At 34.9% G+C, this 113,095-nt stretch overlaps 10 protein-coding genes, 1 long non-coding RNA gene and 1 pseudogene across 15 annotated transcripts; 7 read left to right on the forward strand and 5 right to left on the reverse strand.

The window, feature by feature from the left end:
* Nucleotides 1–2,568: 2,568 nt before the first annotated feature.
* LOC122315617 lies at nt 2,569–13,542 on the forward strand (annotated as a pseudogene).
* Nucleotides 13,543–27,816: 14,274 nt separating this feature from the next.
* Nucleotides 27,817–30,751, forward strand: LOC122315053 (protein STRICTOSIDINE SYNTHASE-LIKE 6-like). Its single transcript, XM_043130750.1, has 4 exons — nt 27,817–28,392; nt 29,275–29,585; nt 29,726–29,858; nt 30,243–30,751. The coding sequence occupies exons 1-4, from the start codon at nt 27,958–27,960 to the stop codon at nt 30,510–30,512; spliced, it is 1,149 nt and encodes a 382-aa protein (XP_042986684.1). The 5' UTR covers nt 27,817–27,957; the 3' UTR covers nt 30,513–30,751.
* Nucleotides 30,752–35,402: 4,651 nt separating this feature from the next.
* On the reverse strand, nt 35,403–38,740 carry LOC122315384 (ATP-dependent DNA helicase PIF1-like). The gene is made up of 3 exons (XM_043131258.1): nt 38,682–38,740; nt 38,005–38,120; nt 35,403–36,403 (listed from the first exon to the last, which is right to left on the reverse strand). The coding sequence occupies exons 1-3, from the start codon at nt 38,738–38,740 to the stop codon at nt 35,403–35,405; spliced, it is 1,176 nt and encodes a 391-aa protein (XP_042987192.1).
* Nucleotides 38,741–53,177: 14,437 nt separating this feature from the next.
* Nucleotides 53,178–56,588, reverse strand: LOC122315714 (isocitrate dehydrogenase [NAD] regulatory subunit 3, mitochondrial). 2 transcript variants are annotated; one of them, XM_043131816.1, is made up of 4 exons: nt 55,876–56,588; nt 55,195–55,422; nt 54,878–54,956; nt 53,178–53,746 (listed from the first exon to the last, which is right to left on the reverse strand). In XM_043131816.1, the coding sequence occupies exons 1-4, from the start codon at nt 56,416–56,418 to the stop codon at nt 53,469–53,471; spliced, it is 1,128 nt and encodes a 375-aa protein (XP_042987750.1). In that variant the 5' UTR covers nt 56,419–56,588; the 3' UTR covers nt 53,178–53,468. The 2 variants fall into 2 exon arrangements, with proteins under 2 accessions (XP_042987750.1, XP_042987749.1); XM_043131815.1 differs by having other exon boundaries at nt 55,195–55,434; nt 55,876–56,585.
* A 479-nt stretch (nt 56,589–57,067) lies between these two features.
* On the forward strand, nt 57,068–61,018 carry LOC122315712 (pentatricopeptide repeat-containing protein At2g17670). Of its 3 annotated transcripts, none has more exons than XM_043131814.1 (2): nt 57,068–58,560; nt 58,975–59,220. In XM_043131814.1, exon 1 carries the CDS (start codon nt 57,157–57,159, stop codon nt 58,555–58,557), a length of 1,401 nt encoding a protein of 466 aa, XP_042987748.1. In that variant the 5' UTR covers nt 57,068–57,156; the 3' UTR covers nt 58,558–58,560; nt 58,975–59,220. The 3 variants fall into 3 exon arrangements, with proteins under 3 accessions (XP_042987748.1, XP_042987747.1, XP_042987746.1); XM_043131813.1 differs by having other exon boundaries at nt 57,069–58,560; nt 58,970–59,220; XM_043131812.1 differs by lacking the exon at nt 58,975–59,220 and adding an exon at nt 60,420–61,018 and having other exon boundaries at nt 57,070–58,560.
* A 1,270-nt stretch (nt 61,019–62,288) lies between these two features.
* LOC122315715 lies at nt 62,289–63,996 on the forward strand. The gene has a single exon (XM_043131817.1). It carries the CDS (start codon nt 62,687–62,689, stop codon nt 63,608–63,610), a length of 924 nt encoding a protein of 307 aa, XP_042987751.1. The 5' UTR covers nt 62,289–62,686; the 3' UTR covers nt 63,611–63,996.
* A 4,505-nt stretch (nt 63,997–68,501) lies between these two features.
* Nucleotides 68,502–69,786, forward strand: LOC122317239. The gene has a single exon (XM_043134214.1). The coding sequence runs from the start codon at nt 68,598–68,600 to the stop codon at nt 69,561–69,563; it is 966 nt and encodes a 321-aa protein (XP_042990148.1). The 5' UTR covers nt 68,502–68,597; the 3' UTR covers nt 69,564–69,786.
* A 1,480-nt stretch (nt 69,787–71,266) lies between these two features.
* Nucleotides 71,267–75,909, forward strand: LOC122314817. Of its 2 annotated transcripts, none has more exons than XM_043130425.1 (7): nt 71,267–71,430; nt 71,672–71,804; nt 74,061–74,164; nt 74,242–74,413; nt 74,570–74,710; nt 74,816–74,904; nt 75,018–75,909. In XM_043130425.1, exons 1-7 carry the CDS (start codon nt 71,339–71,341, stop codon nt 75,634–75,636), a joined length of 1,350 nt encoding a protein of 449 aa, XP_042986359.1. In that variant the 5' UTR covers nt 71,267–71,338; the 3' UTR covers nt 75,637–75,909. The 2 variants fall into 2 exon arrangements, with proteins under 2 accessions (XP_042986359.1, XP_042986360.1); XM_043130426.1 differs by lacking the exon at nt 71,267–71,430 and adding an exon at nt 71,452–71,596.
* Nucleotides 75,910–87,080: 11,171 nt separating this feature from the next.
* LOC122316794 (protein S-acyltransferase 10-like) lies at nt 87,081–93,278 on the reverse strand. The gene is made up of 11 exons (XM_043133583.1): nt 92,955–93,278; nt 92,648–92,762; nt 91,561–91,635; nt 91,365–91,436; nt 91,108–91,245; nt 90,555–90,588; nt 89,763–89,872; nt 88,996–89,082; nt 88,652–88,735; nt 87,729–87,794; nt 87,081–87,494 (listed from the first exon to the last, which is right to left on the reverse strand). The coding sequence occupies exons 1-11, from the start codon at nt 93,043–93,045 to the stop codon at nt 87,320–87,322; spliced, it is 1,047 nt and encodes a 348-aa protein (XP_042989517.1). The 5' UTR covers nt 93,046–93,278; the 3' UTR covers nt 87,081–87,319.
* A 2,390-nt stretch (nt 93,279–95,668) lies between these two features.
* LOC122315388 lies at nt 95,669–99,571 on the reverse strand. The gene is made up of 7 exons (XM_043131264.1): nt 99,512–99,571; nt 99,198–99,262; nt 98,185–99,137; nt 98,030–98,069; nt 97,267–97,325; nt 95,759–95,905; nt 95,669–95,694 (listed from the first exon to the last, which is right to left on the reverse strand). The coding sequence occupies exons 1-7, from the start codon at nt 99,569–99,571 to the stop codon at nt 95,669–95,671; spliced, it is 1,350 nt and encodes a 449-aa protein (XP_042987198.1).
* A 2,095-nt stretch (nt 99,572–101,666) lies between these two features.
* On the forward strand, nt 101,667–105,468 carry LOC122315391. The gene is made up of 4 exons (XM_043131266.1): nt 101,667–101,778; nt 103,020–103,139; nt 103,614–104,779; nt 105,394–105,468. Exons 1-4 carry the CDS (start codon nt 101,667–101,669, stop codon nt 105,466–105,468), a joined length of 1,473 nt encoding a protein of 490 aa, XP_042987200.1.
* Nucleotides 105,469–105,661: 193 nt separating this feature from the next.
* Nucleotides 105,662–107,230, reverse strand: LOC122316836. The gene is made up of 3 exons (XR_006244314.1): nt 107,072–107,230; nt 106,435–106,630; nt 105,662–105,877 (listed from the first exon to the last, which is right to left on the reverse strand). It is a non-coding gene; the product is annotated as an uncharacterized LOC122316836 (long non-coding RNA).
* Nucleotides 107,231–113,095: the final 5,865 nt, after the last annotated feature.

Here is a 113,095-nt window from a genome sequence, read left to right on the forward strand (position 1 = left end):
GTCCTCATGAGCCGCAGCTCTCCGACACCTCCAAAGGCCACAAGTGCTTTATCAACAGTTTCGTTTCACCGAGATCTTCCAAATCTGGACCATCCCATCTCCTTTCTACCAATATGTGGCTGCCTCGTGTCATCACAAGAGCTCGAGAACATAGATGATCATTGCCCACAGATCAGTCTACTCGATGCTGTGCTTTTTATTATATATTATCGTTTTTTCTAACCGATGATCTTGAATAAGGGACTATAGATCTCTCTAAAAATCATTTCAAGACAACAAATAACAATGCACTCGCCACTCTCAGCTCTTTCAGCTGAGGTTCCACCGCTACTAGCGGTAGTTTCCTTGTTTGAAACTTTTTACAAACAGTTTATAACCGTCTTTTAAAATGGCATCCTCTTAGTAGGACATGGATGAAGACTAAGAAATTGATCGTAAAAATATTTTTTTTCCTTTTTATCCACCTCTTTACACTGTTATTCTGGAGTGTTTATTGGAAAACTCCATTCCCTCCTTATGTATTATATATTTTTTTAATAAAATTTACTCGCTTATTTGATAAAAAAAAAAAAGGAACCAAGAGTTTATGGTGATGTTGTACGTATGCAGCGCCGTTGTGCACTAGCTAATTATGGCTTGGCGTTGAAAGATACAGAGCTTATTAATTCTATACAAAAATTCTATGTACAGTCATTTTTGCGGACTCTTTTGTGCACTTCAGTGATATAATTGGTTGTGTATTAAAAAAAAATTAATCCAGCTAAGCATATCAGTGGAGTGCACAGAGAGTACGCAAAAGTGACTGTATGTAGTATTACTCAATTTTATAACTATATATGGTGTCGATACAAGAGACAAGAGCCAAAAATAATTAATTTTGGCTAACTACTTTGAGACCACATGAGGAGCCATATGATGTTCCCGGCCTAGCTACATTCTCCCAAAATCAGTTTAATTAGAACATATATATATATATATATATATAAATATATATTATTCTAGTGTTTGCAGCGTATAAAAATCATTTTTATTTTACTCACTCAGGTTAGATATAGCATAGTACGTAACATCTCACAATTATAATGTTTGCAAATAAAAACTATCATTATTTATAAATAATCGTTAAAACAAAATAGTATATATAAATTAAAATATGTTTATATCAAATAGGAAATATTGTCGTTCGATTTTAAAATAGAACTTACAACCTATTTACAATTTTTAATAAAATAATATATATTTTTTTAAATATTTATACACATCAAATTACTAAAATAAAAGTCCAATTAAAATTTTAAAAAACATATGATTTTAGGCCATACTTCTTGACAAATGGTTAATCTATATATCCTTGTTAAATTTTAAGAATCCAATGACAATTGGCAATGATTTTAGATCCTTGTCCATCATGTCCAGGCTAGGGGTGTCAAATCGTGTTAACGGGTTGTGTTCGTGTCGTGTCAAATCGTGTTAACGGCTCATATAGGTCAATCCTAACCCGACCCGTTAAGCTTATCGTGTCAAAATCTCAAACCTTAACACGACCCATTAACATAACGGGTCGTGTCGTGTCAACCCGTTTTGACTCATTAATAAATATTACGAAATATGTTTTTTTATAAATAAACAAATAAATTAAGAAAATATTACGAAATAGGTTAATACAACACAACACAACTCATTTTAAACTATTTATATAAATGGGTTGAATATGCTTGAAATTAACCTTTTTAACCTGATTAAATTTAGAATAATTTTATATAAATGTTAAAATTACAATATCTATAAAAATTATAAAACTAATTATAAGTCTAAAACTACAATCCAAATAATAAAAATATTGAAATTGAAATTCTAACAATTTTATTTTTAGATATAAGGGTATAATTGTAACTTTAACTTTCTAACGTGTCATAACGGGTCAAAACGGGTTAACCCGTTATCAACCCGTTAAGCAATCGTGTCTTAACGGGTCAACCCGTTTTGACCCGAACCCATTAAGACTAAACCCTAACCCGCTATTATCGTGTCGTGTTCGTGTTGGGTTAACGGGTCGTGTGACATATTGCCACCCCTAGTCCAGGCTGATGCATGCTTCCTTGCTAATTATTTATTGGTAGATAGATATATATATATATATATATAGATATATATATATATAGATATATATATATATATATATATATATATATATATTTGATAAATAATTATTCGTAGATATTTTGTTTTTTGAAGATAGTGTGGATAGGGTTGCAGATAGTCCTCGTAGAGATAAATACATAGGGCTTTGCTAGATACAGTCGGGAAATACAGTCGGCGTGCAGTCGGCTATACGGAATGAATAATAAAAAATTATAAAAAAATTATTTTATATTTAGGGGGACCTACATGAATAAAAAAAAGTTATAAAAATAATTTTTTTTTTCATGTAGGTCCAGTATTAATTCACTTTTTTCTTCACGACTGCACGCCGACTGCATTTCCTAACTGTAAAAAGTATTTCTCAAATACATATCACCTATTATCATATATATATATATATATATATTAATATAATAGCTCAGTAACCAATGCCAAAGTCAAAAACCCTATTTCTCACCTCAAATAGCTCCCTCGAACCGATAATAAGGCGCCATATCTCCTCTCTCTCTCTCTCTCTCTCTCTCTGTAACCGAGTGGCCGAACTCACTTCCCAGTCCCAATCATGGCCGATTCGAAGAACCTCCACTCAGCTTCACGAAACAAGGCTTCTAGCGAAAAACAAAACAGATGGTCTTTCACGGTTTTTATGGCGGTATTGCTTCCCATTTTTGCCGCCATAGTTATGTATCAACTGGACTCGTTCGATCCGGCTCCTCTACCCCCGGACCTGCTGACTCGGTACGTTATTTCCGTGCCGGCAAGTAACAATCGTATGCTCCGAGGATCGGAGCCCTTGGGTGCGGGCCACTTGTTGGGACCGGAAGATGTCGCTTACGATCCCATATCCGGAGTCATTACACGGGCTGTGCAGATGGGTGGATCAGCCGGGTCACGTTGAACGACTCGACTGTGCAGAAATGGATAAACACCGGCGGCAGACCGTTGGGAATCGCTGTTGTACGTGACGACGAAGTCTGGGTTGCTGATCCCGTAAAGGTAATTAAACAACTAAACACTGATCCGTCGTTGACGGTTAGGTACTGCGGATCAGACTTGTCCAGAATTATGGCAGCTCGCCGGTGGACACCTGCAGGTACGTCACTCCAGTCTTTGACTTACAAAATCTACATAGATTCCATGCCTCGAAAAGAAGGAAAATAGGGTCACAACCCTCCTTATAAAAAAAATACATAACATTAATATTATGTATAATACATGTTTAATAATTTTTTAAAAAAATTAATTGACTTATAAAAATATCTAAATCATATCACATCAACACAAACAACGAAAAAATAATAATTAAAACGAAGAGTACTGTTATGAATTGTTTCACTTTATTTTTTATATTAATGAGATCTGGCCATGAATATGTAATTTGCAGGGCCTCCTGAAGGTGAAAGCGGCAGATGGGACAGTGGAGCTGTTGACAGATGAGGCTGAGGGACAAAAATTCGGAACGACAGACGCAGTAGATGTAGCAGATGATGGCATGGTTTATTTTACAGATGCCTCGTATAAATATGGATTGCATGAGTTCATTTGGGATTTTTTGGAGGGTAAGCCCCACGGTAGACTTCTGAGTTATGATCCAGTGACCAAGAGAACAAAGGTGCTGGTTCGCAATCTCTACTATGCTAATGGAGTGGCAGTCTCGCCTGATCAAAATTATGTGATTTTTTGCGAAACCTTAGCGTATGTACTTAATCGCTAATAATTTCCAGTCTTGCATGCAGGCATATATGCTTTAATTTCATGTTAGTATGAACTCCTTAAGTACTTTTTGTTTATAATGATTCCAATTATATTAATGGGTCACTAATGCGCGCAGGAGAAGGTGTAGGAAATATCATATACAAGGCAAGGAAAAAGGAAAAGTCACCGAGTTTATTGATCATCTACCGAAAAACTCTGGATGCAATCGTGTTGAGCAGTCGGCATGCAAACGGCTTCGCTGACGTGGATAAAACGGAAACGCTCCGTTTTGGTTTTTAAAGTCAGAAGCCCCTCGATTCAACTGCCTTCCTTCAAGTCCTTGATGCAATCGTCTTCATTTAATTTTTTGTTTCCCTCTCGTCTTCATTTAATTTCCCTCTCGTCTTCCCCGTGATAACAGCTCATCGTCTTCCCCAAATGCTCGAAACGTCCCTCGATTCCTTTCCCTCCTCAGAAGCCTAGAAGCCTCAACATTCCTTTCCCTCCTCTCTCGTCTTCCCCAAATGAACGAAACGCAGGATTCTGAATAAGTCCCACCCATGCCCAGAAGCCCTCGATTGAAATGCCCTCCTGTCTCGTCTTCCCCAAACTGTCGAAACCCTCGATAAAATTTCAGTCCCTCAGAAGCCCAGAAGCCCTCGAGTCATCTAACTCCTCTCATCGTCTTCCCCAGATTCCAAACCCTAGATTTGTTTCCCTTCACTCATCGTCTTCCCCAAATTCCAAACCTTAGATTTGTTTCCCTCCTCTCATCGTCTTCCCCAAATTCCAAACCCTAGATTTGTTTCCCTCCTCTCATCATCTTCCCCAAATGCGAAACCCTAAATGCCTCTCATCAGATTGACGAAACCCTCGATTGAGTCCCTCTAATCGTCTTCCTTCCATCTCCCCCGATTCAGTCCATCTCAATCGTCTTCCCAAAGCCTTGAGTCAGTCAGTCCCTCTAATCATCTTCCCTCTCCCTCGATTCTGTCCCTCTCATCGTATTTCCCTCTCCGTCTCTCTGTCTCTCTTCTTCTCTCATTCCATTGCTCGAGTACATCATGATCTCATTCCTTTCGTAGTCTCAAAGGTGACCGAACCAAAAAATTTGCAAAACCCTAACCCTAATCAGCCTAGACCTAACCCTAACCATTTTCAAAACCCTAAGTCATCATCCCAAACCGAAACCCTAGCCCTGTTTATACCTAGATATAACCTTAACTTTTCATCCCGAAACTGACAATCAGTCGGCCGTGTCCAGGTTATTTCATATCATATTTTTAAATTACTGTATTTGTATGATTGGATTTCTGTATTTTAGGATATTTTTAGTTTTGTATTTCTGTAGTTTCTGCGAAGCATAATATTCTGTAATGAATATTGGGAGTTGATAAAAGAAATCTGTTATGAAATCTGTTATGAAATCTGTTATGTTTATAAAAGAAATACTTGAATATCCACTGTTTTTAGTATTTGTATGATTGGATTTCTGTATTTTAGGATATTTTTAGTTTTGTATTTCTGTAGTTTCTGCGAAGCATAATATTCTGTAATGAATCCGGGGGATGATAAAAGAAATCTGTTATGTTTATAAAAGAAATACTTGTCAAAAAATATTTTTAAAATAAATATGTTTTTGGTCCGGGTGGTATGTTTTTGTTGATCAGTAATGTAAATGGTGGATGGAGAGGTACACACACACATGCTTATAACCTAGCCACCTAACATTAAATTTATTTGGCTCAGCTTCTTGATTTATGCGTCTGAGTACTGAGAAAAAGCTGGCTGTTGATAGGTTAGCAATAAATATCTGATGGACACAACCTTCTTCCTCATATTTGATTGTATCAGTTGGGATTGGGCACCATATATGGTACCCAAATCCTGTGCCTCATATCCTTGTTTCACTTAACCCATTTATAATTGGGATTGACATACTGCTTTTAATGCCTTGTTTCACCTAACTGTTTGCAATTGGGATTGACTTATATCACTGTTAACCCTGTTTCACTTAACTGTTTTCAATTGTGATTGACATACTGCTTGTGTATTATTCTGTTTCACTTAACTGTTTTGTGTTGGGATTGACTTACATCTGAAATAACCCTGTTTCACTTAACTGTTTTCAACTGTGATTGACATACTGCTTGTGTATTATGCTGTTTCACTTAACTGTTTTCAATTGAGATTGGAAAACTGCTTGTAATGCCCTGTTTCACCTAACTGTTTTCAATTGGGATTGACATGTATCTCCTAGAACCTGTTTCACTTAACTGTTTGTTTTTGTTTCACTTAACTGTTTTCAATTGGGATTGACATATATCAAATTGACATACTGTAGACACTTTACTGTTTTCAATTGGGGATCCGTGCTTGACATACTGCTTATAAGGCCCTGTTTCTCAAAACTGTTTTCAATTGGGATTGACATTATGCCCTTATTATACACGTCTTTTTACTTAACTGTTTTCAATTGGGATTGACATATATCTGTTTTTATACCCATTGTTTTACTTAACTGTTTTCAATTGGGATTGACATATATTCCTGTAACTTGTTTATGAAATGCCATAGCTGCTGTGTATATATCTGAGACCAAATTTATCCCAATACTGCCTTATATACTGATTTGAATGCTCGTTTTACTACAATATCCATGATAGCAAATGAGTTCTGCTTCTCATTCCGGATCAAGTTTTGAGAGACCACTTTGCTATTGTGGCTCCCAAGCGAAGCTACGGATTTCTGGAAAAGCAAACTCTTTTGGTAGAAGATTTTTCAATTGTCCAAACTATAAGATGAAAAAACAATGTGACTTTTTCGAGTGGATTGATATTCAAAGTGAGCAGAACAGTTGCTGTAAGATGACGTTGGAGCTAGCTGAATGGAGGCACGACAGGGTACTTCAATTGCGGCTACGCAGCGAGGAAGCGAAATATGTCGCATTGGAGAAGAAGTACAAGGGAGTCGTCAATTTGCTGGGATTGACATGGTTTTTCATAGTAACTTTTTGTGCTGTACTTTTAGTGTATCCAGTGTCTTGTAACCTATCTCAACCAATGCTACGACTGATGTAGCCCTTTTTTGGCCTGTTTGAATGTGACTGTATCAGTTGGAATGTATTGGTCGACTTGTGTCATATGTAAAACCGAACTGGACTTTTGGGTATGTTTTTGAAAAGGGTACTTCATGAGCCTTTCTCAAGTTGGTCATTTTGGCCTCATTTGTATGACTGTAATGAGGAATTCCTGTATATATGTCGCTCACTGTCTTAGTAATTTGTGATTTGTATTGCAAAGAACAATTTGGAGGAACTTGAAATAAAGAAACTGTTTTTATTTGTATGTTCTAACTTCTGCCCAGCAACTTGTATGAATTAATGCTCTTAATAAACTGTTTCATTATTTCAGTTATAATAGCTTGGTCATTTCCAGATGTTGGTTTTACTTTCAGCTGGTATGCCATTAATCTGGCCAGTGCTGCAATTAGTAGTTAGAACATTGCAGAGACCAAATGACCACACTAGTCTGGCCAATTTAGCCTTTTTGAGCCATACACGCCTGAACTTAAATACACCCTGTTACTGCGTCAAATTCCAGCCCACGTGAACTACCATTACACCATCCCGATTGACACAAATTCCGGTAACCCATACATGACCTGCTTATAATCCGGCCACGTCAAACACAAATAGAATGGTGCATACTTTTCACCATCAACACCTGAATAAACCATGAATACTTTTCAACGTCAACACCTCAATAAAACATAGCTTTCAAACGAATCATGTGTCTAGCCTCATTCATGAGCCACATTGGCAACCATTGCCAAAATTTACAAGAAATGAATTACAACATAAATTTTCAAAATTTACAAAAATACAAAAATATGCCCTGGCCTGTTTTGAATAGCTTTTCCACCAACTTATCCTGTTTTCCACATACATAATTACAGTGCTTTTCTTTACAAAAAAAACTTCCAACAATTTTTAAGGGCTACGCATCAAAGATATCTAATATACCCTTTCTTCTCTCAACCATTAACCGCATTGTCGCTATTCTTGTGACCCATCTCCACCCAATGAGTGCTGATTGTGCGCCATCCAATCATAAAATATCTGATAGCAAAAATGTGAGAAAATATTCAGTCATCTCCAATAAATATTAGAATCTAATATATGCATGTATATTATCTTACACTTTCTGGACTATCAATAAAGGGATGATATTGCTCGGGTCCACTACTGTTAAAAGGTGAGCTGTCTCGAACTCCCTGTTTATTTTCAGACAAATCCTATCAGATTACAAATATTGAAACCCGTATCAAACCATAGCTTTTATAAGAACAATCGGTCTAATAACTGAACTTGGCCAGGATTGACACAAATATCTACTCCCGATGGCCCAAATAAATTCCTGCGTGTGTCCAGTGCTGCAATATCTTCGTCATGAAATAAATTCATACACGTTCCAATGGATGATGTCTCTCTCTCATGTCGCTACCAATTAAGGAAATAAAAAACTGCTCTATTACATTATTTACAAAAATAAGACAACTCTTGCAAAACCCATGAGCGTATAAACTCGAACCTGTTTGCGTTTTCCTTCAACTTGTTGTTTGGCTTGTTTGGCTTGTTTGGCTTTAACCTTCCGCATGTCTATCTCCATCCTAGATGCTCTTCTAAGAGATGGGGGTCTTCCCTTCCCTCTGACAATACGTGGACTTTTCACTTGTTGTGAACTACCAACTGCAGTATCCTGTGTCGTAAATACAGGTTCCGAACCTGTATAGGCCAAAGAACATGTTAGATAGGACATAAATACACAAGCAATAGTTAATGGATTTTATAACTTCCATTATTGTAGTAAATACACAACAAATAGGTTTGTCACTTTTGAACCTGTCTCGGCCATAGCCAAGGGGCGTTGGTATTGACGATATAATCCAGTCATCTCATTTATCCTCTTCTTTGCATCTTCAAATTGCTCATTAGAATCCACAGCATAATCTATCATCTCGTAGCACATATTCAGAAGAATTGTGTGTCTATTACCATTTGGCCTCTGATCCCCTGCATCGTAGCTACTTCGGATTGACGTGTATCTCCTCTTGATGTCCTTCCTCCATCGGTCCAAAATGTACTGGTTTGGCAATGATTTTATACCCATTGTTTTGAATACAGCCAGGATATGTCTACACAGTATCCCCCTCATCTGAAATAACCCACATGAGCACTTTGCATTGCAGTCATCCACATTAAAATCCACTGAATATGTAACCTGTTTTGTGAACTCCTGAATACGAACTTCATCCTCTAATACATAAGCGCTAGTTACGCCATCAGAACTGTGTAGCTTAATTTCCAAATCAAGCATGCCTATGACTTGCTGTTGAACTTCCTTAAATTTAGCATTGGTGTACAAGGATTGAAATTTCTTCTCAATTGGGGATCTAGATACGCAGGGAATGGTGCCGCTAAATGACTGGAATTCCGCTTGATTTTCATTTTCAATTTTCTTCTTCAATGCATTGTCAAACTGGTCGACAAACTCCTTCAAGTTGGTCTTCGCATGGATGTAACCATCAAAAAAAGCATTCATACTCTCGCTTCGCTGTGTTGTACTCATTCCCGCCCAAAAGTGCTCTTTTAGGAAAACCGGTACCCAATGCTCACGCTCATTGTATAAACTTGTCAACCATGCATTCTCATGTAAGTCGTATGTGTTAATAAAACCGGCCCAACAGTTTTCAAACTCCTGAACAGTTTGTGTGTCGTACACACATTTCATCAGCTCGGTTTTCAGCCCACTTCTATAGGTGGCATACGATCCAAGCTTCTCGGGGACTTTCTTAAGTATATGCCAAAGGCAAAATCTATGTCGACTTTCAGGAAAGACAATAGCAATTGCATTTTTCATTGCTCTGTCTTGATCAGTGATAATTGCCTTTGGTGCTATTCCATCCATACACTACAACCATGTTTGGAACAGCCATGTAAATGTCTCCGTGTCCTCATTGGAAATCAATCCAGCTCCTAACAGAATCGACTGCCCGTGATGGTTTACACCGACAAAAGGTGCAAAGGGCATCCCATACCTATTAGTCAGGTATGTGGTGTCGAATGTCACGACATCACCAAAATACTGATAAGCAGCCCGACTTCGTGGATCTGCCCAAAAAACATTTTTTAACCGCCCTTCATCGTCTAAATCCATCAACGCAAAAAAACCGTTATTCTTGTACTGCATTCTCATAAAATAGTCACGAAGTGCTCCAGCACCACCTGCACCAAGTCGCAGATGACGGGCTTTGTCGATGTAATTGCGACAATCTTTTTCCAAAAAAGGGAGGTTCTCAAAGCCACCTGCGCCAACCACAAGAGATCCATAACTCTTGTTCATTCGGATGCCAGCTAAATCATTTGTGTCTAGGACTCTTTTAACAGTTTCACTAACTGCTCTATTGCATCGAAAGAAGCAGGATTTTTGAGGGCTGATTACATGATTATGTGTATTATTCACTGTTGTCAACCGCATCTTCCCCTCAATTCTTAGTGCATTAATCCGGGCCTTACAATCCGTCTTTCCCGTCGGACATGGCATTGCAGGATTAGAACTCTTAATCCGGGCCTTCCCTCCCCGTGCACAACCAAGAGTAACATATCTCACACCGTGATCGTCAGACCTCTCACTCCTTTGTGTCATCACCCCAAACCCACATCTTTTTGGATACTGCTTATAATAGCTCAACAGATCTTCAAACGAATTGAACTCCATCCCTGATTTTGGCTCTTCAAAAATATCATCACCATCTGATGATGTCACTACATGTGGTGTACCAGGGGAAACAGGTTCAGTTACAGTCTCAACTGGTCTATCCAACAGTATTTCTTCATCAACTCTAGCGGCGGAAGTACATGGTGCTTCAGTTTCAAATGTGTCCGGTCTATCCTCTTCAGCAAATCTTGCGCTCGTCGCGGCGCTTGTACTCATAAATGGCCTTGGAGGTCCCATTCCATATTGAAATGCATATCCAACGTTTTGCTTCACAGGAAAGAAATAAAATATAAATAATATAAATTATAAATTCATGCAACTTGTAGGAAAAGCACCACAATGTTGCTTACGTGATAATTGCCATCTACATACGGCATGAAAGGTGGTGACCATGCAGGAACTGGTCCAAAATAACCATGCATGGGCGTTGGAAAGTTTTGTAGACTAGTTTGACTGATACCCTAACATAAAAGAAATAATAATAATTAGGATGCTAAATAATTGAGTTGCATTGCAGTAGGTTTTTAAATTATAAAATAACATACTGTGGTTGGGTGATTTGAGCTAAATGGTGTTAAGGTAGATGCTTGTTCTTCCGCTTTTCCCATGGCCTGTACAAGTTGTTCACTAATATATGATCACATTTCATGAAGCAGTTGTGAACCAAGCATAATAAAACTTTACTGTTTTCATTTAAAAACAAATGACAATTACTAATCAATTATCACATCTTACATTTGGAGTTAAAACCTTCATGTTTCTCAGCCATGATTTTATTTTCTTATTACAAAACTTGTACATCACACCCTCAACATTTTCAATTTAAAGTAGAAAAATATGGCCAATTATAACAATAATAATAAATTCTCAATTATCATGAGTCTTGTAATTTATTTTTCCTTATGTCAAACAAAAATGCCGACAATTTTCACTTCAAACCCAAAAGGAAAAAAAAAAAATTTGAGCCACATTGAAAGGGGACTTGATAATGGCATGTCCATAGCTGCATGGTGATTATACACAATTTGTTTCCAAATGTTTAAGTAGACTTATCACCATCAATTTTAAAATCCTCAACCATTAGCATTATGCAATTAGTTCAATTTATTGGTACAGTTTTAACCAATAAAAAACACTCGAAGGTATTTTTTTAACAACAATTCTACACTTGTATTCAATCTTTTGCACCAGAAAATTATTAAATTTTTCAATCATCTAACTAAACAACAACTGTAAACAACATTTTCTGAAAACATCTTTTTGTTCCTCATATTAATGCTCCAACATCTCACTTTACATTGTTAATGCAAATGCCACGACACAGACCCACATAGCCACATATATATCTACCCCGTCCATGAGTTCTGGACCGAAACTGAGCACGTTTCATGCAATTTATGTACCAGGAAAATCAAACTTTTTTTCAAGCATATGATGTTGGTTTTCCGATCGATGGTGGATAGAGAACCTGGCTGTGGTGGTGCCGACGGCAGCCTTAGATCATGACCCACGAAACGCAGCCCGACCCACGAACTGCCAACCCACGTCGCTGACCCACTGTCGCTGACCCGAGGTGATGGCCCACTGTCGCTGACCCGAGGTGATGGCCCACGGATCTGACCCAAACTCAGCCCACCAAGCTCACCCAAACAAGCCTCAGCCTTGACCCACCCAACGCAACCGGCCTGAACTAAACCCACCCAAGCAAAACAGAGGCCCAACGGTGCTTTCAACCGATCTGCACCCACGACGAACTGAAGAAGCCGGGATTGACAAAATGGGGGAAAGTTTCTCTTCGGTCTCAGTCGCACACCAGAAGCGGGAAAATATTTGCCGAAATGATGAATATCGATCAATTTCTTCCATTTTACTTCGGTCGTTTTTTTTTTTTTTTTTTTTTTTTTTCTCTCTCCGGCTGACGTGGCGTCAAGCCACGTCACCGACTGCATGGCGATTACATCTCCCGACTGAGTGTAGAATTGTTGATCATCTACGAGGCATGCCAGATAATATCCGATATGATGGAGATGGCCACTACTGGATTGCATTGGCAACGGTACTATATATATCGGTTCTAATTAGTTTCCATTTAATAATTAATATCCATGTTTTTTCATGAAGTAGTGTTTGTTTCTTGAGAAACAATATTGATGATCTATATATAGTATCATGTGCATAGAATCCAAAAACTTAGGATCCCTAGCTGCTTAATTTAGATCGAATCTGCATGTGTTAGGATCAGGATCATCATGAAAAACACAGACGAAGTTTTTGTAAATACCATGTACCGGGGTATATATCAATTAATCTTTTGGTTTTATTGTGGTTTTTATCGATAAAATCCTTTTTTTGGATATGTATGATCGATCCTGCATGAATTTTAGAAATCAGGAAGTAAATATTTCTCATCATCATCAGTCTATTTTGGGGTAATGCATGCAGGCACCTACACTTTCATGGCATTTAGCATTCAGATACCCTTTCATCCGGAAGTGTATAGCAATCATGGAGAAGTACATAGGGCGACCAAATATGGAGAAGAATGGAGGGGCTCTTGCCGTTGATTTGGAAGGAAAACCAACTGCTCACTACTATGATCCTGAACTGTCACTTGTTACAAGTGCCATCAAGATCGGACATCATTTGTACTGTGGATCCCTTGTTGCCCCGAACATTATTCGCCTCAATTTGAGACAATATCCCGCCACATAGCTAGCAACATCACCCCCCAGAAGAAGAATTACGTACCGTTGTAATAATTGGTTAGATCATCTATTCTCTTCATAAACAGGATCTCGTTCTAGCTCTAGATCTGTGCTGTGTGTGTACCTGGTGCTCAGGTCGAAGGTTGATATATGTCTAATTTTTTTTTTTGAATTAGATATATGTCTAATTAATTAACGACTCAGTGAAGTTGTGAACCTAATTGATTATGGTATCATATATACACACATGTATAATGAATGAAAAATAACACACTATAAGAAAAAAGAATTTTTGTGACTAATTTATTATAACAAAAAAATTATTCGCAACCAATATAAACGTTTTTTTTGTAGTGACATTAGTTGAAGTTTTTGAATAGTAAATGCAATTATAGATCGATTATTTAAATATTATATATATATATTTTTAGAAAAGAGTAAAATTTATTATTAAAAAATTAATTTTTTTAATATAAATCACGTATTCATTTTTCTTTTTTTGAAAAAAAGTCCGCAACAGTTTGCATATTAGTTGTAAATGTTAATTAATAATTAGACGTGATATCAATGTGACATGATGTTGGCCCATCCGATTCAGATACCATAAATAGCAAGGGGTGAGGGGAGGTGCAAGCATGTGATCTTTGTGTCTGTCTTTAATGGCAAGTTGTAGAGATCCACGTTGCCCACGAGCGATGTCAGGTATCCGAGGCAAAAGTAATCTTTAATTTGCTTCTGAAAACGGTTGAGCCAAAGAACGTGTATATATATATATGTATGTATATCTATATTAGAGGGATGTTACATGTTATCTCACACTATATATTTTATATATTAAAATATTATTTTTTATTTTATTTTATTATTATTAAACTAATTGAATTATTCTATTTATCATCCACACACCACATATTTATTATAAAAAAAAAAAATTAAAATAAATGTGGTGCGTGAAGTGTGAGGATGACAAAAATTTTTTTTCCATATATATATATACACATACTAGTAAGAGCAAATTAACGTCCAACGGACGTTTGCCCAATTGAGGCAAAATATGTATGTTAATTATATATATGTATACATGTGCTATATGTATGCTCAAATGATACACATAAAGAAAACGAAGACGAACTTTATATATAAGTCAGCGTCATATTTAAATTTATAATTACAAAAGTGAGAAGTTTATATGAATTTAAAAGTGAAGAAATAAACACAAAGTTTACATACAAGTAAGCGTCCTAAAATCCTTGCAAATGCTATCTAAAAATGCTGTAATTGATCAATTGCAGCGTTTCTACCCTCCTTGCATGTTCGATGGTATAAACTTTTCATTTTTTATCAATAGCGACACAATTGTAAAAATGTTGCAAATGATATCTTTTGCAGCATTTCTAAACCGCTGCAAATACAAAAATATCACGCTGAAAAAGGCCAGTTCGAGAGCATGTCTTAACGCTGCAAAAGATTAATTGAAGTGAAATTTATCCTTGCTAAATCTTCAAATTTCATTGCAATTGCCTACCAACAAAAGCAGCGCTAAATTTGGTTCGTTGCTTTCGTCATTTTTTGCAACGCTTTAAATCGCTGCAATTGATTTATAAGCACTGCAATTGTAGACATCAAAAGCAACAATCACTTCTTGCATTGCTTTTATCAATTTTTACAGCATCTATTTATCGCTGCAAAAACCCAAAAAACGCTGCAAATGGATTATTCCAAAAGCAACAATTTTCTTTTCGTTGCTTTAGTTTTTTTGCAAAGTCATTAAATCGCTGCAGATACTTGAAAAGCACTACAATTAAGTTGAACCAAACGCAATAACCTTTCTTTCATTGCTTTCAATTGTTATTGCAGCGCGCTATAATCGTTGCTTTAGAGTTTTTTCAAAGTTAAAAAAACGCTGCAAATGATTCATTATAGCAATTTTGAGAATTATTTGCAACGCTTTGGAATGTATTTGATCGCTGGGTATTTACAACGATAAAAAATCGCTAAAAAAAGCTTTTTTTACAAATTTTTTTCCTCCGTTTTGGCTAAAGACGTGGGTATCTGAAAGTTTTATCTTCACACAGTCAACTAAATTATTTAAATTTTCAATTTAGTGACTAACTTAAAATAATAAATTAATATGTCCAAATAATATTATTAAATGTTAGTTATTTATATGTCCAAATAATAAATTAATTTTGTTTTAATACCTTAAACCCAATTTATGAATTTTCAATATTTTTTCACCTACATGAAATGACCACACCTAGCCAAAACCCAATATTAAGTACTTATTAATTAGTAAACATAATAGAAAATCCTGGAACTTCACTTATATGCACTAATAAATATGGTGGATCAAATTAAAAAAGCATCATTTTCTTGTGATATAATACATCAAACACATTCATCCATCTAATCCTTTTTGGGAATTCACATTAATGTAGTTATGGGGTGGACCAAATGGAACCAAGAACCTACAACTTTTATAACTACTAAATATATAGTACAAAATGTCATACTCTTTTATATTTAAAAATGTTATCTAGACCGTGTGCACCTGGGTATTGTAGGCAGGATATAACAACTTCATCTCAACTGCATCATGCAGGGAGAATTCTCTTTTGCATTCTTTATAACGTCTCTCTCTCCAACTCCAACCTGACAATGATAAATAAAATGACTAGTCAGGTGGTTGCAAATACTTATTTATAGCGATTTGTGGTATGCGCAAACACATATTTATCCCGAGGCTCGTTGTAAATAAAATGAAACAAAAAATGTAACTAAAGAAGAGAAGCAAGATACCCAAAAAACCATAAAACACACAATGATGGGCAGATGATGATGCATGAAATTTGATGATCTAGACCCTCATGCATCATGTGATGCAAGCAATGTCGTTGGAAGTTGCTAAGTATTAATACTGTTATGCCCACTTTTCTGAAATTTTGCATTAATGCTATTGTCATTTCTTTTAGGATTATTGACACTGAAGCAGAATATGTTTTCAACTATATGTACACCTAGCCAGTGAGAGAGAACATCATTCTTTATTGCTAACGACTGAAGTTCTAAAACAAAGTGATTCATAAACTTCCATTCAAGTACTTTTTGATTATAAAATCAGTCAAATGAAATAATTGTCTAACTGCACATTCTGCTTTTTTGAAACCATGTTTGATGGGGATAATTAATTTATTTTCCATCTTAGTCGCATGGGCCAACATTGTGCTTGACATCAAAACTAGAAAATTTTAGTTTTGATGTAAGGGATATTCCTAATGATATTACAACTTGGTTCTACTTTTAAGATGTTAAAGAATCCTATTTGGCTTTAGAAGGAAAAACCATCCCTGAACCATAAGAAATGTGGGATATATGCACATTCTCTCAAAACATGTATACATACTACGTAACTCCCGATATTTAAAGCTTTGCCACCTATTTTTATCAGTCATTTAATGCAACAATCTGTAGCTATATGGAATCCTAGTGTCTTCAATGTGTAAAAGCTAGTATGGCAGAATCCAGCATGCTAATAAGACTCCATTAATCTTTAGTTACTTAACATATCTTTCTAAAACAGTGTATCTTCTTTGAAATATCAGGACTGATGTGTACTTGTTGACTGCTCTTTACAATTCCCTCCACAGAATCAACAAGTTTCACTCAGATCATCAGCTAGAGTAATGGCTTCTTGGAACTTCACATTTTTTGACATGTACAAGGAGATGTTAGTGAGATTTAAGTAATATCAGAAAATTATTTAAGCTATAGCTATTATTTTACTGTCTGAAAACAAGCCAGAATCCCACTACAAATGCACTTGCTAAGAATCTTATGGTTCTCGAGTCATGCAATCTCTCATTGGTGGCAAAATGACATACAATCCAAATATTATACCAACTCAACACCCCATCTAGCATGAAAATGATAGGCAGCATTCATGAAGCCTTTATTTTAGTTGTTCTCTGCATCACCTAAAATAGACCATAATGTCTAACTCTTTTTTTCTAAATACCATTTAGTACTTAGAGAGAATTCAGTTATAATGAAACTGAAAGAAGTCCCAAAAATTCACAAAGATAGATACTTCTAAAAATATGAGTAGTAATATGGTAATTTTTATTATCAAGATCTCAACAAATATTTTATATAGCAATTGCTGAAAATCTAGCACGTCCTGAATATGCACTGGAGAAGCATGGTCTCTCTACTTCACTATCCACTATTTCTGCATCTTTAGCATACATCTAGAGCAGGACAATCATCAAACCCAGTGACCAAGATTACAGCAGTCATTGAGATTTCGTGCCCAATACATTCAACAATAGATGTGATCATATTCTAGACCTGAGATCCAAAAAAACATGCATTACAACTTCGCCATCTCCAAATCATTCCATTTAATTAGAATATAGACATATCAAAAGTAGGACTGAACCATGTAAGACCCAGCAGTATACAACATGAGAGTTTATGATGGATAGAAAGCAATTTTTCAGCGTGTAACCAATAACAATTGCTGCTCCTGACATATAAATTTCACAGAAAAATTTGAGGAATACAAACCACTTGATTTGGAGAGAGAGAGAGAGAGAGAGAGAGAGAGAGAGAGAGAGAGAGAGAGTATACAATAGAACCACCCCATAAATAGGCCAAGAGATACACCCATTTGGAAAATCTTGGGAACTTATTTATATTTGCCTTTTTAGCTATATCCAAAACTTTAAAGGAAATGGTGATCAGAATGAGACTAGCTATCTTAAAGTGAAAATAATAATATCTTATCATATATTGCAGTTCGTTAACTTATTTTTTATTTATTTATTTTCTTTTTTATTTTGTATAATATATATACGATAATATACAACTTGGAGTCAGGTTTTATTGACCCTTTCCTTGTAGTCACACAAGTTTTAAGATCAAATAAAGTTTGTAGTATTTATATGTTTAGTGTGTATATATATATATATGTTTTGAAGTAGGCTTTTCTTTCAATTCGGCTAGTATAGTTGCTGAATTACTCACTAATATATCACCAGAAATGAACCTGTGTTGTGATTGCTAGATGGTTGAGATGAAATTCAAAATTTGGAAGATGTTGGTTCTCATGGTTTTGTGGACATCAATACAACAGTGGCAATTTGCTTTGAAATTCCATGCTATCTTGGAAGGTGTTGGTTCTAGTTGTTTGCATGGTCTATACAACAGCAGTAATGGTAAAGGTTGTTCACCTAGAAACAAAAGAAGGCAATATATAGGCAAGTTTAGAAATAGAACTACAATTCATGTACTGGTGAGAGTAAAAATCACTCCAAGAAATTTGTCATGCAAACCTAACCATGTATTTTCATTTCTTTTCACTCTTTGCTTTTATTCCTCACAGTTTTTTTTTGTTTCCCTTTTCTGAATAGATCCCTGCTACATATATCATACTCCATTTCTAATTCATGAAGTGAGCTCCCATGCTTCACCTTAACATTCAAAGCATCACTGTAGCTATCTAACTTAATCCCACTACACCATGAGATCCATGCTACAAATACAATACCCTTCTTCCATACATACACAATTCAACATCACACTTCCTGACATTGGTCAATCTCAACTCAAGTCTCATTCACTTCTTTGCATAGAAACGTATAACACAATTCAAACCAAACATACATGTACAACTAACCAAAAATAGATATGTCTCTACCCATTTATAAGATCAATATACAATCCATCAAAGCAGACGTTTGGTCTTACAAGCTTCATCCACACACAACACATTCAATATATAAAAGTCTATTCAACATAGTAACTCCACATTCTCATGCATTTTCAATCCATAAACCACTTCAAATAAGCATACCTTGACCAATTTTAACATAGAAATTAATACATGCTCATATATTCAATTCATCATCCATTTAAACTCAATATATAATTCATCAAACACTTAATACATAAATCTGTCTATGCCATCAATTTCTTTGAGAATTTAAACTCAATATACACCAAGCTGCCAATTTACATATATAGGCAAGCTCAAACCACAACCACCTCTCTTAGTCTAAGAGAGAGAGACACCGCATCATTCAGCCACAAACATATATTAGCCCATAAAAGAGATATATTATAGGGTAAGGCTATTGTGTTGCCCAGCTTTTATTGCTGGGATCCAATAGAAAACTACCTTTGGTTGCTCTGATAATTCAACAGCGCCTAAAAAGATACCTTAATGTATGATAATGTGTTTTTAATGTAGAAAATTAATGGGTTAGAAGATGATACAAATGACATTATTGGTCATGCCTTGGCTAGCTACTTCTCCACTCAATAATACATGTCTATCACCACAAGCAGATCAATAAAGTTTGGGAAACAACAACAAGACATTTTCTCTAGAAAGCCAACCGAAGCATGTGTGTCACCTATTAGAGAATACTTTCCAGTCTAACAGTGAAGAACAGGTGTACCAAAAAGATACAGACATAACAATTCTTACCTACAAAGGCTAAAATATGCAACCTCAAGTTTGTTTAGATAAAACATCAAGGATTGGATTCACTAAACATAGACTTTGTTTATCATGGGTACAAACTACAGGTGACTAATAGAAGAAGGATATTATTTGATAGATTAATATCTATGGTATGTGCATGATGCTAATGCATGCCTAGATAGAAATAGTGTCCAAGTAAACCATACTTAGTCATGACACCTTAGACATGGAGGAAGGCCAACCTCCATAGGCAATGCATATGAAGAGATGCATGATGTAAACAATGTCTGAAAAGTCTAAGCACTTTTTTGCCCTCTCAATCAGAGAAGTCATATAAGCAGCTCTGCACAAACAAGGTGGAAATAGCAGGTGTCTCCAGCATGAGCACCGAGTGTTTAAAACAGAGTGGGAACAGCAGGACATGAGTGCCAGGTATGACCTAAACCATCCACCTCCACTCTCTAGCATCTCACTCTAGGTAGAAAAAAAGCTAAAGAACACACAGTAAAGTACCTAAAAAGGAGATGATGTAAATTTAAAAATTCTAAATTAAATTGTTTGTATATCTTATTACCACATTGCTTGAAACTTTTTCCTTCTATAAAAATTCGTTACAAAAGAGATGGAGTAAATTTGAAATAACTTAATATGGGCTTGCAGCAAATAACCAACACAGATCTTTACCAAGATATATCTCAACTAGAATATATGCATGACAACAGAGTACTGAAGCTGAAACCAAAACACCCTTTGAAGCACATCCAATAGCATTCAGAAATGAAGGGAAAATGTGTTCTGAATGGGAAGATGTAATATGAGTGCAAGCATAGGAAAATCATAAAGTCCATAAATTATGTAGCTTAACTAATGCATAAATAACACATGAGCCCACATTATCATGTACACAATACAACCTATAGAATATAAAATTCCACTAAAAAAATTTCAAGGACCCATCAAGATGGCCATAAAGGGGAAGGGAAAAATCATCTCAGTCCACGGTTAAGTATTCATAAGCAAGGAGGGAAAAAAAGCCAATGATTAAAAGAATTGGTAATAAATGACAGAAAAAAAATGTATAATAGCCGGAAAAGGTTTTTCAAAAAATAAAAAAAAAAAAGCACAAAAACAGAATCCACAAAAAATATAATACACATCCAAATTATATGTTCTTGCTCAAAAAAGCAATTGCACAATTGGGAAGCATAAAACCAGACTTACAAATGATCTAAAAACCAATAACAAGTGTCACCAAGCATGTTACCTAAGTTGTAAAAAAATGATATGGAAGACACCAAGCCAAATAATAAATAATTCATCAAAGGAAATGTTAACAAGAGTATAAATGATTGTATTAATCAAAGAAGAGTGATGACAGATGGGAATAGTAGAGTCCGACACTAAGCATGCATTTAATAGTCCATGTTTTAGTAAAGAACTGGAAGAAACACTTACCACTTATATATGATGCTAATGGGAAGAAATTTTTCATTAAAATGGATCAATAGATAAGAAACTGAGGTGGGAAGGAAAGAGGAGGTAGAAAATTTCATAATTAATTCCTTATGTGCATTCTAGTTTTATTTATTTATTTTAATGGAAATACTCTTACTCCATTTCATTGAATTAAATAAGAGATACACTGAGGAATTTCCTCCATAGTTGCATTAAAGTCAGCATATATATTAAGAGCATCTTTTGCTAACAAGTGGGTTATGGTGTTACCATTTCTCCTTACATGAGAAACACGCCACATTGCAAAGTTTTGAAACATGTTCTAGTCTCACATATGAACATACACGCCACATTTTCTAGTTAAGTATGCTTCAAAGCAAAAAAACAGAATATACTTTTCAGAATAGCACTAAAATCTTCCATTTAAGAGGACGAAATGGTCAATACCTTAATTAGTCTTGTCTTCTTTCAAGTTCATATTTCACCTTACTTCCCTTTTGTGATCTCAACAACCTGTATCATTCCAATTAGTAATACAACAAAGAGATACATTAGAAAATGTGCCTAAAGAAAACGAGTTTCAATTTAAAAGTTGAAAATTCTTGCTAGATAAGAGAAAGTATTGGAAACATTAGCCTGCACCACTAGTGTTTTACCCACTGGGATAAAAGGGAACGCTCCTGGATTGGGTTGCATGGGAATGACCATAAAGAAGGTGTAACTGATTTGATAATTCTTGTAATACAAGTGATATTTGCATGCTGGGAAAGAGTTAGAGATTCATAAAGAAACAGAAATTAGTGCTAAGATGGTGATCTTAACTACATGATAGAAATCTCACTTAAACATTCTTTTAGCATGTTACCACCCAAAAAATAAAAAAAATAAAGTTAATGTCTTCTTTTAGCATGTTAAAATCTCACTTGAACACTGATCAATACTATTTCCATTGGTGCATTCACTTCATTTTGTAAAGTCAATTAAACAATATGAAATACAATATTAGTAATTATCTTGTAATAAGAATAAAAATGGTGCATGAGGATGGCACCTGGTCATGCTTGAGAAAAAAATAAACTATATATGATGGTGAGTTTAACACTTTAAAAGTCATGAGATCATCATGTGCATGGTTAATTTTAACAAGGTTTCTGCATGTTACCAAAAAAAAAAAAAAAAGCATTTGGCCTAGCTAGGAGAAAGATCATGTTTCTAATACAAGTTACATAATGAAAAGTAATGTTTCCCGTTTTAACAAAATATGACACCTAATTATGAAGCTGAAATGCATGCATGCATTATATGTGTGTTCCTTAAACACTATAGTGCACCTAATTATTAGCTGCTTCAATGTTCATACAGTGAAGTTTTAACACACTTCCATGTTTATTAAACTTCTATCTATCTCTCCTCTTTGAATTTGTTGTAATTTAATAATATAAACTTATACTTGCCAACTAAGTTTTACTTTCCCCTTTACAAGAGTAGTGCATGGTGAAATAAAAGCATCAACAAAAAGCTAAAAGAAAGTAATTAAAGGGATGGAAACAGAAATATGATAATATAGTTATATTCCATAGATATTCTATGCTATATTGTGAGTATTGAATATTGTATTTCCTTTTATTGCATAGGCCTTATTCAAATATTATAATTGCAACATCATATAGAATATATAGATCTGTATTAATTAATTGAGATGCACAAGTACATATCTTGATTCATAAACCACGTATGATGACCACAAGCTATTACTCAAGGACCAGAGAGATTAAGCAAGAAACAGAATATTTGTATAGCACACATAAAAAATGATACTGCTATAGAATAATAGCATCGTATATACAAGGATCTAGGAATGAATGTGTATTTAATCATGTAAACACAGATAATGGACACGATGCATTTACACAACCTACCCAATATACTCAATATCAATTAATATCAAACATAGTCCTATTTACAGTTAGAAATAACAAAGGAGATTTTATAAAATCAAGCACAGTGCTAGTGAAGAGAACTGATTTTGAAGGCATAGTGCACATCCAAATTATAGTGTTCTTATCAATAGATTACATAGAAAATTTCTAAAAAAATGTTCTTCACACACAGGGAAACACCAACAATCAGCACAATTCACCGCTATCTATTCACAATTTTCATACCAATTAATGCCATTAATATTCAGTAAACAAATGGGAAATCGCGAATGTTAGGGTGATAATTACATATATATATATATATATATATATATATATATAAATATTCTAGCAAAACATGAAGAAAAACAGAAGAAAAGAAGAAGCCAAACTCACAAGGGACTGGCAGAGATGTAAACCACGTGGGAGCCGTGGGTTACGAACAGAGCAAGGGAGAGAAGGAGGGCCTCGGGCGGCTGGGCTAGGCACAGAGGAGAAGGGGGCTCCGATAGAGGACTGGCGATGGCATTGACGTGAGTGGTGGCGAAAGGCGTCCCTAGCAACGGCGAGAGAGAGAGAGAGAGAGAGAGAGAGAGAGAGAGAGAGAGAGAGAGAGAGAGAGAGAGAGAGAGAGAGAGAGAGAGAGAGAGAGAGAGAGAGAGAGAGAGAGAGAGAGAGAGAGAGAGAGAGAGAGGTGAGGCAAAATTTGGGGAAAAGGAGATTTTCGGCATGGGGTTTGGGGGAGAAGGAGGGAGCGGACATCGAGGTGAGGTGGCAGTGACGTGGTGGGGTCGCTGGCGACAAGCTGTGTGCGGCGGGTGGCGTGGGTTGAGGGAGAAGATCGATGGGGATTGAGAGGGGGGAGGGGGGGGGGGGGCGAGACCACTGGAGGGAAAAGAAAGAGGAAATCGGGGGGGGGGGGGGGTGTGGAAAAGAAATTTGGCGCCCAGACTCGCAGCTATTAAAATCGCTGCAAATATTAGATTTTTCGATGTAAATATTAAAATCATGAATCGTTTCACTTTTAAAGAAAAAAATGAGCGGCTATTTAAAAAACGCTATAATAGATAACGTTTTGCAATAATTTTTTTTGCAACAACATAAAAATCATTACAATAGGACAGATTTCTTGTAGTGTAAAGATATAATTATAATAGTGAGAAGTTTAACAAAAAGGCATTTAAAGTATTTATGATGCATCCTAATTTATAGATTCGGCAAAAAGTACGTTGAGCTTATTTTAGCGTAATTGTCCATATTCATTCATTTCTGCATGTAAGTGTATAATCTATTCTTTTTCTAAAATTGCACTTGCAATGTTTGATAAATATGATACTTGCTCTTCCAACTTTAGGAGCTACTTTGGACCAAAACGATAAATAACCAGCATATATGTTTTAAGAAAAATATAAAAAAAATATACAATAAAAATATCTACTATATATATAAATGCAAATATTAGAGGAAGTAGTAAATTCAAAATTTTTTATAAACATTATTATTAAATTTGCAATAATTATTAATGTATAAATTAAAACAAATAATTTTTTTTATATATTTTAAATTCTTGATACAATTTTATGTAGAATTCATATACTAAGTGAAAAAAATTTAAATGAACTATGTGCTATCAGCTAGGTAAACAAACATATAACAATGTGTGTTTTTCTCATTAGAAACCATAAAAAATAAAATAAATAAAAAAAAGAAAAAAAAGGACCCAATTCATCTAGGCCTGCAATCAACCATTAAGCCCAATAACCCAATAACTAAAACGCCACCGTTTTAGGTACAGACAGGCCCAACCCACCTCATCCCAATTTATTACTATCATGTATTATAATTATTCTTTAAAATTTCATTGAAACATTAATTACAATTAAATTGCATATACGTGAATATATAATAACATTTATATTACCATGAAAAGAATTTTTTTATGAGAACATCATGAAGAATTTAAATAGACGAGAAGGAATTATGTAAGTATTGCTATTTTCTTCAAACAAGAGAATATTGTAGCGATAAAATGATGACAATAAAAACATATAATAACATTATTAACAAACAAAATAAATAAATAGTTTTAACATGAGAATGAATAAAACATACAATTAGAAAGTAGAGGCCAGACAAATAAAAAAAATGGTGGAAGTGAAAGAATCTAACATCAAGCTCAATAAGAAAGTGAATCACCAATAAAGATTTTATAAGTGATCATTTACATTAAAAGAAGGCCACATAAGATTAATATATGTGTATATATATATATAGTTCAGGAAATTAAAACTTAAATATTGTCATCATAGATCAATTGAGATAAAATACAAAGATGTAACCAAGCTTTTGGTTACACAAAATTAGTTTACACAAAACTGGTTTACATACGAACTAAGATGAGATGAAAACATTTCATCCCGGTAACTAAACCATGTTAAACTTTTTTCATATTATTAACTTTAGGAAAACACTACCATCACAGAGAATACTTACCGAAATTTTCTACCGATTTTTTTTTTTATCTTTTTTTAATTTTTGTTTTTACTTAGTGAATTTTTGAGAGACTTTTTTAAAACTTTAATTAAAAAAAATGAGCATTTTTTAATTCTAAATTTGTAACTAATCACATGTAAATTAAAATAGTAAGAAGTAAAAGTAATATAATGTCCAATAATAAAAAGTAACAAAATAAATTCATTAATCACATAATATAAAACTACCGCCCAAGATTAATGTTTATTATTTTAAGAGTTCAGTATTTTTCATAAAAATTTTAAGAGTCTGTATTTTTTATAATATATTTTTTACGTGGGCTAATTTTTAGAGTGATATTTTTTTCACATGAAAAGCCCAAAAATTAATATCAAAGCCTAACCAGCCCCAAGTTTCGCATAAGTCCAACCCCCAATTCCATGCGATGTCGTTTATAGACAAATCCCTATATATATATATATATATATATATATTTCTTCTTCTTCTTCACAACCTGCATGCCGCATCCCTCCAATTATATATACACACTTTCAAGGTAATGTTTTTTCCCTCCTTTCCTCTAATCGTTCGGTTTCGGTCAAATCTGTTGCTCTCCAACCGCCATCTGCCTACATGCGTTGTACCACCCCATTCTACAACTGCTAATCTATTGGGATGGAGCGGAGCCATACCAAAATGTTCGAAGCATTGTCCTCATGCGTCATTGCTCTCTAAAGCCTCCAAAGGCTACAAGCGCTATACCAGCAATTTCGTCTCGCCGAGATCTTCCAAATCTGGACCAATTCGTCTCCTTCCTACCGGCATGTGGCTACCTCGTGCCATCACAAGAGCTCGAGAATACATATGATCACTACTTGCAGATTAGTCTATCCGATGCCGTACTTTGTACTATATTATCGCTTTTCCTAACCGGTAATCTTGAAGAAGGGACTATAGATACCTCTAAAAATCATTTCAAGACAACAAACAACAATACACTTGCCACTTTCAATGCTTTAGGTTCCACCACCACCAACAATGATTCCCTTGTTTGAAACTTTTTGCAAATAGTTTATTACCATCATTTAAGATGGTGTTCTATTAGTAGAGCATGGATAAAAATTAAGAAATTGATCGTAATTTTTTTTTCTTTTCATCTATCTCTTTATACTGTTATTTTAAAATGTTTATTGAAAAACTCCCTCCCTTCTTATGTGTTATTATTATTATTTTTTTAAATAAAGTTTACTCGCTTTTTCTTGAAAAGGAGGAAAACAAAAAAAATGATGTTGTACGTCTGCGGCGCCGTTGTGCACTGGCTAATTATGGCTTGGCGTTGAAAGAGACAGAGCTTATTAATTCTATAACTATATATGGTGTCGATACAAGAGGTCCGAGCCAAAACTAAATTTTGGCGAACTACGTTGAGACCACATGAGGAGACATATGATGGCCTAGCTAGCTTCTCCCAAAATCAGTTTAATTAGAGCATATATATATATATATATATATATATATATATATATTCTTCTAGTGTTTGCAGCGTATAAAAATCATTTTTATTTGAGTCACTTCGGTGAGATATAGCATAGTACGTAACATCTCACAATTATAATGTTTGCAAATAAAAACTATCGTTATTTATAAATAATCGTTAAAACAAAATACTATAAATTAAAATATGTTTATATCAAATAGGAAATATGGTCGTTTGATTTTAAAATAGAGCAGTGATAGACTTACAACTCAATCACAGTTTATTTACAATTTTTAATAAAATAATATATATATTTTTAAATATTTATACACATCAAACTAAAATAAAAGTCTAATTAAAATTTTAAAAAACATATAATTTTAAGCCATACTTCTAAACAAATGGTTAATCTATCCTTTTTAAATTTTGAGAATCCGATGGCAATTGGCAATGGTTTTAGATCCTTGTCCATCATGTCCAGGCTGATGCCTGCTTCCTTGCCAATTAATTATTGGTAGATATATATATATATATATGTTTTGATAAGTAATTATTCGTAGATATGTCTTTTCGAAGATAATGTGGATGGGTTGCAGATAGTCCTCGTAGAGATAAATTCATATATCCTATTATCATATATATATATATATATATATATATATTAATATAATAGCTCAGTAAGCAATGCCAAAGTCAAAAACCCTATTTCTCACCTCAAATAGCTTCCTCGAACCGATAATAATGCGCCATATCTCCCCCCTCTCTCTCTCTGTCTCTCTGTCTGTGTGAGTAACCGAGTCGTCGAACTCACTTCCCAGTCCCAATCATGGCCGATTCGAAGAACCTCCACTCAGCTTCACGAAACAAGGCTTCTAGCGAAAAAGAAAACGCATGGTCCTTCACGGTTTTTATAGCCGTATTGCTCCCCATTTTTGCCGCCATAGTTATTTATCAGCTGGACTCGTTCGACCCGGCTCCTCCACCCCCGGACCTGCTGACTCGGTACGTTATTTCCGTGCCGGCAAGTAACAATCGTATGCTCCGAGGATCGGAGCCCTTGGGTGCGGGCCATTTGCTGGGACCGGAAGATGTCGCTTACGATCCCATATCCGGAGTCATCTACACGGGCTGTGCAGATGGGTGGATCAGCCGGGTCACGGTGAACGATTCGACTGTGCAGAAATGGATAAACACCGGCGGCAGACCGTTGGGAATCGCTGTTGTACGTGACGACGAAGTCTGGGTTGCTGATCCCGTGAAGGTAAACAACTAAACACTGACCCGTCGTTTTACGTTAGGCACTGCGAGTTTTGCTACATATAAGTTTAATCGTGAATTAATTTGTGCAGTAATATTAGTTTATTCATACTTAAAATTTAAATTAACATTGTTTTTAATAAAATTTACTTTTTAACTATTCATATTATATTGATGTACAGATCGAAAAAATATAGTTACAAGCATAATTATGTACTAATTTGTACGTTAATATAATATAATTGGTTAAAAAATAGATTTTATTAAAAACAGTATTAATTTAAATTTTAAATATGAATAAATTAATACACGATTATATTTGTATATAACAAAACTCCTTCGTATCAGACTTGTCCAGGGTTATGACAGCTCGCCGTTGGACACCTGCACCTACGTCACTCCAGTCTTTGAGTTACAAAATCTACATAGATTCCATGCCTCGAAAAGAAGGGAAATAGTGTTACAATCCTCTTTATAAAAAATAGAAAAATTTTATTTAGTATCTTCACATTTTATACATTATATTTATTTTAATTTATTTTTATTTTTTATAATAAATAGATAATATATAAATGATAAAAAAAATAATTTAATTAATTTAATAAAAATAAAATAAAATAAAAAATAATATTAAAATATATAAAATATGTGATATAGGATGACATATAAAATTTCTCTAAAAAACAATATACATAACATTATTATTATTATGTATAATACATGTTTAATAATTTTTTATAAAATTAATTGAAATATAAAAACATCTAAATCATATCTCCAACACATACAACGAAAAAATAATAATTAATACGAAGAGTACTGTTATGCATTGTCTCACTTTATTTTTTATATTAATGAGATCTGGCCATGAATATGTAATTTGCAGGGCCTCCTGAAGGTGAAGGCGGCAGATGGGACAGTGGAACTGTTGACAGATGAAGCTGAGGGACAAAAATTCGGAACGACAGACGCAGTAGATGTAGCAGATAATGGCATGGTTTATTTTACAGATGCTTCGTATAAATATGGATTGCATGAGTTCATTTGGGATTTTTTGGAGGGTAAGCCCCACGGTAGACTTCTGAGTTATGATCCAGCGACCAAGAGAACAAAGGTGCTGGTTCGCAATCTCTACTTTGCTAATGGAGTGGCAGTCTCGCCTGATCAAAATTATGTGATCTTTTGCGAAACCTTAGCGTATGTACTTAATTGCTAATAATTTCCAGTCTTGCATGCAGGCACATATGCTTTAATTTCATGTTAGTATGTACTCCTTAAGTACTTTTTGTTTATAATGATTCCAATTATATATATTAATGGGTCACTAATGCGCGCAGGAGAAGGTGTAGGAAATATCATATACAAGGCAAGGAAAAAGGAAAAGTCACCGAGTTTATTGATCATCTACCAGGGATGCCAGATAATATCCGATATGATGGAGATGGCCACTACTGGATTGCATTGGCAACGGTACTATATATATATATCGGATCTAAATAGTTTCCATTTAATAATTAATAGCCATGTTTTTTCATTAAGTAGTGTTTGTTTCTTGAGAAACAATATTGATGATCTATAGTATCATGTGCATAGAATCCAAAAATTTAGGATCCCTAGCTGCTTAATATGGATCGAATCTGCATGTGTTAGGATCAGTATCATCATGAAAAACACACACGGAAGTTTTTTTAAATACCATGTACCGGGGTATATCAATTAATCTTTTGGTTTTATTGTGGTTTTTATCGATAAAATCCTTTTTTGGGTATGTATGATCGATCCTGCATGAATTTTAGAAATAAGCAAGTACATGTTTCTCATCATGATCAGTCTATTTTGGGGTAATGCATGCAGGCACCTACACTTTCATGGTATTTAGTATACAGATACCCTTTCATTCGGAAGTGTATAGCAATCATGGAGAAGTACATAGGGCGACCAAATATGGAGAAGAATGGAGGGGCTCTTGCCGTTGATTTGGAAGGAAAACCAATTGCTCACTACTATGATCCTGGACTGTCACTGGTTTCAAGTGCCATCAAGATCGGACATCATTTATACTGTGGATCCCTTGTTGCCCCGAACATTATCCGCCTCAATTTGAGACAATATCCTGCCACATAGCTAGCTAGCAACATCACCCCCCAGAAGAAGAATTACCGTTGTAATAATTGGCTATATCATCTATTCTCTTGATAAACAGGATCTTGTTCTAGCCCTAGATCATCTGTGCTGTGTGTGTACCTGATGCTCAGGTCGAAGGTTGATATATGTCTAATTAATGACTCTAGTGGACCTAATTGATTATGGTACCATATATATATACACACACGTATAATGAATGAAAAATAACATTAGTTGAAGTTTTTGAATAGTAAATACAATTATAGGTTATTTAAATATTAGGATAATGCTGCACATTCCGCTAGTTTATCGCGCTTCTCTTTCCCGCTTGAGGTGGATACCCTACCTGGCAATGCAAGAAATTTATTTTCTTCACTTTTTGAAAGCCCTACTAACCATTTTACCCTCAGGTTCAATTTTTCCATTTTACCATTCAGTTCGAGTTCTTCATTCGACTTTGTAAACAAAAATTCTCCCTTCCAGTTCGCACTACACATTCCCAACCTCGACTTCGCAGGCAGGTCTCCATCTCTCCTGCTTCGAGAACAATAATTTCTTGTTGGTCGTTTACTACATGTTCACCAGTCCCTTTTAAATTATAAAGTGGAATAAAAAAGTTTGACTGCATGTAACTAATTCTTGCTGCCGAACTTTGAGATCGAAGTCAGAAGTTTGCATTCGAAGATATCCAAAACACCATGGATTCTCATATGGGACAAGTTTTATAAACAGAGACCCAACTCCAAATTAAAACTCACAAACTCCTCCTTTGGTGTTAGCAGTTAGCTCACAAAGAAAGAAAAATCATGGGTTTTCCAAAAGAGGACCTTGATTTGGTGTTGGTCCCTAGCGGATTGCTGATCATGTTTACTTGCCACATCTTCCTCCTTTTCTGATACCTTCATAGGCCTCACACTACATTCATGTGATATGAGAACAATGAAAAGAGAGCTTGGGTTGAAAGTATAATGGAGGCCGGCATCACTCCCTGATCTCCTTTCACTACATGAAGAAAAAGAAGCTTTTGTGACCAATTTATAATAACGAAAAAACTATTAGCAACCATAAATAGTCTTTTTGTTGCTATAAATTGGTCGCAAAAGTTCATTTTTTTAATAGTGAATTTCATTCTTTCTTTTTCTTTTTTCCTTCCTAACAAACATGATTTTTGCAGATTTACTTTCCTTTTTCATTGGAAATTGCAGCAAAGGGAAAAACATAATATGGTCAGCACAGCTCTCACCATGACCAGTTCCAATACAAATCCAACCATTTACTTGGCAACTATCTCTTTGACTCTCTGCTTTCTGATTGGAGTTTGGATTGCAAACTCTTCCAACAACCTCTTTCAAAAGCAAAATTATCTATAGAGACATGAGACAGTCCTCCCGGCCATTTCCATCAAATACATAAGCCTCCTAACCTGCTTCCTCCTTGCGTTTTCATGCTCTGTTCAGTCATCAAGGCACCTGGACCATGCTAGCTATCTGATAAGCAACCCCAGCAATTAAGTTCCTGTGAGTAGTGTGGAGATTGCTGCCATAAGGGGAGGTGAACTTTGGTCACTTGGACTTAGAGGTCTATATTTTGCTCTCAATTTGCTGCTATGGTTTTTTGGTCCAATACCCATGTTCATGTCCTCAATAGTTATGGTAACAATCCTCCATTATCTCGATGCCAATTCAAAAGAATTGAATCAGTATGGCTCTGCAGGTAGCCTGCCTGTTAAAAAGAGTACTTTAGCATGTCTAAAACTACCTGCCTGCCATTATTCAGCAACATGGTGTAAGGGGAGACGAGGTCGTAGAAGGGAATGAGGTCGATTGGAGATGAAAGGTGTAGGTGAAGACTTCGAAGACGAGGTTGTAGAAAGGAATGAGGTCAACCGGGGATGAAGAGTGTGGGAGAAGACTTCGGAGATGAGGTCGAGCAGGTCGGAAATGGTGGAAGTTATCGGAGATGGAGACTTGCAATTGAGAGAAAGTGCATGGCAGGGATAATGTGAACTGGAGGGGTTTGTCAAGGGAGGGAATGTGTAGTGCTAACTGAAGGGGAGAATTTTTGTTTGCAAAGGTGATGGGAGAATTGGAAGTCTGGAACTGAAGGGTAAAATGGGTAGTGGGGAAATGGGTTTGCCTGCCACTTTCAAAAAGTAGAAAGAGAAAATTTATTACACTGCCAGGTTGGGTATCCATCTCAAGCGGGAAAAAGAAATGGGAAGAATTAGCGGGACGTGTAGCATTATCCTAAATATTATGGTTTTTTTTTTTAATTTTAGAAAAAAGTCAAATTTATTATTAAAAAATTAATTTCTTTTTAATATAAATCATATCTTCATTTTTTTTTTAAATTTTTGGCAAAAGAGTCCGCAACTTGCATATTATTCGTAAATGTTAATTAATAATTATAAGTGATATCAATATGACATGATGTTGGCCCATCCGATTCAGATACCATAAATAGCAAGGCCGGGCGGAGTGGAGGTGCAAGCATGTGATCTTTGTGTCTGTCTTTAATTGCAAGTTGTAGATCAGATATATATATATATATATATAGATATATATACACGTTCTTTTGCTCAACCATTTTCAGAAGCAAATTAAAGATTACTTTTGTCTCGTGGTATGCTTGACATTGCTCGTGGACAACGTGGTAAATTTGGATCATTCAAAGCAAGTGGTAAATCAAGAAAGCAATCAAAGTAAACAGGACCATTGAACAAAGAAGATTGAATCATACCAAGAATGCTAGTTTCAAACTGATTATGTCTAGCATCTCTTAAGCATAGAAGAATAGAAGCATTAATTCCCAATCTTGTTAATGGTTTAACAGCGATCTGAACGGATCCAATATGAAGAAACTTATAACCTTTTGACAAGAATTCCTGTATGGATTTCTTAGTGAAAAGATAATATTTTTCTTGAACATTGGAGACTTCACAAGTTTGTTCAATAGTTTTAACTTTGAATTCTGAATTAAAACTAAGATTAGACTTAAACCAACTTGTTTGAAATAATTCTGATTTAAAAATGAAAGGGATTTCTACGTCCTCTCAAATTATCTCTGCCTTTTATTCAGCCAAAGATGTTGAAACATCTAAAGGCAAATCCATAAAGGAAGAAGCTAACAAGGATGATGAAGATACTTCAACTTTGTCTCCTACAGCTTCAGATATGGCTACTTCCATTGCTCCTTTACCTAGTCAGCTTAACGTCATTAACAGAGATTATTTTGAGATAGATTTAATTTCTCTGTTCAAAGATTACAATTCAAAAGAAAACCGTGATAAGAAAAAAACTTATTATGCAACTTTTTCTAATCTTGAAAAATCAAGTGTTAAACGCAAATGGAAAGAAAAGATGAACACCGAACAAAAACATATTCTTTTCTTTGATTTCCTTGAAAATTACTATGTTTCAAAAAATAGTTTGAATGTTTTAAAAACTGATTTGGTCAAGAAAGAAGGAAGGACTACTGTTAAGTCCAGTCATCTTCCTTTAGAGGCAATTGTTATTTCTCATTTAGGTGTTGATTTAACCGCCTCACCTTTTAAAGCACCCAATACTGAGTCCAATAATCAAGAAATTAACACAGTTCTGTCTGAAACAAAGAAAATTATCCAATAGAATAATTTTTCTAATACTTATCTCCAAACCATAGGACAACAACTGGATAGGATCGAAGAAAAGATATAAAATCCAATTTCTATCCAATCTTCAACACCTGTTTCCCAGTCTACTAACAAACCTTTGCTTATTTTACCAGAAAAAAGGCCAATCTTTGATCCCAAAACAAAACAAGCCAAAACTCTTGATCAAATTAATCAAATGCTAAAAAATATCAAGATTGAAAAACCTTCCTCTAGTAAACCTGGAAAACCTTCAACTAGTGCTTTAACTAACAAAGAGGAAGAAGATGGTTTTGTTCAAACTACTGACGCAGACTCATCTGAAAGTGACTCCTCAACTGTTCGAAACATTGATTTACTCGAAAAGAATTTTCACCAAGATGATTTCAAACTTGCTGGTCTTGAATCCAAACCCAATCCAATGAGTTTTACAAGAAGCTGGTATTCAAAACCTACACCCCCTGATTTACAATTCGAAGAAAAAATCTTTCAATCTCAATCATCTTATTCAGTTGATAAAACTTACGAATGAAATATTAATGGTATGTCTGAACAAGAAATACTAAATACTATGAGTAAAATGTCTTTAGTTGCAAATGCTTACATTAATAATAATATTAGAGAACCTGATATTGTTGTTATCTTAACCATTGGTTTTACTGAAATGATCCGTAATTGGTGGGATAAACACCTTTTTCCGGAGACCAAAGAAGCAATCCAACATGCCGTCAAAAATGATGACAATGGACTCCCTGTTTTTGATCTTGCTATTAACTCTACTCCTTTTGATGGTGTTAATACTTTAATCTATACTATTATTAAGCACTTTATTGGCACCCCTTCTAACATTAAAAATCTGTTTCTGATTATTTAAATAATCTACGATGTTGTCAGATGTCTGACTACAGATGGTATCAAGATGTTTTTACCTCTAGAGTAATGCTTCAAGACGACAGTCAGAAGCCATATTGGAAAGAAAAATTCATAGATGGTTTACCTCATCTTTTTGCTCTCAAAGTCAAGGATGAACTTACTGATATCTCATGATTTCTTAATTACGATAATTTCACTTATGGTGATATTTTCAGTGTAATTAAGAAACTTGGTATTAGTATGTGCAATGATCAATGTATGCTTCGTCAACAATTGAAAAATAGTAAGAAAGCCAAGTACGAAATGGGAACATTTTGTGAACAGTATGGCCTTCCTCCTATTGCTCCTTCTAGACAAAAACCCAAACAGTTTTCCAAACCTCATGGTGGTTACAAGAGAAAACCCCTTAGACGTGTTCCGTTGCATAGTCCTTTTGAAGGATTAATGTTTCTAAGCAGCATGATAGGACAGTTTATCTTCAGTAACAATTCATGAGGAGGAAGTCCATTTGGGGTTAGAGTATTTAAAAAATCTTCCATAATTGACTGTTCAGATGTATCTATTGCTTCATCAAAGCTATAATATCGCTTAAACTCATCAGGAAATCTATGAATTAGTAATGCATTTATTTCATCAACATAACTGTTCTTTGGTGTTAATATGGCCCGATTCATCATAGCTGAAATATTTATTGAATATTCATAAATATCATGGAAAACAGCATCTATTAAATGATGCAAAGAAGTACAGTCATCTTCGTACGGAACAAGCATGCCATCAGGAATTTTTATAGTTTCATCAACTGTGATTGGTGGCATTCTGTTGCCCAATTCTAACACATATTCTGAAAAGACTGGATCCAATCTTGCTCGCATATTTTCAGTCAAATGAAACTTGATCAATGTAGGCCACAAGTAAGAAGAAACCAAACTGGCGTCAACATGTTCTTGTCTTATTCCTTTACGAACCACAGGTAAAACCTGGCGAAAATCTCCACAAAAAATGACAACTTTTCTACCGAATGTTAATTCTGAATCATTAATGTCTCGTAGCATTTTATCTAATGCTTCAATATGTTGTTTTCTTGATATAGGGGCCTCATCCCATATAATTAACCTTGCCACACGTAGTAACTTTGCGATGGCACTTTGTTTACTGACACAACACATGCTATGTTCATCAGTATCCAGTGGAATCTTAAAGCGCGAGCGTCCTGTTCGACCTCCAGGAATGATAGATGCAGCAACATCAGATGAAGCAGTTGCAAGTGCGACTAATTTTCTTGATCTTACTGCGGCAAGAAGTGCCTTGTACAGGAATGTCTTCCTCGTCCCAGCAGGGCCATTAACAAAGAATGCAGCAGCTTCATTAGAAAAAACCTTTCCCAAAACTGAATTATAGACATGTCATTGTTTACTATTAAGGGCTTCCGATGCAACAATATCTTCTTCTGGAATTCAACAGCCAATTCATCATCGATTTCCCTAGATTCGAGTTGGTCTTCACCAAAACAAATGTTGTCATCAAGAAGATGGAACGAATTCATGTCTTTCCCCATTGATTCAAGTGTAAAAGAGATTGAGCGCAAAATTTACATTCTTACATTCAATATAAAATCTTCAGTTGACCTAAAATCAACTGACATATCTTGCTCAAAACGTTCCCAAAGCTCTCTCGGATTGGTTGGATTACAATAAACCAAAATAATTGCAAATAGTCTTCTCAAACTGGACGGCATTTGATATAGAGATAATTCATGTAAACAATCTTCTAAGCTACTGTCTCTTTATAACAAACCATGTATAGTTGCTGCCTTACGAAATGTTGGAGCCACGACACCATCAACTGTCCTAAGATCTTCAAACGACAAAGGTCCTCTTATATGATTTATCAATATCTGCAGATAATACGTCTCACCTTCAAATGGATTTGCTGTAACAATTCGACCTATAACAGTTTTTTTTTTTTTTTTTTTCGACGAGTCCACTCTTTGTATTGTTGGCTCCAAACATAAAATTCTGGAAATTTTTTGTATAACAATGTCCTGGCATTTTCATCCACTCGGTTTAATGCAAAGAATTCTGTTAACATTGATTTTGCAAACCGATCAGAGTTGAGAATATTGATTAAGTCTTCATTTGCTCAAAAAGTTACTTGGTGTTGATCCTCAAGATGTAAATGTAAGCTATATACTGATGGGTACATTTCATTAATAATGAAGTCGTATATTCTCCACATAGCTTGAGGTGGAGCAATCCATCGGGCCGATTGGAATTGTTGGATTTCATCAATTTGTTGATTGGTTTGTTCGGAAACCAAATTGAAAGCAACACGATCATGCCCTTTGTAAATGTACTTATAAAGATATTTGACTGCTTTTATCGTAGAACAAATCTCGACATTAATGTGACAGTCAAATGTTGCAAGCAAATATGGATTATATGGAACGACCCAACGGTTATCTAAATTATGGCATCTCAGTTTAACAGTTATTCCATTGTCAGAACGCTTATATATTGGGAAGCAATCATTTCCACGTACCTGATGCAAAACTTTTTGGATATTGGCTTTTGCAACAACCATTTTTTTTCATGCAAACATTTGTTGGATTCAACACTCCACACGATCCATGCATCATATGCTTGATAATAACATTATGCAAGTGCAAATTTGTATTTTTATAAGGTATTTCTGCAGATACAATCTCATCAAAAGATTCAGGTGCATAGAGTTTCCAATCCCTCTGTAATATAATTAAAAAATGCGCATGTGGAAGCCCTCTTTTTGGGTGCTCAATAACATAAACATATGCCGAGACTTTTCCAAATATATGATGCTTGAATAATCGATCCTTTAATTCTTCTAACTTTGCACGAAAGACCCGAGCAACCAAATCAGGCCAATTTTGACTCTTCTCATGCAGGCGTAATTTATTTGAAATTTCTTGCCAGTTTGGATTGCACGTCATTATTAAAAAAATGTTTGGTTTACCATAACGCTGAACTAAAGCCATTGCTTCCATATATCTTTTTCGCATATCTCTTGGACCCCTAATAAATGACGAAGGTAGAATAATCCGTTTTCCAACATTAGAAGCATCAGTTTCCCTAAGTGTAATGGTATCAATAATACATTGATATAACTCAGATCGAATATGTTGTTTTCTACGGAAATAATCTAATCTTGATGTCTCGATCTTAACATACATATCAATAACAAATTGTTGCAATAGGCGACCAAACAGTAACAAAATTGATCTGACATTTTCTCTGATTTGTAACTTGTAGCAATAATATTTACGACACGAAACAATTGAATCCTTCTTTTTTCTGTTTAATGCTGTAAAAGTTGTAGGGGAATGAAATATTACAAAATTAGATGTTTATAAACTAAGTATAAAATGAGAAGATTAAGATTACACTATAACCTTGCTGTTCTCTTCTAAGTAATTCTTCTGCTGACATTGATCGATGATGATCTATTGATTGGGTTGTTTCGTTACTTGTTCATGTGCTTCCACTATTGACCCTTTGAATGCCTTGGTGCCAACCAATATCGCCAAGAGGAAATAACAACTGATACTGAAGTGGATCATAGCAGCCAAAATAATATTGAACTATATGACTTCCACTAGAATGACTAAAGACACAAATGTCTCGTCCTCTTACCTGATCTGCATCTTTATTTTCAACCCATATTGCTGCAACTTGTGAAGATGTCGAGGCATTGAATACACGTTAATCTAGACCAACATCTGATCTTATATGGATTACTTGATTTTTCAAATTTGACAAATCACCAAGAGATTGGAAGAACACAGAATATGGATTGATGCGAAGAATATCGATGAGTTGAGCTGTAATTGATGGATTCATTCTGTTTGAATCAGAAATGCAATTTTCTAATTCATGCTCTGTATCATAGAAATACAATTGAAGATAAGAAGGACGACCATTTAAAGGGATTAAATCATTGATATAGTGATAGATCTGTCCCTGCGTTCGAAAGGTATAAATTCCTTTATTCCGTCCGCAAAGATCTTTATCGAATTTAACTCCAAAAGATGTAAACGCGAACTTGTTATTATAAGTCCGAACATAGGTCTTAAAATGCGCAGATTCATCTGTGTTAGAGGTGAAAAGATCATAAAATTGATCAGGGACAGCATTTGTGGTCAAAGAAATTGTCTCATTAGCACAACAAAATCCGTTTATTTCATGATAGAATCGCTTTGCTTTACAATGTTTGCAACAAGGCACATACGGTAAAAAATATGCTTCAGATGACACGATTTGTAATAATTGCCTAAGTCCAGCAGAGCGGCGATGCCCCTCACCTATTGAATTCAAAAGTGAATATAAGACAATAGGTGTAAACTCATCGATTGTTCTTTGAATGATTTGATCAAGGACACTACTGGAAGAGTGGCAAGAGTTGACAATAGAATCAGAAGAATAAATAATATAATTATACTGGTTTCTTACCCCTACAAGGTGGCGGTATACTTGTTTCAAAACTTGACTGTTCCCGAACAACACATGGAGTCTATTTGAATAGAATGTTCCCAAATTTCAATGAAAAAGAATATAAGGATGTTTGAATACGAAAGATGACAAAATAATTTCAGGAAAACCTATTGAATCAGAAACTGATTAGAGACGGTTGTTTCATCTATGTATGTATTTCCTGATTTAAGTATCAGAAAATCCATAGAATCACTCGGACAATTAGAACGATCTGTCATATTGTTTAATGATGAAGTTGCCTCTAAATCAACCACACAGACATTTACACCAGAAGGAACACATACTTCATGAGATGAAATCAATTCACCGATGTCAACATCAGCATGGAAAATCCGTTGTCTCTTTGACACCTTTTGTAGAACAGTAAAGTCTTGAATGATGTTTATATGTTGGACGTCATCATTTGAACGTTCATCAATTGATGTAGTCAGTTAATCACCATCAAATGAAGTTGAATCTTTTAATTGGAGGGAATTGCTGCTAGATGCCTTTTTTTTAGCATATATTTCTCTCTGTTTTCTACGGAGTTCTTTATTTTTCTCTTCTGGTAAATTTTTATACGGGGTACTCTCCGCTCGTTGTTTTCTATGATCTTCAAAAAATAGTCTCCAAAGTTAACTTTTACAAAATTAATATTACTATTTCAAAACAAATGCTACATAATTTATTAACACAATCTTACCACTTCTCATTATGTTAACGAAGCAAATGATTCTTCCAAAAGTTGGATACTGTTCCACACAACCAAAACTAAATGAATAAATAACAATTGCTTAATGCGAAATCCATATCTCCATGATACATTTTAAATGCTATAAACAATTTCGTTGATCCATATATTGAAAAATACATACAACCAAATTATTTATATTTTAAATCAACAAGAAAATGAAGATAAGAAAATAACACATGGAATGAAAAAATACCATGAAAATGGAACTTATAAAAAGCATAGATCGATATCACATATCAAAATTCTTGAATAAAATATTTCTCAAAATTAATTTGCCATTCAAAGCAAGTATCCACAAAAAAATTATAAGTAGGGACCAGCAAAAAGAGATATTATATATATATATATAAAGGCACTTACAGGTCTTGAAATGAACAATAGAGAGTCTTTTATATATTTAGATCTCTTGATGAGGACAATTCCTGTTTAGACACAAAAGGTATTGTAAGTTTTAATTGTATTATATATATATATATATACACAGACAGATTATGTGTATGCAGATTTTCCTTACCATAAAGAAAGAAATAAAACTAAGGAAATACGTACCTTCTGAAACAAAAACTGAATTAGCTGTACGAGACCAAGTTAGAAGTGAACACAAATGAGCAACCGTTTTAAGGTGCCCGTTGTCCTCAATCATCCAAACGTCCTATCAAAACCACTGCTGCAACCAAATCTTTCTGCAGATTCATGATGACTTATAATCTATTATTGTATAGCTTTAGTCATATTTGTATGATGTCTGCCCAATTACTTGACACTATTGTTTTCATTACAGAAGATAAAATTTAGTGGAAGATGGCAATACACATGCAGTGTTTTTATTATTAATATTGTTAAAATTGATTGAGATAAAGAAGTTTTATATAAAGTCTCTTTATTTAAATCTATGACATAGATTTAATTTTACTTGTGCAGATAAGTATTGAAAAGAATGTCATGAGTCAAGAATGTCATTACTCTTTTTATAAATGTCTTTCCGTTAAATTATCATCCAAAATTCTAATAGATATGTTATCCAAAATCATTCTTAAAATCTAATGCGATCTTAAGGTTATATTCTTTTAATAATAACAATTTAATTTAGTCATACAAATATGAGAATTAATTATCAGTTAAATATATTGACATACAATTAATTTGTTGATTAAATTTTATTTTATTTTATTTTTTTATAGAAACTAAATTATTTGGAGTGATGGAGTCTGGAAATTGATATATTAAAACTTCGTTCAATAATTTATTTCAAGATGTCAATATCTAATGTTAACAACCAAGTTAATATATATTATATAGATGTATATCTATATATAATATATCGCAGGGTGGGGCTGCTATATATAATAGCTTGATACATAGATTGATGCTTACGGTGCGCAATTATTGAGCAAAAAACTATATCAGAAAAGATTGAATACAATTTTATATATAAAAATATTAATGATTTTTAGAGCTAATTAATATAAAAGTATATATTTTTCTTGCATAACATGAATAATAATTAATAATGAATTGAGTTGATCATGATCATCATGATCAATAGGTGACCCGCGAATTTCACAGTGGGGAATCTAAAACTTGATCATGCACCAACCATCAATTAAAGTTAATTAAATGTTTATTAATTACATAACTTGAAATTAATTAAATTAATATGCTCTTATTTGAATTGCATGGATGATCTGTCTCATCTTTAATAGCAACAATGAGACACCACACCCACCAGAGAAATGAGAAATAATTGAAACCAATAAACCAATAAGGGAATTAAAAGATGCAGGCCAGCAGTTAGGGCAGTACTACTACTACTGCTTAATCGTGTTATATATATATATATATAGAGTAATGTTACACACACACACATATATATATTTTCTGCACATTCTACTGATGTGATTGATTGCATCAATTTTTTTTAATACTCAATCAATTACATTAGTAGAGTGCACAAAAGAGTATGCAAATGTGACTGTCTATAAAATTTTTGATATATATATAACTAAATTGTATGTGGATGCATGGGATGTTGCTAGTTTTTCTCTTTCTATATATGTGTATATATATATATATTAATATTTCGATTATTTTTGCACCTGCAAGCCGGATGGAGTTTCTGAATTATAATGACTTTATTCTGCCATTACTTTCAAATGTAGTAGTGGAGGTAGCTTCATGGTACGTAAATTCTGAAAATTCCATCCCAGTGATTAATTTTCTATCCCATGAGCAATACTAATTCTACATGGATTCTGGTTGCTTGATTCCTAGCTAGCTAGCGAGCAATATTGATTGAAATGGCCGCCAGGAGCATCTTGCCAATTATTTTGCTGACAATCACTCTTGAACTCATGATCTAGCTTAATTGGTATGGAACTCAAAAACGAATACGAGAGCTAGTTTCGAAGTGTAACAAAAGCAATTTTAAAATTTTAGAACAATTAAATGGAAGCTACCTTTTACATATGGCTTTCAATGATAAACCAGTTCCTTGAAACCCAGTTGCACTAAAAGAATTCAATAAAAACATGCTAAGATAGTAAAAACAAACTTTTTTATTGACGAAATTAAAAAAAGGTTTAGTTTGTTCGATGCATGTTGACACCATGAATATACAACTTTCAATTACCATGCATAAAAAACACCCAGATCTATCTGAAAATTATTTTCCATTATTCAAACTGCAGCGCCCAATAATACTAATTCAAAACCTTATGCTTTATTATAATCCTACCTATCTGTATTAACCAATAGAGATCTTAAACCAAAGTCACCACTTCCAGTGCCAGCTCGAGTGTATGCAGTCACTCCTGGAGAGACAGACATTGATGCTCCAAGAACATATAGAGCAAATGCCATTCCTGGTATATTTGTAAAACTACTATATTGTTAAGCTTAGTTAAGATTGATTGGATATGCATGATTAACTGCATATTTATATGGATCATGGATCATGACATACATTGAGGCTCCAGAAGAGCTTATAAAAACTGCACATATTTGAAATATAAATCTGGAACCCTTGCGGCTTCAAGAGGAGATGATGAATGAAATTTCATCTCTTAAATACAATTAGTATTTCAGATTCATATTATAGTTTTGTAAGAAGTGTGTATTATTAAAGGAGAAATAAAATGAAGCATATAGAACATCTATCAGAAGATAGAAACATAAATATGAATATTTGTGAAGTATTATTTTATTATCTCGAAGCAAAATTACAGAAATTTGAGACTCTTCGCCTCATTCTTTAAACGCTCTTGTTCTTCAAAAATTTGCATGTCCTTCCTATCTAAAGGAGTAGGCAATCGAAAAGAAGATTTAAGTAAAGATTTTAAATTTTTGTTCTCTTACCTTAGTGCTTCTATCTTCATGTTAGACTCCAGAAGAAGCCGCTGAAGAATAGAAATATTCTTGTTGAGTTTGTCAACCCTACTAGTCTTGGACTGTAATCGCTGAGAAAATGCGACAATGGTTGATAAGTATCGGGTACCGAGACTCACAAGCTCGTAGATAATTTCATCATCTGACTTATTAGTCAGATCATGATTGTATTGCATTATAGCACCTACGGTAGAAGTAGAAGCGACTGGTGAACGAGGTACAGAATATCTCATATATTGGTTATGAGAAGATTGCTGAGCCATTGCAGAGTGAGAATACAGAAAGAGATTGCAGAGTAAGAATGCAGACTAAATTCAGAAAAGTGAAGAAGATGAGATGCGAAGGAAGATAAGTTGAACAATTATTTTATAGAGGAAATTATGACAAAGAGATGTAGCATCTCTCTACAAGAGACAAGAGATGTAGTATCATAGTTCTGCGGCGCCTGATAGCTACAGAAGAACGATGTAGTATCATAGCTGCGGCGCCTGACAGCTACAGAAAACTTGTAAAAATCCTATGGATCAGAGTTGTCTGGTCTAAAACAGAGGGCCACCATTTTTGTTGAAAAAAGAAACAAAGAGAGAGAGGTTAACGGCTTAATTTTGATAAATTGTCTACTGACTATGTTATTTAGAAGAACATTTAAAGTATATCACTTATGTTTTTCTAAGGCAATCGAGAGTTTACCATTGAAACCGAAGATCTTTGACATGGGTATGGCTGAAAAAACTCCGGGAGGTCAAATTCGCACCGTTTTCCACCAGAAAACCCTTTGAAGAGAGCAAAAAAGAGAAATTCAAAGAAGACAACGGCCAAAATCTCTTCGTACAGAGCTTTAGGGCAGGAGTTCATGAGAGAAACCCACATGCAATGTATTTGTGCTGAGAAGTGGATTTTCTCCCACCAAATGAAAACTAGGCATCCTTAAAGCGGTTTTTGGTTTTGCTTTTTGGTGAATTACGACTTGTTTGGATGCTCGACTAAGTCTGTCTTCGACCCGTTACATCCCTAGATTAATTACTCTACTCGCAACACCATCAGCATGATATAACATCATATTTAATACATTATGCTACGCAACACCATCAGCATGATATAACATCATATTTAATACATTATGCTACACATTCATTATATTTTCTTAAATTATCTATCTTTATTTTTTAAAACCAACAAATAGAATAGTACTTGTATTATTTTTCATTTTTTAATAATACTATGTAATATCATCAATTTATCTTAACGTCTGAGTGCACTTATATGAACATAAAAAAATTGAATAATATTTTTTCAAATAAGATAGAAAAAAACGTACCACAAAGTGAAGGACAAACAAAGGGAGAGTTTTGTTATATATAAATAAAATTACGTATTAATTTGCATATCAATAATTATTCTTTAATATTTAATATTTAAAATTTAAATTAATATTATTTTTAATAAAATTTACTTTTTGACAATTTCTCCCAGTCATGCATACCTAAAAATTTCTTCGACTATGTCTAGTTGGTGCGTTGTTGTCTTCCTATTCATGCATATATATATACATATATATCATTTTCAAAATAATTGTCGATCGCAAATTTCAAGATGTAGGTCCCCCCAACTATTTTTGTATCCATCCTCTGTCTCAACGTCTGCATCCACTCTTGATCCCTTCAACATTTGATTTCAACATTCTTTTGTATCGGTGATTATACGATGAGTCTCGTACACCACATATTTGATATTTTTATTTTTTAAATTCTTTTTAAAATTTTTTGGATTTATTTTTTTAAATTAATTTTTTTTATTTATTATTCATATACTAAATATTTAATAAAAAATTTAAAAATTTAAAAAATAGATGATATTTAGTATATTGAATGATGGATTTATATTTAAAATTATATATATATGTGGGCGCGTATTCAATTTTATTTTTTTATTTTTTTAATTCTCTTTTTCACACTAAGTATTGAGCGAGCTGCTTGCTTGGCATTGGCATAATAATTTCATTAAAAAAATATATTAATAATTTAAAATAATGAAGTTGAGATTATTTTATTGAATAAAAAGAAAAAAATCGGGCACAAAAATCTGTTAATTTATTAAAAGGGCAATATCTATATATATATATATTATATTGACTAAGTCAGGTGTACTCATGATTTGCTTTGAATTATTGCAATGGGCCTCTCAAGACTCAGGAGTCAAGAACCAAACGACGTGCGGAATTGTTGGCCAAGTTGACGCAAAAAAATGGTTTTATTGGTCTCGATCACTGTGATGCTGCTGTCACTGCAGCCATTGCCTAGACTAATCGACGAATCCAAGGGGGGGCAACGGGGGCCTGGCCTGCCTCACCAGTCACCAAGGTTTTCTATAATTTTTTTTCCTATTTTTTTCCTTAATTTTAAGTTATTATAAATTAAAAGGTAGATGATAATAAAGAAGGATTATAGCCTTAATTTTATGTGAATATAAATACTTCAACCATAGCAATGATCGAATTCAACCTTAAGCTAATAAAGAAGGATTATAGCCTTAATTTTATGTAAAAGGTAGACTAATTAATTAAACTCATGGTAGGAATTAAGAAACTCATACACATATGCATCACAGCTGGATGTTGCTAGGTAGCTAGCTAGCATGCATGTGCAGTAGACTATTATCCTTGATAGTTGAAAGCTTGAAAATTAATTAATTAATTAATGGTGATGGGGGATGATTAAGAGTGGTGTAGTAATAATAGTAGAATCAAGGTTAACGACAACCAAATATTTAATAAAAATAAAAAAATTAAAAAAATAGATGATATGTAGTATATGAAATGATGGATTTATATTTAAAAATTTAATTGGTTAACGAGTCCCAAATATAACAAGTTGCAGTTTGTTTTTTTTTTTTCCTCACTTAGTCTGTGAAGTGACTTTTTGCTTTTGAAAATGCTGCAGCCTGACCTCCTTTCATTCAAAACATAAAAGACGAAAAAGAGGAAAGACTTCATGAATCCATTTAATAAATGACAGATCATTTCAATTCGGGCTGCCCACTTGGGATACCCATACCCTGTTGCTTAATTGATATGGATTTGACACGAAATATTTAAATAATTAATAAATTCAAGATTAGATTTAATTAAACACGTTTCAGGTCAATAAAATATAACTCAGAGTATAGGGTTTGGACTTTGTGTTTGGGGTTCGAATAATTGAGTGGACCCCACTCGATTAGGAAACGTGCTGGTTGGAGATTGAAATAATTCAATAATTGCCCCCACTACTCATTTTTTTATTTTCCATTCTTTAACATGTCCCAAACGGCACAAATAAATAATCTTAAAATATCTTCACTAATGTATGACAGATTCACAGCGACAGTAACCTTATCCTGCCCAGAAAACAAAGTGCAACCTTATCCTTTGATTTTTTTTTTTCGCGTTCAAATGCAGGGATTACATTCACATATTTAAAACCAAATGAAATCATTAGCATATTAACTATTTTAAGGCACGTGATGGACACTTTTCTTAAAATAGATTTTTTTGTTTGTATTTATTTTAGACATGAGTGCAAGAGTTGGTGATGACTTTAAAAAAAAAACATAAATGTTTTAACAAATAAGAGATCACATATATATTAATTATTTCCAGATGTTATCATATAGATTAAAATATTTTTTTTATAATATCAGATAAGACCAGGCAGCAGTTCCTATGAAATCAAAATCGAACTATTTGGTAGATCTAACCTTGATTTATTTCTCATATTTTATCATTTAAACGTATTTTTGTCCGTTTGTTTCTCTGCTTGTTTGTTTCTGTGGGGCAATTTTATATCATATATATCATTTTCAAAATAATCGTCGATCGCAAATTTCAAGATGTCGGTCCCCCCAACTATTTTTGTATCCCTCCTCTGTCTCAACGTCTGCATCCACTCTTGATCCCTTCAACATTTGATTTCAACATTCTTTTGTATCGGTGATCATACGATGAGTCTCGTACACCACATATTTGATATTTTTATTTTTTAAATTCTTTTTTAAATTTTTTTGGATTTATTTTTTTAAATTAATTTAATTTTTTTATTTATTATTCATATACTAAATATTTAATAAAAAATTTAAAAATTTAAAAAATAGATGATATGTAGTATATTGAATGATGGATTTATATTTAAAATTATATATATATATATATGTGGGCGTGCAAGCAATTTTATTTTTTATTTTTTTAATTCTCTTTTTTACACTAAGTACAGAGCGAGTTGCTTGCTTGGCATTGGCAAGAGGTAGACCAATTAATTAAACTCACTGTAGGAATTAAGAAACTCATACATATATGCATCACAGCTGGATGTTGCTAGGTAGCTAGCTAGCATGCATGTGCAATAGACTATTACCCTTGATAGTTGAAAACTTGAAAATTAATTAATTAATTAATGGTGGTTCTTCTTTATTTTATTTTTTTTATATACAAGTAAAAATTTTACTACCAACTATAAGTTAAAAGGTTATAACTTAAAGTAAGATGTAGGTCCCCAACTATAAGTTAAAATTATACACGAAATATCTTTATAATTTTGATATGAGTCCACCAGCAAAGTGAAGAAACATTTTTTTTATAGAAGTACGAATAAAGAGGCAAATAAGTGAAAAACAATGAAACATCTAAAAGTTCGTGCATATATACCTACAACTACACTGTTACTTGCAAATTTGGGAAAAGCAAAGTCAACCTCGTAACATGTGCACCTGCAACATATCACTGTGAGTTGAGCAAACTTTGGAAGCGCATAACCTACAAGAGTAAAACAACCAGTTCAAGTTTTATACATCTACAACTTTAAACGTCAATCACAACTTAGAATCCCATGAACAAGAGACTTATGCAAATGAAGGTGTGTCAAGATATCGAGTTTTACACTTCTTGTTCTTCCTTCTCTCCTATCTTCTTAGGAATCACACATTAATTCTCAGGTAAAAGATGGTTTTGAGCCTATGCTCCAAGATATGTTTAAACATATTTTCCTTTGAAGTTTGAACTCAATCTTTAAGCTGATACTCTCCCAAAGGCTCATTGTGGCATATTGAAACAAACTTCCATGAAGGGGCCGTAGAACTTTTGAAATAAAAGGAAGTTCATTGACTCATTTAATTTTTTTGGTAAGTACTTCCGTTATGATTTTTCTTAAAAAAAATTGCAAATAATAAAAAACAGAGGATCTAATACCTACAGCCCTGGCCCTCCAAGATATGTTCCTTACAACTTAAGCCAGCTTAATTCTGCCTTGTACAAGTATCCAAATCCTTTTCTTTTCAAAGTTTGAATGACAGCTTAACCATCTGAATGAGTTGTAACCAGCACATCAGACCTGAGTCAACTCACAGCTTCTCCTCCAGCAGTACTGTCACCGGCACCTTCTTCGGTTACAAGAAAGGCCGAGTCATCTTCTGCCTGCAAGATGACACCAGAAGCTCGCCTCTTCTGTTGCTGGAATTCGTTGTCCCCACCGCCTACCTTGCCTGAGAGATGCAGCACGGCGTTCTGAGAATTGCTCTCGAGTGTGGGAGACAAAAGGAGATGATGATCAGGTCCAGCTCCTCCTCCATGAGCTCCACCGCCGTCTCCAGCTGCTCGCTCTTCAACGTGACTGTTTGGTCCATGTACTACAACGGCAGGAAGGTTGGGTTTGCAATAAGGCGTCAGATGACTGCGAGCGACGTGGCGGTGCTGAAGCAGATGCAGATGGTCTCTGTTCGAGCGGGTGTTCTGCCAGCAGTTGGGCCGAACAAGGCCGAGGTGGATGGGGATGGCGATGGTGACCTCTTGTACCTAAGAGTCAGGTTTGAGCGAGTCGTTGGCTCTGTGTATCTGCTCCTAAAAATCAAACTCGCCCATCATATCAAAATTACACAATCTTTATCATTCTTCAAGTAAGAAAAAACACAAAAATGAAAGAAAATAGAAGAAGACTAAGAAGAAAGCGGTCGTAGAGGAGGTAAAAGTTGATGGAGATTCTATGAAGAGGAATAAACGAAGAGAGAGAGAGAGAGAGAGAGAGAGAGAGAGAGAGAGAGAGAGAGAGAGAGAGAGAGAGAGAGAGAGAGAGAGAGAGAGAGAGAGGTTCAGCAAGATGGGGAGTGGAGACAAAGAGATAAGAGAGAAGAGAGAGACGAAGAGAAGAAGAATCGAAAAAAATAGAAAAGTAAAAAGAGAAAGAAAAAGGACAAAAAAGACTAAACACACGGAAAGAGTGAAGACATCAGATACACAGAAACGAAATGAGAATATATTGCTCATTCCTGTAGAAGCGGGATAGGCGCTTATTATTATAGAGAGATATTAATTTTGAGCCTTAATCCTAATTTGAAATTTTTAAGAGATTTACAATATTACTCTATAACTTTAATGTGAACTTGTTCCCTTTTTGCTCATGCTTGTTTCCTTGATGTTTTTAACTTCATTGTGTAGACAACTTGAGTTTGAGACTCCTTTATTCTTTGAATTCATTTATTATCATCAAAATCCATGTGTAGATATATAATTATACAGAATTTGAAACCTTGGATTCAACATAAGTGATTATTTACATTAAAAGAAGGCCACATAAGGTTAATATATATATGTTCAGGAAATTAAAACTTAAATATTGTCATCATAGATTAATTGAGATAAAATACAAAGATGTAACCAAGCGTTTGGTTACACAAAATTAGTTTACACAAAACTGGTTTACATACAAACTGAGATGGCTGGTAACTAAACCATGTTAAACTTTTTTCATATTATTAACTTTAGGAAAATACTACTATCACAGAGAATACTTACCAAAATTTTCTACCGATTTTTAATTTTATATTTTTTTAATTTTTGTTTTTACTTAGTGACTTTTTGAGAGACTTTTTTTAAAACTTTAATAAAAAAAAATGAGCATTTTTTAATTCTAAATTCACTCATGCAGCATTGAGAAAATAAAGGAAGAAAAAGCATACCCAATGCTGCCGAGATTCAAGATGAGGAACAATTAGAAACACATGGAGAATTTTTTTTTTTTTTTTTTAAAGAAAGCAAAAATGAAACGAAAATATTGAGTTTTGATATTTGAAGCGGATTCAATCTAACAAATGAAGCAATAAGATCGTAAATGTAAATAGACAATAATACTTAAGGCGGTGAAGGAAAACGACGAGAAGTTATTGAATTTGAAGATAAAGTGGGGATAAAATTGAAAAGACCAAAATAATTAGAATGTAATTTAAGAGTAGAAGTAAGGGTAAAATTGAAAAAATAATTTCAGCAAAAATACTGTAGCAGCATGATTCACACTTATATAAATAATAGATATATATATTAAGATTGTGTTTGATTGTTGAAAAAATTTATTATTTTTTTAATTTTTATAAAAAATTAAACTCATTTCAATCTATTTCATATATTCGAATATATATCTTAACCTATTTATATTTAAACATATCTTAATAAGATCTATAAAATATTATTATTTATAAATTAACTTAAATAATTTGAAATCACCTTAACATCTAAACGCAGCTAAGCATACAGAGAATCCCGTCATTGGAACTGTAAAATGCAGCAATGAATGATTATGCATTATCAGGACATTAGAAGCCAGGATTAATGCACAAAAAAATAATTAAAAAATGGTGAAAGATAAGCGGAGAGAGAATTTAAGGGTTACATTTTTACTATTTTCAATTGTTATTAAATATAAAATATAAATCACTATTTGTTAGTGAATGGGAAAAAAATGGAAATACAATCAATCAACTATACTAATTGATTTATACAATAAACTAATTAAAAAAAATGTTAGTATGACTTTCAAATGTGCTCACTTATATATTTTTATTTTTTTATTTTTCTTAATGGTTAAGAAAGTGACTATTAATGAATTTAAATATTTTTTTCTTAATGGTTAAAGATGTTTAAAAAATGCTTAAAAGAAAAAAAAAAAAAAAAAAACTATTTCCGTTAGTGTTCATATATGGGGTTTACATTTGGTGTGCACTCTAGCATTGCTTATAAACTAAATATGACAGAGAATAAGTACTCATATTACCATAGATATACTAAAAGATTATAAATATATTTTATCATAAGTATGGTAATATTCTAACATTTCCTCAAACTTAGGATGATAATTAAGACTTCATCTTGAGTTTAGAAATAAGATTATGTTCCCGGACGACCCAATAGAATGTTTTTGTGGTGCATAGCGCAAGTGGGCAATGGAAAGAAAACTACTGTAAGTGGCACATGGAGAGCATGGAAGAAAATCAATATACGAGATTGATGATGAAAAAGAGGGCAACAATTCTTTTAGTACATAGAAAGCCTCTGGAGAACATGCAGTGAATAGAAAAGAATATCAAATAACACGTTAAATTTGAGACTTATTACATACAAAAAAAAAATGCTGCAAGAGACAAGAATGTGGAAGCAAGTTGATATATATGATTGATGATGAAAAATAGAGAAATGATTCGTGAATTGTTTAGGAAGCCTCTGGAAGATGTGTAATGAATGAAAAATAATACATTGAATACGAGACTTATCACAAATGTGAAAAAAATGTTGCAAGAGACAAGACATGGAAGTCAGTGGCTTTGGTACCAAAATGTTAAAGACAATTCATACATTCAATTGGTGGTTTGATATGAGAACAATCAGAGTGAAAAATAGATGCAACTAGCATGTAAAGAACCGTATCTGTTAAGTGCTAAAAGATTGTTAAACTAAACGTAGTGTGTTATGTAAATAGCAAAATGAAGGAACATGCCTACAACAAGAAGATGAAGTACAAATACAAACGATTTGATGAGAGATACCAAGATCGGATATACTCTAATACCATGTAAAAATAAAATATAATAGAAAAGGAGATGGAGAAGAGAGGAGAGTGAGAGAATTTGAGGGCTACATCTTTGTTATTCTTAATTGTCATTGAATATAAGACACAAATCTCTATCTATAAGTGTGTCTAATGAGGTCAACGAAAGGATGAAAATATAATAAATCAATGATACTAATTGATTTATACAATATTGTAATCTTAAGAAAAATGCTTCTTAAGTTTTGACACTATTTGAGGATTTCGGTTAAGAGAAAAATAGACACATGAAATAAGTTTTACAATATTAATTACCGTGCTATATATTTTTCAATTGACATTAAATATTTAATAAATATTGTGAGTTATATATCTCTCTCTCTTATTTGGGGTGTACAAACTTGAAGGGATAGCAACACTAAGTTAATGGACTCATATGGCAAGTAACTCAATTAATTTTTAAAAAGGGGAAAACAAAGTTGATGGATCTAATACTATTCTATTCTGAATTCTAGACCTAGAACATAAACGGCATAACATTGATCTTGATCTTTCTAGTTTTTTCTAGAACAGAAAATTAAGCTCGAAAAAATATTTGGGACGTTACAACTTTTTGTTTTTGTTTTTTTAATTTGAAGCATTTGTCGATTGGGGAAAAAAAAAAGGGGTTCTCATCCATGCTTGCCACAACTTTTATTGCATTAGAATAAAATGTGGATTTCATCACAACAGAGACAGCAAAGCTAAAGGTCACTTCACTGATTTTTCTCACTTAAAACTCATCACTGTCCCTTTTTGAGTGATGTTATTTATCATTTCAACGGTGTCAGAGGAAAATGAATCACCAATGTGTATGAAAAGGGGAAAAAAAAAAAAAAAAAGAATATAGGGAGGTAAGAACTCCAAGCAAAGTCAAAAAATTGTACTTAGTCAGGAAAGGCAATGGTAATTAGTCATTGAGTATGTATGTCCTCAGTCAGTCAAGGCGGCAATAACTGCATCGGCAACTTCTTCAGTCGAGCTGTGTCCACCAAGGTCTCTTGTCCGGTACTTGCCTTCTAATATGACTTGTTTGACAGCAGTTTCTAGTCGATCAGCAAATGAAGGAAACTGGAGATGTCTCAGCATCATGGCTGACGAGAGAAGCAGGGCTACTGGATTTGCTTTCTTTTGTTCCACAAGTTCCTCATTGCCCACGTTTCCTGCTGATGCGCCTTGCTCAAAGATTGCATGATCAGCGCCAACATTGCCTGCAACATTACCCATTTGTGGAACATAAGCAGCAAAATATATTTCCAACGCATGGACAGTTTCATTCTTATCACAATACCATAGACAATCACCTCCCTCAAAAGAATTTACCCAAAAAGAAGAATCAATCCTCATCATATCTTGCTATGAGATGTGAAATATATTCTCTCTAAAAAAAATTGGAAGTATATTTTCAACTAAAATGGGGAAGTTCACTGGATGAAGCTACATAAGAAGCACAATAAATTCCTTTCTACTGAGAAACCCCAACTAAAATTTTCGTTTTTTGAAACTGGAAACCAAGATAAGTGCACAAATTCTCTTCTTTTCAGATCAGATGTAGTAACCAGGAAACAGTTATTCCAAACCGTCAACATTAATTTTGCTACATGCCCAAACAGCCTACTCCAAACATGTACTTCTCTTAATCAGAAATATTTGTTACACTCACCTTCAAACTTTATCTACATTTCAAGGATCCTTGTTCGCTTCCTATATATACTTTATTCTAACATATACTATACCCGTTGAGCTGGACTCAGGTGCAGTTGTCTGACACACTTACTTATCAAAAAAAAAAAAAAGTTGTCTGACACACTCAATCTTTACACATATAGGGACTACAATTTATTTGATGGAGAACACTTTCACACTAATCTGCAAGCAGTCTAATAATGATATTTTCCTGTATTGCAAAAGATGTCATGCATCACAAACTAAAGGCTTTATGTGACCGCTTACACTGCAGAAAAGGTTTCCCTACCCAAAATCAGGCAATAGGTTCCACCTAGCTAGGAGATCTAGGCATAAGTGTGCAGATACAAATGGAATAATTTTGCAGCCGTTTTTTCACTCCTTACATTTTATACAATGTGCATATATATATATATATATATATCTGTACATATATCATATATGAGGCCATCCATGTGTGTCAAATAAGATCTTTTACTAAAGTGCTTCGGAATGAATTTACCACTTCTGTAGAATTAGCTTAGCAAGATCAAGTTGTTAGAGGTTTAAAATTTTCATATGTTCGTAACAATTTGGTTGACCAGATACATCAAGGATAAGAAGCAGAAGACAACATATGAATAGGAACTCTGAAATTAAAATATATGTGGACATACCTCCCGGCATGACTCCTGTGCCACCAGCGATACCAGCGGCTGTGTTTGAAACTAGATTACCGTAAAGATTTGGTGTTACCTGCAAAATGTAAACCAGCCAGCATTCACTACAAAAGCCTTTCTGGCTATTTGATAAGATAACTACTCACATGATACTTGGATTAAAAAAAAAAAGGAGATAAAATGACCAAAAGTTATCTATAACATTCTCCAATCCATGCAGAACTAAGTTACTAACCTAAACTAGACAGTAAGCAGACAAGCAAACTAAGATAAACTACAGCATTGTTTGACGAAAAATAAGAAAATTCACTTACCATGACATCAAATTGCTCCGGCTTTGAAACAAGTTGCATGCAGCAGTTGTCCACAATAATCTCATTGTACTGGATCCCGGGATATTTAGTTGCAACCTCTCTACAGGATTCTAAGAACAGACCATCGGCAAGCTTCATAATGTTTGCTTTGTGAACGGCAGTCACTTTCTTTCTGTTGTTTAAGTAAGCATACTCGAACGCGTACTTTGCGATTCGCTCCGAACAGAACTTTGTTATCACCTAACAAGAAATTTAGCTTGATGTACAAACATAACTTCCAACCACGCAAAATATCGAACAATCACAATCACGCAGAAGTTAAAAAGTTAAAAATATAAAGTCAACATGTAAAATCAAAATTTAATGCCAGTTTAGGGAAAAAAAAATCAAAATTTAATGCCAGTTAAGGAAAAAATAATCAAACTTTAATGCCAACTTAGGAAAAAACAAAATTTAATGTCGGGCGAATACTCGATGCGGATACCCATAAAATCCAGTAATTATAATAAAAAAATTTTAATTGATTGATTCCAATTTGGCTATTTTATCATACAATCTAGTGACCACTAATGAATTATGGAAAAATCACATATCAAAATCTGAAATTTTTAATCAACTAAAACAATAACTGGGATTTTTCTGCCATGTGATGATAGAAAGAAATTACAGAAGAGAGAATACCTTAAGGCTTTCGACGACGCCAGGAACGACCTCGTGCTCGAGGCCCGAGTACTCGCCCTCGGTATTCTCCCTGATGACCACGATATCCACGTTCTCGTGGCGCGTGGGAAGCCCTGGGAGATTGAAGCAATTGACAAGCGAAGCGTAGAGATCGAGCTCCTTTCTGAGCTGGACGTTGAGCGAGTTCACGCCGCCTCCCACGGGCGTGGCCAACCCGCCCTTGAGGCAAATCTTGTTCTTCTTGATCGACTCGATCACCTCCTCGGGAACCTTCTTCATGTCCCCATGCACCTCGTATCGCTCGAAGTACACAGGTGCGTGCATCGCCTTCATCACACGCTCGACGGTGCCGGTCACCACAGGTCCGATCCCGTCACCAGGGATCAAGGTCACGCAGCGTGGAGTGCCGTCTCCGGGTCGAGGCATGTAAGTTACCGACCGGGTCTGGCTGAGGATTGATGGACACCGCGGTGGAGGTGGCGGCGGCGATGATATCAGATTCGAGAGGACCTTGTTTAGGGCCGGTATCGATCTTTTCGCCATGGAGCTTTGAGATGATTCGGGTCGGATATTTAGGAACCTGCAGCTAGGTTATCTAGGGACTGCGGTGACACGGTCTCTTATGGAGGAATCCCACGGGTAAGTGAAGCCGAAGGGCTGCGTAATGCGTAGTGCGTTTAAAAAACGAAGAGGGTGCGTGGTGGAGCTGGGCAACTATTCGAATGCTACGTGTTAGGGTTTCATTGGTGGATGACGGTCCATTTTTTATATACCTTCTTTCCGGTCCGATTCTAGAAAATTATATTAAAAATGATTTTTTTTTTTTTATCAATTACTATTAAAAAATAAATCTTAAAATATAATAATAATAATAATAATAAGAACATAAATAATAATGCTTTTTATTATTTGATAAATAAAAATTTATCTAAGGCTTATATAGTATTTTTTACCAAAAACAAAGAAACTTTTTGAAAAAACTGATTTTTCATTAATCAGAAGATTTTACATTAATCAACGAGATTAATGGGTCGGGCCTCCTCTGAAGGCCTGCTTTAGCTTGCTTCTTTTATGAACTAAAGCAGGCCTTGAGAGGAGCCAGGAGGGGAAAAAAGGCCCAAACAAACGGAAAGGAGCCCCCAACCCGATCGAAATGGGTCGGGGCTTCCATTTTCTTCTGAAAAGCTTACTTGTAAATCTGAAACCCTGCAAAAACCCTATAGAACTCTGATCAGGACCGAACTGAATCAGCAAAGCATTTGAAAGAAGAAGAAACCGGAAATGGGAAAGCTCCCACCATCGCTGCGTTCGGCAATTTCAACCACGCTCATGAAAAAGCAATCTTCACTTGTTCCCGCAGAGTCCCCAGTCCCACCTCCCAAATCCCATCACTTTCCCAAAAAACCTACCAGGAAAACCCCATCACAACTCTCCCGGAAAACCCAAGAGGATATCCCAACAGCCCTCTTCAAAACCCCGAACCTCTCGGACGCCAAGAAGCTCTTCAACTCCCTCATCTCCACAACCAAAACTCCACTCGACCTTCGATTCCACAACTCTCTACTCCAATCCTACGCCTCAATCTCCGCCCTCCAAGACTCCATCTCTCTCCTCCGTCACATGATCAAGTCCCATCCTTCCCTCTCACCCGACCGATCCACTTACCACATCTTGCTCACACAGGCCTGCAAAGCACCCGATGCCACCCTCGCCTCCGTGCACCAGACCCTTAATCTTATGCTCACCAATGGGCTCAGTCCTGATAAGTTCACCTCTGATATTGCAGTCCGGTCGCTTAGCTTGGCGGGACGAATGGAGCATGCGATCGAATTGGTAAAGGAATTATCGTCAAAACACACTAAGCCTGATACTTATACGTATAACTTTCTCGTTAAACATCTCTGTAAGTCGAGGTCATTGAGTATGGTTTACGATTTTATTGAAGAAATGCGAAACAATTTCGATTTGAAACCTGATCTTGTTACTTACACAATCCTGATTGATAATGTATGTAATACCAAGAATCTCCGCGAGGCACTGAGGTTGGTGGGTGTGCTCAATGAGGAGGGGTTTAAACCTGATTGCTTTGTATACAACACTATTATGAAGGGTTACTGTATGTTGAGTAGGGGGAATGAGGCAATTGGGGTTTATAATAAAATGAAGGAGGAAGGTGTGGAGCCTGATATTGTTACTTATAACACTTTGATTTTTGGGTTATCAAAGTCCGGGCGGGTGAAGGAAGCTAGGAAGTTTTTGGGTATTATGGAGGAAAAGGGTCATCTCCCAGATGCTGTGACGTACACTTCACTTATGAATGGGATGTGTCGGCAGGGGGATGCATTGGGTGCTTTGGCATTGTTAGGAGGGATGGAAGCAAAGGGCTGTAGTCCAAATTCGTGCACTTATAGCACATTGCTTCATGGATTGTGCAAGTCAAGACTGCTGGAAAAGGCACTTGAACTTTATGCGGTGATGAAATCAGGGGATATGAAGCTTGAGACGGCGGCTTACGCTACCTTTGTGAGGGCACTTTGTAGGGAAGGGAGGATAGCAGAAGCTTATGAGGTGTTTGATTATGTGGTTGAGAGTAAGAGTTTAACAGATGTTGCTGCTTACACAACCTTGGAAAGTACACTTAAATGGGTAAAGAAAGCTAAAGAACAAGGCCATGCTATCTAACTGGTAAGTCTTTCAATTCTTTAAAAAAATATGTTTGTTTTTGTGTTATGAGAAGGAGTTGGGTTCAAATGAGATACCACAAGTCTGAGATTGAACAAATGTGATTACTAATTGATAAATAAATTGTTTCAAATTCATTTCTAATCAATGCAGAGATTGCTAATACATTAAAAAGGAGTTTTTTTTTTTTTTTTTTTGTGGGTATTTTGGAACTTATGGTTAAATGGGTTGATCTGGAGATTTGACAATGGTTGAGAGTAGTGCACTTATTACCTCTTGATGTCCGTGTTTTGGGTGAGTGAAGCTTGGATGCCATCCCTTTTATGTTTAATGCTATTCCTTGTTATTAGATGACCATTTAACACGCTACTTTTTGCTTCCTTACTTAGGAAATGTTTATTGGATTTTGCAGTACAGTTTTCTATGCATCATAAGCACAAGTGGCAGAGTATATTCAAAGGAGTCAAATAAAAAACAGCCTATCAATATGTAGAGACCTCAGTGGTTAAGTAAATCATCTCACCTTCAATCCAACAATTGGGAGAGAATCAATAGATTACTGAACAAAACTTGTATCACTTCATAACTTCATTTTAATATTTTGTAATGGTCATTATTCTTTTATATAAGTTGACTTCTGATTGTGGAAGCATGGTTCCTCTACCATAAGTGAGGACAATTAATAAAGCTGGGGGTACCGTCCCTTTTCTCTAAAAAAAAGATTGAGGAACATGGATCATTATTTTGGTAAAGTATAGATGCAAACGTCATTAAGGGCAAAACTGTTTTGTTTTTGTTTTTCACGTCCATATTTTTTGTAATGACCTTGGTCCAATCTATGTCCTTTTTTTTTTATACGTAAACGATAGTATTAAAATGAATAGGCATAGCCCAAGTAAAACAAGAAGTTATACAAGAGATAAACCTATCTAAGATGCTAAAGAAGACAAAAGGAAATCGTGCATATTTTGGCCATTAAAATTTACAGCAATGGCCCAAAGGACAAGAGAGGTGAAGAAAAAAGAGCGAAGCTCCACTAGAGTGCGCTCTTTGTCTTCGAAAGTCCGCTCATTCCGCTCTCGCCATATGCACCACATAACACAGATTGGAACCATTTTCCACACGGCTTTGATCTGTGGTGGTCCACCCGGCATCCCCCAACTGGCCAATAACTCAGTCACCGTAGCAGGCATCACCCAACTTAAACCGATTCTGTTAAACACTTCGCACCACAAAGCTCTAGCTGTCTCACAATGTAACAACAGATGATCGACGGTCTCTCCAGCCTTCTTACACATACAACACCAGTCTGCAATAATTACCCGGCGCTTTCGCAGAATCCAATCTATGTCCTAGCTTGCCTTTTTGGTTCTCTAATTTTGTTAGTGCCGCTGTGTATTTTAGTTTCCCTTCTCTTTATTCATTCCTCTAGTTAATCTTTGTTATTTATGTATTATATTCATCTTCTAAGGAAGGTCCAATCCATGTCTCTGCCTATATTCCAAAATCATTGGTACAATTGAAGTTATTTGGAATAATTATAAGTGCAAGAACTATCTCCTAAGTGACATGGGATCCCTATTTAATACATTCCTGTACTCAATCTGGGGTGTTACACCTTCTTTACTTCTCATGCTAATTCTTAGCAAAACTTAGACATGGTTGTGGGTTTGTACCCTATTGCAGTGAGTGCTTCGAGGTTAAATTTTAATGAAGTAACACCAGTTTATGTTGATGCACGTTGCCAGTTTCCATATATGTTGTGCTTCAAGGAGAGCTGTTACATGTTTCTCTTCCTGATGAAAAATTATTGAAATGTCCTCTTCCTCTAATTCTTGGCTGTCATGCTGAGGCTGTTGTAGGTTCTGTTGTTGATTTGAGTTGTCATGAGCATTTCTTGTCAAAAGAAGAAGAATGCACCTGTGTTACATTAGCATATATTCAGGCTGTCTGTGGTGGAGCCCAATTCCTCTTTCAGCAATATTACACCTGGTACCTGTGGAAATAAGTGCCCTCATTGGAAGGTACCGAACTTGAAGCTGTTGTCCAGCAGATCTATGGTACTATCCCTTATGGAGAGGACTTGCAGCAGTATGGTTTAATGAATTGAGAGAGCAATATGGCCAACTTGGTCACATGGTGCACAAGGAGACATTGCAAAGGTGGAAGGTCATCCTCTTCAATTCACGTGTTACTGAATTTTCTTAGCAGGCTTAAATACACATGAATATGAATGGAAACCTTGAATCTTGACTTTGACCAAAAATGAGCCGGTGGTGTACGTTTCTTTGGCTTCATTTGTCCAACTCCACCACAAGTGATTAAAGACTGTCTGTGTTCAATCGGTTCACACATTTAGTTTTTTAAATGCCAGCAAGAGAATAAAACTCCTGCAAATCTGTAGTTTTTTAATTAGAATTCTGTCGGAGAATAAAATTTCTTATCTGAGGTAGCTTCTAAATGCCATGTCCAGCTAATTTTATGGATACAGAAGTATTGTAGCAGATGCCATGCCAAGGTGGCCTTCCTGTACAATAGGCTTAATTTATGATAATAAGCTTTCTTAGGGATGAGAATTAAGAATATATAACAGCAAGAGAAATTAGCTTGTCTCCAATCCAATAAACAAAAGCATTCCTGTCTCCCCGTATACCTTATGGTACAGGTCTATACGGAATTCACTGCCTACTCAAAAACGGCTTTCGTTTTTCTTATACTTGTCATGGCAAACCTAGATTCTTGGTTCTGAAGTCTATTACTGTTATGCTAAATCTTGTCTAAGACTTGTCGTTTTTCATTTTCTATATATAGTTATTTAAAATGACACAATCATGCATTGCCAGCCTTGGGTGTTGATAAATAATTTTGGTCAACCGTATAATTGGGGAGGCAATGAGGCATACTTTTGTCACAATGTATACGTGTCTAACTATTTGAGGACCATAACCTAGAATGTATGGGAGCCGTAGATGTGGCCAATTTCACTTCCTTAAGATCAAGGAAACGTGTAGGTCGCAGGTTTTCGGCCTAATGATTAAAACAGCATCTTTCATAAGGTAGAGTGATCCAGATTTCCATCACATGCATAGTCTTCGGCATTAGCTTTTCGAACTATCCTGCTATTATGAATTTATAATTGGACAATTTTTAAGAGTCTTGTGGTTAATATTATTTTATTTTTAAAGAAGACTGTAGCTCAATTTTATCAACCAACCCATGAGCATCTGAGGCGCCGGCTAATATGCGTTTTTGTATGAAGTTTTGCGCCTCTTACATATCTTCCATACAAGCTGCAAACCCTACACATTTTCTGCGGTAGTTATTTGTATTAGGCCAACATCAATTTCAAGGTATAAAATATATCTACTGGCTAATGCTTACACATCTCCCAAGGACACCAACAATATTGTTATTGGGACTAGATTCTTGGCCGAAGATAGATTAATACTGATATGGCATCTTATTTCGAGCTAGCTAGAAAAGATTTTTTAAGTGGATGGGCTCTCTGCGGTTCACTGTAGTAAGACATGAGTTACAAACTTTTGCCATGAAAATTGAACTTCTTTCTTACAAATGCAAATATCAAAGGATAAATAATACTAGATCTTATTTAAGAGAATGGTTCGATCGGGTGATGATTGGGGAGGCAAGGGGGCACACAGCACGAGATTCTTTATTTCCAATGACAATTCCAAGAATCAGCACTAATTTTTGTTTGAGAGAATATGGTACTGGTGGTGATGATTGGTGAGGCAAGGAAGCACACAGCACCAATGCATGCCTACATTTTCAGAAAGAAAACCAAATTCTGACGAAAGTCATATTATGACCGTCTCATGATCATGCAAATTGTTGCCTGTTTCATGACCATATGCCATTAAAGAATGAATAGGGGGTTGCAGATTGTTGGCCGAAAACGTTACAACAGTATCTGAGAGGTAGGGTGAGCCACATTGCTAGCACATGCATGCGGCCTGTGGTTGCTGCATTTCAAATCTAAGCCTATCTAGCTATAGCTTCCCTCATTCTCTTCTTACAAATAGAGGTTCAATGTACAATGGAAGTCCTTCAAGCATCGGTACTTGTGTATTTTGTGAGGGATTTGCTTGCACTTGAACACAAGTGAAATATGGCAGCCTCATCTGAACTGCATGTTGTGCATCAGCCTGTTAGGTCAATTAGCTTGCCCACTAGACTACACCCTTGTTCTGTTAGACTCGAATCAATACTAAACCGCCTAAAGTCCTGTCAAATTTCATCATCTTCAACTACGGCCCCTTTCAAAACTGAGAGTATTCAACCTAGTCTAGCTGGCCTTGCTGAGTTTTTTAGTTGTCTGGAGGAACTCATTCACTCTCCTCTCACTCAACAAGCTCTTCTGCGCCATGAAAATGGAAAGCTGGTGGAAGAAATTCTAGGAGGTTCACTCACATTGCTGGACACATGCGACACTTCAAGGAATATTGTCTGTACAATGAAGGAACATGTCCAGTCCCTGCAGTCGGCTTTACGTAGAAAGGGTGTAGATTCAAGAATTGAAAGTGATATTCATGCTTACATGCGCTTTAGAAAGAACGTGAAAAAGGACATTGCTAAGTGCCTTAAAGCATTGAAGCGAATGGGAAACACAGTTGATTCCGCTCCAGTACTCTTACATTTTGATCACCATCTATCAATGGTGGTCAGAGTTCTAAAAGAGGCAAGCGCAATCTCCCTCTCCATTTTCCGATCTCTTTTATTGTTCCTGTCCGTTCCAAGGATGAAGATAGATGGACGGTGTTCGATGACTTCAAGATTAAAGTGCCTGAGATTATTGCCTTCCGAGAAAGAACAGAAGATTATCAATGTGGTGGGATGTGTTGACCTTGCTCTTTCTTCCCTCCATGGGCATCTTATAAGACATAATGATGACGCCAAGGCTGACATTCAACTGGCGCAAAGGAAGTTGGAGACACTCCATCTTAATATTGACGACATTGAGGACGGATTAGATTGCATATTTAGGTGTTTAGTCCGAAATAGAGTGTCTTTCTTGAACATCCTTGCTCATTAAGGAGGCTATCAAGTTTTTTGTAAATATCTCAGATTGTCCATATTCATTGTTCCACAATTTCCAAACCCAATTTCTATGAGAAATTACAGTAATAGAGAAGTATTTGGAGAACAAGTTTCTCTCTTTTCATTCACTTTTTCACGTATCTCTTTCTAATTTTTACCTTTGTTACCGATCTTTATGTGCAAGATCTGCCTAAATTCAAAAATCTCATCTTTAGCATCCAATCATAGCAAGTATTATGGAAGTTAGAAGTATGAAAATCTGTTGAGGAATGAAAATTTCCTTTATTCTGATAGCTGTGCTCAGATAAAACGCAAAAAGTTTTTATAATACTTGTAATCATTTTCTGGGTGCTGGTAATAGGTAGGGAGTTAGGGACCCCTTTAAAATGATTCAAAACAGTTTTTGTAAATGTGTCATAGGTACTACGCCTCAGAGCCGTCAAGGAAATGAGATTTGCTTTGGCAAGCTGTCTTACAACATTACTGTTAAGACCCTGATAGAACTTGACGCACCAAGACTTATGGAGGAGCAGCAGATGCACATTCATGCATGCAGACTCTGTTGATGCCCATGAAAGAATAAATGCCCCAGTAATATATTATGTTTCAGCCATTACCAAGATGAGTTCCATAAATGTTCTCTCTTTGCCATTCGAAAAAATAGATTTCAAGATATTATCTTTCAGCCATTAATGCTTCAAGTTCACGATTCTCTGCATAAAAAGGCAAAAGGGGTGTCTCTTTGCATGCTTCAACTCTGCATGCCACATCACATTTTTTTTTTTTTTTTGTTCTGTAAATCTGCCACAATGTCCCAGCAGTCACATGCCAAATCATGGTGCTCTGATTCCCATAATAACCAAAGATTCCAGTACCACGTGTAACCATATCCAGTATGATACGTGTCCTACCTTTGCTTACCTTTTGATTACTGAGAACAACGAAGACAAGAAATAAAATCATGTGAACTTTTTAATAAATCAAAAAGCATTAGCCAAAGACAATGGAGGCAAAAGCACTACATGCCACTCGTGTACACACAATATAGAATAGAAGGTTCTGTACTGATGATTGACCTATGATAATATTATATTATATACCGATCTTGGAAGTCTAATCATTATGCATAGAACCATCAATTTACATTTTCTTAATCTCAACAGATCTGGATCTCGATCTCCCTAAAGCTTTTCTTTAATACGTTGTCAGAGCAAGGTTCTTCCAGTCGAGACAGCCCAGACAAGGCACATCTTTGGAGGTGAGGCAGCTTCAATTTTTGTCCTTCAAACATGGAGTGCAATGTGGCTGCAGGGGAGGCAGAGTGAGTGTTGAGTAATGCCTCTTTCTTGCATCACAAACACACAAAATGACAAAATAGTAGTTCAACTTTACCCATTGCACAACAAGTCCTTTCCCAACATCAACACGAGAAATACTTCGAGGAATTGTTGGATGGATCTGTAAGGCTTTCGGATATCTGTGGCATTACAAGGGAGGCCACATTGCAAATTAGAGAACACGTTCAAGCTCTTCAATCTGCACTCCGGAGAAGAAAGGGAGATTCAAGCATTGAAAGCAGCATCAACAACTACACTTGCTTCAGGGAGAAAATGAAGAAGGATGCCAAGAAGCTCATCACTGCTTTAAAGCAAATGGAAAACAAATTTGGGGCATCACCTGCCTTGGATCTAGATCATCCCGTCTGTGGTCATTCGGGTTCTTAGACAAGTTTGTGCAATGAATGTTTCTATCTTTCAATCCCTCTTGCTCTTCTTGGCAACGCCAGCGTCAAAGCCAAAGCCAACTGGGTGGTCACTGGTCTCAAAGTTGATCCACAAAGGTGCAATAGCATGCGAAGAGAAGCAAGAGAAAGTGAACCAGATGCAAGTTGTTGATGCTGCAGTAGGCACCCTACGCAGAGATGCTTAAGTAAAAAGTCTGATGCTGAGAAGACACAAAGTGCACACAGAAGGTTGGAGGATTTGATGATTAGCATTGAAGATTTGGAGAATGGTTTGGAGTGTGTGTTTAGGCGTTTGATCAAAACAAGAGCATCTCTTCTGGACATAATTTCTCAATAGAGCATTATCAAAAGTCATTTTTCATCCTCCAAATCCTGGAAGGCGTCCAATTTTTAAGAGGATCTGCCAAAGGATTCACATTTTCCTATTCAACAACTATGTGTACATGTGTATCGATTGTTATAGAATGAATACAAACAGAAAACTTAAGCTCTAAATTCTGACCTTTTTTTTTTGCTTTTTCTGTTGCCATATGCTAAAAAGGACAACTAACACATACAGAAAGGTTGTATCTCAACGAATCAATTTCCAAGACCAGGAAGGTTTCTGTTCGTACTAAACCCAGCAGTTAAAACAATCGTATGTCTGATAAATGGCAAATGGTTAAAAATTAGATATCAAGTTGATAGCAACTGATTCTGCTTCTGGCTTCAATATCCTTCTTATTTTTATCTCAGCTCAGTCATATTTTATTTAATTACTTACTTTGGGAATCAGGAATTAAAGGCTACAATATGTAAATCCCCTGGTCCAATCTCCCATGATCATGGTCCTCAACGAAAGACTCAACAGGCTCTTTATATCATCTTCTGGATCTCGAGAAGACAGCAGATAGATCAGCTTGAGACTTCGAGTGTATGTATTTCTCTTTATACACCAAATACAGGTGAAACTTTAACCTTCATTTACAAAATCATGTGTGAAAGAATTACAAAAAAAGAAGAAGCCAAAGGATAAATAAAAAGCCTCCAAAAATAAAGAACAACTTGGCAATATATTTAGAGAGAGAGAGAGATAAATGATTAAAATGAGTGAATGTAGAAATGAAAAGACATGCAATTGAATGCTCCAGATTAATTGAACATGCGCAACTTGTGTTTAAATGTACCTTTGATGAAATGCTAAATAAGGTTGTCCCATTTCTTCAAGTTTGAATATGATGTTTTGTGGTCTAGTGAAGTGCCTAGCCTGTTTGATTTGCCATGAGCTATTCCACTTCAAAATTATCCACATTTTTTTCACTTTATTTATTTTACCAACAGAGAAAATGGGTAACATGGATTAATGCACATCTTTATCTATCATTTATATATTACTTAATGACATAATGAATTGATTGTTGTCCTATGACATTCATTAATCGACTAAGGTGGCCCAAAGCTTTAATTTATTAATGAACTCCACATAGCTTAAGCTTAAAGTCTCAATTTCCATAGCTTTGTCCTCTTCCACGTGTCGGTATAGCTAGCCAAAAGGAAACATGGAACACGTTATTAAGAAAGAGTCATTTTTGTGTACTTTTTGTGTACTCTACTAATATAATTAATTAGATTAATTTTTTTAATATACAACCAATCATATTGCTGGAGTTTTTAATTTTGAAAACTACACTTGTCTACCAGAGTTAAGTTTAAAATCTCAATTATTACTATTATATCTTGATTATCCTTTGCGTACGGCATCATCATAATCTATCATATCTTGTGCCGAAAATTAACGAAGTTGTTTTTGTATAATATGCTATAAGCAATAATAGTTAATTTTATTTTCTATTCTGTGCAATTAACTTAGTATTTTTTTTTTTTTTATATTAATCTGTAAAGCTTGGAATGCGTATCTCAATCATCTGACGTAGAAGTGCTTCAAGATTAGCTAAAGTGCATTTTTTCTTTTTTCTTTTCTTTTTTCTTTTTTTTTCTTTTTTTTAAGAAATGGAGAGCAGGATAAGCTCAGAGAAATGATTATTAAAATAAAAATTATTTTCGGGTTAATTGTAATAAATATTGAATATTGTGAAAGTATAAATTATGAGTACGTAAGTGTCGCACAATCATTTTGAAAAAAGTGAATAAATACGGATTCATATGAAAAGAAAAATATTTTTTGATAATGGAACCTATTATTTTTCAAAATAATTACACAGTTCTTATACACTTCATAATAATTATACATACTATTATTCCTTCAAGTAAAACATATGGAGATAATAGCAAGAGTTTTGTTACATACAAACGAATTCGTAACAATATACGTACTAATGTTGATGTCTTCGTATTTATAATTTAAATTAATATTATTTTTAAAAAATTTATTTTTTAACTAATCATATTAAATAAATATGCAAATAATTTTTTGTCCTAATAGCAATATCAAGTACTAGACAGATATCTTACATTGGCAGGTTGCAAATCTCAAGGGGAACATAGGGTAACATGCCACTCGTGTACCTATATTTTAATAACATATACATTTCTTGTTTAAACCACCATCCATAATTGATTAATAAGTTTCAGGATCTTTCAAGATCTTTGATTTTTGCAGGCACAAAGCTCTGATCCCTATCCCTACTCGGAGAACTTTAGCCGGCTGGCTGAGCTTCTTAGGTTCAGTTTCGCTATTTGAGAATTTTGAGATGGAAATTTTAAGTTATAAAATGAAATTTTAATATTATTATTATTTTAAAAATTATAAAAATTAAATTATTTATTATATTTTGTATGAAATTTTAGAAAAATTATAATAATAAAATAAAAATTTTAAATTTAAGATGAGAATTTTATATGAATAAACCGAACTAATGCCAGCAACTTCCATTAATATTTAACCGTGGTGATGTGGTGGCGGTGTTGCTTGGGAGAGGAAAAGCCAAATGAATCTAGTCGAGTGGTGCAAAACAAAACGCCCCAATGATATGATGCACCGCACCCAGATGGCCCAAATGTTTAGCATTAAAAAAAGGAGGTGTTTTTATTTTTTATTTTTTGATTGATAGACGTGACGACATAGCCTACGCCATTGAGACAGACCCCACGATGCCTATACATGTTGATCACATTGTCATCAAGGGACCTAATATTCCTTTGCCCATTCCCAAATTCCCTAAATGACTTGGTATAAATACCTGATTACGAATCATAGGACTCCTTAAACCCAACTTCAAATTGCAACGTTTTCTGTGAGATGAAGAGAGCAACCATAGCTTCAGCTTTCTCCCCCAAGCCATCTAAACGCTATAGTGTTCGATCTATTAGCTTGCCGGCTAGATCTCATCCCAGCACACTCAAGGTCGAAGAAGAGCTGAACAAGCTTAAATCTTGGGAGGCATCAAGTTCTACTTCATCGTCACCATCATCATCAAAGGTAGAAACAACCATATGCCTTAATGGTCTATCCCTTCTAAGTGAGTTGTACAGATGCATAGAGGATCTTCTTAATTTGCCATTGACCCAACAAGCTCTTGCCCAAAATCAGCACCAGAAATTTGTCAATAACTTGTTGGAAAGCTGCTTGGGATACTTGGATTTATGTGGCAACACCAGGGATGCCATTCTATTAATGCAGGCTTGCATTCGAGAACTTCAATCTGCACTTCGCAGAAGAAAGGTGGGAGATCACTTGAGCATTGAAAGCATTTTCACTGCTTATAGTTGCTCGAGAAGAAAGATGAAAAAGGCGATTGCAAACTCTCTAGCATCCAACTTGAAGCCATTAATGGATAAACAATTCGAGGACTCTCCGATGTTAGCTCTAGATGATCACCTCGCGGCCGTGGTTAGAGTGCTTAGCGAAACAAGTTTGACTACTGTTTCGATCTTTCACTCCCTCTTTGTATTACTTTCTTTGCCAGTGTTGAAACCAAAGCCTAGCAGGTGGCAATTGGTTTCCAAACTGGTGCTGAAAGGTGAAGCAACACGTAAAGAGCAACCGGGCATGAATGAATTGGAAAGCGCAGATATAGCACTAGGCAACCTCTTGTTGCACAATTCAAGCGAAGATATGATCATCAAGGCACAAAAGATTCAATCTGCACAGATTAGGTTGGATGCCTTGGATGTTGTCATGGAAGGCATTGAGAAAGGTTTGGAATGCTTGTTCAGGCACTTGATCAGAACAAGAGTCTTGCTCCTGAATATAATTTCTCACTAGACCTCGTACTGAAATTTGTTTCATCCACATGGGATTTTCACATGTAATGTAATGTAATTAGAATGTATAGTAAATTGTTTCCCATCATGTAATGTAATTAGAATGTATAGTAAATTGTTCTGTGAATGTACGAAACATCAAACCTCACCCTGTAATTGATAGAATTGATCAGAACATGAATATAATAGAATCAACCAGAAATATGATTTCACCAATTGCTCATTGGGACCTGAAAATCTATTGGGAAAGTTTTGAGAAAAAATGTGCATTGTCTCTTCCACACTTTAGGGTTTGTTTGAAAATAAATTTTATCTCAAAATTCTAATTTCACCTTATCTAATCTTATCTTATATCCTTCCTAAACATAGTTTAAATACAAAATTTTTAAATTAATTATTATAATTTTTTTAAATTTTCAAATAAAAATAAAAAATAATTCAATTTTTTAAAATTTTAAAACAAAAATAATATTATAAAATTATATTATAATAATATTTTAATTTTATAATAATTTTTATTTAATTTATTTGTCAATAATTTTAAAATTAAAAAAATATTTAATTTAAATTATCTTATTATTATTTATAAAATTTTGATTTTTTGGCAGCCGTCTACACTTTTTATGTTTTCACGTGGCATGCTTACGTGGCCGACAACTCGACCTTATTACAACAGCTGTTGTGCAGTGTTGGTCGAGTGTTTAGTTTTGTAGGTTTTTGGATTTTGTCGGTCAGTTGGGCTTATTTTGTTTAAACTGTTTGGGCCTATTAGTCAAGTTAATCCAATTAAGTTAAGCAAAAATCTAATTACAAATGTAACTATATATTAATATATATATCAATATAATGTGATTAGTTAAAAAATAAATTTTATTAAAAATAATATTAATTTAAAATTTGAATATAAAAAAATTAATATTAATACATAAATTAATATATAAATTTACTTATACATAGTAAAACTTAAGTTAAAACTCAATCCGATCTGTTAACAAATATTATTAGGCTAAATATAAGGGAGAAGAGGTGTTAGATTTGATTGAAATAATATTTATAATTATATAGTATATAAATATGGTACATTTTTTTTATAAAAAATAAATAAATATAAAATTTACATAAAAAATTAAATTTTTAATTTTATATTTCACACTTTTTTAAAAAAATATTCTCACTTATATTATATATATAGCATTACTCTTCACTTAAAGAGAAATATTCTAATCACACAAAGATTATATTTATATAATCTTACAAATTAACATGGTTTAATATGATTCATCATATTATAAAATTATTTTTATTATAAAATAAATTTTATAGATCACATAAAATTTTAAATTATATTAATTTATAAAATTATTTTTATATAAATTTTTTTTGTAAGTGTAGCAGTAGTCTCACTTGAATGATGCTTATTTCGCATTCCTTTGTAAAACCTTTTGTATTAAATGATGACATCGGATTCTGGCTCAGGAAGTAGGACCATCGGCTCCTCCACTCTCTTCTCGCACAAGTGAAGTCAAATCTCCCAACGGCTACATGCATTGCCTTTTACACCAACCAGATACCCATACCACATAGATATTCCATAACTCAGGAAAATAAAACCTTAATTAATTAAAAACAGTAGTCGGTGCCTTCAGTGGGCCCCTCCGAATCGGACCATACGATCAAGAACCCCATATAGAGATGCTTCCCCAGCTCAGACGACCGTTCTTCAAAAGGCTTCAAAATAAAAACACCATTGCCTGGCTCTCACTCTGTCTTACAGCTATGACCGTCGCAAGTGTAGCCACGACCCACGCCAGGAATCTCATGAAGCTTAGCCTATCTCTCTTCTGCCGAGGCTTCAACTCCTCCAAATGGTACTTTTCTCTTTCTCTTACCCCTTCTGCTTTTCTTTTCTGGCTTTCTTTCCCCTGTTGATCGCACTCTTTTTGTTTGGCTGCCAAGCAAATGTACGCAAGTTTTTTTTCTTTTCTGTGACTGATTCTGGGTAATGAGTCTCTTGGCAACCGAATGGAGCAGAGGGTAGTATTTTCATTCTTTCTTCTTTCTTTTTCCTTTGGAATAAAATGGAAAGTGAATGTGGGGGGTTATAAACAGCAAGACAGCGGCGAAGATGGCGGTGGCGAGGATCAAGCTGCTGAGGAACAAGAGACAGGTGGTGGTGAAGCAGATGCGGCGAGACATTGCGTTGCTTTTACAGTCTGGTCAAGATGCCACTGCTCGCATCCGGGTAATTTTTCAAGATGCCACTTTCTATTTTGGGCATGACATTGAACTTCGAAATGAAACAAACCGTTTGTTTTAAACATACATTTGTGGATAACTATTTGTGGGTTTTTCCACTGTAGTGCTCATTGACGTTATTTTGGCTTTTTAGTTTCGTAGTATCTTATTTATCGTGCATTGTTGAATTGAGGTTGGCGCTATCATATTGCTTGTAAATTTATGATCACGTTCCCTTGGGTCGCTATCAACATTGTAATTTATGGATGCTGAAGCTGTAAATCTGAAACATAATGAGAAAGTCATTTGAGGAATTAACATTTGTCTTTTAAGCTTTGAAAAAGGAATCGAGCTATTGTTGAATTTCTCTCCTTGGCCCTGTCTTGGCTTGTTTGGGTCAAATTCTCTTATAGTGTTTGGGAATTTGGTTTGTACTAGCTGGTGATTTTTGGAATTGGATATGAATTGAGCCAGCTGCCTTTGTTGGTTTGACATAACAACAGCTTTGTAAGGTAGTAAGTGAAGCAAAATGGATTCTGTTTCTCTTCTAGAATTACCTTTTCACTTTAATGCATTCAGAGTGACTGTGTTTTTTATGCTCTTCTATCAATGCCTTGAAACAAAAATCACAGAAATTGTTGGTAGGAGACGGGCTTCCCCAAATTAAGTTGCATAACTAAACATGTCATCAAATTCGATGTGTTTAACTCTTACAATCAAACTTCTTTGATTGTTTTGAAAACAGAATGTGTATCAAATTCACCTTACTGCTAACTCTAAGTTATACTTTCCCTTACCAAATTTGTTTTCTATTACATCTACCAGGAATTTTGTCAATATCATATTGGATTGTGTTGGTTATATAGTATAGCTTATGCTTTACTATCTTTGCAAACATTGGAAGTTCATATTTAAATAGACAGTTTGCTTTTTATATCATATAAAGAGGTTCTAACTAACACCCCAGGTCTGCATTTACAGAGTCATGAGGCTTATAGGGATTTCAACATTTCCAATTGGTACATGATTGGGTGGTTGACTCTGTATCTTCTTTTTTCAATGCTTTATATTATGTTCAGAGAAGTAGTGGAATTCAAGATAAGTTTTTTTTGGGTTCCCTCAAAGAGATGATCTTTTGAGGTTAAATCATTTTCACTGATTGCTGCTTGCTAAAGTTGACTTTGCTCCTTGGAAGAGCAATTGGAGGTCTAAAGCTCCAACAGGGATCACTGGACTGCATCCTTACAAAAATATCCTTGGTAAAATCAGCGCAAGCATCATATTGTAGTGATAGACTGATGTCATATGTATAAGAGAAATGGGAAAACTGCTGATCATGTCCTTCTCCATAGTGATATTGCAACAGATTTTTGGTTTGGTTCTTAAGATGTTTGGAGTTGACTGGGTTATGCCCGTATGGGCTGGTGGTGGAGCTTTTGACATGTTGGAAAAGAAAGTTTTGTTGGAATGATCTTAATTCTATTTGGAGAGTGGCCTCCTCCCTTGTTTATTGTGATGCAGTTGGAGTGAATAAAATGCCGAAAATTTCAAGGACTGAGAAGACAAGTTGGGTTTACAACTTTGCTTTCTGAAGTCACTTTTCGACTGATGTTTTATTAATGCTTGATGTTTATACTTTTGCATATTTTTGTGCTCTATTTTTGTTTATTTATTTATTTTTATTTTTTAACTGGCAAACAAAATTTTATTGGTAATAAGGATAGGCAATAACCCTTGTACACGGGACATACACGAGCACAAAATTTTATTGTGCTCAACTTTTGTTATCTTTTAGTTTTTGTATGGTTGCTTTCTCTTGTACACATCATGTATACTTGGTTGCCCCTTGCGCTTGCTTTCACCGATCCAACAAATTAGCTATTTTTCGATTTGCTATTCTTATGTTCTGTTTTTAAAATTTTATGTTATATTGTTTTCTTTGTACTTGGAATACACCTTTCATATTTATTAATAGAATTTCCAATTACTCAAGTCCAAAAAAAGAAAAAATCATGTTATTCAAAGCTTGGAACCTTCCTTCAATGTCCTTCTTTTTCCCCCATTTGCTACTACCTTCTTCGATGATGGAAGCCAAATTTTTTGGCTCATAATTGTGAATCATGATTAAATATGGAGTTTGCAATTAAGGATTTGGCATCCAGGAATAGAATATAATAAATTTCAATGTCAGGTGTAATTATATTTTCCGCACAATGTGACACTATAAATTTTCAAGTACCAATGACTTTTTGTTGTTTTGTAGGTTGAGCATGTCATCAGAGAACAGAATGTTCTTGCTGCAAATGAGTTCATTGAACTCTTCTGTGAATTAGTTGTGGCCAGACTTACTATCATTGCAAAGCAAAGGTGAAAGAATTGATAATTATTTTTTACTTCGTAAGGCTTGAATATATGTAATTCTGATCTGGGTCCAACTAGTCCAGGCAATGCCCAGCAGATCTGAAAGAAGGGATTGCTAGCTTAATATTTGCTGCTCCAAGGTGCTCAGAAATTCCAGAGCTATTGGCAATTAGGAATATTTTTGAGAAAAAATATGGGAAAGATTTTGTATCTGCAGCTACTGATCTGCGACCTGACGGTGGTGTAAACCGCATGGTAATTACCGTCTTCCTTTTATTAGCCATATCTTATACAACAAGATCTATATATTGCCTCATTGAATGATATGCGAGTCAGATACTAGTTTTCTTTTCTCTCAAAAGTCTGATTGTTATGTACTCTAATAACTTCTGTTTTTCCAATTTCTAATAGTTAATCGACAAGCTCTCTGTAAGAACCCCTACTGGTGAAGCAAAGTTGAAAGTCTTGAAGGAAATAGCAAAGGAATACCAGATTCAGTGGGATACAACAGAATCCGAGTTGGAGCTTCTCAAGCCTTTGGAAGAGCGTATAGTAAGTTGCTCTCTCTGTCTCTCTGTGACATAGACTGACACAATTTGTGACAGCCAAGAATTTTTTTTGTCCTTTTCAAAATCTGTGTTTTCTTTCACTGATCAGGAAGGACCAAACACTTTCGTTAGTGCTACCAGTCTACCTGTGAAGCCTGGACCAACTCAGTCTGCTGAGCCAAATAAGGAAATTACCAGGTAAGTCATCCAATCTATTCAGCTCCAATTCACCATGAAGGAATTGAGTTAAACTGTTGTTTATTCATTTTCTTGATATTTTCTTCTGGTTATTTACCTGGATCAACATGTAGCCGCCGAAATGGCAATATGCATTTTGAGGACACTGTGTCAGCAGCTGAAGCAGCTGCAGAATCTGCCAAGAAAGCAATTGCTGCTGCACAAGCTGCTGCCTATTTGGCAGACAGAGACTTCAATCAAGCTACTCAAGCATCTGGTCTTGATAATAAGTTGAATACTTCAGGTATCGACGACCGTGGATTTGAGTCATTTGACACCACCCTTTCAGCCATATCTAGTGGTTACTTCATGCCGAATGACCTTTCCACACAGAATATGGATCATCAGTTAACTCACATATATGATTCTCAGTGGTTCGGAAGGTCACAATATATAAGCCGTGAGGGGACACGGGCTACCAATGTGAATGGTGGCAATGTTTATAGGAGGCATAGCTACAATACACCTTCTGTCCATTCAGACATGAAGTTTGATGAATCCGACTGTGACAAAGAAATAGAAACAGAAGAACCTCCTAGTGGTATTTATCCGCCACCCAAGCAGCCCCCACCGCCAGATCCATCATATTATGATAAACAAGTTTCAGCTCATCGTGTTCATCCCAAATTACCAGATTATGATACACTTGCCGCTCACTTCGAAGCACTGAAGAATCGCAAATCACTACCTTAAACGCAGATTGCTTGACTGTATCAATTTTGTTGGCTTTTTTGATTCATATACATACATATGGTCTATGCATGTTATCATCCTATCGTATAGAAACACACTATGCCCGGATATTTTACGTGTACTGTCCTTGGGGGAAGGGAATGTGTCATTTTGTCAACTTTAGAGTCATATAAAATGCAAATATTATGTTACTCTTTTAATTTTGTTGTGCTGTATAATAATATTATGCGATTCTTTAACAGAGAAATCTCATTGTGATCGCTCATTATTTGACGTTTGAAGAGGTCTGAAATTTAGTAGCAAATCATCAACTTGAAGCTACAGCCTTTGATTCAACTCCACCTTAACCTGTTTAGTTGACACCCCATATATGTGTTATGTTATTTAAACGAGGATTACAATGGTCAAATCCACCTGTTTTATTTAATTGGTAAAGGTCATTTCAAAAAACTAGAGTTTGTCAGAATTCATTGCTTTTACATTGGCCTTGTTTTTCAACTTTTTATTTTTCTACGTCCCAAGTTCGAACGTTAGTGTTGCGTTCCGATTGCTGACTAGACTCTCATCACTTTTGGAGTCGTGACAACAGGACACCTATTTTGACAACAGCTTTGCTACATACAGTCGCCACATGCAGTCGGTGTGCAGTCGGCTGTACAGAATGAATAAAAAAAATTATAAAATTTTTTTTTTATATTCAAGGGGACCTATATGAATTATAAAAAATTATAAAAATAATTTTTTTTTTTTTTTATGTAGGTCCAGTATTAATTTTTTTTTACAGCTGACTGCACGCCGACTATATCTGCCGACTGCAAAAAGTATTTCTCTTTTGACAAACTCCTCCAAAACAAGGTGCAATCTTTTAGTGTTGGAAAGGAATTTCTTGAATTAATTATCACCCCCTCTAGCCCTCCCTTCCGCTTCAGGAGTATTATTACATTGACCAGCATATAATATGAACTCACACATGCCACATAGCTTTAAAAAAATTTCCAACCCATGAGGAACTTTCTGACATTTTTCCAATAGTTCAGACAAATAGCCAGCCACAATTTTCCGTCAAACAATATCTTAAATATTTTAGTTAACAGTTTCTCTCAACCCGGTCCTCAAAAGCTGTCTGAGACGAACCAAGTCTCTTTACACACCTATCCATTACGGTTTACAAAGTCCAACTACTGGCTACTTGCACTTCCCTTGAACCCTCACCTACCCATATATATAACGTGTTAGGCCGAGTAGTTTTTAATGCAAGATTGAGAGAGAGAACCGAGAGGGGGACAGACAAAATGAGCGAGCAGAATGAGATTAGATCGGCACCATTAACGCCGAGACCAGGATCAGTTGCACCAACATCCCCGCTTGTTTCGACGCCGCCTGTATCATGTCCACCCTCTCAGTTCCACTCACCTTCTTTGTCAAGGTCGCCGCTGCTTCATGGGGAGCATGCAGCAGAGGCGCCTCGAAACAAGACACCCAAAACGCCAAGGACCCCCAGGCTATCTTTGACTCCAAGGTTTATTACTCCCCTTGGAAGCCCAATGAGAAAGGCTCTCAGGATGACCAAGCTTGATCCTCAGGACGCTTGGCTACCAATCACTGAGTCAAGAAATGGTAACCAATACTATGCTGCTTTTCACACTCTTTGTTCTGGGATTGGTGTCCAGGCTCTTGTGCTTCCTGTGGCCTTTACAATCCTTGGCTGGTAAACCACTAAAACCTCAAAAATAAAACTGAACTCTCATTGGCTTCTTTTTCAATATTGGTTTTCAACTATGTATTTTTGTGATTGCTTTTGCAGGACATGGGGAATAATAGGTTTGACTCTAGCATTTGTCTGGCAGCTTTACACCCTATGGTTACTCGTCCAGCTCCATGAATCGACTGAAACTGGGATGCGCTACTGCCGATACCTCCAACTTTCTTGTGTCACCTTCGGTATGCAAAATTTTTTTACATCGCCCGTTAAGGGGTATTTAGGACCATCACTTCCGCTAATCAAAATATCGGGTTTAAGCCTTTTGCCACACACCATACAAAAGCTTAAGCCTACGAGATAATATCATCTTAACCTCCCACTCTTGTTGTTTCCAGTTGACATGATATTCTAGAACACTTAAAAGCTCCAATAATTGCTCTATCTTTTCTTCTCTCTGATTATTAGTCTAGATGTATTAACCATTGGTACTTTTGCAATATATCCAATTAAACAGGGGACAAGCTAGGAAAGTTGCTGGCTATGTTTCCAATCATGTATCTCTCTGGTGGTACATGTGTGGCTTTAATCATTATTGGTGGATCAACCTCTAAGCAATTCTACCAGATTGTGTGCGGGCCAACATGCTCCCAGCCGCTAACCAGCGTCGAATGGTACTTGGTGTTTACGTGCGCAGCCGTGTTGCTATCACAGCTGCCGAACTTGAACTCCATAGCGGGTGTGTCATTGATCGGGGCCATCACTGCAGTTGCATATTGCACGATGATATGGGTTGTATCCGTGGCAGAGGGCAGGCTTCCTGGGGTGTCCTATAATCCTGTTAGGGGAAAAACCCAGATCGAACATATTTTTGATGTGCTTAATGCACTCGGGATCATTGCTTTTGCTTTCAGGGGCCACAATCTTATCCTTGAGATTCAGGTACGTACATGGTTAATTCCCTGATCATATATATGCATGCTATCTTAAAGTACGAAGACCAAAATGACAAGGGATTTTGAGACTGAGCTTTTTTTTTTCTAATCGATTTAATACTGAGCTTAATTAGCGCATACACTCACAAAGTTCCTACCCACTTTGCTCAAAACTTGGCTCTAGAATCCTCAAAGTTTTTCATACTAGCTTGTGTGTAAAGTAGACAGGTGTATGCTTTTTGTTGTCAGAAAAGGCTTTCCTACCTATTCCGTCCTCGTTTGTCTGAAAGCAGGCAATGAAGTCAACAGTCTACGTAGTACGTTTCACATTTTACTTTCTCTTATTTATTTTTCTTTGAATGAAGACAACTGTTAACTAGAATGGAAAAAGAAGAAGAGGCATGTGTTCATCTTGACCCTGAGTTTGTCAGATAGCAGCCAATTAAATGAAGTGATGAACAGTCTTCAAGTTTTCGCATGCATTAACTCTCTATACTCTTACTTATTTTTCTTCGAAACATAGGAAATGTTGATTATAATGGAAAAAGAAGAGGCACGTAGTCATCTTGACCTACCATAAATCCTTTATCTGATCATTTGTACGAGTTGGTATATTCCAAGTCGCTCAGTATATAGTACTTCCCCAAATTGTCAAATTTTTAGGTAGATCTTTGTCATTGGCTTGGTCTTTGATGACATGAGGTCAGTAAAAGACGTTTGCTCTTGTAGGCCCATGACAATAGGTGCCATTTTCCCACTTGCATGTTACTGTATGCTCATATAATTAAAAATTTGATAATGGTGTGTTGCAGGCCACTATGCCATCAGATGAGAAGCATCCTCACAAAGACCAAATCCAATGAGGCACATGAGGAAAGGAATGAAGTCTGCTGCAGCAGTAGATGAAGGTGCATCCACTACACAGAAAGCTGCAAGTTCAGACAACCTTGCACCAAGTAAGTGAGTGCCCTGCTAGTGCTAAGATAAACGTGCTTTGTCCCCCCTGCTCTTGGTATAATGCATATGTGTGTTTATGTAAAGTGTGTCAGGAATTGTTTTTTCTTTTTAGCTTTTCCAGCTTTCTTTTATATTCTTGCAAGCTGTATATAATCACTGCACTTCACCATTGTAAAGATCGAATGAATATAGCAAGAAGTTTTCTCTTCAACAGAGTTGTCTCTCAAGTTTTCTCTCATTCACCTCTTCATCCTTCTCCTTTAAACTTCAACTTCATCCTCAAGTTCAGTTTTCAACATGGTATCAGAGCAGGTTTGATATCCCTGCTTTATTTATTTTTCTCTCCTTTGTCAATCACTCACTCCCTTATTTCCATAACCCTTTGTTCCTATGGCTGAGAATCACCCCCCTCCAAGTCCATCTGAGGACCCTAATAGTCCATTTTTTCTCCACCACAGTGATAATGCCAACACTGTGGTAGTCACACCTCACCTCACAGGTCCCAACTATTTGTCTTGGAACCGTTCATTCACTTTGGCCATCTCAATAAAAAACAAGCTGGGATTCCTAGATGGAACCATCAAAACCCCTGAAATTCCCAGCACCCTTTATGTCCCTTGGCTTCGCTGCAACAACCTAATACTCTCTTGGATCCTCAACTCAATTTCAAAAGAAATAGCCTCTAATGTTCTGTATGTTAACTCCGCTAAGGAGGTTTGGGAGAAACTTAAGGCAAGGTTTGCACAGCCTGATAATGTGCGCATTTATCAGTTGCAACAGCAGCTTGGGTCCATTATTCAAGGGTCCCTATCTGTGAATGAGTACTTCACTCAACTCAATGCAGTGTGGGAAGAGTTGCATAACTATAGACCCTTGCCTCACTGCTCTTGTGACTTGTGCACTTGCAAAGCGTTAAAGACTGTAGGAGAGGCTCAACAAACTGACTCAGTTTTCAAATTTCTGATGGGGCTAAATGACACCTATGATAGCATAAGAGGACAGATCATCCTCATGAGTCCAATGCCATCACTGGACAGGATTTTCTCCCTTGTCCTGCAAGAGGAGAGGCAAAGACAGGCTAGGACTCTTGCTATGCCCCTCAATGAATCATCAGCCTTAGTTGCCTACCATAACCAACCCAAAAGAAAAGATAAAGGAGAGATGACCTGTTATCATTGTGGGAAACCTGGACACACAAAAGAAAAATGTTATCGTTTGGTTGGATTCCCACCAAACTTCAAGTTCACCAAGTCTAAGCCTGGGTACTCTAATGGTGCACAAAGCCACCACTCAGTCAACCAAGTTGCTGCTCAAAACCAGGAAAGGAGTCACTCGAGTCCCTCATTGCCTCTCACTGCAGACCAAATTCAGCAGATAGCAGCCCTTGTTAATGCTCAGTCTTCTCAGCTTAACCCAAAGGATGGAAGCTCACCAACCACTCAACCTGACACTCAGCCCCTAGCAGCAGCAGATTCCACATTTCTTAATCACCACTCTTCCAACATGGCAGGTATAAACCTTCAAACACCTACCATCATTAACTTGCAAGAATTTCCTACACATTCTGTTCAAAACACACACTCCCTCACAAACCACAAATCTGTCCAACAGCATACACCTCAATGGATCCTAGACACAGGAGCCACAGACCATATGGTCTGCTCCACCTCATTCCTCACTACCATAACCTCTGAAAAACAGACCCAAGTGCATCTCCCAAACAGGACATATGCATCAGTGACACACATAGGCACTGTCAAGATTTCAGACAAACTCATTCTCACAAATGTCCTATGTGTACCAACTTTTACTTTTAATCTGATATCTGCCAGCAAACTCACCCAAAAACCTTCTGTTTGCCTTATATTTCTTGAAAAATTTTGCTTCATACAGGACCTATCTTCATGGATGACGATTGGTCTTGCTGAAATCTCCAATGGCCTCTACTTTCTCAAAGTCCAGTCCTCATCATGTCATGCTGTCAAAGGCCCTTCATCAGTCAAGAACAATCCCAGTCAGTCCACTTGCTCATCCAACAGTCAGAACTCAAGCTCAAACCAGCCACAAAACTTTGATTTATGGCATTTTAGATTAGGTCATGTACCTCCTCAAAGGATAAATATCATTCGAACTCATGCTCCTAATGTAAAATGTGGCATTGACATCCAATGTACTGTTTGCCATTTGGCTAAACAGAAAAGAAAACCATTCAAATTAAGCTCTATTTCCACTTTGCTTCCTTTTGAGTTAATTCATTGTGACATTTGGGGGCCATATTCTCATCCTTCCATTCAAGGACATCACTACTTCCTAACCATTGTGGATGACAAAACTCGAGTCACATGGACCTATTTAATGAGATTTAAATCTGAAACAAGGAGCATTTTGCAGAATTTCATTCACATGGTCAAGAACCAATTTGATGCTAAAATCAAACAAATAAGATCTGATAATGGTTTTGAGTTCCAAATGACAGATTTTTACAATTCTCATGGCATCCTACACCAAAGATCTTGTGTCTATACCCCCCAACAAAATGGGGTGGTGGAGAGAAAACACCAACACCTCCTATCCACTGCTAGAGCACTTCTTTTTCAAGCCTCCCTTCCACTAAAATTCTGGGGAGATGCTGTGCTAGCAGCAGCCCACCTCATCAACAGAATCCCAACTCCAACCCTCAACAACAAATCACCATATGAGGCCCTCTTCTCATCCATCCCATCTTACTCCCACCTAAAGGTTTTTGGTTGCCTATGCTTTGCCTCTACAATAAAAAATAATAGAGGCAAACTGAGTCCTCGAGCTAGGAAATGCATCTTCATAGGATATCCATCTGGTATCAAGGGGTACAAAGTTTATGACCTTGAAGATCACTCATGTTTTGTGTCACGAGATGTTATATTCTATGAGTCATCTTTCCCTTTTCAAAAATCAAATTCTGATGCAACTTCCTCCATGGACCCTCACAACTTAGTCCTTCCAATGGCCATACCCGAACCCATGCCTTCTGCTCCCACACACCAATCTGTCACTCCCTTAATGCCAGTTGACACCCAACAAAACAGCCCTGCCACCCAACTCAATCCACAAGAAAATGACCATAATGACCTAAACACTCTCACCCCCTTTGATGAAAACCATGAGCCCTCTCCACATGTCCCCATTGAATCACTTGCCTCTCCCCTCATGAACACATCACCTGTCATCCTTAGGAGATCAAGTAGACCTCGACAACCACCTGGTTACCTACATGACTATCACTGCCAAATAGCTCACACAGACCCAACCTCACACCCACTTTTAACCAATACTGCTCACCCTCTTCACCAATACCTATCCTACAACAATCTGTCCACTCAGCAAAAATCCTTTGCCCTCTCACTATCCTCACTTCAAGAACCTCAAAACTACCAAGAAGCTGCTAAATCTAAGTATTGGCAAGATGCTATGCATGCTGAGTTGAAAGCTTTAGAAGAAAATGGCACTTGGACAGTCACTACCTTACCTCAGGGAAAAAGAGCAGTAGGATGCAAATATGTCTACAAAATTAAATTAAAATCTGATGGAACTGTGGAGAGGCCTAAAGCTAGGTTAGTGGCAAAAGGCTACACTCAAAGGGAAGGGTTTGATTATCAAGAGACCTTTAGTCCAGTTGCTAAACTCACAACTGTCAGAATATTTCTTGCACTTGCTGCAATCTTCAATTGGCATCTCTATCAACTAGATGTACACAATGCCTTCCTTCATGGAAAATTGGATGAGGAGATTTACATGGAACTACCTCCAGGTTATCACAGTAAGGGGGAGTCCACTATCAAAGGGAAACTTGTTTGCAAACTTCATAAGTCACTCTATGGACTCAAGCAGGCCTCTAGACAATGGCACTCGAAATTTTCTGATTCACTTGTTTCCATTGGTTTCCAACATTCCAAATCAGACTACTCCCTCTTCACTAAGACTGATAAGAATGGTTTCATAGCCTTACTTGTCTATGTTGATGACATAGTCATAGGTAGCTCAAGCATTGAAGCCATCAACAGAGTAAAAGCTCACCTGCATTCTCAGTTCAGAATTAAGGACCTTGGCACTCTCAAATTCTTCTTAGGCCTAGAAATTGCAAGATCAGCTGCTGGACTTCATCTATGCCAAAGGAAATACAGCCTTGAAATCCTAGAAGATGTAGGATTTCTTGGATGTAAACCAGCAAGCACACCAATCAAGATGAATCACAAACTTTCACACTCCTCATCAAATCTGTTGAAGGATCACTCAAGCTACAGAAGACTCATAGGTAGACTAATCTACCTCACCATATCTCGACCAGACATCACCTATGCAGTTAGCATACTCAGCCAGTTCATGGACAGGCCCAATGAGGACCACATGCAAGCCGCACATCGAATCTTGAGGTACATAAAAGGCTCAATAGGTCAAGGGATATTTTATCCCTCTAAGTCAGTTGTGCACATCAAGGCCTTTAGTGACTCAGATTGGGCAGCTTGCCCAGAAACAAGGAGATCAATAACAGGATTCTGTGTGTTCATTGGTGACTCTTTGGTTAGTTGGAAATCTAAGAAACAAGTGACCATCTCACGGTCCTCTGCAGAGGCAGAGTACAGAGCCTTGGCACACACTAGCTGTGAAATAGTATGGTTGATCTCATTGCTGAAAGACTTCAACATTTCACACTCCAAACCTGCCCTCTTGTACTGTGATAACCAATCTGCCCTACACATCACTAAAAACCCAGTTTTCCATGAAAGGACCAAGCATATCGAATTAGATTGTCACTTTGTTAGGGAGAAAGTGCAGGCCAAGATCATCACTCCCCTCCACATTGCATCAAAGTTCCAGCTTGCAGATATTTTCACTAAGGCATTAAACACTGCAAGCCTTCAGTTCCTACTGTCCAAGATGGGCATTTTGAACATTTATGCCCATCTTGAGGGGGAGTCACAAAGACCAAATCCAATGAGGCACATGAGGAAAGGAATGAAGTCTGCTGCAGCAGTAGATGAAGGTGCATCCACTACACAGAAAGCTGCAAGTTCAGACAACCTTGCACCAAGTAAGTGAGTGCCCTGCTAGTGCTAAGATAAACGTGCTTTGTCCCCCCTGCTCTTGGTATAATGCATATGTGTGTTTATGTAAAGTGTGTCAGGAATTGTTTTTTCTTTTTAGCTTTTCCAGCTTTCTTTTATATTCTTGCAAGCTGTATATAATCACTGCACTTCACCATTGTAAAGATCGAATGAATATAGCAAGAAGTTTTCTCTTCAACAGAGTTGTCTCTCAAGTTTTCTCTCATTCACCTCTTCATCCTTCTCCTTTAAACTTCAACTTCATCCTCAAGTTCAGTTTTCAACACATCCCTCGAGAGTACCAATGTGGAAAGGAGTCAAGGTTTCCTATACAATCATAGCTGCCTGCTTGTTTCCTCTTGCAATTGGTGGCTATTGGGCTTATGGCCAGAAGGTATATAAGCACGTCTCATAAACCAAAATGACTAAGGAGAATGCTACATATTGATCATACCTCACTCTTTATCCTACTGTGTTGATGTTAACTATTGAATTCGCTATAATGAGATGTTTTAATGATTGGTAGACAATGTTTCATCAGCACAAGGTGATCGAAGTGGGATAAAGTATTGCGTATAGAGGAACTTCTAAGTTAAAGCATCATAAATCCATTAATGTAACTTGTTTCAGATTACATGTTCTGTTTATTTAAAGAAAGAGAATTTGTTTCTGAACAGATCCCAGCAGATGGAGGAATGCTTACAGCACTCTACGTATTCCATTCGCAAGATGTGTCGCAGTCTGTGCTAGGCCTAACCAGCCTGTTTGTCATAGTGAATGCAGTAAGCTCATTCCAAATCTATGGCATGCCAATGTTTGATGACATGGAGTCCAAGTACACAATTAGAAAGAAGGAGCCATGCCCATGGTGGCTACGCGCAGTTTTCCGGGCAATGTTTGGGTATGGGTGCTTCTTCGTGGCGGTGGCAATTCCATTCTTGGGAAGCCTTGCCGGATTGATTGGAGGCATAGCACTTCCCGTGACATTGGCATACCCATGTTTCATGTGGCTCAAGATAAAGAAGCCTAAAATGTACAGCGGAATGTGGTGGTTGAATTGGGTACTAGGGGTGTTGGGTATGGGTCTGAGTGGTATATTGATTGCTGCTGGGGTTTATGTTGTGATTGACACTGGTATTGAAGCCAGTTTCTTCAAGCCTCACTAATAAGCAAGCGTTTTAAATCCCCTAGAGGATCCCAATCATCAAGGCGAAGCCAGACATTGCTATTTAATTCATGTTTTCTTCTTTCTTTCTTGTTCGGGGTATTATTGTATATGTAAGTTGTGATTTGATGTTGCATGGCAGCGTACCTCCAACGAAATGGTGACATGAAGTCATTTCTTTTCGTGTCTTAGGAAAATATAGAATTCTCTAATAACACTCAATTTGTAAGCACTGGAACTCTTACCTACATCTGTATCTGTCTCTTTCTCTCTCTCTCTCTCTCAATCGTCCGAATTTTCAAGAAGTTTTATCTCTCATTATGAAGGCATGGGGCTGTCATTTATGAAGGTAGCTAGGGAGATCTTTCAATAGTTTGTAGAGCTGTGTAGTACATGCAATGGGCCACAGAGGCTAAAAATGCACCGAAATTCCTTGATGACATTGACAAGCCTCTTACTAAGTACCTTACATTTGCTTAGTCGTGAGTTAAAACATTTCGTATTGGATGCCAGCAGCTCTCGGGGGCACACTATTTTTGAATAGCATCTGAAAATTCTGACTTCTGACCTTCAAACCACAATGTTTCATTTTCTTCGTAATAAATGAAAGGGATCAGTTTAAGTTTTGGAATAAGTATCAGATCTTGATGGAATAATTAAATGAATTATTTAGAATACCCTTGATGCAAAATTAAAAAATATAAATATTTGCCCACGTCCACGTGGCCACCCTAAACCCTTTGGCCACTAACGCATTAAATCTTGACGGAATATTTAAATAAAAAAAATTCTATACACATACTATCATCCTATTTATATTCGATATATTTACTACCATTAAATGATAATTTATTGTATACTTTTTTATCATCTAATTATGATAAATGAGTCACATCATTTATAATAAGATACAAGTGAGATAGTAGTGTGGTATATAGTATTATTCTTTAAATAAATTATTTTTTAAAATAATATTTTTATCATTCTTATTATTGCTTTATTAGAACAATGAATGGACTATTTTACCCTCCATTTTTACATTTATATACTTTTTTTAAGCTGTGCATGTATCACGATGCTTAATGCTTTATTTGACTTGTTCACCGAATTATATAGTGAAGGCATTCCAGAGAACTCACGAAATACTTAAGATTTCCAATAATCACGTGAAAAATATTGGAAACTCGAGAAAGTAAATTATTGATTTTGGTAGTTAAATCAGATGCTCATTACAGTCAGATGATTGCTTGAAGGTTTTTTTCTTTCTTAGAAGAGAGAGAACAAGAAAACGACGTATCACATCTTCCAGAGGGAAGAGCCTTTTTTCTAAAGCGAAAACCTCCATTGTCAAACTTGTGAAACAAGGCATTAAACGGTCTTTGACAATCATCTTTTAAGTTGGAGATAATTGGATTTGAATATTCACTTCGGCCAATGTTTGACTTTTGACAAAAATATGGGGCGTGGTTTTCAACCATTTTCATGTGGAAACTTGTCGACTGTTTAATTGGAATTTTTTTCTTTTTTTTTTTTATTTATTTAAAGGGAGTTGGGGGCTCGCATCAAGGTTTTAGATTTGAAGAACTGGGTTATATACCATAAGGCTATTAGGCTCTTGATACTATTTAATTGGATTGGATAAGAGTGAATATCATAGTCATCTCGAACCATATCACCTCAAAATATCCCTCCACTACAGGCGTACAAACCCGGCAAAAAGGTGCCATCTATAATCCAACAAACAGCTTGAGAATCAAACAAATGGATATGCAATCATATTTCTTCATGAAAATATATAAATCTGCAGGGGACGAATGTGAATTTTAGTGTACATTTTAAGCAAAGGTCAGCAGCAACGACAGGTCACAACATCGTAGCACGTGTAGGGCCTCAACTTTTCTTCAATCTCCTGCTGTGTGGGTAGCGATTCCTTGATGAATATACTGCTTCGAACGCAGCAGAAGTTATACAAATTTCTGCAAATTCCTTTGCTAAAGGGATAAATTCTTTCAGGAATACCCCTGCAGATTAACACAAACTATCAAGTGAGCAAGCCAAGAAATTGAAGATGTGTAACCAATATCTTATTATCTGCCTTTGATGTCTACAACCTGTAACCACATACTTATTTGCTTTTATTATCTTGTTCTAGCATCTAAAACCAGACTAGTAAAACCAAAACAAAAAAAAAAAAAAATTGTCGAGTTACAATCTTAAGTAACTTTTATTTAAGATTGAAAAAGGAATCAACCAACCTTAGATATGGGATGCGTCTACGTCTCACGAGTTCGTAGGTAGTCTGATTTGTCAAAATAAGATAACTGCATCAAATCAAATTCCAAACCAGAAGACTTGAGCTACCAATCATTATGGGTGTTTAATATCATCAACACCTACATCTACTCATCATTGCAAAAGAATACAGTACTTTTAAAATTTCACAGATATATACATATTAATCGATGTACTCTGGCCAAGGTTTCTGGAAATTGCCTTCTCTGACACCTCAGGTTTGTCTCAACAAACAACACTTCAAATCAATTTACACTAGTCACGGAAGTAACACAACAAGCCAACTGTATTGGACACAGGACTAATGGCTTGGTCAGTAATTAGTTGCATCGGTTCATTTTCTTTGAAAGCCAGTAGGAACTGGGGAAAAGACGCTTGTCCTTTGCATCTAATTCTCAGGTCACAGATTACCTAGCCTGCACAATGTTTTCATAAACAAAACATTTGCGTGGCTCTTTTGGTCCTGGATTATGTTCGGTAAGTCGGCTTCCTCAATGTTTAAAATCTTTTTTCTTTATTGGCACTGGTTGACCAGGAACAAAGTCCCAACTAATCCAGAGGGAGCACAGCTGCATGGGCCCTCAGCAAAACATAAGTATCGCAAAATATGGAACCAATAGAACTTCACAAAAAAAATGTAGGATGTGATCATTTTCTTCTATATTAGGAATGATGAAATCTAACACCAAGTCTACAAGCAAAACTAAACTAATGAAAGCATCTCAATGAAAGGCATTAGATTAAAAACAAAAAGGTTAAAGAAATATAAATTTCAAAGAATCACCTAATCTAGATTGTAACCACGGGCAGGCACAGGAGGCAAAGTCATGAACATAAGAAATTTGATGCAGAAATAACTATCGTGGTATACATACTCAACTCTTACCTGTGAAATAGTAGTAGGAGAAGCAGAAAGATGATGGAGATTGACAAAGTAATCAACAGCACTATCATGATTGCATCCTTCCACCTGACAAATACACCCTTCAACATAATTACTCAAGGGAACTAAATGCTGACTACTGATGTCTGACTAAATTGTCACAACAACAAACACCAGTACCACCACTGTCACAACTAACTGACCAATTTCTCCACTTCCTGTTTTCCTCTCTCGGTGGATTCTTAACAGTACACCACCATAGATATTAATTCCATCAAGAGTTGGATACCAACCAAGCCCAAACTTTATCATCAAATAAGAACCCCAAAACAAAAAATTATGCATACCAGACCCTTGATATATTAGCCTTCAGGTAGGTAATGTACAAAATGCCAGTCCAGAGGCAAAGTGCTGTCTCTTCGCAAATGTACCACCTAAGGTTTTCAGACAAAAAGCAGAGAGGCTCTTAGCTAGGAAAAAATATTAGATATGCATGTAAACAAAATTGAGTAAAGCAGAGAGGTTCTTAGCTTGCAAAAATATATTTCATAGGAACGTAAACAAAATTGAGTAAGGTGTTTATGTAATTTACAATCTTTCATGGAAGGTTGAATTGCAGAGCCCTAAGTGAAAAATATATATTAATTTGACAGACTTTTGGAAAACTTTATATTCTCAATGATCAAGTATACCGCCATGCTCAAACAAAATCAGACTGCAATGCAGTAAGAAAGTAACTTTCAGGATGCCTCGTTGTCCTGTAAGAACATGGCGGACGTGGGGTCAAAACTCAGCTAGCTGCATACGCATCTTACCACTCAGATAAAATAACTTTCAGGTTTGAAAACATCATATACACACATACTGTCTAGTGTATAGCTGTATAATTATCATAGAAAAAGAACACGATAGATAATGTCTCAAAACGTTAACGATCTAAAGACAAAGACTCACCAAACTGTGCATTTCCAAACTCATCAAAGAGCACAATATCTTAGCATATTATAACTCTTCAGAAAGAGCACAAGAAACAGATACTAAAATATTACAAAATCACAATTCATGCTAGGGCAAATTATGCATTCAACAACATATCGCAAAGTAATAAACTCACCAAAATCGGCAATGATTACCCTGGCCAATGCATGTTCCAAGCCAAACGCAATGATGATCAAACTGAAGAACGCATTTGTCACAGTCATGACAATGCTTAGCCCGTGGAGGCTGCATACAGAATAAATCATCACCAAAATCTAGATCAAAAGGCGAACAGGAAGCGGAGTAGTATACACAAAACATAAGCTAGTTAATAACAAATTCCGTATCCACTTCAGTAACCATGTGTGAGGAAACAGAGACAATAAATGCTACTGTTTTGATACATAAGCTGTCTAAAAATAAAATCTAAGCAGCTGAGGGTTGGAACTCTATCTCCCACCGTTCCAACACTTCTACTGGTAGAATCTATTTTACTATGAACATCCAATGAAAAATAGCCAAAGCTTCTCAAGCACCTTCCATGCTGATCAGAGTTTACTAAATTATATCCATAAACTTCCTTGATGATATATGTGACATTCCTAATTAATCTATAAAAGATGCAGGGGATAAAAGGAGAAAAAAGGGTATGTTTTAGTGATAGAAAACAAGTGAAGAATCAATCACGTTTTCCACTTGTGTTAGAAGATCAATTGTGTTAAGGTTTGGCCTAGTCTATCAATAATGATGGTTGAGGAAAGATAGGTTCCCCTGCTTTGGTACTAACTCATAAGCATTTATCATGACCTCTAATGAAATCATAAAATATAAAAAAGAAAAACTCAAACATAAGGTTAAAGATGAAGCATTGTTAGAAGAACAAGCACTCTGGGAGTTGGCAATAGATGTAAACAATTGATGGTATTACCTGCTCAACATTACAGTAAGAGCAAGTCCAATTTCTGCAAGAGTCAAGAGGAAGCAGTTAGTAACAGTGTGTATTTTGAAAATTGTCAAATTCAGCTACCCTTTCTGTATTTGCTAATATAATTCCATATTGAAATGAAACTAATGGGCATTGAACCAAAAAGTTACTGGTATTAGTTAATGTGGAAGGCAGGACAGAGTTTATCCTTGTCCTTTAGCTAACAAGTTTCGATCGACAATTCACAAAAATTAGCACAAAATGTTGTCCCTTTAATTTTTTTTTTTTTTTTGATAAGTAAAATAAATTATATTATCAAAAGAAGGCAAAAGCCTAATACAAAGATTAGAGACCACATCTAGGTATGAACACAGAACAATGGATATAAGGAACTCATGTAGCCCCAAACCATTGAAATCAACCGCTAAGGTCCATGTAATACCCCGTCAATGTAGCTTTCACATATAAATATGCACGAACAAAATAAGTTCTTGAGAGAGGTATCACCAATAAATACAATAAATATTCTTCAGAAAACTATAAAAAAGTTACCTACCTAGCAGATGTTCCAGGGGGATACATGTCCATAACCAACTTCGACCATGATGTTGTGTTATTTCCTAGAAGATTTCTTTCCAACTGACTTCCATCCACGGAAATAACCAAGCTTCCATTTTTGCTTGAAGCAGGTTGTCTTTGCTTAAACATTGTTCAAATAAAATAATAAGAAGATGGTATTAAATGTAAACTTCACTAATTTGATCCTTGTCGTTAATGGTAAACCTTTAGTATAGAAATCAAATTATTGCTTACTTTGAGGTTACTGGTGTCTTTTGAATTATTGGAATTTTCTCAGTAACAGCTCTCATTGCATCAATTACGTATCTAAAAAAAATATGAAGAGAAACAAAGAAAATCGTGTTAGATTAAAAATAAACTAGAGAGATCATGTGTTCTAAGCACAACCCAAATCTCAGTCTTGAGGCAATACATTAGAATTGATATTTACCCAGGAGAAGAACCAGAAGTAATAAAGTATTGAACCAGTGTAGCAAAGAACAACAACAAATATAAAGCAGTGTACCTGGACAACAAAGAAATTATTAGGAAGGTTATAGAAATAATAGAAATCGGCATAAAACTATTGTGAAAATGATGACGAATCACTTTGGCATATTCATTTTTGTTTTGATAAGTAATGAGATATTTTATTGATATGGCATAGGATTTTGGCATATTCATAATATCATTAACAGTCAAATCTTGAAAATTACGTTAGTATTGAGAAAGATCAATGCTAAATTACAGTTCCATTTTTTAACCCGAGATTGGGATGTTAAAATGAACACTGCAGATGGCATGTGAATCTGGGAATGTTCAATAGCAGAATGTGGAGAAACACTTATGATAGAAGCATGTAAAGTCCAAGGAGGTGATAGAAATTTCAACTAATTAGGCTAAATTGATCAAATGACAACAAGTTACCTACTTGAACTTTCTGACTATAACTAATTCCTAACATCAACCAAGCGGCACCTCTGGTTCCTAGAGTGGCTCTTAGGTCAGACCCTAACTTTTGGCTATTCGTTACACAAGTTATGACATTCTAATCTTATTTTAGAGAAACAGAGTTTTTTCATAGCTCAAATTAAACAATCCCCAGGAGACTCATTTTCAACAATACTCGTAATAATTATCTACATTTGATTTTTTTTTTTTTTTAATGACAGAAAACACCCCACGGCCTAGCCCTTAGGACTCACCAATGGAACCTAAACCCCTGGGGAGACAAACACAGGAAATCACCGCGTTTTAGATTTAGTAAGCGCACTTCAGACCTTTCAATGTTTTTTCCTTTCAGTAAGCAGTAGCACTAATTGCCAAAAAGCATACATTCTAGCAAGCCCCAATTTTTTTATTAATTATTATTTTTACTTTAGCTCATATGACCTCAAGTGTGAGACTCTTTATGAGCTAGATACAGTTTTGTGAAATCGTACACTAACATGGACTTAAACTAAGATGAGTTTTTTTAACCAGACGAGATCTTAAAGACCCAATTCCAAATTTGTTTGACGGAAGAGGCACTAACATACCAGGGTTCACTTTTCGTCTTTTCTATTAAATCTCCATCAAATAGAAAGAGAATGCCGGCGTAAACCAGATGCAAAGTCACCAGCGCCAATTTCAAACCAAGCGAAGATCTCCGTGCTGAAAACCAGCTCACAAACATCAGAACCCATTAAAGAAAAACCCAGGAGAAATTTAAAAGATGTATACATATGCCCGTGGCGTGTCGTTTTTATTTTTATCACTTAGTTTTTTTTTTAAAATGCTCGTCTTATTATTATTATTATTATTTGAAAATGTAGAGAAAATGACAGAGAATCGGAGTATACACACCGGGATCGGAAAGACAAGGAAAGATGTAGCATCGGTCCATAGCTTGATTCCATGTATCTCGTACTGGGCGGCAAATACCCTCCATCATCATCGTTAAGAAAAGCAAGAGAGTTATATCCGAAACATCTAGTAACTTGCTTCTTCTGCCTAGAAAGTTCGCCTCTTTAGGGAAAGAAACTTTTCTCGAGAAAATTGACGGTAAAGCACCTAACTGTCTAGAGCAGTCACTGCTGCCAGAAGGTTTGAGAGAGAGGGAGCTGGAGACGGAGCTGTGGAGATATCTGTTGGGTTACCACCAAAGCGAAATATAGTGCCTAAACTCCGTTTGTTGGTCTCTAGAAACCGTTAAATAATAAAATGTGTACCCCTCAGCATCGACCCGGCCCATGGGCTCTTTATCCTACCAATTCCACACCAGATAAGCGTTTTATGGCTTTTTATTATTATTATTTAAATTAAAATAAATTTCGAGAAAATAAATTTATAAATTTTTATTTATATTATAAAATTATTTTTATTATAAAATAAATTTAATGTGTAATGTTATTTGTATATTTATTTATATGAAATATTTTTTATAATGATAAGTTCTTCTCTTGAATTAAAGTAATATATACACGCACATATAATAGTTTATAGAGTGATGCTATGTTGCTGTTAAGCAATGATTGCTGGATATGCCGTCTAGTATAAATTTGACTTTTTATTTTTTATTTTTTTTCTTTTCATATTTATTAACATATTTAAATATTTTTAAAAATAAAGAAAACAATATATTAAAAGTTATTTTCTTACTTATTAAGTAAAAATAAAATACATAAATGGTTAAAATAAGGAGACCCATGTTAGTATTTTCCTAGTTAATATGTTTCCTAAAAGTGAAAAAAGAAAACAACAGATGGTGATCATCTCTAGGAGGTGTTTATTTTGTAATAATCGGAGAAGTTCAATCTAATTTTCTTTATTGGGGAAAATAAGTAACTTAAAATGTCGTATGGATTTTTAAAGATTAGTTATGTAAGGTGTGAGATAATGTATAGACAGACATGTTGAGGGTCAGATATGGTTGGATGACTGTTAGCTGAGACAAGAAGCTGGTTCCATTTAATTTCAACTAACAAAAGACGGACCAGACCGGTTGTTCAACCCAATAACGTTTTTGCCGGTCATGATGCGCATCCTTCCATCATCTCTCTGACCTATGTTATATCGTGTGTATGTATGTCTGTATATGGATCCTACGTCCAGGTTCATCAACTGATACAATTTTGGATCTGATTGCATGTATTGATGGTCTATAGAAGGCCATAAGGTAGGAGATGTTGGGTAAACATATGGACAGGTCATCAGGTTTTTATATCATTATATATATATATATATATATATATATATATATATGAGAGTAGTGATCCACACCATAATTTCAAAATCCTAACTCATTTTTTGATAAGAGTTTTGTTACGTATCAATAAAGTTGCATACTAATTTATATATTAATACTGATTTATTTATATTTAAAATTTAAATTAATATTATTTTTAATAAAATTTAATTTTTAGCCAATCACATTAAATTTATATACATATTAATATACAGTTATATTTATAATTAGATTTTTCTTTTTAACAAACATGTGGCAAATTCGTTAGTTATTTTATTCCCAAAAAAAATTGTTGATAATTTGCCTTTTTGTGACTCCATTTAATAATAATTATTATTATTGGACATGGGAGAGATCAGAGATGTTTTGCCCCTGGACTCCAGTCCGCACCCCGTGGGCAAGGCCCTGTTCCCATGAAGGCCCTCGATCATTGGGTCCCAATAGACCCATTAGGCAATTGGGCCCAAAATTTATTTCTAAACCATTTTGGACCCAGATATCATTCTAATTACTTGTTTTGCCTAATTTAACAAAAAAAAATTAACTATATAATACAAAAAATTAAACTTAAAAGTTAAGCATAAAACATAAAATACAATGGCATCTAAGAAAGTTACAAAATTCTAAGTTCTAATTATCAACTTTTTAGTTGTAACTAAAAATTCAAGCTATAACAAATTAATCTAAAAATATTAGAAAGTGTCAAATAAATTGAATGAATATCAATGTTTCAAAGATAATTATAAGTTTATAAAATTGAAAATTTGAAATACATCTTAAGCTCGTAGTTGTAGGCTTGTAGGAAGATGAGATCATTGAAATAAGGGGTGGGCATGCAAGTGAAATTTTCAAACCTTAAAAAAATAGGAAAAATATTAGAATTAGAAACATTATATGCATATGTAAAAAAATTAAAAACTTAAAACTACAAATAATTAAGAAACAAAGTCAATAAACCAATGTCAAGATGAGATCACAAGCTTGCAGTTGTATGCCTTTCTTTCAAGATGTAATCATTAGGATTAGCTAGGGTTGGGCAAGTTAAAACCTAGAAAAAAAAAATTAGAATTACAAATATTATATACATATATAAAAAACTACAAAGAGACAAAATTAGCAAACTAATGACAACAATTGATCTTTTTTTTTTTAAGAAGAGGACGATATCTCAATTTTGTTAAAAAAATCCTCACTTGTGACGGAAGAAAATCGTGATTATAAACTGACGCACGAGGGATACAAAAAAAAAAAAAAAAAAACCCATGTGTAAAAAAAAAACCTTAATAACCAAATCATTCAAATACAGTGCCAATATAAAATACAAAATCCTAACTCAAAACCAATTGAGGACAGGACAACCTGCAAGAAAAAGCAAGCAAACAAATATGAAGCATATAAACAAAACGAATAGAAAAAAACTTACCAAGCACAAGCCTTACGAAACCCTTAAATAAGGAAGGTCCGATATATCCATGCAAATAAGACCTCTTAAAGAGACTGGGCAACATCTGGTCACCAGACCAATCAGAGTTCAAACCCTCAACACCACTCTTTGCTAAAAAGTCAGCAACTGCATTACTTTCACGAAAAATATGATTCACAGTATAATCTAGACAAGTAAGGAAAGCATGTAATTCTTCCCAAAAATCTTCTAGATACCAGTTGAGGCAATCATCCTTGGCGATCCAATTAACCAACAATTAAGAGTCAGTCTCAATTTGAATATGAGAAAATTCAAGAGTATGACACCTACGAACTCCTTCCAATAAACTCTGAAATTCAGCAAAATTATTAGTACGATGACCTAAAGAGACAGAGTAAGCCACTATCAGTCTGCCATATTCATCCCTAATTACACCCCCAGCACCAAAGTGGCCAGGATTTCCAAGACTACTGCCATTTATGTTAAGTTTTACTCAGTCTTGGCGAGGCCGAATCCATCTAACCACACGAACTCTCTTAGGCTTAGGATTCAAAACCGGGATATCCAATCTATTCAAAATATCAATATCTCGGGTAAAATCAGAAGAAACTTTCATAACATGATCCACAACACGACGGAGCCATAATTTTAATAGTGTGCCAAACTGACTCAACCGTATTGGCCTTATCTTTATACCGGGCTTTACAACGCCTCGCCCAAAGTTTCTAGGATATAATAGAAGGAAGAATACCAAAGATAATTCGCACCTGAGAGGACTTACTCGCACGACGAAACCAAAAATTTATTTGTTCCGTCCAAGTGTAAAAAGAAGCCATATGAACCCCTAAATGACTAGCTGCTAAACGCCAAACATGTCTAGTGAACTCCCCCCCGTGCAAAGTACATGATTCAAGTCCTCAATATGACCCTCTTGGCAGCAATTACATTTCGAAACCATCGCAATATCCACCATCTTAATATTATCATCAACACTTAAACAATTATTAACCGCCTTCCACATCATAATGGAAATCTAATTAGGAAGGTTAGGGTGCCAGATCCACTGAGCCTAAGGTAAAGGAGACGCCCTAATCCTAATACAATCCCAAGCACTCTTAGTAGTAAAGTGCCCATCCTTATCCTTCAACCAAACAAGCACATCTTGACCCTCCTTACGTCTGGCCAAAAAATCATACAACTCAGAAGCTTTCCGATGGCCCACTAAACTATTCAAAAGAGATATATCCCACCCATTCTCAATACGACACTTTTTAATCTTGATCGATGGATGATCAATCACAAGAAATTGGCTATTGAGAGAACCATCATCATCCCAATTATCATACCAAAAAGAAATTCTTTCATAATCCATTTAGAGTTATTTAACACTGTCGGGATATTACGAACAATGGACCTCCAAAACCAGGTCCCCTTAGTAGAGTCCAGAATGGACAAATGATACCCCTTAACATATTTACCTCTGAAAAAATCCGCCCAAAGAGACTAACCTTTTATAAGCCTCCAAGCAAGTTTCATATGTAAAGCTCTTTGAATATCTCCAAAATCCCTGATTCATAGGCTACCTTTATCAATGAGAGTGCAAATATGCTTCCAGAAAATCCATTTTCTACGGCCCTTACCCTCAAAATCACCCCAAAAAAATGAACTCAAAATCTTATTCAGATTAAGAAACACCACTTTGGGTACATCTAACATAACAAGAAGATGGGTGGCCATACTAGATAAAATATGACGTAAAAGAATAGTTCTACCACCAGCAGAAAGCATTTTCATCTTCCAACCTGCAATTTTCTTTTTAACTTTGCCCAATAAATCACTAAAATCACTAGCCTTCAACCTACCAGCCACAATAGGAACCCCCAAGTACTTAAAAGGAAAAAGACCCTCTGAAAACTCGGTAAGGTTAAGAAGAGAATTTTTCCTAGATATAGGAATTCTCTTAGAAAAGAAAATGACACTCTTTTCTTTATTAAGAACTTGACTAGTCCAAACCTCAAGTGTTCAAAACCTCCATCAAACCTCTCATCGATTTCTTGCTACCATTAGCAAAAATAATAATATCATCAGAATACATGAGATGAGATATAATAGGAGTCCCTCTAGCTTGAGTGAAGGTACCAATCTTACCTTCCTCAAAGGATTTCTTAATAAGACGAGAAAAAACCTCTTGCATTATAATAAATAAATAAGGAGAAAGAGGGTCACCTTGCCTTAAACCCCTCACCCCTTTAAAAAATCCAAGAGGAGTACCATTCATCATGACTGAGTACCAGGGCGAAGAGATGCAAGCCTTCACCAAATCACAAACATTAGAAGAAAAACCAAAATTCGTCAAAACATGTAAAATGAAATTCCAATCCACTCGATCATAACTTTAGACATATCAAACTTAATCAAGACATTACCCCCAATCGACTTCCTGTGAATAGAATGAACCATTTTCTGAGTCAAATTAATATTTTCAAAAATACTGCGACCCGGGATAAAGGCCCTCTGTTCTTTTGAAATAATTTTAGAATGCAAGCTTGTCATACGATTAACAATAATCTTAGAGCATATCTTATAAACCACAGAACAAAAGCTTATAGGTTGAAATTTATCAAAACCAGAATGCTTGTCCACTTTAGGAATTAAAACAATGTAAGAAGTTGTGTAGCTTTTAGGAAGCATATGAGTATGGAAAAACTCAACAATAGCTTCAAAAACATCATCTTTAACAAAATTCCAATAGACTCTGAAAAAACTAGAACCAAAATCATCCGGCATTGGGCTACTATCAATAGGAATAGTAAAAAGAGCATCCTTGATTTCCTCTAAGGTGGGAGCTCTACCAATCGCCAAATTATCCTCATTAGAAATAGTAGGGGAAATTAGCTTACTTAAATTAGGCAAAACACGAGAACTATTATAACCCAAAAACTGATGAAAATAATCAATAGCAGCTTGATAAATGTCCAGATGAGTGTTTAAAGTAGTACCATTTGACAAACACATGTCTTGCACTCTCTGATGATACTTGGCATTCAAGTAAGCATGAAAGAATTTAGAATTCTGATCCCCATCTTTCAACCAACTCTTCTTGGCCATATGGGCAAGCCGGGTTTCCTCTCTACCCATCCAGGTTAGATGTTCCAACTTGGACGCCAAGAGATCATTATCGTACTCAGCATTATACGAGCTTTGAAGACAATTCTCCAAATAATCAATACAAGTTTCCAAATCTTTGATGATCACACCAGTCTTACCAAAGACACTCTTATTCCATTCTTTTAAAGCCACCTTGACCCGTTTCAATTTAAAGGACAAATTTATTAACCCGTGACCAAGGCCTTGACGCTTCCACACCCCCTTCACAAAACTATAAAAATCAATGTGATCAGTCCACATATAATGAAATCGAAAAGGATTAGGACCATACCTGAACGAATCCTCCCCCAATTGGATAGCCAAAAGAGAATGATCCGAGGTATTACGCGCCAAAACCTGATAAAAAAACATTAGGAAAAGAGTTAAGAAAATTAGTATCAATGAAGCAACGATCTAACCTTGCCAGTTGCAAGTTAAGCCGCCTTGACCATTACAACAGGTCATTTTCGGGCCTTTAGAGCACATATCTATTAGGCCACAAGAATGAATGCACTGATTGAAATCTTCCATGGCTGTAAAAGGTCAAGGACGGCCACCAATTCTTTCTAAATCGTCTTTAATAATGTTGAAATCCCTCCAAATGACCCACGAAATGCTGGCAGTCCTCATCGTTTCCAAATCTGCCCAAAGAGCTTTCCTTTCCATTTGAGTACACTTTGCATAAATAATGGTGAGAAGAAAAGCATGGCCATTCTCCTCAACTTTCACAGTAATAAATTGGTTAGAGCCTACAACCCATTGAACCGACACCGCCGGCTTCCAAAGTAACCAAATTTTCCCTCCAAGCATCTCATTAGTAACAAAGAATTCACAATTGAGCCGTCCCAAGTAAAACGGAATTCTATCCTCCAACAAAAAAGGCACAGCCAAAGCTAAAATATTAGGACGATAAGTTTTCAGAATTTCCCTCAAACGGCCCTTCCTCACACGTGCATAGCTGCCATCACAGGGCCTTGCCAGACAACCATCAATATGTGTGTTTAAATAGAAATGTAAAAATGATAAATCACATATTGGTGTGTAGTGCAAACGATGATAAGTAGAATTTTTCTGTTATTATTATTATTATTATTATTATTATTATTATTATTATTATTATATTTTAATTAGAGAAATGCTATAAAAAAAAAAAAAAAGAGCCGTACACCATACACTTTTACTTAACCAATATGTGATTTGTTTTTTTTTTTTTTTATCCTTCTATTTAAGTACACGTATTTAAGCATTAAGATAAAATGATAAAAATGACAAATCAATGTGGATTGAGTAGAGGCATGTGGTGTAAACCTTTCATTTAGAATATCTCTTCTAATTAATATTAGAATAATAGCAAATGTTATTATATTTCTAAAGATGAATTAGAGAAAAAAAAATATAATTATGAAAATAAGGGCAAAAACATTATTTTGCAAATGAGAATGGTGTGAACTCAAACAAAATGCCTTTCTCAGTAGAAATATCTTAAAAAAAATCTAAATTGTTCATTTTCTTCACAAAATTAAATACAATAAATCAAAATCTTCAACCTTGAGTATTCTTAAGTTCATTATTAAGATTATTATTATAATGTTTTAATTAATATTCGAATTATAAAAAATTTATTTATATTTTTAATGATAAATTAGAGGATAAAAATATAATTATGCAAATAAAAATAGCGTAAAGTCAAACAAAATACGAGGATACATCAAATATTTCTAGAGGCTGTAGCTATAGAATAGGTTTATAGAAAAATATATATAATATATAACAAATAAGGGATTAATAGATGCAGTTCAGAGTTCTGAAATTGCAGTAGGTACGGACTTCTAATTTTCTAAATCAAATAATCTCTTGACACATTAATATTGCTTTAAATTTTCAGTTGGGGACTCATGTCAAGGCTACAAGATCATAAAAATGCTTCCAATACGTGGTAGGAGCTGGGCCAGGCGTTTATACTTCATTAGAAAATCTGATTATATTTAAAATAGTTTATAATTAATTACAATAATTTATTTTCAAATTCAAGACAATGATCAGTATCCGAGAAGGGTACTACAACTAGCTAAAAGTACTAATCTTCATGAGACATCGATCTGCTTTTTTCCTTCCTCTCTATGTTCTTCAGATCATGATGTTTGTTCTTGACTGGAATTACTACTCTTCACACGATTTTGAATTCAGCCATTCTTTGATAGGTTGGACTTGCGGGTGAGAATTGTACTTCAATACGTTTTTATATATGTTGACAGCTCATTACCGATCAGAAATCAATAGTACGTAATTCAAGACCTACGGATTTGCCTTCAAATCTTATTAATTCAAGATGTTTGGTGGCTGGCCAATACGTAATTGGGTACTAATTATCCTATATATTCGATTAATATTATAGACTTTGATTTTGACATCAACAGGAAACTATTTGTAATAAAATCCCAAAAGGAAAAGGAATTATACACAATAAAGGAATCAGTGCATCGATAATTATATATGAGCATCCACGTCCCAGCCTAGATCTATCATCCCTAACGCTATATATATTTCACTAACCTGGCTCGTGGCTTAATTATTTGGTTTCTTACGTACGTACGTACGTTCTTCTTCTCGATCGTTTGCGTTTTGCATTTTCTTGTTCTTTTTTATTTTTTCCTTTTTCTTTCTGGGAGTGCTTCTTTTCGATCGATCGTAATTCTAAGATCATTACGTATATTTTTTTCTAGATTGGCGGGATTAATGTGAATCGGTTCAAACGTCATTAATGGAACAGCTTATCCACGACAAGACTTCACAAGCAATCTCTATTGTTGACGGACAGTCCCTTCTACGAGAAAAATCCAACGACAAGCTATTAACAGTGATTGAATGCAAAGGTACGTATTATTTGTCAGTTTTTCTTAATCGTATCTCATTCACAACATAAAACAAATATATTTAGAGCACTCATAATGAATTTTGTAAAACTCATTGTTATATAAAATTTAAAGAAAAATAGTCTAAAACATGCATCCAACGAATGCTTTATTTTTTTATTTTTTAACATTTTTATACAGTGTTACCTCTAGATATAGAAGCAACTGTAAACAAATGTAAACATATTTTAATTGTTTTCTATCTTTTCTTGTACTTTTTCTTTAAAATTAATTTCTTTTATTGTATTTTTTCTCTTATAAAATATTAAAAGGTATAATATTAAAATGATATGAAGAAAAAATAGATAAGCTGATTTATGATGTATTCTAAAAATCAATATGTAAAATAAAAAAAAGTAAGATTTGGTGATGTATTTTAAAGGATAGGATGAAAAATTTTGGAAGTGCTCTTATATAACTGGATGTCTTTTTATAAATTGGACTTATATATATGTAATTTGCCAATCGTGTCCCTCAAATAATTGTATAATAGAACCTTTACCGATAGTTTTAATTTTGGATCATTTTAAAATTGAGTCCTATATTGTAAATTTCAAGAAGAATAATAAAAATGGAAACTCCTACTTTATTTTAATCTCCAATTTCTTTAATTTTTTTAATCACTATCATGAAAAATAAATAAATAAATAAATTTCAGCATATTATTAATTCAATAATAATTGGAAGCCCTAAAGAAACCTTATTAATTCAAGTTTGTATGTGCCTAGCTGGACCAACACTTAATATTTGGTCTAATCCTACATATCCAGCTTATATATATATATATATATATATATATCATCTTATAGATTTCGATTTTAATTTAGCACGAGTAAGAAGCATTAATTAATTAATTGTCAACTCCCAAAAGAAAAATGACAGCAAAATATAGTTATAAAGTGGTATTGATAGTCAATTAATGCAAAAGGAAACAAGAAAGTACATACAATAATTTTGGCAGTGCATCAACAACCAGGTTATAATTATAGACCTTGCAAATCGTTTAGGTAATTCGTGGCTTTGTTTTCATGTTTTGTTCGTTGTAATTACCTTCTTCCTCATTTCATCTGTCCTTTTTTTTTTTTTTTTTTTTTTTTTTTCCATTTTAGACGTAGTACTAGTACTGTTTAATTCTTGGAGGAATGTTAAAATCATTTACGGATTTTTTTTTTTTTTTTTTAATTGGTGGCTTTGTGAATCAGTACCAACGCATGCAATGAAGTTGAAACATGCAGACAGGCCACGAGCTTCTGCTGTTGATGAATCTCCTCAGTGTCGACGACAACTTATGCAGAAGCAGTTAACCATAATTGAAGGCAAAGGTACCTAATTTTTTATCTTAATCATCTCATTCAGAACAGATTCTATATAAATAAATAAATTTACCTATTTTATATTTATTTCTCATAAATAAAAACTTAAAGTCGTGTATACGGTATCAATGTGTACGTATTAATTATTAGCTCTAAATATTTACAGATCATCACCTCACCTCGTCAATTACCGAAAAGCAAACATGCATGCATGCAAGACAACAGTGAAACTTAGAAATTGATTATAAATATTGTTTTGTTTTTGTCATGAAAAGCTGATCATTGTTTCCTTTCGAAGTAAAATTTACTCACATTTTTGGAAATTAAACTTATCATGCTTGGACATTCCCTTTTTGAAATTACATATGATGATGCCAATGAAACCCAAAATCACTAAGTTTACCTTTTGGTTATAGTATACTGATCATGCAATATTAATTAGTCAAAATCTCACTATTTTATTTTTCTTCACTTATTCTACAGAAGAAAGCCAAATTGAAGCTCAGTTGTTAGAATTACCAGAAGACATGATCATATTCGAGATTGTAAAGAGACTTGTTAATTATGCTGATTACGTTCGTTTCCGTTCAACTTGTAAGTCATTGCAATACATGCTACCGAAGACACCAAGCCATCAACTTAGCCAGGTCCCATGGCTAATGCTTCCATGCAACAATGATCTGAGTGGAAAGTGTCGAAACTTCTTTAGCCCATTAGAAAACAGGATGTATAACTTTGACATTCCCAAAATACAGGGCAAGTTGTTACGAGGTTCCTCACATGGTTGGTTGTTCGCACATGATGGGTTTCCAGAATTGTATCTAATTAATCCATTCACTAAGGCTCAAATTCGACTACCACCTCTAGACACCTTTCCTGATGTATTGTGGTATCGTCCAGATATGATTGACGAAGAATATCTCATTTTCAGAGAAAGGTTATATCTTTCTAAACCTCCAATTGTAAAGTCCGCAAGTATTGCATACTTTCGACGTGCTTTTATTCGTAAGATTGTCCTATCGTCAAGCCCAACTTCCAATGAGTACACAGCCATGGCAATATATGGAGAGTTTGCAGAGTTGGCTAAGAAATGGACTCGCTACCTTAGAAATGATCCGGAAGAGCTAGATTTTTATTTTGATATCATATCTCATGAGGGTAAATTCTATGTTTTAAATGAAAGAGGAGAAATTTGGATTGGTGACGGTACATCCTTGCCAAAGATGACACGGCTTGCACCATCACCTCCAAGTAGTCTTCCTGACCATTGTTGGTTGGTAAGAATGACATCCGGAGATTTTGTGCTACTGAACAGAAGTCCAAAATGGGAAAGTATTTCTCATAATATTCCAATGCTTCTTCGCTACAAAACAACTCATTTTCAGATCTTTAAGTTTGATCAGAAAGAGGTAAAATGGAGTAAGCTTACAAGTATAGGAAATGAAGCATTTTTTATAGGAATGAATAGCTCATTATCTTTCTCATCCCAAAATCTCCCTATAGGTTGGAGAGGTAATTGTATTTATTTTACAGATGCCTACACAGAAGGGCATCAGGAAGGAATTATAGGTGGTTATGACAATGGAGTGTACAATCTAGAGGACAAAAGTGTTGAGCCATTGCCAGGGTTTGTATCTGATTCTTTATTGGTATGGCCACTACCAATTTGGGTTACTCCGAATCCGTAGGGATCATATAGTTTTAGATAAATTGGAACATATATTTGATAATATTAGATATGAAAGTTGAACTAGTTTAAATCCACTGCAATTCTTAGGTTGTACGTGCTTACTATGTCGGTTACATTTTTTAGGATTATGTGCTTCTTAATATTTCTGTGATGTATTCTGATAATTAAGACCTTTAAAAAGGGTGGAGCCATTTTAACAAATATTTCAGATGTGCTGCTTAATATTATACATATACATGTGTGTGATCAAAATAAGCTTAATTTCTTTAAGCAATTGCATATTTACTGATGTCCACAGCGTGTTGGTTTTCTTTTTCCTAGCTAAGTAAATTCGGAATGCATGTAAACAAATGAAAGGAGTGCTCGAAAAAATACAATAATTAACGAATATTATCTAACGTATTTAGTCAATATTATAAACAAGTTGTCTGTTCGATAAAAGCTAGCTAGGCTGACGTTGGAGATGGCCAGACATGGCATCCGGTGATTAATCCTCGATGAGTTTCCGTCAACTCATCCGTCTGGAATATGCTCTCTATAAAACAGCCTATATTTTTGTATTTCTACGGTCAGGCCGACGATGCAAATATGCCAGTCTGGGGTGCATTTTTCAAACATTTATATGCTTTTGTTAATGTTGTGTACTGATCAATAATACTCCGTCGAGATTCTGGACATGATTTTTATGGACCATATATACTTTTAATTTAGGCCAGCAACCCGACCCACCCAAAGTTGATTTTAGCCCGACCCGACCCAACTAGCAGCCCCCCCCCCCCCCCCCAAAAAAAAAAAAAACCCACCTCATACAATCATCAAAAAATTAATAAAAATTAGAAAATAATTCAATAACAATAAATCTTTGCAAATTGCAAAGAAGAAGCACACAAGAATGACAGCAATAATAGAGTTGATACAGGAATAAAAATGGATATAATCCAATATCCAACTCCATAAATATTTATATATATATATATATATATATATCCACCACGCCTAATGCTCGTATGACTACTTTCAGAAATCCCATCAAGCCTTCCCCACTAAGACCTTATTGCTGCACAATCAAACAATTGTTATCAGTTTGACAATTTCTATCCCCATCAAAGGAAAGCCTGCATGAAGTAGATGAGCATTATATGCTGACAAATGAAACATATATAGCAATTTTTCTTGCAGTTGAGCAGTTGGGAAAGAAAATCATTAATTATGTGAAAAAAATTAAACCAAACAGTTAAGTTCATGTTGAATAAAATCGCTTGACCAACCAAAAAATTGTTGTTCTGGTCAAAAATTCCAAAAAGCAAACCGAGTGAATAGATGCTGGCATAGGAGCTGCATGCAGATTTATGGCTCCAGGAAAGATATATATACACAGCCAGGGATGACAAGTTCCCATTATTCATGTTCTCATTTTCAATTGAACTGAACCGAAAAAGAAAAGAAAAGAAAAAGGCATCCTCTTTAGAAGGACCCCATGACTTCACACATTTTTGGCTTTTGATTTTTGAAGTCTGAAGATATTGTAGAGTTGAGTTTAAAGAGAGAAAACAGGGAATAAAAATATAAAAGGTTAATCATAAATCTAGATAACCAGCACAAAGGGGAACTTACAATGATGGTTATAGAATTGGTCTCTTCATCAATCATTATATTGCTATACTGCAAATCATTGTGGCAAAAACCTATACATTGATAAGCCCGTGAAAACTCCTCCTCCAGTATAGGGATACCCTCTTCTATGTTATCCAAACAAAAGGCTTCAGCTTCTTCAGGAAGAGACGAACTCTCAGCCACACGAAGCCAATTTCTGAAGCAATGTAAAAAACAACGGAAACTTTCCAGATTCAGTTTAGTCCTCCGATCTATCTTCTCTCTTCCCCCCTCTCTATATTTTCGATTCCCACAGATGAATAAAAATAAGAAATTTCAAAACCTCAGACCCAAGAATCGAAGAACAATAATGTATAGAGGGAAAAAGAATAATGATAATAACAGCAACAATGTAGATACCAAAGATCAAAAGAATCCTTTTCAAACTACCCTGCAATTCAAAGTAGTAACTCCGTAATAAACTATTTCCCAAAACAAAGGGTGTTTAGAAGGAGGCTGCAGAAGTAGACTCTTACAGAGAGAAACTCAAGCCAGAGAAGCAAACAAACAGAGCAAAAATGTCGACAGTGATTTTTGCTCCAAATCTAGACCTAGGTTTGGGGATCCAGAGGCAGAAGAGAAGAGAGAGAGAACGCACCTTAAGGCTGTTGTCTCAGGCCACGCCAATTGAAGATCTTGGAGGGGCGGTCAATGAGAGAAAGAGAGACAGAGGTTAGGGTTTGAGCCTTGAGGAGAAGAGCTCTGACATTAGCTTCGGAACTGACCATCTGCCTAAGGGGATTTAACGGCCCACTAATAGAAATAGGCCACATCAGTAGTATACAATTTAAAGAAATGAGTATGATCACATGGAATCCTTGCCCAGAAAAAAAAAAAAAAATTATTCTGCTTGCCGCATTCGGTCATTCTTGAAAAGCGAGCTGCTACAGCTTCACATCCAACGTATTATTATTTTTAAAATATAAAATAAAAATAAAATAAAATAATAAATTTATAGTTTTTAATAGTGTAAAAAAAGTGTGAAGCTGTTGAGTATATTTTTCCTCTTAAAAATCTGGTTATCTTCTTTCCAGTTGATCTTGCCCACCAGCCGCTTGTGTTGCCATCGCATGTTATTCAGCCACTTCTTGGTATCGTCGCAGTTATATAGTAACTATATTAACTTATAGTAACTTATAATAAATTAGTAATATAAATTAACTATATAAAGTATAATAATTAATAACTTATAGTGTAACTATATTAATTCATAGTAACTTATAGTAAATTAGTAATGTAAATTAACTATATAGATATAGTAACTTATATAGTACCTCTATTAACTTATATTATCCATTATAATATTTATACATTATTATTTATTATATGTTAATATATTGAAAACACATATTTTTATAAAATATGCACAATATCGAAGTCAGAGTCGGAGTCGGATGGAAAGTCAAAGTCGGAGGATTAGTCAGAATCTGTGTGTCGGAGTCGGATTAGAGCGGAGTTGAAGTCAGAATACCTCCACCTCCAACTCTGACTTTTTAGTGAAAAAAAACTCTGACTCCGACTACGGGATCGAAGCAGAGCCGGAGTTGGAGTCAGATTTTTAAATTTTTGCTTAGTCTTAATCGCATCTCAAAGGGTGAAATGGTTAATTTTTTTCATCTTGCTTTTCAGATTCTTTTCAATTTGATTGTCTCTTTTCCTTTTTTTTATTTTTTTATTTTTTTCCTTATTCATTTGTTGTTCCAATATCGCACCTCAAAATATGGTCGTCAAGATTTGAACATGTAACTCTATCAAACTTATCATGGATAGTGATAGACTTATTATTTTATTATTACTTATTTACTACTTACAAAGGATTTAAAATGTTTTATTTTCTTATTATTTTCTTTTATTATTTTTTAATATCCTTAATCATTAAGAAAAAATTTAAAAAATATATAATTTTATTAATAATAATTTCCTTAATCATTAAGTCAAACAAAAAATTAAAAAAAAAAATCAAATACAAAAAAAGTAGTAAATGACTAATAGAATAGTTGTAACTTTATCAATTTCCTTTACCCAAATTGTGGGACATGACTGTCTTGATTTTCATAAATTTCTCAAATATCACTTCGTGTTTGCAGATTTTGAAAAATCTGAACGTGTTTGCACAAATTTAAATTGTGCGAGATGATTGTCCAGATTTTGATAAATTTCTCAAATATGACATTGTGTTTGCTGATTGTGGAATTAAAAATCTGAATGTGATTGTTGATTGTGATATATTTTTATTATAATATTTGTCTGGGCGTCGGTGAGGGAATTAGAGAAAGGAAAATTCTTTTTATCATCCTCACATTTCACACACCACATTATAAGAATAAAAAATAAAAAATAAAAAAAATAAAAAATATTATTTTAATATATAAAGTGTGTGGTGTAGGATGATGTGTAGCATTTTCCATAGATAAATGGCCTGGGCGCTCATGGGATTGGAAGAGAGAGGGGCATTCGTGGGGCTGGAAGAGAAAGGGTTTGGGCATCCTATGTTTTGTGGTTCAAGATACATACTCTAGGAGGTCTACGTGGCAATATTTCATTAAAGGCTGTTTTTCGAATATAATCAAAATGGCCGGTTATAAGATTTTGCCTACTTTGGAAAAAAAAAAAAAAGCAAATGGTGGCAAGTATATAAAGCATGAATTAATATATATAATAGCACGCATATAGAAAGTTTAATGAATGAAAAGATAAACAAAATTAAAGCCCAAAAATAAATGGAAAATTGTAGAGAAAGTTTTTTATAAGATAATTGTCAAGTTTGATTAATATCAATTATAAAATGACAAATTAGACATAGACACCAATGATAGTATTATCATGTTGTCTTTCTCATTTTCTTAGGCTTTCGGTGTCTTTCCCTTCTGCAATAACATAAATCATAAAATTATATTAATATAAATAATTAAATATAAGCAAAACACTGCAAAACAGCAACATTTACTTTGAGTGCCATTCGTTAAAATGTTGCTCCATATTGATACGACTTTGGAAAAGATTTCCGCATTTTGGTTCAATGCAAAGAATATTGCAGCTAAGATGATTATCCCTGGTGTGGCTTTGGAGCGACCCGACGTCGTCAAACTTTCTCTCTCGTCCCATATCTGCACAATGTGCACAAAAAATTTGAACAAAATTTTCTGAACACTCACTGGAACATTCACTAGCCATCACTTCATTGGGAGATAACTTATCGAAGCTATTGTGCCTTTTATATATATCAAAAAGTTGTATGATATTTTTTATGTAAAAATTATAGATCATGGGAATTAGTATGCTCATGTATGTGTGTATGGTCATAAGCTTGATATGTCTAGGTGGTTACTGTGCAAAACATTATCCATTCATGACGTTTGTGAGAACACAATTTTTATGCCGCATTAATTTGTAATTTTGATTATATTGATCAACTGTAAATATAGTAAACTTCTTTTCTGGAATAACGACAGGGCCACAATTATTTTAGCACCAATTTAATAACCAATCAATGTGCATGATAGTCTAAAACTATATCTAACTTAAATCGTAAATTTTACATAACGACCTTACATTTAATAGATAAATCTTGTAAAAAAAAATTATAAGAAAGGTTATCTATTAATGATCTTATCATTAACATTCCCTCAAACTCAATGTCAAAGATTTTGATTCTTTCCTAATAAGTATCTTGATTTTTTTTTAGTTCATTGATTTTTATTATCCACTTAATTAATTATAACACCAGCTTTTTTACTTCTCCTATATATTATAATTATTTACCTACCCATATTTGTAATTTGTTCTCCTTCAATTATATTTACAACATTAAAATTAGAGGTTCTTCTTTCGGTGTAATGGATTTAGGCCTTAGGACTCTTTCTGGTCATTTTCTGACTAGTATTATATAATACTTATCATATGTGCTAATTTTTTAGTACTTCCTCTTTATCTTAGAAATTTATAATCATGATGCTGTTGTGTGTACTGATTCAGACTGATCTCAGATGTGTCTGAGTTGAGCCCATGATCTTTTCTACGTTGGACATGATTGGCAAATGACCAATTGGATCTAAACAACAACTTATTTTATTTTATTTTTTTATTTTTAATAAGGATTTATGTATTTGTATAGATTAACAGATATAATTGTACTCCAATTTATAAGTTGTTGACGATTATCTTCCTTCAAAATGTTTTTTTTTTTTAAGAAGTGATTGAATACATGATGGAAATTAGATTTTTGAAAAATTCTAATTAAATATGAGATCATTGAATAAATAACATGCATCATATCCAAAAGTGATAATTGGAAGTCATAAAGAAACTGCATTAATCCAAGTTTGTATGTTTAATTGGCTGGACTAACATGTAATATTTGGTCTAATCTTATCTGAGATATTAATATATACATATTGTAGGTTTCGATTTTAATTTGACATCATGTAGAAAACATTAAAATATTTTGTTTACTCCTAAAAGGAAAATGAGAGAATAATCAATGAGGCATAAAACAATATGTCAATGCAAATAGAGTAAGAAACTACCTACAATAGTTATGGCAGCGCATCAACATCCAGTTAATTATAAGTTGGGGGCTTTTGAAAATCCTTATGACCTGATTCCCCTGCCTTTCATCATGAAACCTACCTCTTATCTTGGACCAATTTTTGCGCCGACCTTTCGAAATATATATATATATATATTTTATTATCTATTCTAAATCTGATTATTTATTTTCTAATACAAGATTGAGATTAATTTATTTATTATTAACAAGGAGATAAAAATTTAAAATATTAACAGTGATAAAAATTAAATAAATTAGAGATAAAATATAAAGTAGGTCGTGTTATCATTTTTATTATTATTCCTAAAAATTACATTGGACCCACTTGTAAAATGATCCAAAATTAAAACTGTGGGTCAAAGGTTCTATCATAAATTTTAAGGAACACGATTGGCAAATATATAACTACATTCATTTATATCAGCATATTATAGAATTATCACATTGCCTTCCTGATTGTAGCATTTTTTTTTTTTTTTTGGCTTGCAGTGTCTTTACTTTCTATTGTAATAAAAATCATTAAATCATATTAACAACATATATAAGACAACCAAGTTGAACATATAGTATAAGACACTAAGTCATCAACTTAACCAGGTCCCATGGCTAATGCTTCCATGCAACAATGAGCTAAGTGGAAAGTGTCGAAACTTCTTTAGCCCATCAGAAAACAGGATGTATAATTTTGACATTCCTAAAATACAAGGCAAGTTGTTACAAGGTTCCTCACATAGTTGGTTGTTGGCAGATTTCCATAATTGAATTTAATTAATCCATTCGCCAAGGCTCAAATTTGACTACCACTTGTGGATACATTTCTTGATATATTGTGGTATTGTCCAAATATGATTGACGAAAAATATCTCATTTTCAGAGAAATGTTATATCTTTTTAAATCTCCAATTTAAAAATCCAATTTAAAAATCTGCAAGCATTGCCTACTTTCGACGTGCTTTTACTCGTAAGGTTGTCTTATTGACAAGCCCAACTTCCAATGAATACATAGCTATGACAATATATGATGAGTTTACAGAATTGGCTTTCTGCAAAAGTGGGGATAAGAAATGGAATTGTTACTGTAGAAATGATCTGAAAGAGCTAGATTTTTATTTTGATATCATATCCCATAAGGATAAATTCTATGTTTTAAATGGAAGAAGAGAAATTTGGGTTGGTAACGATACTTCCTTGCCAAAGATGACATTGCACATCATTTCCTCCAAGGAGTCTTCCCGACCATTGTTGGTTGTAGTGAGAATGACATCTGGCAATTTTGTGCTCCTCAAGAGTCCCAACTTTAAAATAATTTCTTATAATCCAGAGATTATTCAATATGAAACGACTAATTTTTGAAACTTTAAGTTTGATAAAAAAGAGTTGAAATGGAGAAAGATAACAAGTATAGGAAATTATGGATTTTTCATAAGAACAAATAGCTCATTATCTTTTTCATCCTAGAATCTCCCTATAGGTTAGAGAGGTAATTGTATTTATTTTATAGATACCTACACCGAAGGGCATCAAGAAGGAATTATAGGTGATTATGATAACAGAATGTACAACTTAGAGGACGAAATGGTTGAGCCATTGTTGTGGTTTGTATTGGATTCTAATTTGTTGGTAAGACCAATTCAAATTTGGACTTGCGGGTGAGAATTGTATTTCAATACGTTTTTATATATGTTGACTCGATTAGTACTAATCAGAAATCAAGAGTACGTAATTTAAGACGAAAAAATCTAGTTGCAAGCATAATTATACACTAATTTGTTTACCAATTTAATGTGATTGGTCAAAAAATAAATTTTATTAAAAACAGTACTAATTTAAATTTTGAATATGAATGAATTAATATTAATACGCAGATTAATATACGACTTTACTTATACGTAGCAAAACTCATTCAAGACCTAGAGATTTGCCTTCAAATTATATTCGTAATTATCAACCATGCATCGATCTTCTATATATTATCTATTTAATATTTAGAAAAAAATGAATATTTATTAGAATAAGAGACACCAAAAATTATGAATATTTAATATATTATAATATTCTTTAAAAGAAATCTTA

The sequence above is a fragment of the Carya illinoinensis genome, chromosome 7 (assembly GCF_018687715.1).
Source record: "Carya illinoinensis cultivar Pawnee chromosome 7, C.illinoinensisPawnee_v1, whole genome shotgun sequence".
Lineage (NCBI taxonomy): Eukaryota > Viridiplantae > Streptophyta > Magnoliopsida > Fagales > Juglandaceae > Carya > Carya illinoinensis.

Bases quoted from the DNA above. Each gene is read 5' to 3' on its own strand.
- LOC122315053 (XM_043130750.1), top strand. From the start codon at position 27,958: ATGGCCGATTCGAAGAACCTCCACTCAGCTTCACGAAACAAGGCTTCT. The intron at 28,393-29,274 runs GTAAACAACTAA...TGTAATTTGCAG, and splicing joins GGGTTGCTGATCCCGTGAAG to GGCCTCCTGAAGGTGAAGGC. The intron at 29,586-29,725 runs GTATGTACTTAA...TAATGCGCGCAG, and splicing joins ATCTTTTGCGAAACCTTAGC to GAGAAGGTGTAGGAAATATC.
- LOC122315384 (XM_043131258.1), bottom strand. From the start codon at position 38,740: ATGCCTCGACATCTTCACAAGTTGCAGCAATATGGGTTGAAAATAAAG. The intron at 38,121-38,681 runs GTAAGAGGACGA...CATTACACTTAG, and splicing joins AAAATAAAGATGCAGATCAG to GGAAACTGATGCTTCTAATG. The intron at 36,404-38,004 runs GTAAACCAAACA...TCTATAATTCAG, and splicing joins GGCTTTAGTTCAGCGTTATG to TTTTGGGAAAGGTTTTTTCT.
- LOC122315714 (XM_043131815.1), bottom strand. From the start codon at position 56,418: ATGGCGAAAAGATCGATACCGGCCCTAAACAAGGTCCTCTCGAATCTG. The intron at 55,435-55,875 runs GTATTCTCTCTT...ATTTCTTGTTAG, and splicing joins GCGTCGTCGAAAGCCTTAAG to GTGATAACAAAGTTCTGTTC. The intron at 53,747-54,877 runs GTATGTCCACAT...GTAATGTTGCAG, and splicing joins CACAGGAGTCATGCCGGGAG to GCAATGTTGGCGCTGATCAT.
- LOC122315712 (XM_043131814.1), top strand. From the start codon at position 57,157: ATGGGAAAGCTCCCACCATCGCTGCGTTCGGCAATTTCAACCACGCTC.
- LOC122315715 (XM_043131817.1), top strand. From the start codon at position 62,687: ATGGCAGCCTCATCTGAACTGCATGTTGTGCATCAGCCTGTTAGGTCA.
- LOC122317239 (XM_043134214.1), top strand. From the start codon at position 68,598: ATGAAGAGAGCAACCATAGCTTCAGCTTTCTCCCCCAAGCCATCTAAA.
- LOC122314817 (XM_043130425.1), top strand. From the start codon at position 71,339: ATGACCGTCGCAAGTGTAGCCACGACCCACGCCAGGAATCTCATGAAG. The intron at 74,711-74,815 runs GTAAGTTGCTCT...TTCACTGATCAG, and splicing joins AGCCTTTGGAAGAGCGTATA to GAAGGACCAAACACTTTCGT. The intron at 74,905-75,017 runs GTAAGTCATCCA...ATCAACATGTAG, and splicing joins CCAAATAAGGAAATTACCAG to CCGCCGAAATGGCAATATGC.
- LOC122316794 (XM_043133583.1), bottom strand. From the start codon at position 93,045: ATGATGATGGAGGGTATTTGCCGCCCAGTACGAGATACATGGAATCAA. The intron at 91,437-91,560 runs GTAAATATCAAT...TATTTTTTTTAG, and splicing joins ACTTCTGGTTCTTCTCCTGG to ATACGTAATTGATGCAATGA. The intron at 89,083-89,762 runs GTGAGTTTATTA...TGAAAACCTTAG, and splicing joins GGTAATCATTGCCGATTTTG to GTGGTACATTTGCGAAGAGA.
- LOC122315388 (XM_043131264.1), bottom strand. From the start codon at position 99,571: ATGGAAAGGAAAGCTCTTTGGGCAGATTTGGAAACGATGAGGACTGCC. The intron at 98,070-98,184 runs GTAATGTCTTGA...GATTTGGTGAAG, and splicing joins TCACAGGAAGTCGATTGGGG to GCTTGCATCTCTTCGCCCTG. The intron at 97,326-98,029 runs GTACTCCTCTTG...CCTATGAATCAG, and splicing joins GTACTCAGTCATGATGAATG to GGATTTTGGAGATATTCAAA.
- LOC122315391 (XM_043131266.1), top strand. From the start codon at position 101,667: ATGGAACAGCTTATCCACGACAAGACTTCACAAGCAATCTCTATTGTT. The intron at 101,779-103,019 runs GTACGTATTATT...TTTGTGAATCAG, and splicing joins AACAGTGATTGAATGCAAAG to TACCAACGCATGCAATGAAG. The intron at 104,780-105,393 runs GTATGGCCACTA...TTCTACGGTCAG, and splicing joins TTGTATCTGATTCTTTATTG to GCCGACGATGCAAATATGCC.